A 144179-nucleotide genomic window follows, 5' to 3' on the forward strand; every position below is an offset into this window, starting at 1 on the left:
AAAATGCATGATTTTTTCTTTTTCCGCTTCATCTAGTTTTTTCCTATTGGTACCCGTTATTAAACGTTCTTTCTCAATTACTCGACTAAGTACTTCATTTGATGTTCGTTATTTTGTTTTAGCATGTTTAAATGGCGTCCGCTATTTGCCAATGTTGTAAATGTCTGTATGCGTTCTCTCATATTATTTTTAGAGCCTGTTATTTATGTGAAGATTTTTTACATCCTACTAGATATTTTCTACGATGTGACATTCATTAATTCATAATATAGCGGGCTTTACTTTCCGTGTCACTTCCAATTGTCCACAAGTTTTGGCATCCAGGCAATGAAGTCCCCGGGATGTGTAGCAAGGGAGTCCCGGAGCATATTCGTTATTTGAGGCAGGGATCCTGATATCAACTACTGATCAATCTACTCTCTCGGCTTTAACCTAATTTTATTTGTTTCTTTCTCTGCCTCGAATTTCAGGATGAGCTCACCGTATGCATTGGCTTCCGGTGTCGTCATGGATCCCACTCTAGCCCCCAACTGCGTGCAGCCCACCAACTCCCATCGCCTAGCCAACTCATCACAACAGCGCTACAACATCGATGACAGCGTCAAGACCTGGATCAACCCGCGGCTTCTTTCGATGGTAAGTGTTCACGAGTGGCTCTATTTCTTGAATTTGCAGCGTTGGATAGTGAACATAATACCTAAGCAGCAGATTGAATTCTAAATAATATGGTAGAAGAAATTTAACTTACCTGTCGTCTTCATTATGCGCTAGACATATTCTAAGTAGGGCAAATTTTTTTATGATTACTATCTGAATTTTTATAACTATTAGAATAAAGAACCGGGTTATAATAAGGTACTTAGGGTGAAAGAGGATGGAAATAGGTTTATGCTAAGTAAATGATGGACTCCGTAACGAAGTATAAATTCCCTGTTGAACCTAAGGAAGCAGCTTCAGAATATGGTTCGACCTAAATTCCCTTGGTCAATATCAAACCTCCGCTTCAGAAAATGTCAGAATACCCAACTCAGGCCTTCTGATTTTTCCAGCAGTATGGGTAACTGTTTCCGCTAAAAAATAAAGAGTGCTGGTGCAGTATACTCTTATTTCGCAATATGTCTCACTGTGAGTAAAATGGGCTCAGAGTCAGAGCTAAAATTTTTGAGCAAATTGCAGAAGCATTTCAAATGAAGTATGATAGCTCTTCTTCCAATTTTGATCCCAACCTACCAATGTATAGTTAAATGTTAAATTTACTCGGAATGATGCTCGGTCAATATTCTACATTTTAATCGGGAACATAAGGAATTAAATAGGAGAAAGCTTAAAAATTTACAGGAGAGCCGAGGTCTCTCCTCAAGGCTGTTGCTGTTAAAAAGTCTTTTTCTTACTGGTAGCCAAATTACGAATGAATCCTTCGAAGACAAAGGGAAATCAAACCCAAAATATATATTTTACATTATAAGTGGTAGATGTGTGGATTGCGGATTCTTTTCAGAATACGTGTGCCTATAAACGCACCTACTCGTTCCTATATGCCTACGTGCTCGGTCCATGCAATGACAAAAGTAGGAGGTGACAAGTCTTCTCTTTAGGGGGTTATTCTGATCAGTTCACTTTTTGTATGTTACTATCATATAGGGCTGAATATGCATCCGTTATAGTTTTATTTATATTGAGATATTAGATTCCGGGTAAGATGAACGTGGTTGATTGAAACCTAGATGCACATTCATATCTGAAACTTTACTTTGCAATCTACAAATATATTCTGATAGCTACCTATTGATTTAAGTCTATTATTCGAAGCAGTAATAGAATTCCAATGGGCACAAAGTCATTTTTTAATTTATTGTATTGTATCGTGAAATAGTTTATAATGTTTACCGTGGCATACGAGAATTTCATGCTCCGACATTTTTGTGAAAGTAAATTTCCGTAGAATCAATTAAATTCACCAATACGCATCATTGTTTCTGGTTATGCTAGATGGGACACGAGGAATAGATACATTCGTAACCTCATTGGGATTTGATATAAGTTGAATTTTTGGTCGAAGTTTTGAATATCCGTTATGAGTTCTAGAGGCGCCCCTCACCCGAGTAGCTTGAAGCCGATTGTGTTTTTGGTTATCGTGTTTAATTGGCGAAAAGAAAAAAATGAACGGCAGTTAATTGAAAAATAATGCGCCGGAGGTAAAAATGAAGGATTAAACAGTTGTGCGTTAGATTGAAAGGTTATGATAATTCATTCGAAATGAAAGAAACGTGCGTAAAATTCTTCGCTATTAACTCTTGACTGCCTCTAGAAATTAGTAAATGAAATAAAAAGAGATTGCTTCAGGAGTACGTATCCACCGGAATAAAAAAATATTGTGTAATTTTTTTGATGATTTAGCCGTTGTGGTGGAGAGAAAGAGGTCTGAGGTAGGCGCTCGTGAAATGAGATTTGTGGAAGAGTTACTACCTAAAGACAAACAAAGTACGTATTTTTTGTCTTTGTCAGAGAAGGAAACGGCAACATAGATATAAAATGTGGCATCAAGTTAGAGTGGAAAAGGTTTGCTGTATGGCAAAGGGAATCAGAACAGCAAACGAAGATAGAAGAAAATAATTTGTAGCAGCCTATTCTAGAAGGTATTCTATCTCGAAAATAATTTCATTATCAACTAAAAACTAAAGTCTGGAAGTAAAAAATACTTCATTATGCTATTATTCCTTTCACTGTCTAGAAGATAATTCTCTGAGGTTATGGAGACTAGGACGCCCAGTCCCTTTGCTTTCATAGACAGCGGTCGAAATAATGATGGACGGAGAAGACCTTGAAGGACGGCCACGGATGAGGTACAGAATAGAATCGAAGCGAAGCAATTATTAGATAGTGTGAAATGAACCGTTCGAAAAGTTGGAGAAGTACATGAAACTAATGCTGGTATTTGAAAACCAGTGATGATAAATATTCCAATTGTTGATATATTGACCAAAAAAATTGATTAAAAATAAATATAAACCCATAATAAATAATAATATGACCCCCTTTAAAGCTCAATTGGATTCCGTTGACTTTGGTCAAAATCTTATTTCTAGTCTTAAAAATTGCTAAATGAAAAATTTGGCATTGTTTAGATAAATTGTTTTCGAAGAATCGTTAACATAAAAACAAATTCTAATGATAAATTAGTACAAACATTTTGATAGGCACCCAAGGTTTTCCCTTATTATGAAAAATGTATTGTTATTTGTTGATTGATTATTATCCGTGATTTTTAACTAATTTTGCAAGATAATTCCACTGCAAAAATATCTACCTTTAAAAATAACGTTAAAATAGCTCCAGCACAAGACAAGAGCACATTTAGACGTATAACAACAAATCCCTGAATCCAAAAGTTGCATACCATCCATTTTTATTGGATTTTTCATTACAGTTTTAGTGAATGTTTTATGTCATAATCAGTAATCCTTAAATGTAATGTGATACTTAACGTAATAGCATTTTTATTTATGGCCGAGGATTCAGCATACAGATTCGTAGGATTAATTTTGCGAAAGGTTAAGTAACAAATATGAAGATTAAATTCTCAATGAAGACGAAGAAAAAATTAGAAATGGAAGAATGTATAGTAACAATAACTCAATCAGCCTCTATTTTTAATATTGAGTGGAATAAACCTTTGCCAACCAAACCAAAAGAAGTTTAAGTTTCATCCATACATGACTCGAAAAATTGTATAGTGCATCGATTTCAAACTGTAAAAATCATTCCCCTTGATGTATCAGACTATATTTTATTATAAAATATAAATATATTTTCACTGCCAAGTTGATGCATTTTATTGAACATTAGTATATGACACCGTTCAAGTTACTGTCTCGGTATCTACCGCAGTTCTTTCAATTTGTCAAATCTTTTTATTTGACGTTATAAAATAATAAGCATGACTATTTATTTATTATAAATAAGTGAGCATGGAAACGTGAAAATGTTGGCATTTTCAACTAGTTACACCTCATTAAACTTAAAATAAGTACATATATACATTTCTTGTGATTCATATAATTTGTTCCACGAAGTCCCTTTTTTTGATTATATACTAGAGATTTTTATTCTTTAAAGGAATAAAACATGCAAATTAGGTATTTTCCAAAGGTTTTTGGATTTGTCCTCATCTAAAAGATTTGAGTTCTTCAACGAGTTTGTCATTAAACAATATCCACTCAAGGTTCCACCAGCTCAAAATTCCTCCCTAATGGTGTCTGAATGATGAAATACGAATTGGGCTTTAATAAAAATCAAGTTTTTGAACTTAAACTTCGCCAAAATTATTTTCATTCACGAATTTTGGAATATTTTTTAAAATTTTAATTACTTTAAGGACGAGGTCAGATAGCTTCAGTGGCTTGTCTGCCTTCTCTGAGCCAAGTTGCGTGACGCTAGCATTGCCTGTGTTGTTTCTGTGATTGTTTACAATGTTTAAAAAAATTGAGAACGCCGCCAGTTGTGAAGTGAGGGCAGTGATTAAATTCCTCAATGCAAGAAACGTTCGCCCATGTGATATTCATCGCCAATTAAAGGAGGTGCATGGAGACAATGTAATGGACGAGTCGTCTGTTCGGCGGTGGTGTCGCAACTTCAACATGGGGAGGGGGAACACACACGACGATGAGCGTTCGGAGAGACCGTCTGTCATTACAGACCAACTGGTGAGCTCAGTTGACGAATTCGTGAGGAACGATCGGCGCGTCACAATTGATGACATCTGTGAGCATTTTCCCAATGTTTCTCGAACAATTGTTCATGAAATTGTTAAACACCATCTGCATTATGCAAAAATTTGTGCAAGATGGGTCCCTCGCGTATCTCAATGAGCTGGCGGCGAAGGACTATGCAGCAGGAATACAGAAACTTGTCACACGTTATGACAAATGCCTTAATTTGCTTGGAGATTATGTTGAGAAGTAGTTTAAAGTATCCTCTTTCAAATAAAATTTTTTATGTTTTTTAATATTTACTTTTGTGTCTTTATTTCACGAACGGGTACTACTTTCCGGATGACCCTCGTACAATAAATTCACATTTCTTCATACCATGAAGAATTTATTTGGAAATTGAGGAGACGATTTACCTAATCATGTCGGAACGATCTTCCTAAGCGCCGTACATAAAGGGGGTGGGGATATCGGTTGTCTTTGACCCTCTGACGCTCCCGTGGGTAACAATTTCAAGAAATGGGCATCTGGGAGATGCATCACCCGGGCGCCGCCGTGGTCGTTTCGTCTCTCTCGCGGAGCGACTGAGGTTGCTGTAAATCAGTGACGCTCGCTCAAAAGAAGATTTTCCGGCGGCTGTTCGCAACGGCTTGTCCCGGGGACTCCCTTAACGACCCGTGGTTAAATTAGATTCTACCCTGCGGATGTGATATGGCCGCGAAACGGTTGCTTTCCCGCCGGGAGGTTTTAGTATCGCAATGAGTACCTACGAAATTGCATTGTGAAAAGGTTTTATAGCCTCCGGTGAAGATTTTTCCCCTGTAGCAAGTGGTCTATAATCCCCACGTGTTTGAGGGTCATACGTCGCTGAGTTACGGTGTGAGCTCCGACCTTACTTCATTTCGATCTCTTCGCCTTTTCTCGCAAATATTAAAATAATTAAGCTTTCTTAATTTGGTTGTAATCTTTGAGTCTCTCTCCAATGCTTGCGGAACGCTCTCCGACATAATTTTGTAATGGGCATATTATCGACGCCCTTGAATTTTTCCAGGAATCTATTTTTCGGTGCCAGTGAGAAACAAGCACAAGTATCGTTATGAAATACAATCAGTATTGTAACCTCATTTACCTCCAATCCAGACAATGTTCTAATCAGTAATTTATCAATCGGGGAAGAATGATCGAAGGAATATTTTATTCCACTTTGTTTGTGGACTTAACCGTGGTAATATTTATAATAAAGCCCATTAATACTGAAAGAATAAAATACTCGTATCATCATGCCCCCCTTAATTTTTTTGTAGCCGTGGTAAAACTGAATTTGTTTACATACGAGGCAATGTTTTGTAGATGATTAAATAATTCTGCTTCTATAGTGTCATAAACACATTTTTTATCAAATAAGTAACTGGCAGTCCACTGTATACGTGTATGATTACAATGATGAAATAACGTTGTATGGGTTCTTTTTATTGTGCGTTTGGGGCTTCTGTTTTTTCTGCTAATAGCCTACCACCTTTCTTTTAATAGTCGTCCAACTGCTCAAAAACGCCGGGCGGTGTTTTTTATTGCCCAAAGAACATTATTTGACCTATAAATGTCTCTATTATATAAAACCGTAAATCTATCAAAAACGAAAAAAAGAGAGCTTGTTCTTTTTGAGTTTCATGTTACAAGGGACCCTAGTAATTCATAGCCTTTGGCCTTCTTCTTTTAAATTGTCCTTTGTCGGAAGTTTTATGCCACCTTCCGGCTGCTTTTTCTCTCCACCCGGAGAAAACGTATTTTCCAAAGTTTCCCTGGCGCTGCTGTAAGTCTGAGTCTTACGAACTTTTAATGTTTGTCACTACCTTTCTCCGTCTTGGAGAAATACCTTGCGGCAGTACTATCAATTCCTCTTACTCAGACCTCGGGAACTCATTTCTGTGCTCTGTCACCGTTTTTTATTAATAGGTGTGCTTTTTGTTTGGGAGAAAGTTTTTGATCTCATCATTAATATTAATGGGTATTTTATTCATTTCACATTTTGAGATGCCAATTTTATTTTTGATCATGAAGGAAGATAATTGGAGAAAAGTTTCTATCCGTTGCTAAATGTCCTCAATGAATACTGTTGAGATCCTATAAAGCATTACTAGTCATAGAGGAAAAATTACGACTAAACTTTTCCCATCGATACACACACTCTTCTTCAGTTTCCTTAGAAAGGCGTACCATCTTCAAAATAACTATATGAACACTCGAACAAGCTGATACAGGTTTAGCATACCTTATCTGGAACAAAGCCCATCTTCAAGAACAGAGATAGAAAAAGAAAAATCAAAGTTTTTCCAGTTTGTTGAAACTGGTATTTGTACGATCGGTTTTCATCATTTGCTTAAACTGAACTTTCACAGAACTAGCTCATTAGAACTATCCTTTAAGGTTATTTAATTTTTTGGGGCTATTTTCAAGAGAGTACTTATTCCACTACGAATAAGATAACAGTTACTTGTAATGGGGCATGAACTTATTGATAATGTCACATTTTAAATGTTTGACTCGATATGTGCTATTCAAGTGAAGAATAGGTAGTGATTTTATGTAACGTAAATCAATGCAAATGGATAGGTTTTATGTTTTACAAAGGAAGTTGAAGAATGGGTCAAGAAACACAGTATAGGAATTACTCCTAAGGATAAGATGAGTATTTTTCATCTCTATGGCATACGGATAAAAAATTAAGACAACTGCGAAAGGCGAAATAAGTGGGAGGGAATACTGAATATACTACATATGATATATTCAAATGTGATACATGAAACAATCACTGAAAGGATTGAAAGCAAAGAAAATATGAGTACGGAGAGGTGATATAATAGGTGACATTGTATTTATAGGAAGGTCAAGTGGAGAGATAAACCAATTCTCTTTTTAGTCACTTTTGACGATGACGAATTAATTTCTGGTTTTCCCGTTGCATATGGTCTTCTTTTGGTGGATTTATTATGCGTTGATATGTGTTCATCTTAGATTAAGAATGGCGTCCATATTGTTGTTATCTGATACAAATCAAGAGGTATGTATATAGTTAAATTAATTTTTTTATTTTGTACGGTAAATAGATTTAAAATTTTGTAAATTCGGATAAATAAAAAATATTGACGTTCCTAAACGTATGAGCATTATGGCTTATATAGTTCAAAAACCGATTTTTTTAAATTAGACTCTATAGCGTAAACGAGCGTACCTATGTCCGCGAAACATTGGAAAAACGAAATAGCCAAGGCCGTAAACTTGATATTTCTCTTGGAGAAGAGATGAGATTTCAAAATAATCATTTTATTTTGAAGTCGCATCTAAATTAAGCTTACAGCCTTGGCTATTTCGTTTTTCCATGGAGACTCTGAATTTAAATATAATAAAATTGGAGAGACTTGTCAATTTGCCAAAAGTTGTGGTTCAGAAATTTCTAATTACTAAAACCTCACATTGCTGTTTATTTTCTTGTAGCAATTACTCTCGTCTTGCCTAAGTTAAACCTCTCCCAGAAAAATTACCTATCTCATATTTATTGGCCATTTATGACGGCTTAGTAAAGTTTGATTAGAAATAGTTGGTCAGTAAAACTAGGTTATCTATCTCATTGAAGCCTGAGTTGATTGAAGTTGAAAATATCGTGGGGAATATTACCTTAGTCATGCTTAACATTATAAACTCGCTTTAATTGTTCTTGAACGTTCGAGAAATTTTTTTATTACAAGATTATTTCTTGGAAGAAGTAAAAATCTTAAATTCATTATTATTTATTCATTCAACGCTGTGGTGGGCATGCTGGATTTGGGAAGTAATTGTTGAAATTGTGGTGGAATTGTTCTATTGTCCCATTTGTTATTATCATAATGTTTCTCGCTGACTGTGAAGAACTGTTGTGATCGGTGAAATATCCCCTCGCAAATGTCCTATTCACTTCACCTCTGCGAGGCATCCTTCTATCTCGTCCTCTTACTCCGTTAGGTGCAAAGTGCTGAGAATCGCAGCTCAGGGGCGCTCTCCTCTGCAACCACATCCTCCCCCTCTCACCGTCCCTCGCTCAACATTTCCTCACCCTTTTCCCGTGCGGGTTGTTGGTACCCATCCACCTCCCTCGTTCGCTCGTTTCAACACCCCCGTCGCGAGAGAGTAAGTAACTGCGCTAGTTACGAACCCGGCACCCATTAACGATGGAGACGGACCTCCTTTTCCTTCAAGAAGAGAGGCACGCGGCGGGAGGGGAGCAGTCATCGCGGCGCGTGGGAAGAAGGAAGAGGGATTCAACCGGCGTTCTCATCTGGCGTGTTTAGGTGCCGTGGTCTTAGGCCGGGTTTCCATCTCCCATCATTCCCTACCCGTGCCTGTCGCGTTCCACTCGCTCGAATCAGACACTTCGCGTGAAACCAGGCTTGGGGACCACAAGAGTTGGAAGAGGCGCGGAGAAGGGGAGGGGTGGCATCGAGGGTAAGTACCGTCTCGGAAGGGGGTCGAACCGAGTCACCCGAGGCCGAAGATGGATAATCCCTTCGCTGGGACGAGGTGACGATCTCAAGTTGTTTTCTCCGCTCCCACATCCCCCCTCCCCGCCCTCGTCCAACTCCCGACCATTCTTCCGCCTTTCAACCCCCACGACGCAGGTGAGCGGAACGCCATAAAGTATTCGCGGTTCAGTTTTTTCTCCTCCCCCTTCTTGCCGTTGTGGATTATGCGAGAGTGGAAGATGCCTCTTGAGTTGATTTTGCACCCGTAGCGTTCTCTGCGAGACGTGGCGCGAATTAATTTGCTTTTTCCTGAACGGGACCTGTCTAGTAATCAGCGAATGAAGTTAAGTGTAAATTTTTAAAATATTTTAATAATGGACATAGTTGGAGTGCTATGTTTTATTGGTGCCAATAATCGATACAAGTTAATAACTATTAAAAAATTCAATTCCTCCTCTCTATATTCCTCCGAAAATCAAGATTTCTGTATAAAAATGTGGGTCTATTTTATGAGCGTGAATATGCATGTTTACTACGACAAGAAGTGAAAACAATGTGTAGAATATACATACGAATGTGAGTTAAACACTGTAAAGTGTAATCAGGGTTTATGTTTTTCCGTAGTTGATGCCAGAACGAATCAGGGTTTCCGAAACAGCAATTTTTTTATGGTATCCCGAACCACTTGATGCATACTGGGGTAATTTTCCCCAACTTGCGATATGGTGATCATAGAAATATTCGGAAAAGGTTTAATGATAGAGGAAATAAAGCGTCATTTCAATGCTCTAGTAGTGCCCCATACTTCATAAATGGAACTTATGCCATGGCATTTTTATCCTACGTAACTTGGCACACTTTTTTCATGACTCTTGAGTTTTGTTTCAATGAATGAATGAGTTTCAATGAGTGAATTTATAGTATTTTCTGTGAAATTGTAGGGTTTATTTTTAAAAATAATGGACAATCACAGTCAATCTTTTAGAGTTGATTTCTATTGGAAAAACATCGTATTAATCAATATAAATCCATAAAATATTTGTCAGTTCGAGGTTAGCAATGAATTGATAATTTTTATTTGAAAATATTTTTGGCAATGCTATTATTTTATCTCTTAGATATCTTTTATTCCCGTCTGTTTTTTCGTAGCCTAAGCTAATCACTTCGTGGGCATAGAATTCCAAAAAAAGGTTTTACAATTCATTTGTCAAACATTATCACTTATTTATCACCTTAATGCGTATTCACCTGGTGAATTAAAGCAAAAATTGTTGAAATGACTTCAAAGATACATAGCTTATTCGCAGTTGCGGCAATGGTGACAATTAACTTTTATTGATATTTATTTTAGAGATTTTTAAGTTAGGAGGTACATATTCTGATATGTCCTGTTTGTAGCATATTAATGTGCGAGTTTATCCGACTGAAATTTTGCCTCATCTCTATGTGTAATACGTGAATTTAATTAATTTTCTCATTGTGTATATTCACAGAATAAAACCCCATGTGACGAAAACCTATGTAAAGCGGTTCTTAGGACGTCGAACACAGGGGATGGTCATACCTGTAGATGGCGTTCGTTCTAAAATGTTATATACCATTATAAACCTTTTGTACTCTGAAATAGAGTAGTTTTCGTTTATTTTCTGCGAAATACTTATGTAAATGATTAATTGCGTCACGAAAATATGGATCACGTAGAAATTTTTTTAGGTACAAATTAAGATTGTTGTCGAGGTGGCAATTAAAAAAGAATTTGAAAAAGTGTTTAGTTATGGTTTTTTTGGATTATGAATTGATCTTCCAGCAAGGCATACCTTTTCTCCCTGAAGATTAAATTTCACCATTTGGTGGACGCATCATACAGTGGATTGAGCCAGAAAATTTCGGCTTAAACCCCGATAAAATGATTTTTTTAAAATTTGAATTGTCACATGACCTTTAATATATTTAAGCTGATATGGAATCATTTTAGACTTTCTTCACTAAGCATTAAGATAATTTATTACAGCAGTTAAATAAAATTGTTGGAAATTGGGCACCAGTGGAAGAAGAACTCACTCCTTCTTCAAGAGATCATTGTTTGTCCTTGTTCAACCGTTACTTTTCCTCATGATTTCTTTTCAATGTTATTATCTATGGGAGATAAAAAGGCATTATTGCCGAACGATGTTGCATGAGGCGACTTGGGCTCTTTGAAATCCTTCAAAAAACTGTAATAGGCGAAACTTTCGAAGACTTGACAGTTCTTTAATCTCCTCATAAGGGCCTCATGGCCCTTCATTCACCTTTAAAAGTCCGTATCCTTTGACCGTTGCTCGAGTCCACAGCCTCACACTGAACCTCCTTTTCCTCACACTCTCCGAAAATGAATGTTTTATTGTTCACTCTCCACGGACTGTCCGCAACATCCGTGGCGTCTGCTTTGCCTATTCCTCATTAAATAACCCTTTCCGCATTCTCAAGTCTGTTTGTCCGTTTTATTCTGTAACACGAGAACCCTGCGGAGCAGAGTTATGTCGTAATGGACCCCATAGGCACATCCCGAGACGTCTTTGCTCCTTTAGCCGCGACAAGAAGGATGCGTTCACCTCCCTCAAAGGAATGTGCCAAGCTCTATGCGCCGAGGGGTTTCGGAACTCACACGTCTGATGGAAGAATTTTTTCGAATATGGTTTATCCCAGACTTTTTGCACTACTATACGCGTTCATTTCATGGCCAAAAACGTCACTGATTCACGTCACGGAAGCAAGCCCGTCACGAGAGCAAAGAGAATAGAGTAAAATTCAACACATTGTCAGCACTATATATTCCGTGTAAGATGAAAGAAATTTCCGCACTATTATGTAGAGATGCTCAATTTTCCGTCGATGAATTCGCAAACATATCAACACAGGGTATGGCGTGACTCAGATACATGCGATAGACTTTATTTTGCTAAAATTTTTGTGACATTGCGTCTCAAAGTAAGTAAACGATTCCCTACAAATTCTCGCAAAAAGTGGTCGTGATAATTCCAATAACATACCTCCGTATGGCCGTGTATAAGTATATTTCGCGAACCTAAACTACACTTTTAAATGTTATTTTTTCTAATTTTAGTTCTCATTATATATCACATGTTTTTATATCCATAATCATGTTTGGAAAATATTTTGAATTTTACGAATATTTGTTTAGCTGTATTACTTTTTACTTAAAAATATTTTTTTAAATAAACGAACAGTAACACAGGGTATAAGGAAATTTTCAAAATATGGCTGGCATCGGCCGCAATACCAGCTTAGGTTTTCCATCTTGTGGGAAACTTAAGTTGGCGAAAATGAATGCAATTTGTTTTCGCGGGTCTTTGGACTTAGAAATTGCATAAACAATATTTTTTACATATTGTTTATTTAATCTACTTAGGTGTAGGCTAAGAGTATGGATTATTAGAGTATACATTAGCGTTCTTGAAGTTTAGTTCTTGAAGACTAGTACTCTGTATTTGATGTGCTTCATGAATATCATATTGCATTTATTTTCTGTCTAACAGTGAGATATTCCGAAAATTATTATGGTGTATTTTTACCAAAATATTATCATCAAACCTAAAAATTGCCCGATTCCTCAACTTATCGTTTTCATCTTCGTTACAGTTATCAATCATATTTAGTTTTGGAGGTAAATGTTTGAACCGTTTATTCAAGTTTTTCGTATTAACGTAGGTAGTTATGGTTTTTATGGGATAAGATTTTTCATTTGAATATCTTCAAAGGTGAGAATCATTAATTTGACGTGTTCATCAATAATGACATTCTTCAGAAATAATAACGATACATTATTGTCATTGCAATAGAATTAGGGTTACGCAATCTCTTCTAAAGGCCCGATGTCTTGATTTTACTAAACTGAATAAATTGCATTTTTTATTTTAATTTGTTTGCCATTTGTTGTAGATTTTGTTTCTTCTGTAGATTACCTTTTCGTCTCACACATACCGTTTCATTTTCATTAATCAAGAATTAGCTTCTGTATCGATCGTACCCGTTTCAGTCGTACATATTTTATCTTTTCTCTGTATTCAGTTCGCATTGCTTCCTCGTTCTTTATTTCAGCCCTGTTTCATTCCTTCACGAGCTTGTATTATCGTTTCTTTACATTTGTGTAGTCTCGCCTTGCCCCATTATCACGTAATCTATCTTTAATCCAGTGCCTCGCAAATAAACTGCTTTTGCAAGTGGAGATGGGCGCGCTTTCAGCTCGACTTTAGGGATTTAGTGCATGGGGCCTTGGTCTTCGCAGTTTGCTGGTGCAAGTTAAGATGAGGTTAATGGGATGGGTGCTAATTTCAAGGATGTTCTTTGTAAGTTATGCGTGCGGTGCGTGAAGTCACCGCCTTTTCCACCCTTGCGGATACTCGTCGGCTTGTGCTCTCGAGGCGGAAACTCTTCGCTTATTCGTGTTTCATATGTTTGCTGCTTGAGCCGTTACCAAGGAAAACTTCCAATTTGGTATTTTCCCTGATCATTTCGCGTTGTTACTGATAACGAGATTTTAATGATCATGTTGTTCAGGGTTACTTAGTTTTAAAAAATAGCCAGAAATCGCTCCGGTGTCATATCCAATTAGAACAAAATTAAGTTTGTTCAGTCATTACATGGCAGAATTTCCAAAAAGAGTATTTCTTATAAGATGGGAGTTTATTCACAAATTCGTTATTAATGAATGCTTTAATAAATTTTAACCGTTTGTACGAAGAAATGGCTTTCATTATTTTTCATTTTAAAATTAGATACTCTACAATGATATTATCACAGTTTCTATTGATCATCAATAGGAGCACTTCTTTTATTCCTTCTTTAAAGAAGGAATAAAAGAAGTGCTTTTATTCCTTCTTTTATTCTTCTACTATCTTCTTTAAAGTATTTATTCCAGTCCATATGGTAAAAATTTTTATCCAAATAACGGTCATAATATACCGCATCAAGGTATTCATTTTTAAAATTTTTATAAAAAGCTTTATGTTTGATCATTAATTTCGGTCATTTTGCCTGTTTAAGTGTCTTGAGATTTTAATTTATTCCCTATGACCGTACAAAGAAAGTGTATGTAGTAAGAACCTGTTCTGTCAGTTATAGTTTCTTTGACATAACGGGGAGTATCCCGGTATCTGAGGCCCTCTTTAGAGTAAATGAATGTATTGAAAATAGTTTAAATTATTTGCATTGCTAAACTTGCGGTACATATTTTTTGGAAAAGAGTGATTGATGTCACTATCTTAACGATAAACGTTTTTTGTCTGTTCCTATTACTAAAACTTATTCTTGAAATTATGCTGAATGCATAACCAGAATATATTTCCTTTCAGTTTCGTGAAGGTATTTTTCTTATTGCTGTACAGTCGGCCATAGTCATTATTCAATTAATTTTAATTATTACTCATTTACTCTAATTCAATAATGAAAACTCAAACCAAACTTTCGTTTAGTTAATACACAGGCCTGTATGTCTGCTAATTAAGTCCAGGAGTCTAATTAATACCATTCAATCTAAAAATAATTCATTCTGACGTATGAAACATAGCATCTAAAACTGGATTTTAACTTTGGTATTTTGCAATTGTTGTGCACTTTTTTCTTATAGAATTACTTAGTAGCTCTAAAATAAGCAACAAATATTTATTAATAAAGTTTTCTGAATTTTCAGTAATGAATGGAAAATATATGAGCCGGTTAGGGGAAAATAAATACGTCAAATTTAAATTTTATTGACCAGCTTTTTGTTGGAAATTGCTATTATTTTATGCATCGTCTTATTTAAAGTTCGCATATTATGTCTTTCTCACAGGTGCTGTTAAGAAAAGTGCTATTATTTCCAATCAAAATTACATTTAACATCAGATTTTCTATTCGACCACGGTTTAATACGTCTTGACGCTCGTTATGTCATATTACTATGGCTTGATTGATTAACCAATCATTTTGAATGCCGCATTCCCGAGAAATTTAACAATTTATTTCCTTCGTCAAATGGAAGGTTTGCTCAGCGGACTTGAGTAATCAACTTCTTGACCCTTGCTCGATAATAAGTGGTGTTTAATCATAGGATTCCCCCGTGGCAAATGTCATTCAGATTCTTCGCCTGACGGGATCTCCAGGCAATCCCTTAATAACAGTCGGACCATAAAACCTTTTCTGAGACGTCCTCTTGAGCTCACATAAGGCATATCCACTGCGAATGAGATCCTTTCTTTATTCTTAAGCCACGTATATTTTTGTCCCTGGGGGAGACGTCCCATAACCCTTCGTAGGTGTATGTATTTTTAATTTTCTTTTACCCGACTAGTATCCATCATCACCTTGGCGTATCAAAGAGGTCCGTCATTACATTTTCATTCCTCTCCATCCTTCTTTTCTCTCTCGCCTCTCCGCGGCAAGACCCACGGAACGTTGCATAATCCACTCATGCGGGCAAGTCGGCGATTCCTTTTTTTTCTTTATTTCTGTTCCGCTTCTCTTCACTTTTTTTCCGTAGTCAGGCGACGATGAATAGGTGAGATTTCCATACCGGTCGGCTCGCCTCCCGCCCCCGCACTCCAGCGCAGCCTCTACAACCACCACTACCACAACTTTCCCATCACCCCCTCCCAACTTTGCCCACCTCCAACCCACCTCCAGCCCATTCCACGGACCCAAAGCGCTTCGCGTTTTTCATATTTCGTCCCTGTTGTCCTGCCTCCCATCCCCTCCCCCTCATTGCTTAGTTCCCTCGTCGTCTTTCTTCCGTCACCGTCTCATTCCATGACCTCGCTCTTCCCCGAGAATGTTTGCTTAGTCGGACACCGGGAAGTCGTGGGAAGAAGAAAGGGTCGGTATAGGAGGAACGAATGGCTAGGAGAGAAAGATAGAGAGGAAAGAAAGGAAGGAAGAGATATTGCCGAGGAGAGATGGGGAATGGGAGTGGAGTGTGGCGAGGTAGGTTTGTCGTTGTGAGGCTCGCTCTTAACTGTTTGCGTTTGAGGTTAGAGAGCACACGAGGAGTCGGGCGTGTGCTGTGCGAGGAGTTTTTTGACGTTTAGTTCGTAAAGCATCGTTTGGGGAGAGGGAGACAGGAACGACGGCGTTTGGAGGGGAAAGCTGGGGAGTGAAGGTAGTGCAAGGGGGAATGAGACAAAAGCAAAGAGGACAACATAATCTCGGAATAAACAGGAATAACCAGGGGAGCCGAGTGCAGTGGAAGAGGTGAGGATTCCACAAAGTCCTGCCATTTTTTTTCTCCCCTCGGAAAAGACCGGGATTTTGAATGTTTTAACCATCACCATACACTTTTATGCACTATGACCTCTCTCTCTCTTCTTTTTTTTATTAATTTCTTGCAGACTGTTCTCATGCCACGAAGTCTGACCCTCCGGGTTGTGTATGAAAAATTTAGGGAGGAGTGCAGATTTGTTCCCAAAGTTCTTTCATTTTCTTTTTATTTCGGGGAAGAGGATTAGCGGAAAGCTGCGGAATACTTTCTCTTTTTTTACGAAAAAGAAGGAAGTCCTTTCGCTCTGGCGATGAAGGAGGTTTTTGGCTTTCCTGCCCTCTCGTTTTTGTGGGTGAGCGATATTGAAAATTTATGTGCGTAATGGATCCGGTTAACCTCATGTGGGGCGTGGAGTTTATTTGCTGTTGGAAGGAAAATATTTATTCTCCTTTTCGTGTCCCTCTGTGAATGTTTGGCACCATTAATGTGAGAATTTAATTTGTGTAGTTTTTAGGTACATGGGTGTGGTTTACGTTTATCATTTAAGCCATATAATCTCGAACTCTAGCCTTATTAATTACTGGTGAATGGAGTAGCATCTTTTTTTCCAGCATATAACCTGATTCGTAATATTTGGCGCAGGTGATGAAACACATTACCAGATGAGAAAGTAAAATGGTTGTGGTTGGAATAATTTGAAATATAAAATTGATGAAAGTTATCTCTAAAATTTATCTCGATTGTGTGTAATTGAGGAGCACTAATTCTTTATGGTTGACTATGGGTTGGCAGAATATGCTGTATTATTCCTGACGGTTTTTGGTGGGTCATTTATTTATAATATCAAGCGTACCGAGTAGTATTTCAAGCAAATTATTTTATGTGCTATAAAAACTGAGAAATTTATCAATTTGAAAACGTTAAGATTTTCTGATCTACACTTCTCACAACGTAATGAGAAACCTCATACCATTGTCATTACATTAAGTTCAATTCGTTGACCCCATATCATGGCAGAAGTCACAATATTTCCTTAATCATTTCTTATGTTTTTAGTATTTTACGAGAGATTAGCATATAATCAATATATCTTTATTACGAGGGTCATCCGGAAAGTAGTACCCGTTCGTGCCGCATGAAGTGCTGACGACGCGAGTAGCCGCTGGACGAGGTCAGATAGCTTCAGTGGCTTGTCTGCCTTCTCTGAGCCAAGTTGCGTGACGCTAGCATTGCCTGTGTTGTTTCTGTGATTGTTTACAATGTTTAAAAAAATTGAGAACGCCGCCAGTTGTGAAGTGAGGGCAGTGATTAAATTCCTCAATGCAAGAAACGTTCGCCCATGTGATATTCATCGCCAATTAAAGGAGGTGTATGGAGAAAATGTAATGGACGAGTCGTCTGTTCGGCGGTGGTGTCGCAACTTCAACATGGGGAGGGGGAACACACACGACGATGAGCGTTCGGAGAGACCGTCTGTCATTACAGACCAACTGGTGAGCTCAGTTGACGAATTCGTGAGGAACGATCGGCGCGTCACAATTGATGACATCTGTGAGCATTTTCCCAATGTTTCTCGAACAATTGTTCATGAAATTGTTAAACACCATCTGCATTATGCAAAAATTTGTGCAAGATGGGTCCCTCGCGTATCTCAATGAGCTGGCGGCGAAGGACTATGCAGCAGGAATACAGAAACTTGTCACACGTTATGACAAATGCCTTAATTTGCTTGGAGATTATGTTGAGAAGTAGTTTAAAGTATCCTCTTTCAAATAAAATTTTTTATGTTTGTTAATATTTACTTTTGTGTCTTTATTTCACGAACGGGTACTACTTTCCGGATGACCATCGTATAAAGAGAATTCGCCTACGGAATTTGTTTTATTGTAAAATATAAGTCCAGGTGTAGAGCGTTGGACTAATGACCGGTGGGTCCGAGATCGATTCCCGGGAAAATCTCTCTGGGCACCCACAGCTCTGCCCAAGCTATGCGATTTTTCGGGTATCAAATCTTCCTGGGAAATCATCCACCCTAATGTGTGAATTTCACTCGCCGCCGTTCTTAGTACTGGGTGAACTCTACCATCGGCTATCAAACCGCCCTTCGGGTTGATAATTTTGTTAATGGTTTGCATTATATTAAATTGAATCGTTACTTGACATTTCAAATTCTTTTCTCACCGGAAACAATAATTTAAATTATCATGCTAGGCTTGATTACAAATCCGCAGCATTATTAAGGTGCAAAAGACAATTCTAGTTATTGTACCGGTACTACAGGGTTCGTCCGGAAAATAAGTGTACTGAGCTCAGGAAAAAAAATTATTACACTTTTACATATCTTAAGCTAATATTCCTCAAAATAGGACCCTTGTGAGTCGATACACTTGTTCCAGCGGCGTTCCCATTCCTGGAACGCTCCCGCGAAGGCATCATCGGGAACCTCTCGAAGACACGTCGTCACGGCCTCTTTGACGGCGTCCAAAGTCCCGTATCGCGTTCCTTTCAAACTCCTCTTTATCTTCGGGAACAGAAAGAAGTCCGGTGGTGCCAAGTCCGGGCTGTAGGGTGGGTGCGGCAGCGTTGCCACGCCGTGCTTGGCCAAGAAGTCCGACACGACAAGCGCGGTGTGAGACGGCGCATTGTCGTGATGCAGCCGCCACATGTTTTTGATCGCTGGCCGGACGCGGGCGACTCGTTTTCGAAGCCTGTCGAGCACTTGGACGTAAAATGCAGCATTTACAGTTTGTCGTTCAGGTACAAATTCGTAGTGGACGACTCCCCTTTTGACAAAAAAGACAATGAGCATCGCCTTGATCTGAGATTTGCTCATGCGAGCTTTCTTTTGACGGGGTGATGATGGGGTGTGCCACTCCGCACTTTGACTCTTCGACTCCGGGTCGTACTCAAAGATCCACGTCTCGTCACCCGAAACAGCGTTCTCTAAAAAATGTGGATCATTTTTGCAGTGGTCCGCAAGTTGTGTCGCGATTTCCAAACGATTGAGTCTTTGATCATCACTGAGCACTTTCGGCACCAACTTTGCACAAATTTTTCGCATCTGTAATTGGTGCCTAATAATTTCATGCACTATTGTTTTTGGCACATTACACTGCTCTGCTATCATCCGTACACTAAGACGACGATCAGAGTTCATTACATCGCGAACTTTTCGCACATTTTCGTCGGTGAGTGTCGTTGATGGGCGTCCAGGCCGTGGTTCGTCGTCGACCTCTTCTCTGCCCTCCACGAACATCTTGTGCCACCGAAAGATCATGTTTCTGGACATGGCTGACTCCCCGTAAGCCTGGTTAATCATACCGATAGTTTCGGTAGACGATTTCCCAAGCTTTACCGCAAATTTGATGGAATAACGCTGCTCCAAAAACTTCGGCATCGCGTTCCGTGACGTGGGTCGAGCGTGGAGGTTCGCGTTAACAGAGCTCCTCACTACACCACAGCTCAGAGCCGACTGCCTTTTTCAGCGTCGCTTGCCAACATACCCCCCTCAAATCGCGGCCCGTCAGAGCGGTGCTGGGCGCGCCTGGAGCGGCGGGAAAAAATCAGTACACTTATTTTCCGGACGAACCCTGTATGTTTTTTATTAATGTATTAATAAGCTGTGAATATTCACTGTTCTTCCATTATGCTGTGTTAAAGTCGCATTATGAATTTATTTTCGAGATAGTTGTTTGAGGTCGTGAGAACTAATTTACTGCTAAATGTTTGGTTAAATGCCTAAATTTATTGCATATTAGTTGTTTCTGTCTTATCAAAAGTAACAAATCAATTGTGTCAATCTAATAAACTATTAAACTATTCATGACCAGTAAAACTGTTTTTATTTGAACTGTTTAATTATTACCAATAAATTCTTAGGAGCATTATTTGGTTTGATTTGACCCATATGCTTAAATCTTCTCTTGCTCTTAGCGGCTGATTACTGAAATGAATCTCTTTCAGACAGAGTAATTGAGGATTATTTGCGTTAAAAATCTGCTTATATTTAGAAAAAACTTGTATGGATATTTATTGTGAATGAAGCAGCGGTAATACCTACGGCACATTCTGTTTGATTATTAAAATGTAGAAAAACGTCTTACTTGTTTGCTGTTGTAAGATATACAAGCTGTATTGCGCAATCCTTAGACGGCAGCAGTCACATCGCAACTCAAGCTCCAAATGAGCTGATTTCAAATGAAAGAAAATAGAATTTAAAAGAATTGAATGCGTAGTTAGGGTATGACTCTTGGATGGTGTATCTATAAGATATTAGAGGCTATAATGGCACATGTTTTCCCTCAGGAATATTTTCTTCTCTTGAATTATGTACTTCATTTTCATTGTATTACGTCAGTATATCATGAACTGGTACTGACCGAGAACTGAGGGATTTTTAAAGTGTCAAGTGGTGGCTTGCCGAGTGTCATATATATATAATTTAATAAACGCAATTAATTCTGTGTGAAATTAATTGTATACACACATGCACGCTCTCGTAATTAGGGCCAAAATGACCGTTTTCAACTAAGGAAGAAAAAAATATTGTTTTACTTATTTCGCCTCTTCTATCGTACATTTAGCCTGTTCTTCATCCATTTATCCGATGTTTATTAAACGTCGTATATCATTTCGGTATCCTAAACAAGGGTCAATGTATTTTGCATTTTTTTAAAGTCTCGAAAAATCCTCAATGGGAGTAATTGCCCCGTACAAACCTCTTCCCCATAATGACACATGGTGGGAAGTACTCTTGTGTATTTTCCGATTCCGTACGCGAAACCTTGCCATTCTCCTTGTGAGGTGGCTCTTCTGGTCTCGAAGAAATCGACGTAAGATCGATAACAGTTCATCCCCTCGCGGCGTTAGCATGCGAAATCAAGTGGCCGGTGTGCGGCGAGTCCCACGTCTACCGTCCGCATCGTGACGAGTAATCTAATCAAGCTTCACATGTCATACAGTAGGGGTCGGTGGGTATTCAGTGATGGGACGCCGCCCTCGTCCCGTTAGCGGAGTGGAATCAGGACCCGCTCGCGGAGCGGTCACCCGTGCTGGCATCTCGCGGAGCGCCAATCACTCAGGCACCGTAAATCTCCGCTCTCTTCCTCCCTTTTCTCTCTCTCACTCCCTCCCCATCCGTTCGCGGTGAATATCAATGCCTCGGATTCGAACTCTTGTCTTCCCGAGACACTTTCGCTCCGTCATCTTGTCCTTTTAAAATTCCTCCCGCTCGTAATGGGTTCCCTCGCTTAATCTGATCACGCGTCCGTCTACGTACACCTCTATTATTTCAGCCCCCCCCTTCCCATCCCACGAGAAGAAAGAGAATGAGAGCATGAGGGATTGAGGGATACACTATTTCTCTCCCGACTTTCTCCTCGCTCGCTGACCGAGGCGAGATAAGAATGGGGACTCCGTCGCGGGGCACAGAAGGAAACGAGATATTACCGATCGGGGTGGGTTGGCCTTTTAAGGCCGGGGCAATTTTATTGTTCAGCGTTTCCTTTATTCGTCTCTTATTTTCTTCTCCCCGCGCCACTCGAAAACCTCCTGACGGCGATTCATGTTACTGTGTGTATGCATGTGGGTACGCGTGGATGCTCGCATCTTTGGTATTCGTGTACGATTCGGGAAAGGATTGTGTTCCCAGCGTTAAGCAGACGTCGTGAATGCTGAAATTCATGGAAGATTTTCGCAGTCGGAAGAAATCTAATCACCGGAGGGTAGCCAACGAATTGTTGCCAAAAAAAGAGAGGCTGCTATAAACGAAAGTGGGCAAGTGTAACGACCGGAATCGAAAATTTTGGGAGAAGTGAAGAATTTTTTTCCCTTTGGCCTCAATCCAATCATCGAGTGGAAACATGTACACACTTCTCGGTTTCACAGTGTCTTATACGGGCGACGTCCGCATTTTTCTATCCTTACACCTGCGATCCATATGCTCCTTTGAGACAAGTGACAGCAATAAATAACGATATTACGATAATGGCCAGTATTTCTTACAAAAATATGACAAAAATGTGCTCTTTCTTATTGTATCCACCATTAGAAAGGATAAGACGATTTTGCAAGAGCAGAAATAAGTGGTGATTACTGGATGGAGTCTGATGTCGAATGCGATATCAGATCACATGTGTTGAGTATCTAAGCTATGAGCATGTGAAGAAGATAAAAGTTTGGGCTAGTGAAAAATGAAAAAGATCTGTGTCTGAAATCGTTTTATAAATTTGTCGATGACCCGTAATGGATACGTATTCCATACAAAATTTAAAGTAATTGCCGAATTTTTAAAGGATAATAGCTTAATATTAATGTAGTGTGTGATGGGATTCTCTTTTGATAATGAACTCTCAATCAAGGTATTTTATCACGCTATTTAGCTAAAAAATACCGTGAAATAAACTTTTACGATCGCAATGAGGCCCCAATTACAACAGAGTGGGAGAGTATTGTACCTACTCATCCGCGAACTATATACAGCCAGATCACCGTATAAGAAAACTACTGTACTTTGGCCGAAGCAATTAGTGACTAAGGAGTAAAGTGGTAACAAAATATGAAAATTAAAAAATAGGAAGCCGCAATACTATTTTATGTAAACGTATTAAATGTTGCCCCAAATGGCGAGGTGCAAATTTGAAAGCAGGTGTTCGAATAATTCAATGTGAAATAGACCACTGTACTACGTATGCTCCTGTTTCACATTGAAACTTGAAAATTAATCATTGCTTTATTGATGGAAAATAGTAATAACGATACATGTTCTTGGCCCTACGCGAAAGTGATGAGCTACTCGTATTTATAGTACAGCCAGAACTGATATAATATGGAGAAACTACAGCATTGTATTTTGAAAATATTGAGAAGCTTTCTTTCTTATACATTATTCCACGTATTATTGTGTTACATTTTAAACTCTTAATTTTATTATTTTTTCAAGTATATTATTATACTTTCTATATTTATTCCTTTACTATTTTGCTTCCAAATAGCAATATGGCAGAAACTGAGATTGTTAAAAGATCATTGGCATTAAATAATCAGGCTATATATATATATATATACTCGTATATTAGATTCATGTTATGATGACGCAATTTTTTTAAAAATAAATTTGCTTTGCTCTGGTGATTTTTCCAAAGTTTTGAATCGAGTAGTAGTAGTAGTAGTTTTAAGGGGAGGCGACCGACAGCTAAGGTCATTTGCGCCATAGGGGATGGACAGGAAAGGATGAAGGGTGGAGAGAACCCGGCGTCGGCATTAGCCTGCTCTTTACGAAAGGCGCCAAGGGGTCCGCAGTTTAACGTCCCATCCGACGGACGGCGTACTCACTCAAAGTGCCCTCCACAAAGCACCTCAAGTAGGGATCGAGATACCTCTGAAAGATATTCAACACCGCCGGGATTTGAACCCGCGCCCTCAGGGTGGGAAGCCAGTACGTTAGCCCCCGCACCATCTCGATCCCCGTTTTGAATCGACCTGTTTTCTCAGTAAGTCTAAGAATTCTTCCTTTGTCATTTCAACCCCATGTAGTTTTCCCATTCACTCTTTCCTTTGAAGCTAACGACTCGATTTACTCATTTAATGGTGAAAACCTCCTTTAAAATGATGGCCGTTTTGTATTGCCTCATTATTAATCCGTTTCGCTTTGATTCTCTCAAATGATCTTGCAGTCTTAAAGAGGATGTACGTACAGAAACTCTCCTTAGGACTTTCCACAAAGAGGACCTCGTATTTCCTCCTTATGGTTAGCGGCTTGTATTTTTAGCTGCATCGCCTAAACTTAGGAACACATACAGCTATTCTGCTGAATAGATTCGGTAATCATATTAACATACCTGTATAGTCGCATATGGAAATTTTAGCTACATTTGAGTGATTTTGCTTTTCAAAGGGCAATGAAATTTATTAGCATGCCATTAAATTATCGTTCCCGTCATCAGGACATTTTCCCCTCATTTCATCAATACCTGGTCCCATTTTGAAGTATATTTTCCCAATTTTGTTTTTTAATTGATCCCTTGGAGCTCGAAGGAAAATGTTGCTTTTCAGAGAAATGAATAGGAAAATGCGTCGTCAAACTTCACATTCAATTCACAGCTCAAAAGGACTCAATTTATAGTATATTTCTTGTTACATTTTTAGAAATATCCGCCCCCGTAAAGATGACACTTCTATACTACCCAATACTGTATAATTACAAAGGACAGCATTTCGCTAATGATGTGTTTAAAGAGAGGGATCTCCTTCCTCTTCATCTCTCTCTTCACGACGGGTTTTTTTCAAGTGGGCACGTTCAACCTCTCGTTCCTCCCTTTCCCCTCATCTCACTCATTCTCTATCGCCCTACCTCTTCTTCCTGGGCCTTACTCATCCCGCTCTAAACCCTCCCTCCCCTTTGTGTAACTTGTATAGCTTTCATTTCCTCTTATTGCTCTCCGAAGTGGGAAAATTGATTTTGATTCCGTCCCCGCGCCGCCCTCATCTTTCCCCCAACCATCGCATTGAATCCTCTCTCTCTCACTTCCCCCCGTGTCGTCTCGCTTCTACCCCAATGTACACGCGACTCCCCAGCCCGACAATCCCCCAGTACCCCCCTTCCTTCCCTTTTCCTTCTCCAAAGGCTACAAAATCCGCACCACGTTGCCCCCCTCCCCCTTCTCTCCTTCCCATCTTATCCCAAGTTCTTTTATAAATGTCTCCCTCTCTGTATAAGTGCATACACCACACGTACACATTCACATATAATAGAATAAATATATTATGATTATTAATAATTAAAATAAACCTATGCCTATACATATGTATGGATATGTGTGTGTACCCGGGACCCCCAGTCAGTATTTTAATGCTGTACCCCACAATTATATATATATATATAATTATATATATATATATATATTATTATTATTATAAGGTAATCTACCGGTTAAGTTAGGTTTTTGGATGGACACAGGTACTAAATAGAACATTTTGTAAATCCTAACAAAACACGAAATCCAGCATCCTACTCTATATCAGGTCCCTCTTCATCTCTAAGTACTTTCTTCCTCCCTTCATCCCGTTCAACATCCCTATCCTGTTCCTTCCCTTTCCTCGTTTGCCTAACATTCTCCCCTCTAATACAGTCTACAACATCCCACTGCCGGTCAATACCCCCTTCAACCACTTTTCCTGCCTCCGTAGGATTTCTCTCTCTACTCTCTATCCTTTTGTTTATGATCCTGAGAACAACTCCAGCTGCGTGGGATATCAAACTTATTGTCCTGTAGTCCTCACATGATGTAGTCTTTACCTTTTTCGGAATAGGAACTAAAACTGATCTCACAAAGTCTTCCGGCCAGATTCCTTCCTCATAAATACTGCGAATGAGCCCGTATAGCCTCTTCCTCCCACATTTACCTAAACATTTCAGTAGTTCCGCAGGAATGTTATCTACCCCCTCGGCCTTATATGATTTCATCATATTCGAGGTGAATGTGTGTGTGTGTGTCTGGGTCGCGGTAGCCCAGGGGATAGAGCGTTGACCTTCTGACTGGAGTGTACCGGGTTCGATTCCCGGGCAAGGCACTCTGGGCACCTGCTGCTCCACCCAAGGTATGTGATTATTCGGGTACCAGGTTTTCCTGGGATATCATAGCCAGCACAGGGAAAAGAACTGCCCCCCCTACCCTAATGTGTGAATTTCATACGCCGTCGGGCTTAGTACTGAGTACTGGATGAACTCTACCGTCACCTCCCAAACCGACCTTGGGGTTGGTTACTATGTTTATGGCATATATATATATATATATATATATATATATATGTGTGTGTGTGTGTGTGTGTGTGTGTGTGTGTACACACATTCGTACGCACAGAGACACACGAAGTCTGTTTAAAAAGTTCCCGAACTTTATTTATCGCAAAAAATACCTCTTATACAAACTATTGGTCAGGTTCCCCTTCAATGTAGTGTCCTCCAAAACGTATACCCTTAACACAACGCTGTTTCCAATTTTTGATGTAATCCTGAGAGATGCGTTTCCTGGAAGGCGTCAACTGGAACTATTATCAGACCCCATCCAGGTCTTCCTTGACCTTATCCGGCGTTCCAAAATTGTTGCCTTTCGAGGTGAATTTCATTCTTGGGACCAAAAATAAGTCCGGCGGTGCCACATCGGGTTTGTTGGTCCCTTTAGCAGCTGTCCGAGAACTCACGCAAGATTGTTACGCGAGCAGCCTTTTGATCTTCCGACAGAACCTTGGGGATCATCTGGGCCCACGCCTTTCTCATGGCAAAATCTTCCATAAGAATACGATTCTCTATGGTTTTCGGGATCTTGCGGTATTCTGCTAACATTTGACACTCAGGTGTCTAACGGAGTTGAGTATGTCACTCCCTTTTTCACATTTTCGTCTTACCGAGTCGTTGACGGACATATGGTGTGTTCTTCGTCGCCAGCCTCACATCTACCCTCCCGGAGCAATTTGTGTCCGCGGGAAATCATTCTTTGGGACATTGATTCATCTTCTTAAGCATCCTTAAATGGTCATGGTTTCCCAATCCGAGTCTAATACTAAATGTTTTCGCGTACCGTTGATGCTTCATGAAACGTGACATCGTGAATTCGTGATGCGAGCCTCGAACTGCTGTTTAGTCTAGCTACCAGCGATCCTCACCCTGTAACGGCCCATTCTAGCCGTTAGCGTTGCCGGAAAAAAATCATTTTGCTAATTTTTGGAAAAGACCTTTTACGTATTTTCTGAAGTTATTCTTTCGTCATGCATTGTATTTATTGGCTAACATACGCCCAACGAGGATAACAGCTCTTTTAAAGAAACTCAGGTTAATTGCTTTAGGAATAGCAGTTAGAAAATGGGTATACATGAAGATCGAGCCCTGGATTAGTGGGAAAACCATGAGGCTATAAAATCGTAACTTTAAATAACAATAATGTGCACTTGTAATCTAATGGCAGAATTTTTTTTATGGACAACCGAATGGCAATTTATAGGTTGTGCTTTTTGAAAGTAAATTTTACCCATGACAACCACAATTGATCGAATTTTTTTCTTTCACAATAATAGAATCTTTGAATGCCACCAAAGTAAATTGATTTGGCTTTGATTCCCGTTTTGGATCTTCTGTCACGATAATCAGCTGTTCACATGAGTAGGTGGTTGTCGGGTGTGGGGTAGGTGCGTCGCACAGAACCCATGAGTTTCATGGGTTCTGTGCAGTGCTCGGTATCTTCCTGATACTGTACATGGTCAGGCCTCTTTCGTTATGTCCTATTGACTCCTCTCCTAATACTCCCGCAGGTCACACTTTTTCTTCCACAGACTGGCCTCTCTCGTCCGCCTCATACCCCTCTCTCCTCGCCCTTTGAATTTACATGCCAAAGAAATTCTCTGACATCCCAGTCCTTCACGAATGACCCCACATATGACCTTCTGAGCCTGCACAATGTGAATGGTTTGTTCTCGGGAAATCAACAGTGACATACTTTTTAACTCTTGTATAGTCCTGGAACCATCACTTTGCTTTGCGACATGCCTCGTAAAGCTCCGGACTCCCTTCCCAATTTGGCAACTGAATTCCAATCATAGCAACCCTCAGAGCACGCTGAGCTACAGATGTCTCCCAAAGTGCTTTTTAATTTTCAATTTATCACAGAAAATCAGTTATAAAATCAAAAGCTAATGTAGATGTCGAAATGTCACATCCCTGCTTGTTGATTCAATACGATCTCTACGCTATTGAGGGACTAAAGTTCGAAGGTTTTGTCTGAGTATATATCAACTTTGACCGGAGACTATGGTTAAATTGTATGGTGACATGCATTTGAAAGTTTTCGTTGCCACCTTAGGTAACCAAGGAAAACCGTAGGAAGCGAACCGTGTTGGTTATCACTCAAATGTGTACAATTACATTTTTTTATCACCCATTACGAGGAAATTACAGTAATTTAATTATAAGGACGACACAGATTCTGTTATAAAATTTTATATCAGTTGTAGGGGTATAGAATGTCCCAGATTTTATAAATTTTACTATCGCGTTAAAAAAATTCCTGCGATTATGCATGCCTCTCTAATGATAAGAATTAAGTGCAATTCTGAACCCTGATTTTAACTTTGTACCTACTTTTTCTAAGTTGGAATTTTTATTTGCACTTTTTCCATATATTTCCTTGTTCCATGCTTGAATTAGTGAGTAATATCTATTTTGTCTCTCCTTTTAAAATTTATTATTGTATTTCTGCTATTTATTCTTGTTTCCCTTTGCTATTTACTAGCTAGTCCCTCTCATTATTGTATATTATTACTTTTTTCGTGAGTACACGTTTCTCCTCCTTTCTAATTGCCAAGGGTTTCACCCATACTTTACTCTCTTCTATTTATCTACTCCCGTCCGAGCAAGAACATAGGTCTCGTAATAACCCTGCTTCGTTTTTCGGGAACCACGGACGAGGATGAGAGTGCACTCGTGCTCCCGCACGATCGGAATCAAGAAAGAAATCGTACCATGTCTCTTCTCCAACGTATCTCAACACTTTTTCCCCGAACGCTCTCGCATCCCTCGAGGACCGCGGTCCACTCGAAAGAGCCGCATCCGGGTTGCGATTCCCAGCGGCGTCGTTGCTCGTGTTGAATATCCAGGGGTCGAGAGGGTTTTTGGGTTCCGTGGGGTAAGGTAATCCCTTAGACGGAGCAGCGCTTGAGTATCGTACATGCAGGCTGTTATTCCGGGGATGCAGTGGTCCCAATCCGCGCGTACTTCACCCGGCTGGCTCCTTCTCCTTCCTGCACGCTTGTTGCTCACGCGCGCATAAATAGGGTGAGGCGCTGAGTTCATCTTGGTTTTGTTCGTGGCGGAAATTTGAGCGGAGCCTGGGCGAGACCTTCGCGAACTCCTCTCCTGATGCAAATCCAATCCGGCGCATTCCGTGATGGAGGGAGTATTCCTAACTTTTAGGGCACTAGAAGGAAGTAAAATGTATTGAGACGCCACCCTCGAGGATAACCTCTCCATTTTCGTTAGGCTGTGTCAATATTTTATGCTGGGTCAAGGAATATGTTTGCCCATGGATACAGGTCTGAAGTGGTTTTGTGAGGATGAGAAACGTTTAAGACCGCAAAATCAACTGAGTGCCCCTCTATCCAACCTAATTTTTAGCGACCTGTATTCAGGAAAAATTTGACGTCCATTTCCCCCGTTTAAATGAAATGAGTGTAATAAACTCATTCCGTTGTATGGTTCAATGTTTATGACATATTTATTCAATTAGTATTTGAAGTGTTGGAAACTAATTTAATCGATCCCTGAGTGGAAGGATTTTTCCTACTTAAGCCACAAGATCACTAGCGCTGGAAGAAGCAAGGGCTCTAGAAAAAGTAGATGTTGAAAAAGGGAATAAGGCTTTCTATCAGAACAAACAACTTCTTAGAAATGAAAACAAAATAAATAGATAACAAATGAAGAAGTACTAAGAAGGTTGAATGAAGAGGGAAGAATGTCTAGAATACTCTGGAGGATTCTCACAAGGAGCGGAGGGAATCTAAACGGGGACTTCCTGAGGCACTATAGCTTACAGAGGACAACATTTTGTGAAACAGAGAGGGTAGAAATTACATAGGCCGAGGGTGAGCTGCGAAAAGCTTAGAGATTGGCTGGGAACATGGTAGGTTGGAGAATAACAACAAGTTCATATTTAGTTCGATAACCCCTGTTGATAATAAATTATCTTTAAAAATTTAACATTCTCTTCCTCAATTCTCTGAACTCCCTCATGGATTACAATCTGGACATCGGGGGGTGGAAGATCTTAAACTAGCTTTTTATCCATAGAACGACGGCGGGAGAGTGAGGGCCATAATGATTGCTTGAGTGAGGAATTAAGAAAATTCATCAGGATTATAAAAATCCAAGTGGACTAAAGGATGAAGGGTTTGCCAGAAGGGGAGTGAAGATGCTTCAATAATAATGGAAATGGAGTAACTAGAATTACTTCATAAAGTTGTGGAAATACGAGTAAAATAATGGGAACCATATGCATGAAAAAGGTGGCAAGTCTTATGAAAGGAATAAAAAGGCTCTGGCGGAAACGTAAGTAGTGGCAACTTTAAATAGAATTCGTATCTGTTAGATTATAGGTGTATAACCATGTTGAAGAAGGAAACATTATTATAAATGCTCCTCGATGTGAAGACATTTTAGTCTAGAGCATGTAGATCCCCTCATAAAAGAATGGGAAAACATTTTCCAAAATTAGGGACGGAAAATTGGTCCAAATGAAATAATAAGGTCAGTAAATTTACATGGAACTGAATATCACTTATAAGCAAATGGAAATGATAGTATACTTAAGAAAGATGATGACTGCGTTAACTAAAAAATTAGAATGGCATAAATTAAGAGCATGCGGAATATCAAAAGTGCATGATAAGTGTTTTGAATGAAAATAGAAAAATAATAACGGATAGTAATTAAAACGGTACGTGAATTGAATGCGTTTACGAAGTCGAGGAAACTGGTAACCGGAAATGCTAAAGAAAAATACGAGTACAAAGCAAAAATTGCTAGGCAGGGAGCGTAGAACCCTATCTGATCATCTGTTCCCGAAATTTCAACCTTACCATAATTCCCAATTGAAGAGGTGTCTGTTGTGAATTTTTTGCATCTTATTCTCTACAGCTGATTGAAAAGAGTTTTGGCGGACATAAGGGCATTCATTGATGCTGTCTCGATAAATCTTCGTTGTAATTGTCAGTAAGATAAATCCCGGACTTAAAATGAGGACATTGAAACAATATGAATTGACAGACTTCGAAAAATGATTTAAGTAAACATGACGAAAATTAATAGACTCAATAGATATATGAGTGTCAAGCATAGTTTAGGAGGACAGGAAGATATCAAATAACATTTGGATGCGCAAAGAGTAAAGAATTTATCCAGTTACAATTGCTATGAAAAGAAGTGGCAAAGAGGCTGTTGAAGTTTTTCAATGCGCGCCATCAATCCTTGAGTCTGTTAGAGCACTCTCAACGGAATTCGAGTAAATAGATTCTTTGTTAAAAATTCTATTAACATGTGAAGCATTGACGACACTGTGGGACAGGCTAATAAAGGGGTTTTCCAGTAATAAGATTCATTTGCCATTGTTTGATTCTATTTTACTAGATTTATATGATGTATGTACATTATCCCATTCTCCATTAGTAAGAACAACTATTGGACATGGATTTTATATTAAATGAAAGCCTCCACTAGTATCACATCGTATTCTACAAAGAATTACTTTTAAATTTGTAATAAAAGGTCTTCCATTACAAAATAGAAATCGAAAATCAAAATTAATTAAAATGTTTGTAAAATTAAAACGAATAATGACATGATATCCTTTTGCAATGATGACGTCATGTTGTGTAGTATGAGAGGGTGATATTATATCTCTAAGAGCTCTTAACTTTGCTTAGCATTCTCAAATCAATTTGCTGTCTAGAGCTAGGAGCATGTAAGAGTGTAATTTTGACAATTTTGTCCGCTGTGGCTCATCTCTCACTAAATCCTATCAATATGGCCAAATGATAGATGATATCGGTAATTTCTCACCGAAAAGGATCGTTTCTTACATTGGCAACGGATTACAGCTCCACGTATAATGATGACGATAAATAAATGCCATTGTTTCTCTCTCGTGGAGTAAAAACAATTCCCTATCCTCATTTTTATATGAACGATTCCCTCTCGAGCGATGCCTCTCGCGTTCCCATATCCGAGGCAGGATGACACTTCTTCTCCTCCATTATCACCCGGGGACGTAAACCTCCCTTACATCCTCAGGAATCGGCACCCGAGAGGGGTAATTCATCCTCTCTCCTAATCCCCTTAAAACTTCTTCCGTCTCTACTGCTTTATTCTCTTCGCCTCTTGAGTGATCGATCCCCGCCCAGCTCATCGATGCTTGCCCTTCCCTCTCGGGATCCAGGCTCTTACGGCCACTCTCTAACCCCCCCCCCCCATCGTCTTGCTACGCCACCAAATTCCCAGCTTGGGAGACCAGAATCAGGCCTCCGCCCCTCCCCGTAGTCCCAGCTTCGCCTCCCCCAACTCCCGCCAATAGCTTGTACATCTCCATGCTGGCCCCTTTCCGCGGATATCCTCCGAAATTTCCCTTTCTTCGTGAGAAAAACGGTCCCTCCCATTCAGTCTCTCACTCACTCATTCCCCTTCTATCCACTCTCTGCATTTCGGTGTGCACGTCTTCTTTTTTATGTATCCTTCTCCAACATCCATAAGCCCTCTTCATTTCTCCTCGAATTCGGGGTACTTTAGCCGGGTCAATTCCCGAGGCATCTTTTTTTAAAGGCCATCACGAGCTGAGCTGCAGTCGAACGGTTTCCTCCCAACCTCCCTCCCTCCATAACTCCGCCCGCCGTCTTTTTCGTCCCCCCTCCCCTCCTCTTCGTTCTTCCACGCCACATATCACCAATCCCCTTTTTCGCATCCCGCTGCCAAACAAATCCAATCCCATTCCCTCTTTTCCGCCGAGACCTCTCCTTGCCTCGCTTCATCCGCGGCCTTGTCTTTCTTCATCCCCCCTCATCATTGTCCTTTCAACCCCTCATTCTCATGCATTCTGGGCATTTCTTAGTTTCTTGTTTCCTCTTTCCGTAATATCTTCTCATTACCGCATTTCTAACGGGTCTCACCAACTTTTGAGAAAGGGAAATTTAGGTTCTCATTTGTTTGCAAACGTTTTCTTTGTTTGTTATTACGAGTCGTCAGGGATATTTTCTTTTCACTCAATTAACAATAATTTGGATTAAATGGATGTATTTAAATATTCCTTTACAGGTTTATTTGATTTATCTAATTGATCTATTTGGGCATACACATTAACATTCTACAATGCACAATCGATGTCAAGGCCAACGTACTCCCAAAATAAATATATTCGCATGATATTTGCGTGTGTGTGTGTCTGTGTATATATATATATATATATATATATATATATATATATATATATATATATATATATATATATATATATATATATATATATATATATATATATATTCTTTTTCATGTATTTCCATTTTTACTTTATAGTTTGAACTTCTGCTTATGTTATTCCTATGTATATATCTATGTGTATATTCCTATGACATAAACGTAAATTATTTGTGTGACAGTAAATTTTATATTGATGATATTTTTCAATCAAGCACGATTAGAAAAATAAAATAAGAAAAGGTTTTTGATCGATATTCGAAAAAGGATGCAACCACGTCTCACTTCGATACCTCACTTCTGTTTAGCAATAATTTTTCAAACGGTGGAATATCTAGATCTCTCCGTATTTTCTTTACGGCACTCGTGAAATGGCAGCTGTCCATGTTTAATTCTATGCCAATGGAGATTTGTGCATGTTACATGGGACTAGCACAGTATTTTCACTTAATTTTTCATTCTTTCCCTTTCCGTTAATGGTTTAACATTTTTTTCCTTTCCTTCAGTCAGTGTTTATGACCGAGGGGGTGGACCAGCGTTTACGATATGAACGCAATATTATTTCCGAGTCTCTTTTCTATTCCTTCCTATAGTTGGAAGGGCTGCTTCTCATAAGGACGCCCTTCTCTCATTCAGACTCCCCAATCCACTGCAGAACTGGAATCTTTATGTATTCCGCCTTTCCATTGTCGCATCTCACTGCCCCACCCCGCCCTTCTCGTCGCCTCGTGTTCCTTCCTGCTCAGTGATAGCCCTTCGTCCCTCTCCATCACTTTCCTGGTCGTAGGGTCCCTTTTTGCCCATCTTGCAAATATGCCCTTGTCACTTCAAATGATCTCATTCCTCTGCCAGATTTTTTTTACCTCCCCTTGAATCAGCCTACGTGTATCGAATTTGATGGCCATGCGGGGAAGGGAAAGTTGAGGTCTTCTGCAACTGAAATCTCTAGCCTGCTCCAAATTTCCCCTGATAACGAGTAACCGGTTTAATAATACCTCGTACTCTATGGAAAACGATTTGACTCAAAAGATGATTTCGAAATAGTTTCCTGGTTCGCATCTCGCAGTTCTCAGATCAGCGATTGTGAAGTAAAGTACTGAAAGTGTGAGAAATGCAGTGTTTTTTCAAATACTTTACGTTTCCATTTTTTGATGGATTGTACTAAATGCATACAAAGATCACTTCAATAATTTAATTGAGAAATAGTAAACTGTAAATCTTCTCCATTGAAATTTATCTTCTTAAAGCCCACTTTTAAAGTCCATCGCTTGGTTTAAACTTGAGCGTTTGAGGTCAATTAGTAAATTTTATGGTAGCACAAATTTAACAATAAAAAAGAATTTTATTAAGACGCAAGTATTTTTTATTTTACTTATTTTTAATGATATCTAAAGCTGTTGTAGTAGAAGATTTGAATTTTAAACAAATATCCCATGTAAATTTTAGGGCTCAAAAATTTTTAAATGAAAATTACAGCCTAAATAATTGCCTCTTATTAAAAACCTGTATTCTTTATCCACCGATCGTTCAATACATATATTTAGGAAGAACTAGGGAAACAATATTCATTAATCCGAAAGAAATGTGAAAGCAACATCATTTTGTTTGATGTAACAGTAAATGGTTGCAAACGTTTTGAGTTAAAAAAGACTGTTTGCGATTGTTTTGTGCCCTAACTTTGGCATTTATACCTTTCGACAGTGTCATACGTTGCATGAGTTAGCCCTTCTTTCACTGACTGTTGGTAATTTGAATCCCGAAAGAGGTGTCTACTGTGCTCATCCGCCGGCTGCGGGCCCCTTGTTTCCTTTAAAAAAACCCCAGCGCTGTTTGCTTTATGAAGAACAGATTTAAATCTCTTCGGGAGAGCAGATGCTTAAGGAATGCATGTATTAAAGACATTATTACGTTGTTTTCGGTGTTTTTTGAAGGAAATATGCGTGTGACTAAGCAAACATCCGTGTGTTCTTTTTAATATTCCTTGTGAGTGTATGTATATATTATATATTGTAAATATATTATATTTTATACCATACGTATATATGTATTTGTATATACACACATATGTATACCATGTATACACATGTGTATACTATATATATATATATATATATATATATATATATATATATATATATATATATATATATATATATATATACGTATATTGAAAGGTCCTGCTGAAGGAAACCTTTTTGCTCTTGTGATTGCTCGATTCCGCCTTCTTCACCGCATCTGTGTTTGTCTTTTATATGTGTTCCTATCCCTTTTCCTTATATTCATATTTCCTGTATGTCGGTATATACGAGTTTATATACATGTATGCACACATATATATGTGTGCGTAAATGAGTGAATGTAGGAGCACACATGCATGAATATGGGCACACCGGAATTCGCGTGCCGCCGGATCCGTGACCACCTCCCCTCCCGTCCGCCATGCCTCTCTCGGATGTGTTTACTCGGATCTCAGGCGAACGGATGTTTTTCAATTAACGGTAAAAATGTAATGAACGAGGGCGGTGCGGTGGATCGACTGATTTCATCAGCTCGCCTTCCGTCTCATTAAGCTTTATGGTTAGCGCGTTTCATGGAAACGTGAGCTCTGGGCTACGCACTTAATACTGATGAGGAAACAGGGCCTCATTGGGGGTAATATAACAGCGTAAAAATGTGATATCTTAATGGCAGGATGTGTGTATGATATAGATATTTCGTGCTGACTCTGAAATTGAGGCAGGCCTGCGAAATTCATGCAATGCGTTTTTCCCAGAATATTTTTCAATAAGTGCCGAACTTATTGTGTTTCAACAAATGACGACCACTTAAATGTTACGTGAACTCCTGTAGCTGAACTTTTTAGTTGCTGAAAGTCCATCTGGTTCGTGTTGCAATGGTAAAATTCTGAAATTTCCCCGCCCGATTTGCAGGGAAACCGTTCCAAAAATAGAGTAGTTAGTAGATTTTATGGGAGGCGACCAACAGCTAAGGTCATTTGCGCCATTAGGGATGGATAGGAAAGGGAGGTTGGAGAGAAACCCGGCGTCGTCGTTAGCCTACTCTTGTCATAAACCGCCAAGGTCCATCCCACATCCCATCCGACGGATGTCGTACTCACTCAAAGTGCACTCCACAAAGCACCTCAAGTAGGAATCGGGATACCGCTGAAAAATATTTGTTGTCTCGAGGATTTGAACCTGGGCCCTCTCGGTAGGAAGCCTGTACGTTATCCAACGCTCCATCCGGATCCCCTATAAAAATACGCATGTGGAATTTAGAACGATATCATTGGTACATCATAATATTTACAAACTTTATGCATAAGATCTTTTGTTTTTGTTTTTATATTTCTCAATAAAGTATGCCAAGGAGGATTTTGTACTTTGAAGAAGATTCATTTGATATTTTAACAATACAATGCCTATCAGCAGTTGGTCACTTACATTTTATGAATTTAAATTTACTTCAGCATTTGAACTTTCAATGGGGATGAATTTCGCATCAGAGTTTATTGGTAGTGCATTCATATCCACTTTTTTCATCTCCTGTGATAATTGTAAATGTTATTACAGTCTATGTGCGGTGATACTTGGGGTAATTTCGTCAATAAGAATAAAGAGGTGGTCGAGATGTTGCGGTGGCTATCGTACTGGCTTCCCACCCTGAGGGTCCGGGTTCAAATCCCGCCGGTGTTGAATATTTATCAGAGGAATCTCGATCCCTACTTGAGGTGCTTTGTGGAGGGCACTTTGAGTGAGTACGCCGTCCGCCCGTCGGATGGGACGTTAAGCTGCGGACCCCTTGGCACCTTTCGTAAAGAGCAGGCTAATGCCGACGCCGGGTTTCTCTCCACCCTTCATCCTTTCCTGTCCATCCCCTATGGCGCAAATGACCTAAGCAGTCGGTCATTGCCCCTAAATGCTACTACTACTACGAATGAAAAAAATCCATCATATAACTTCAAAATAAGTAAAACAGAGGGAGGGATTCCAGTCTTTGAACTTTAAGTTAAATAGTGCCCACCCAAGTTACAATGAAGTGGTATTTTTGGTACTTTCTACTGTGCGAAAAATATATTCTAAAATTACTGCGAAAAAGTATATGAGCGTATTTATACACGGTTGGGTTCTTATGTTCTGGATTTAATCGTTGTTACAGTTAGACCTAGAAGCAATACGATTTGGCAAAGCATAAAATTATTCATGATAAGGTGGTAGTTAATTAAGATACATTGAGTGAAGACCGGGACCGTAAGGATGCATACCCTCCCAAAGAACTCTGGAAGAAAGGACGAGGAGGACACATGTAAGCCTTTCCCCACCCCAATTCTTCCTCACTGTTACCACCTAGTTGCCTGAGCATTAATCCTCCTAGTCCTTGTACGAACTACTTCATCGCCGTTAAATCCCTTAGCGTCAGAGCTCCAATCACCGCTCTCCTCCCTTCGTGTCACGCGTTCCGAGGTCGTAGTTCAGATGACCGGTAGCTTCACAGGAAGGAGAGGTGACCAAGGTTCAGTGTCAAGCCTTGCGAGGAATAAAAAGAGACTTCGGCCCTTCAGCCATCTTTCTCTCGGCTTCCCAAGACGGAGGAAGAGCATTCCTTTGGCCTTTTCCGTCCTAAGATTCCCTCTCGCTCGATCTCTCGAGGGAGGGCCGGCTCTCGGAGCTGTGATTCATCGTCAAGTGCTCCCTCCATTAGGGACCGTCTCCTGCTCGCAACCAGCCGTGTTTGTCTCTATTATCTAGCAGCCTTCTTAGATTGTATTGGCATAAAATTGGGTATTTTATCATTGTTTAAAATTTTAACCTCCATACATTAAAATAAAAAGGTAAATAATCACCAAGTAAAGCATTAGGTATAAAGCTTTATCAAAATATATCAAGTTTCGATTATTTTCTTTCCTTGCCTATATACTAACCTTTTTGGGCATAGTATTTTCTTCAAATGAATTGAAAGCCGAAGCTATTGAGGCGTTCCATCAAACTGCATCATAAACCTAGATTAGAAGTCTGGGTATTAGTTCTTCAAACTTTGTGTTAGTCTCTTTGAAATAATGGTTAAATTCATTTTTTGTGGGCGGATAAATGTTTTAGGTGTCTGCGCTGCTAAAGGTAAAATTTGTCTCAATAATTCCTTGTGATAATATTTTGCGGACTTTATATTCCATTTTTTGCTCCAGTGTATAGTCTCTCACTTGAATTCCATTTTCATTCAACCTCTTCACTGTTTGGCATTTAACTTGAAATTAATTTTATGAAAGATTTACCATATAATTATTTATTATTTTTTCATGTTATTAAAAATAAGTTTCAGTTCCTTCCCTCTCCTTACTATATTGGAACACCTTTTTCCAGCGAAATGTCGATCTTTAACTGTAATAATAATGTCTTGCACAAAATAATTATAGCTTGACCATTGAAATTGTCTAACTTCAAGCCCTATGGTTTTAGCAGGGCAATCCATTTCCGTGATAAAAGCTTTGATTAGTGAATTGCGGCGCATGTCCAAAAAAAAATCCGGTCTTGTTAGCTTTGGTACGTATTCCACGAGCCGATATTTTCATCTCAATAGTACTTGTTGCCACTATGTCGATCGCATTTGTACTTGTCTCTTCCGCTTCCTTTCACTTTCTCCCACTGCTTAATTTATTACATCGATTCAGTCATTTTTTTCAGGCCCACATCTTCGGTGCCAAAAAATAATGTCTGATCTAAAAGCGACTTTCACTATCTTATTTATTTCATGTTTAGCTCCGCAGTTACGCCAACCTTTCGCTGCATTTATCAAAATTGATGAGATATATGAGAGCTTCCTCCAGCATCCATTTACATATTTCTGAGAAATGTTTGTTTCAGACCGTGGAATAATTTATTTTTCAATTAAGTTTATATTTTCGCATCCAAAAGATTTTTTTTATATCTTTAAATCTAAATATCCGACAAAAATTTAATTAAGGTTGATGTAGCAACTAATGTAGTTCGGAAATTATTTTTGGTGCGTAAGTACTTAATTGTGAATTAATCAATATTTAATAGAATATTCAGCTGCCTAACAGTACAAAATTATCTTTAAAAGTTGGCCATGATTAAAAAAAAATATTTTAGGATAGTTATCACAATCGATTTAATAATTAAGTTATGTTTATTAGCTACCATTGTTCCTTGTCAAATATATTTATCTTAAACTTCTTAAAATGAAGTAAGAATCATATTCCCATTCTAGGGGCAGGAGTATTGAGATCTCGACCAAGCTGTATGCGGTACGCACTTCCCAGCCGATGCGATCAAATTAGAAAAAAATTACAATGGACATTACGGACTGGGAATTTTACTGTTTAATACCAAATTATTTTTTTCAAACCCAAATAAGTTCACGTAGATCACTACCTCGAAACCCTCTGCAGCAGGAAACGGTGGTGTCGCTTACTCATTGTCTATTTGCCAGGAGTGTTACGGAAATAATTGAAAGCTCTTTAACCGAATGGCTGCGTTGCATGTGTGTCAAAGTCCTAATCATAGTCCTGTCAATGTCAGAGCATATATCACATTCCTGTCTATTAAATTATCACTTTCAGATCCCATTTCAGTGGTTGTAGGCTTTCACAAATGGTTACTGCAGGTAAAATATGTCCAGAAAATCCTACGTACACATATTTGGATAAATTGGATTACAAAAAAAAGCAAAATGAAACGTCTGACGCAGATATAAGGTACCCAGAAAGAAAAAAATGCATCAGGATAGCTTGGAAGAGGGAAGGGATCTTTTGAAATAAGGAAGTGATCGCACATTTCTGGTCAGCTAATCAGACGCGTACACAATGCAGCTGTTGTTAGAAGTTAGGAAAACAATTTGGGACGCGTTTTTTTTATAATCTTTCTTCTCATTGTTTCCTCCTTCGTGCTCCCTTCGCTTCTCTTCTCCTATCCCAGTCTCTCTCTCTAGCCTTCTTCCCATTCCATAATCCTTGCCCTCACCATGTCTCTTCTCTTGCGATCCCCGTTTGCCTCCGTCCTTCCACACTAAATAACCCAGCCACCACTACCTCCCTTAGAAGAACTCCCTTTTGCTTTACCACCACATAGCACATCCCTCTCTCCCGGCCCTCGCTTCCCGGCGAACAATATATGCCCCGAGCTGGACTTCGCCTGTCCCTTCACTCCCCCATCCCCTATTTCTCTCTCTCCCTACCCTCTCCCATCTTCTTCCTCCATCCCTCCGCACCTTCCCCTCCCCGCCTACTTAACCACCCATCTTCCCAAGGCGTCGATCACGTCAGATTAAGGAGTGCTTGATTACGCGACCGCACGCTCCGCGGTGGATCTCTCCTTTTTTTCTCTCCCTCCCCTCTTCTTTTAAGGGAAAAAATATGCAGCCGCCTGGTTCCGTGTTTTTTCCGTATTTATAACTTTAACCCAGGGCAGAGGAGGCGTGAGGGGGGCAAGATGGTAGAAATGTACCTGCACTCCCACCACAACGGTGGGAGTGCGCTTGGGTTCGCCCACGTAACCACCACTAGGCTCAGATGTAGACATCGCGTCGTCGTCGGCGTTCGTTTGTGCGTGTCTCATTTCGTCTTTGGAGGGAAAAGTGGCAGATACAAGGGTGTAATGGGGTGGGGGAGTGTTAAGGTCGGAATGTGGGGCCGCGACAGTTGAGCGAGATACGATCGCCCTTTCCGTTGACATAGGATGACTTAATTTTGTATTTAGTTTAATATTTTAGTCCTTAATGGTTGGGCATAGCTTCGATTTTTAAACGAAATTTTCGTCTCAGCTGCCATCTTTTCACGCTTTTCTTCCAGTAACTAGATGGTATAATATTGGTTTAATGACTATTTATTGATTGTCATAACCGTACTAGGCATCTGAACTACATGAAGTGAATGATTCCCTGTAGGTCATACCATGCCTATATGTAGGATTACTAAATTTTTCTACCATGTGTTGGAGTAGCATTTCGTGGAAAAAACTACAGAAACTGTATTACCCTTTTAGATTATTATATTTTTTGTGTGATATCTTCAATCACTCTTTTTTTTAACTGCATGAGGTGGATGGAAAATTATTCTATCTTGAGAGCATGGAGAAATTGTGATGGCTATTTTTTGTTTTCGTAGGGAATAAATGAAAAAAGGAACAGAAGAATCCATGTATTGGTATATTTTTTATTCTTTGAACATGGAGCGAATTTAAATAAAATACCCCTGTGGTTTGGTTTTCTCAGAAAAATTTGTGAAGAACCTAGAGAGAAATAATTTCGAAGTTATCTTTAGGTTGAAGACGCTAGACGCAAATATACCAATTTAGTTATTCTGTTAATGTTTCTTTGTCGCTCAACCTACTGTTCAGGTATTCCAGCAAGCTTCCTTGCTTTGCTCATCACTGTTGAATGTGCACGATTGAAGTGAATATGTATGCAAACTGCACGCTGTACATTTTATTCGTTCCTAGTAGTAGTTCCTTCTAACAACTTCGTTATTTTCTGTTATGGGCTTCAGTAGTAAAATTAGGGGAAGGAAAGCAACACAGTTCGTCGGAAATCAATAATAGGAGGGCACAGTGATCGCAGGCCAGCAAAAATCTCGCGAATGTGCTGATCGGATTTGAATAGATTCAGATATATTCATGCTTATGTAGGTAGGCAGGCGCGCTTTTCCTTCCAATCCGCCGCCGTGAACTCATAAATATATACGAGTCCCCCCCTTAATCTTTAACTGAACATCATCGCGACCCGGCCCGGATCACAAGCGAAATGTCACCAAGTAAAATATGCGTTACGTCAGTTTACAAATAACTGCCTCATCTAGTAGAAAAATATGTATCTAATTCAAAATGGTTTCAAAACGTTCTGGAAACTGAACCCAGTTCTTTATTCAGACCTTCCATCGCTCTCGTTCCTTGCGGCGTCGCCTTCTCTCATGCGAAATATATTACTTTCTTTCCCGTTTTATCCTCCTCTATCCATTCACTCCTCACCACTTTCGATTGTCTCTTATTTCATCGGCCGATTTATCTTCATCTGTTTCCATCCACGTACCCCCAAGGAGCGCGGTGGAGAAGGGGAGGGGCAAGGTAGTCCTCCCGTGGGTGGGTGGACCTTTTTTTTTACTAGGGCGTCGACTGCTAAGATTGAAATGTCAACGTGAAGAGACAGAGATGGAGAGATAGGTATAAATAAACACACATACTATAAAGAGAGGGGTGGGGCCGCGGCGATTCATTCCGCCCAGCCACCGATGTCGGCACGTCTGTCTGTCCTTAGGTGATGAAGTTCCCGAGAACCGTCCGGCCGACGTGTCACGTTTAACATCTTTTATGTCGTCCGCATGTCTCCAGTGTTCGGCGATTGCCCGTGGCCCGAAAAAGTCATTCGGTGAATTGGGCAGGTAATTAAAATAAATTAGGCGCATGATGTGCGAATATGAGTGGTTGAAAAACATCTCGAGCATAGTTACCTACCGTGATTTTTCGCGGCGGATGGAGAGTACGGACATCTCAGAATTTCATTATGGTACGCGAACAAATGTGTACCGGTGATGTATTCACTATTAATAATGCCGACGTTTGTGTTATCACCAAATTCATGTTTCAAACATTTTGTTTGGAAAGAAATCTTTACCGAAATTTCCATATAAGTGCATAATTAATTCGTAGTCTATAGATTAAGGAAAGTTTTGAACGGGCACAGGCATAACACCATATATTTATTATCCTTGCTTGACTAGGCAGCGCATGACACTACAATAAATCCTTTTATTAATTCCACATATATTCCATCTCCCTTCATTCCGTACGGGATGCCTATCCTCTTCTTCCCTCTAACTACCCTGCTGAACGTTCTCCCGTCTATTATAGTCTTCAACATGCAGTCGGCTATTCTGCTCATGCTCTGCTTCTGCTGCTGATCATGTTCTACTTCCACTTTTCCTGTCTCCTATGGATTTTTCCTAACAACCCTCCCTCCACCTTTCCATGTCAACTATGCTTCTTTGTTTGTTTCCCTATCCGCCTTATTTACCTTTACCATCCTACTTCGCACCCACCTTTCAAAATCTTCTAATATAGCCTATAATTTTACTTCAATGATCAAGTTTTTTGTACCGTGCATAAACACGATCCACATTAAAGTTAATGTGCACATAGTGATTGACTATATTTTATGTTATAAAAATTGCTGAGAACAAATTTCATAACAGAATGATCGAATTTTTAATTCCGCCATCTTGAGTCTTTACGTTACGAAAGTAAAGAGAATGGAATGTAACAGCCGTATACAGTCATGTTCCTTCATTCACGAACTGGAACGTTTTCGTTTCGTGACAACGTAGGTTCACCAAAGCGAAAATTGAAATAGGATGTTATTCTCTGGATAGTATTATATTTTAATGATTCGGAGGGCTAAAACATATTTATTTCCGATTCAAGTGTTTCCTGTGAAAATAATTTTTCTAGGAAGGCTTTGATATGGACCACTGAACAACTTATTCATTAATGCGTTCCTTTACGTTTAATGTGCATCGGGTGTCAATTTCAGAAAACCTTTAAGATGCACTGAAAGGTTCTATTAAAGCTGAATTATGTTTTATGCTTGGGTTCAAACTCTAGATCCCCAACCGGTTTTCACGGGGCTCCACGCAATATCTCCGCGCAGTATTGCATTTCCTACAGGACATTCAGTGCCAATCCAGCCAAGGTTGCGAGGCTGTACCCTCGGCTGAACACTTTCGAGTTTTTTTTTAATCATCCTAAAAGTTAACTATCTTTTCATTATCGCTGCTTGGGAGTTCATCTCCGTTCGATACCTCTCGTACCTCGCGAAGTGGGTTAACCCAATGAGTAGGAAAAAAATTAAACTATGGGAAAAATGGCTCCTCGTTGGGCAATCACGTAAGCTCCATGTTTCGGTAGGATCTTCGTCGATGTGTGTGCTTTGTGAAATTAGACCTCGGCAAAAATTCTTTTTTTTTGCTCTCTGAAAATATAAGGTATTGAAGCTGTAAAAGGTAAAATTCGTAAATTTGTTGGGAAATCAAGTTGAATCTCTGCCCTTTGAATTAAGATTTAAAAAAATATTAATGTAAATCTATATCCATCGCCATCACTTTTTAAATTCTATTTTTATCTCCTCTACAATTTGCAGTATCTATTCGTGTGTTATTTTAAGCATGCCTATTTCTGCATAGGAGCTTAAATAAATTCAGTGTTCATCTGCCCTTCGATTCCCCTGCCTTAAATTCATTCCGTTTTGAAAAATAAATTTTATGCAATAATTGTAAATTCGATATGCCGGAATTCAGATACAATACAACTATTTCTAAAATAATAATGACGATTAAAACATTATGCGTGCTGTGATAAGATGATTAATGACCATCGGAAGCGATTGTAATTTTTGTCCAGCATGGGAGAGACGATGAACCATAAGCAGTAGAAGAATTTCATATCTAGATCCACCATCAAAATAGATAAATCGATGTTTTTTGAGTATGGATATGTATTCCCTATAATTTCTTTTAGGGAGCTGTGCTTCATAACATGATTCTGGCTTGTCTTTGAAGGCCACTTGTTTCAACATAGCCAGATTTCTGGATAGTCTCCTTCTCCGTAGACTTTTCTAAAATTCGTCAAAAAGTATGGGACCTCATATTCCCACAACTTCAGGCAAATCTTTCTGAATTAACGTCCACAGCTTTCGCATGGATGGCATCTGTAACCTCCCGTCTCATCGCATGGTTCTCAAGATGTCGACCATGCGACGGCTGAATGAGCCGACACCATGCCCCATCATCCATATCCCTTTCCTCGGTGGGAAACTACCAAGAGGGGAGTCTCACCGGTCTTGATCTTGAACAATTGGAATTGCAACGGGGGTTCTTGTTTTGGAAAAGTAACGAGCGCCTTCTGATAATCACTTTTCGAGTGTTTTGAGAGCAAGGAGTGAGCTCTTAGGAGAGTGAGAGTGAGGAGTGGAATAAAATAATTTGGAAACTGACTTTCTCATTCAGTGCCCCAGGTTAATGATGTTTTAATTGAATCCCCGTCGGGATTGGCCATAATGATGCAAGATGTGAAACGGAATCTTATGGCTCACCACTTGAATGTGTTTTTCCCTACGCTGAGGACTTGGTTACGGTGAAAAAAATTCTAAATTTGAAAGAAAAGATGGAAATATTTGATTTTTTATCCTATCCTTTCTGAATGTATATAAGAATCAATCGAAACTTGCTTTCATTCAAGTATAATATTTTTTCTGCAAAATATTAAACTTTTTCACATTATTCATTTTATGCATGACGCTTATGAAATCTTATCTAGACTTGTTGGAGTTGTTTAACCCTCACAATCTGTAAATCTTAGTTTGACGAGATAGATACACGTACCTTTTTTCAGTGAAAGTAAGAAAATTCTTGCTACCTGTGATGAAGTAGTTTAATGCCTGATTCGAATGAATTAATTCACTCTAAATATTTCCTGCTGAGAATCATATATTTTTATCGGAGATTACTCTTTTTAATCAGCGGTGAGTTAAGTACTTCTTTTGCATAGCATTTTCTGAAGATTTAAAATAACAATTTGTCAACTTTCTGCAGCAGTATTACTTTCACGAAAAGCAAATTTTTGATCTGTGAAGATGATTTTTCCCCGGAAATGAAACTATAATTTTTTATGACTACGAACTCCGGGTGTTATTTACCAATACTTGTATAATATCCCGATCATTTCACGTTATCATAGCTTTCGTTTGTGAATTTCCGCAGTAATGTAAATAATGGGAATCATTAGACGATTTTAGTGATATTTCTCAGTAATTTTAATTCAAACTAATTAGATTTGAATTGTTGTAGAAAAATAGGAATGTTGGATCAGAAACCATTTAGCTCAATTTTTCAAGATTTTCAGCGACGTTTTACAGTACATAAGAACTAAGGTATTTCTTGAATTTGATTAGTATAGTGTGAAAAATGTCTAAACGCTCTTTATACACTCTTCTACTGTGACTTTCATCGTAAGTTTTTATGTTTGGAATGCGTTTCTTACGTGAAGGACATTTATCTCACCTTGAAATTAATTAGTTTATTTACACTCTGCAAATGGCATCTCTTTTGAACATTCAATTTAAGTTGTGACGAACTCATTTTAGTACTCCTATATTTCGAAAATTTTATGTGCCTATAATTTTCTTCCGGAAACTTCAATAATAATTGAGTCCAAATCCCCTTTTATATTCCCTAATTTGGTCAGATAAATTATTCAAGAAATTTTATTTGCTGAAATGTATGGTTTTAAATGGGATTGTTTCAGAAAATCTGTTTAGTTTGATAAATAAATGCATAAACAAATATTATGTTAATGACCCGTTTCTGAATTGACCCATATGTTGTCCACTAAAAATCCGTTTCAACCAGAACGTGCGGCCATTAAAAAATGTCCGGCGATTATTGTGCTTGACCTTGGTTTTTTCATCATATAAGCCGTTGTGAGAAATGATATATGTTTGATTTTACTTTTTTCTTTTCATTTCTTTCTTTCTTTTCTTTCATTCTTTCTTTTCTCAAGCATTTAAAAACTCATCTCTCAATTGTCTGAATTTATCATGAAATATTTTATCAGTTAAATGTGATTTTTTTAAGCACTCTTCATACTTGTTGGGTCAAATATATACTTCAGAAAACTAAGCCACTCATCAAGTTTATTTCTTGTTTTAATGCTCAAGTTGATCCAATTAAAAACCCTCCATTATTGCTTTTGTTATACCAAGGAGAGAGCTCTATGTATCCTTCTCAAATATGAATAAAACAAAATAAAAAGCCTCCATTAGGGGCCTCATTTACTCCTGGAATGCATGGGAATTAAGATGGAAAAATAGTACATTAAGATATTCCCATCTTATCACCTTTTGGGTATTTTCCTTATACAAATTTCAGGAGTTCTTTTTCGTCCAGTCATAATGCGCGTCCGCGACGATGAGTGGCCCTCGATCTTTTCTTTTCAAGTATTAAATTCCTTTTCGGACATAATAGGACTCCCGCTTCCTTTCTTCCTGTCCATTTCCCAGGGCATTTTCCTCCTTTGAATGCTAGCTCCATGCTTCTCCTCCAGGAGGATGGTGGTCCTGTATAGCTTAGACGATAGGATCTTCTCACTTCCGTGGAGACGGTGAGCATATGTGGTGAGGAATGCGGTTCCGGGAATAGCGAAACCAGATGTTGTAAAATCAACCCTCCGATACCGATATCCGGAGTTAAGAGTTGGACATAAGCTTTCCGGTGCGGATCATTAATAGCTATGAGACATTGTTTTGACTAGTCTGACCGGGAGAAAGATACGGGTGAATTGGTGGCTATCATCATGTGAATTTGGAGGCTACTGGGCAATTCATGTTGGAGAGAAGCGTTTATATTTTCAGCTACAATGGCGGCGGATAAAAACAAGTATTGTATTTATAATTTAAGACATTAAATTATTTTAAGACCGCCAGGATAGTATTAAAAAAACAATATATAACATATAATATAAAAACCATAAACACAGTAATCAACCCGATGGTCGGTTTAGTAGGTGATAGTAGAGTTCACCCAGTACTAAGCCCGACGGCGTGTGAAATTCACACATTAGGGTAGGGGGGGGGGCAGTTCCTTTCTCTATGCCGGTTATGGTTTCCCAGGAAGAATTGGTTCCCGAAAAATCACATAGCTTTGGTGGAGCTACAGGTGGCTTGCCCGGGAATCGAACCCGGGACCCTCCGGTCAGCAGTCCAACGCTCTACCCACTGGGCTACCGCGACCTACAACAGATAATATATGATAGTAAATTTCTTTCCCGATATTTTAATGACTAAAAATATTATCACAGAATATGTACAATTTAGAAAATAAACATTGTTAATCATTTCATTTCGAAATAAATGCTGACACTACAAGGCTCAGCCTTTTAGTAGGATTTAATAAGCAGAGTGGTCTGGCAGTACGCACGAATATCGTTGCGGGGAACTGGCTAGAGAGTGTGTGTATCGATATTTCAGAAGGGGCGTGGGGGACGAAGTGAATTTCGAACGGGATGGAAACGGCGAGGGGGGAGGGACGGGAGGATGTTGTGCTTGGGGTTTGCCGGGAAGCAGTCGACAATGGCCCTCGCCGCTAATGAGGTCCTTCCCCTAGGCCTTTGCGTCTCGGCTATCGGTAACCACCCCCTCCGCAACCCCCAGGTCCCTCACCACACTGTCACCCTCCATTGTTGTGGCTTGGCCAAACGTACTTCTTCCCTCCCACCTATCCGTCTTGTTTCCTCCAAGAACCCTTGTCTTTGCCGTTTCTCGCACTCATCACTAACGCGTGGAGCTGGAAACATGGGACCATTATAAAATGGCCGTGAGGGATGGCACTATAGTAATATAATTTTACTAGAGGGCTTTTATTCATTACTCTCACTTGAATAACAATTTGAACAGTAGCCAGAGAGAGTTAGTACTAGATGTCTCTTGTTTTGTACAGTTATGTTCAGTATTTTGGGACTGACGGTACGCACAAATCGTCGTTAAATTATGGCAGCTGGACCATTATGATCAATTACATTTGCTTTTTCATTCCTGGGCAGGCTGTAGAATCAGTTTGGTTTATAGATTCAGGCGACCACTGCCAAATTTCCTTGAGCGCCGTATAGATAAATTATTGATACAGTCGATTGTGTTTTTATGAGCAGGAACGTGTTCATATCCTGTTTTGAACAGTAATACGCTAGTAATACTCGTATGCACTTACAGATCAGTTTCAGTATGCGGCATACGAACATTTGCATCTTAATGTGATGGAAGTAGATTTTATTGAACAAAGGCTAAGCGTATGCATTGAATTAAAAAACGTTTAAAATCATGCCGCTGTAATTTACGAATTAGGAATTTGAATTAACTGTTGTACAAACTGAAAGGAAAACCATCTCTGGCTGTAGGTCATTTTTTTATTTTATAACTCGAGTCATGAAAAAGATACATGTCTGGAAGTTCGTGAGAAAACCAGTCCTGAAAATGTATTGCTTCGCATTAGCAATTATCTTGGGCAGATCTCAGGAAAGAGGCGGGGAACCCAAATTTTATAGGCAGAAATGATCACAAATTTAAGGTAAAATGCCGGGCACAGAGAAAAAATAAAAAAAATTTTCTTTTCTAAATAGAACAATTGTTGGTTTGGAACACCTTACCTGCGAAAATATTCCAGCCCTTTCCTAACAGAGTATATACTTTTAAGAAAATATGTAACGGATATATGTAATAATTTAATTGATGTGTGGTGTATTGTATCATATGTAACAGCTTAATTTTTTTTATCTTTTTTTTTGCTGATTTATGGATGTAAATGAAATTGGGATTCTCTTGTTTTGTAAAAGAGATTTGTGTTTTGAAGTCTGATTTTATCTCTTATCTTTTGCGATTATTTGGGACTTGTGTGCCACCTGACAATGTCTATCAGCACATGTGTATTTTTTAAAATAATAATAATAAATAAATATATTGACCGTTTCAACAGTAAAAATATTATAAGTGACAAGTATTTCTTAACTTTTTGGTTATTTGGTTACGTTTGGTTTGGGTTAATTGTATTTTCATTTTATTAACCTATCGTTTATCAAGTAAGACGTTCGAGTCTTTGACCATTTATATTTGAATCTGAAGGCTGTAGAAATTATATTTTTTCTAAATTAAATTATATTATATATTATACTCGTGTCCTACAAAATATCGAGAGAACTTTTATTGATCTCATGTGTGTAGGAATTCGTTTTTGAAGCCGGTTTTTTTCTGAAATATGGTCATTTATAATGAATAATTGTAAACTTGATCGAGTCAACTTCTTTTTGTATAGTACATCATAAAAAAATACATTTCATCGAATGATAATTATCATGTACGACGATGAAAATTCGCCTCCATAAGGTGAAATCGTTTTTCCACAATGCGTATGACTTATGATTTGTGCCTTTGGTTATTTATTGCAAGGGTTTACGAGTGGCTTATATATTTTTTCGTTTTCGAACATCGATTTCCAACTCACTCCTCAAATTAGTATTTTCACTCGAAGGTTTCAATTTATCGTTTTTTCTTCTTTTTGTGAATTTCTGTTAACAAAATGATGCGCTGAGTTTCTATTTAATACAATAATGCGCAATGAAGTGTGGTTCCATCGTGATGTCCATCCGCCTTGTGTTACAATTTTCATTTAAATAAATCAATTCTGTGTGAACATACGTACTTGTATCCCAGAAACGTAGCATGCATTGGAATTTCCCAATCCTAATTTATCTTGAAATATGGCGCATCCGATTCCTATGTGACTCAGCCGATGAGCTTGATGTGGATATTAATCACATTTCTCGGTTCGGCTGCCCATATGATTCACAAAAATGCCCCAAAGATATTACCCTTGATACGCAGACTGAGACCAACGATTAATATTTACAACTGAGTTTAAATAAATTTCATGATATTTACAGAGATGCAATTTGTTTATATAGAATTTAATTATGCTCTTAAAGAAGGTGGGCCACAAATGAGATTTTTCCAAATAGTTCTACTTATAATTTCGAAGTATGTTTCTCTCTTATGCTTTCGACGGTGTCTGGCTCAACTGTGTGGAAGTTTATGCTCATGGAAGGAAGAACACCATATATTTTACCATTGTTCCTTATTTAGGTACGACTAGTTTCAACGCTTAGGCGTCATCATCAGGTCACCGAAGCATTGAAATTTGTATTGCCAAAATAAAGAACAGTGGGAAATACGTGTACATTGTGTTCTTATTTTCCGTTTCCCTCTTTTGCCTCTCCGAATTCAGTTTTGAATATAGGTGTGTATCGTAGCCGCAATAATCAGAAATCGCTGTTTTTTTCTAATGTGCTGGTAGAAATATAATTATTTTGGAAATTTAATCTTAGGAAGTGTAAGGCTAATAATTAAATATCTCACTATTATGTTGTCCATTTGAGGATTTTCCATTGTACACAATACTAATTATATCTCTCAGTATAGACTAGGTTTTGCACATCATATCTCGAGTCATTTGCAATATTATGGTGATTAACACCGTTTTTTAAATAAATCGGTAATATGTTTTCAGATAAATTCCTCTTGCGCTTGTGACTGATGGTTGATACCATGTATGAATACATGTAAAAGAAGTTTTTTATGGTCCGCAAAATATTGTTATCTTTGGCACTGAAATAATAATTTTAAGAAAAATATTTAATTCTTTGAATATGTCATCGTATCTAATTTTCGGATAATTTAAACGTTTTACCGAGAGGTGATATTTTAATGACTAATTTCCTAGGTAGGACTATGTAATTTTAATGTAAAAGCATTTCAACGATACAATTGAAGTTCTTCGGAATGGTCAGTATCATTATTGTTCCTTAGGTAATTTTTATAATTTATGCATAAGAGATCATCTATTGCTAAGAAACAATGGTTCATTACAATTTTTTCCCGGCGAGCTTCAAGCCATCCTCTTATTGCGTGAACTTCTTACGAAACACACCGTGGCCAAAGTATCTTGGGAGAATATCATGTAAGCATTTCCGGCACGGCGTTAACTTGCATGTTTTCACCGTCTTAGCTGTTGTTGTTTGTTCCCTAATTAGTGCTTTCGGAATTCTGAAGATGTAGGCGGGGCATTGATGCATGCGCCGAGCCAATCCTAGCATGTTTTATATGGACGACCCCTTAACTGTACTCTCGCTTAGCGTCAGTCATCTATTCTGAAATCTTTTCGCTCGATGCTCTTGCATCCCCTCATGAATCGTCGTAGCACGAATCATCTTGCGAGGGGTTAGTTCATCCCTCCTTCTTTGGAAGTGATTGATGTCCCTGAGGGACCTTAAATGTGATAAAAAAATCTTCTAAACCTACCTCCTTTCCTAGGGAGCTCGGGTGAAACAAAAGGGGGAAAGATCGACTCCTTCCTGTTCTCGTTAAGGCCTCCCGCCTGTTTTTTTTGTGACTGAAAAATCAGATGTGAATTTACAGAATCACCCCCCGGAATCACCACTCATCCATTCAAATCGACTTTTTATGGCGGCTCGCCACTTCCTGTGCAATCGGAATAATGTCTTCACTCCGACAATTACTCAAAGACATCCATCCTCTCCATAACGTCGTCTCCACTGTATCGCATCGACGTCCACTCCCACCGCTCCCCCTTGTCCTCTTTCCACTTTCACTTTCTCGATCTCCCGTCTTTTCCTCCTCACCCTCTCTCTTCCCGCTTCCCTATCTCCTTTCTCCCAGGTCCATTTTTCACTTCAACTCTCCTTACGGGCGATTTTTTCATTCGACTCATTAATCACACCGAAAATTAGTTCCCATTGCAAAAAGAATGCAGTTCGTCATCTTGAGTTTCAATTACTCTCTCAACCAAATGCGCTTAGGTGTTTTTATATCAACCTCAAATGCATGTTAGAGAGTACTTAATTCCTTGGAGTATGATTTAATGCTTCAATTATTTCAGCGCGTTAATCAGTAAATCGGCGGCGAACCTTCCTGAAACGCAATAAATTTGGGTTTTTAGTTCATCGTGCCACTTGAAACGAACCACTTTCAGCTCCTTATTCCCGGGTCCATTCTTTAATTGAGGATTTAACCAGCAGTTAACTTGTCATTATTTCAAAGGGCAGTGGATAGCTCTGTAGAAAAGAGTAATTGTTTTACACTTAAGGGTGAATTATGAGAAGGAATTCATTACTTCTTCGTTTTACATAAAGAAAGAAAGGACAGGGAATCCTTCTTTTATTTTAAAATTTACTAATAGTTGTCACTCTACCGGCACCCTCTAGTTATTGCCTCGTTTAGATTGAGAATAAGAAACTATGTAGGAAGCGTCTCTAGTTAGCTTTCCATTCGCTGAAACTTAACCGCCAAAAAATTGCCGTTCTCCGTTTTACTTTCTCCTTGTAGACATTTTCACATTGATCGGATTATACCTTGACAGAACGGATTTGATTTTTCATTACAATTGCATGTTTATGATTTTCTCATTAGTTGGAGTTTTTCAAATAATTTAGTTGTCCCATTTTGTTTTTTATTAACTTGTTACTGAAGACCATGGTGAATAAATATTCAGGTACATGATGTAGCTTGAAAACTAGAAAATTTAGTCAGGAATTGCTCCAAGAAACGTTTCGATGCTTAGAGCTTTTTAAATTTCATTAGTTAAATTAATATTTTTTTAAATTTTCATCCTAGATAGTATAAAAAATGTATTAATCCGCTGGTTTACACAATTTGTTTGATTTTTTTGTCATTTATTTCGTCTAGTTATGAACGTACTTAATGAGTGCTTAGGATGAAGGATTTTTTGTTGACTCGCGCGCTTTGAATCAGTAATGCCTGTTAACTCGTGATGCCGACAGAGGGAAATCCTGCATTGGGTGACTGCATGATTATTTTTTGTCGCCCTCTCTCATCGACGCCGAAGTAGGGCGGAGAGATGCTTTGTTCGAATACCCTCCCGAAGCGTGTCCCTCCGAGCGCCGAAATAAAAATGCATTCGTCCTCTGCGGGGCGCCTGGCGCTCGCCGTCACTCGACTCCATCATCACCACCACCATCCCTCTTTTTTGATGAATCCGTTTCGGGAGAGGACTCAAGGGAAAAACGTGGTTATTAGACCATTCGCGCGCGGAGCCTGCGGTGGGAGGGACCTGTTTATCACGCCCATTCGATCCCCTCCATCCTTTTCAACCCGAACATCCGGTGATTTTATTTATTCTCTACTCTTTCCCAAGGACCCCCCCATGCCTAATTGTGTTCTCTGGGCGGTCGGAAGTTCCTTTCTCGACGCGGTAGCAGTGGCCTGCGGGGGCAGCTTCCCACTTCGATCATAGATGGCTGTAAAGAGGTGTTCCCCCGCCGAGCGCACGGAAGGAACTTCCCCTCCCCCCCATCTTTTTTATGCTCCTCGCCTTCAGGCTGCAGAGGTCTTCTGTTTCTCGCTTCTTTCCTTTTCTGCGTCTCCCTTCTCCCTTTCGTTTCCCGCCTCCTCCCGGGAGTCGTCCCCTCAGGTGCCCTCATTTCAAGGCCTGGCGGACGGCTGAGACCTGTTGTTTTTTCCTTAATTAACGAAGGTGGAATTATGGAGAGATGTTGTGGGTTAATGATAGAAAGTGCACTTTTCAAGGGGTCGTTGGTGGTTGGAGGGGGGTGCGGCACGGAAAGCTCGTCGTTTGCTCTGCCAGTTCATTCAATGCGGGAGCGTTTGTTTACTTGTTTCATACCATGGGAGGCGCCCATTACGGCTGTGGGGAATCTGGCCACCTCCTCTTCTTCCTGCCTACCCCCCTCCCGCACCGGGTGGAACAAGTAGGTTGAAACGGAGAGCAAAATTCCTATAGGTTCGCGTCGAGGTGTTCCTTAAATCACGGCACAATGGACCTTCTTTGGGTCGTCTGGATGTCATTATCCATGCTGTCATGTGGCCTCCCTAGAGAAGCGTACTCGCGTTCCTTGGTTCGAAGCGGCTTCCCTTTCCGATTCACATTCATGGATTCACGTCGAAGTGCTCTCTTGTCTTCCCCTTTCTCCGCTACCTCCCCGATAGGTAAACATGACACAAATAGGAGTGCGCGTTGAGCGAACGACCTGGATATGCGCAGTATTTCATTTCAATGGTTACGTTTCTTGCTGCGGCTACCGGATAATTTGAATAAGATCTAGGGCTTTTCACAAAGGAGTGGCGTGGTTAAGGAAATTGGCATGTGGAACAGAATTTATCGTCGCAAGCTCGCTCGCTCGTAGTTTTCCTTAATGGGGGATGTCGAAGAGGTGGGGGTCTACCTTTTGGTCTTATCATAGTCCTTGACGCTTTGCTGAAAAAAGTACCGCAATGCTTGTTAACGCGGTGTAAATACGATTCTTGTGATTCAATAAAAAAAATATTCTGGACAAAAGATGGAAAATATTTGCCCTGATAACCCCTAAATGAGACTTTTTCACGTGAAACATGGATGCTTTTCATCATCCGTAGCTCTCCGAAAGGAGAGAGAGAGAGAATTTCGGGAGAGCCGGGGTAATTTGCTCGATGGCAATGAAGGATATCCAAACAGAGAAGTGGATATCTGAACTTCCGTATGTTCCCTCCAACACCCGATCCAACTAGCGAAACTATAGTATTGCAGCACCGAGATATGCCTGATTTTCTTTCTCTCAAATTACGTGGATCAAGGAATTACTATGTGCAATACGTTTCATTCTTCTTTTCATTTTAATTTGTGAGCACATTTGCGAAATTTGTTTTGTTTGGGAAAATCCTGGTGTTCAGTTATTTTTCTCTCGTATATGCGTTACATAACCGAACGTCGAAAACTAGAGTGAATACGAGCGATTCATATTTATCCAAACAATTTCAACATCGTCTGGTAACATTGGCTTACCCTAGGATATCTACAGACGGATTGTGGAGTTGAAGGGTGGTCCAACAAGAAGAATATATTGGTCGCCTACACAGGTCAATGGGACCTTAAGCGACTGTTATCGTTGTAATAACGAAGAGGATAATTACTTTGGATAGAGTGGGAAGCCATTTGCGAAAATTTTCCGAAAAAAGAAATCACGTTAAATTAGCTTTACAACATTTCTGAAAAATAATTTAGTTAAATAAAAACCACTGCTTGGTTGACCCGCAATAAATTTTATTTGAGATAATTGGTCTTCGATATTAAACATAGTCATTAAGTGAAATTCTCTGCGAATATTTCTCTAGTATGCCATAAGCTCTCAAAATTAGGTGTGGGGACTCTTTGGGAATGTGGTGGAAAGAGGAAGTATCGGGTGGGGATGTCAATGACGTTCTAGTACAGTCAGTATATTTTCATTAGGTACCGAGGGCACTCATTTGTTTGAGAGCATAAGGAAATGCACATCGCGCGTCTACATAGGTTTCATAAAAAAGTAAGAAATCCAACCTAAAAATTAATTTATTCCGGGACAGCAGTCGCCAACGTTGTTGACCCGCGAGAAAATTTAAATGGAGGTCCGCGGAGAAATCAACTTGTAGGTACAAATATCACTAACATTTTGCAGGTAAAATAGTCAGCCCTTGCACTAAAAAATATTTTTTTACGTTATAAAAATCCTAATTAACATTTTTTAGGAACAAATTGGTACTTTTTTGTTATTATTTTATAGACAACGGTGTTCATATTTAGTTTCTCTCTTCGTAAATTGACATTATTGATGAAAATGAAGGTATTCAACCTTTTATTAACATGAATGGTCGTGGCTCACGGTTTTCAAAATTGTGAGTTTAGTTATTCCAGGTTGACGAAAACTTTTATAGCGTATTATCAATTTTCTGTCTTGCCTTTTTAAATTCAATCATTAAGAAGTTTCCAGCTAAAATATTTGTCACTTGGATAAATATTACTTAAAAATGAAGAAGTGCATGAGATTTCCCGCAGTCGAGTAAGCAGCACACACATTCACCTGCACCTTTACTGTATGAAGGATTGGTTGTGGCTTAAAAGTAAATACTTGAGGAAGCTTCGTCATTTCAAAATGTTCGTTTGTCGAACGGCTGATTTTCTGTGTACTTCATACAAAGGTAATGAATGCCGCTGACCTGAAGACCCTTGGCGAACTCCCAAATGACCGATTGTTTGGTGTGACCTAAGAGGAGATTAAGTTTGAATTGGTCAATGAGCTACCGAATGGTGGCGTTGATTCGCTTCTCTGCACATTTCAACCCCAAGATACTGCTTCAAGTATCTGCTTAATTAGAATGTTTTCTGTTCTTTCGGAGGTTTCCACGAAGTGGAATAGGTGAGTTCTTCATGCTTCTCGTGTTTTCACCTCGCAAAGTAGTCATCCTGCTACCAACCAATCAGAAGGTATCGATGGAACGAGACGGCCCATATAAAGATGGCAAAAATTGGAACAATATGCCTTCGACCTGAAGACTGAAACTTGTCATTTAAAGTTTTATTTCGCATTGAAGGCTTTGTCAGAGGACTTGTAAATCGACTTTTTGATCAGAGAAATTGGCCCCTCATCTCAGATTTATTGGGGTCTAAATTTTTCTTCTGCTGTTGTTGAAACATTTTCGAACACGGATGCGTCTTGTATCTTACCAGACAATCATACCGACGAGTGGTTAGCCCTCAGCGCAGTGCCACTGAGTCCATCTTTTTCATCGTTCCGTGCGTTCGTAGCTGATAAATGTTGGTGATTATATGAGCTGGCCTACCTGGGTTTAAGTACTCCCCTCTTTGCGGGTTCTAATTCTGGGATTATAAAGTTATATGTGTTAGCATGTGTTCATTCGGTAAACTGCTGCTTCTGTTCTATTACTATAGTAGAACTATTACTTTTACTCTATTTTTTCATCAAAAACATGAAATCCAAATTCCCTACCCTTTGCTCTTACTTGCATTCATGCACCTTTAAACGAAGGAAAAATTGAAGTCTAGCGTTGGTCATTGTTTAATTTACGTTTATTCAAGAGAATGTTAAATGAAAAATGTTGAGTGTGGGTTATTTCCGTTGCCCTAGACGTGCATCGATTTGGTTGCATAGACGTTTATGGTTGGTTACGATCAAATCCGTCGCTGGGCGTGGGGTGATCACAAATCTGAGTGTCTCTGGCAACGACATTGGAGTCGGCGTCTCTCCTCCGTTGAAGGGACAGAAAAGTCACTTTCTCACGCTTAGAACCGTAGCCTTTTTCAGCCATTTGGCGGGGTTCGCTTCGGACACAGGGGATTAGTAGGGTCGGAGATCCACCTCGCATCCCAAGAACCAATCCCTCGAATCTCCTCGGTCGGGCTCTTGGGGATGGAAGACCCAATCAAGTCCCAGCAGCGAAGGATGACGAACCAACCAGAATAAATGAGGCCGACTCGTGAAGAGGATATTTTTTTCGGGTCCTCCTTCCTTTCATACCGATTCTTATGACTCCTATATTTCCCTCAGCTCATATCCATTTCTCGATGCATCCCTACAAACGCAGGTGCTCATTTCCCCTCTCCTCCGAGTCCTCTCGCGAGAATTGTAGCAAGTCGGGAATTCCTAAGGAGGCTTCTTTAGGAGGTAATCTCGTGGGCATGGTAATGCAGTTGATCGGTGTATTTGCAAGCGGTGATTGGGCGACTTGGACTCTGGTGACGGTACTACGTCCTTATTAGACTTCTCCGACTGTGCAGATCTCCTGACTTCACCGTGGTGTAATTTTGCAGGCTCTTCATTTATTTATCCGTGCTATCTTAAAGTTCCTTGTGAGAAACTTGGTCGAAACCAATTCGTGACGAGAAATCGGACTTAGAATTCCGATGTCAGCTGCATCAGAGCAAACTATTTCCGCGAATAAAAAACCCTTTAACTTCAAAGTTTCAAAAATTCTTGTCGTGCCTGGTATGACATCTTTAGATCAAAATCACCTTAACATAAATTTAAATTTCTTAGGAATAGCTTCAGAATAGAACTCGGAAGTCTCCGCTTCGCATTAGTTTTGGAGAGATGTTTCGTAATAACCGTGCAGGTAATATTCAGAACTTTAATGAATGCTTTGTGAGCATTATATTAACTTTGTAAAATGTGCTTATCCTTCCGATTATAAGAATGAAATGCTTGTATACAATTACATTATTTATTTGCTTCTTTTTTACAACTCATTTTTAAACGAATCAAGTTTTTAACAAATTTTGTGATTTTTAAAAATACTAATAAATATAAAATAGTGGATTAAGTATTCGATGGTTTCTGCCTCAACTTTATGGAAGTTAATATTCATTAAATGAAGAAAACATTGTATTATTCCACTGTTCTTCATTTGGTACCACTAGTAACAACGCTTACGCGTCGTCATCAGGTACTAACAATGAAGAACAGTGGAAATAAATTGTGTTCAAATACATTGTCTTCATTAATGAACCGTGGATGAAGTACTTAAATAATTACATAATGCATTTTTCGTTCTACACTAAACATCTAACGCCTTTCCTAAAGGGAAAATATATCCTAAATAAAATGGGAGCTAAAAATATTCTTCTTTCTCCGTTTACTTAACATAGTACAATTTTCAAAAAGATTTTATACTTGTCCAGGAAATTTTTCTTGCAATTAGCCTGAAGAATAAAATGGTAGCAATCAAAATTCATTCCGAAAATTACATCAATAAATTCTCATTTTATTTATCGTTTAAATTTCGACCGATTACCTTAAAAAATATATCAAGGATAGCTTGAGGATCAATTAAAAATTGGAAATTTTCCACAAAATAAAATTTATTGATGCGACCGGTTTCAATTTAACTACATCATCCTTAGGTCACCTGACGATTATGTGGTTACATTGAAACCGGTCGCATTTATGAATTTTAGTTTGTGGAAAATTGCCAATTTTTAATGAATCATGATATTCCACCATATCGCGCCTGAAACGTCTCTGTTTATAGCTTAAAGAATTTTGATTATGACAGATGGAAAACAATTTATACATTTCTCATTATAACAATCAATGAATTTTTTAAATGAAATTTTACCAAAGTTTTTCCCATTTTAAATTTTCAAAGTTATAACTGTGCATTTTCGGCAATCCTTGAAGATGAAATTGATCAATAGAGGAACATTGCATGACTTGAAATCCAAGATATTTTTGAGGTCACACTTGCGTAACCGGCAATTTTACATCGTCATCATGTTATGAGGAATCAGTATTCTTCGCAGGGGCTACATAAAAAAATCCGATAAGTGAATGAACTCAAGGAACTCATTTCGATTTTAATATTTCCATTAAATATGTGTCAAAAAATAAGAATTATAGGCTTGAAGAGATATTAGGTGGGTTCCCCCCGTCACGTCTTCTGTTTTAAGAGCATCCCATTTACAGAAAAAATTACTTTCTTATACAGTATTGAGCATTTTAACGCTTTTTCCGTGACATAAGTAATCATTGGTGTGCACTATTTTATCTCAAGTTGGGTAAGTACTCCATAATATTTCCTGTCGGAAATTCATGGGTTGGAGCAGGAGAGTGAGCCCAGGTGAAGATCTTGAATCTGCTGCTCCCGTCGCAGGAGACTTGAGACACTGAAAATGTGCGTTCATCTCGCGACTACAATATACCCTGAGGTCGTCATATTTTATTCAGATACCTCCCTACCTCTCCCCCAACCACGTTTCTCCCTAGCTTAACGCCCCTCCCTCGCTCTCTCCGTCTTTCACTCTCACTATCTCTTACTTTTTCATAACCGCCCGCCTACTTTAGCTCGAGTCACGAGTGCCCGATAATAACTTATGCAGCAATGGGAGGAGATGGGGGGGGAGTTTGATGAGGGGGGGAGGGTATGGAGAGAGGAGAAAGAAGGGTCATTTAGCCATGCTGGGATCAGATTCCAATTTGTAGGACTAATGACGTGCCGCAGGGGCCTAAAGGGGGAGTGCTGCCTTGCTAATTGGGCAACCGGCCACTCCCTTGGACGGGCCCGTCCCCGTACCCACTCGGGTCTCCTCCAACCCCCCCACCTCCCCAAGACCCTCTCCCCCTCCCGAAAACTCCCCGGTGTCCCAAATCACAGGTTGCACGGGGGATATTTCCCGAGATCTTTTAAGAGAGCTAGTTTTAAGCGAGCGAGTGGAGCGGGAGAGGATTTAAAGGGTGGGGGAGTGGGAGGCGCGTATATTTCGTACACCCGCTCCATAAACTATTCTTTAGCACCTTCCCAGAGCGAATTTTCGGCCCCCTTTGAAGTGCCCACTCACCCTCTCATCTGTAGAGGAATGGGGATTATTATTTTTTTTATTTCCGCTTGTCGGACCGGAGATCGTGCGAACGCGGCACCCGGGCCGGGAGAAGCAAGCGGTGGGTGGGCAGGTAGGGATATAAGGGTGAGGTATGGAGCGAGTCTGTTTGTGCCAAGAGGTGAAAGGATTAAGGGAAGGAGTTTGGAGACCGCTTTGGCTTGAGAGTTCACTCCCGTGGTGGATCGCGTGGTGGCTTCTCGCATTTGTGAAAAGCATATTAACTCATGCAAATTTGTGCGTAATCGTTCAGCAGCACCCGAAGCCTACTCATTAGATTTTGATGTTTGTGATAGTCTTCTTCTGGTTTTCGCTTCTTCATTTTCTCGTTTATTAGCTGCCTAAAATAAAATCTTCTTGGACTTAAATGCACGGGAGTAGTTGAGCCTAGAATACTCAATGTGTCCAGCCACTAACTGACAGTGTAACGGCATCCATGTGGGTGCAACTTCGCCGTGTCATGGGAGGAATATCAATGTAATTCGTTATTATTACTAGTTACTAGATAACTGGGAAACACAAATCTAAATAGAGTTATTTGATGTTATCATGACGAATTTCTGCCATCTGCGAATCATAAATGTTAATATCGGAGAATATTAATACTCGTGGAAGGGTTCAATTTAGAGACTACTTGACGACTGTCATTATAATTAATTTAATAATGCAGGAATTGATTTTATTAATTTTAAATTTTTGTTATTTTTATGTAATGATATTTTATCATTTTAAAATCATGTTCACCCACTTCTCATGTCTTGATATTCAGAAATGCTTCCTTTCTATTAAACATGGAATGATTTGTATGTGTTGTCCAAATCTTGACGGACAAAATTCGTTGAATATAATAGTTCTCGTGAAATGAGGTTTTATGGATTCGTTTATCTTCAAGTAGTCAAACCTTTGCAAGATATTCTATAATGAAATACTCAAGAAAATGAATTTGACGCCTTTTGAAAATTTATAAATGCTGTTTTCCCGTAGTCTTTATTTATTTTCTTGGCTCAAAATTTCCGAGGTTTACTTACCTTCTGCAGAATTTCTCTGTTTAGTTTCGTTGAGTTTTCTTGGATTAACATAATAACAATAATAAACATTTTTGTATTTGAAATGTAGGTATTATAGCGATTTAGCGATGCGCACTGCTGAATATCTCTTTGAAAACAAAAAGCAAGAGTAAAAAATCATTCGTAAATACCTATTAATTTGTCTGAAAAATAATATTATCTTACTAATCTCTGTTTATTACATGGCCTTCCTAAGTGGATGTCATTCATTCCCCGTGCCTTTTAGGTTGATAATACCAATTATAATCGAGTAAATTTCATGGTCTTTGAATTTTCAGGGGTATAATCCGTTGTTACACACAGGTATATGACATTTCTCAGGACAAGATTTTATTATGAACTTCATTCAGCCTCTTGTTCATACACAAAATTGTAAAACATTGTGACAAGAATCCTCAAAATATTTTACTTATTCCACTATACATTGCGATCCATTAGCACTACTAACCACTGCAGATATGAGGATAAATAATGAAAGAGTCATCGGCCATTTTTGCTACATGTTTTAGTCTGGTAGAATTGTGTGAGTAAGTTGACAGGAAAGGCTATGCATTCATCGGTTAGCCTTTAAATGAATAATATATGCTTGACAGCTTCTATTATTTATGTCACATTTGAGCTTAGAAGGCGAAATAACCCTTTGTCTAAATACTCGGTAAATAATTTTTGAGGAATCAATGACAATCTGGGTTATACTCGAATAGATTCAAGCGCTCCATAATTATTTAAACTGCTGCGGTGGTAGCTGTCAAATGCTCGAAATAGATCATTTACATGGTTCCTGCAGCTACTTATTATTCCCTAATGCGGTGTAACGCACGAAGAGAGTGGTTTGGTGAAGTATTCCCCTAAGGGGAGGTTAGATAAGACCTGAAGTTTTTAAAATTCGAAAGGAGGCCATGGAAATCGCAATACATCACGAAGCGATCGGTTCCCATGGGTGCGCAAAGAGAAAAAAATATCGTCATGCAGTTCCCCACGCCGATATGAGAGAGGGTCGAGGGGGGGGAGTGAGAGAGGTAAAAGGACAAAGTCTCAGTTCCCAAGATATATGGGCCTTAATACACCATCAAGTGATCCCCTTAGATGGATGCGCGGATTGCTTTCCAACACACGCGGGCGGGCGTTCCGAGCGCGGGCACGCATATGCGAGCACTCTCCACTGGCATGCGTTATAACTATCGTGCGGGCAAAGACGGGAACAGACGGAGAGGGAGGGAGGGGTGATGGTCCAGCAGGATTTGGGGTGGAAGAGGGGTGGAGGGTGACGGTGATGGGAGGAGGGTGGGACCTGGATGGGGGATGTCAGGGGAGGTAACTGACTGGCGGAAAATGGAGGGGTTGGAAGGGGAGACATGGGGGTATAAATCTTTCAATCCGCAGCTCAGCGTTGCGTTACCCAGGGCGCATACTCTCCGTCCCCTTTCCGTACGCCAGTCCCCTCGCCCTCCACCCCTCGCATTACGACCAAACACCCTCCCCCACTGCAAGCCTTACTAGGTGCATCGGCGACACTTCCCGCCCCTCTCGGGATGAAGAAAATCCTTCTGCATCTCCCACAATTCGCTTAGGCCGAGAGCTCTCTCTCCCCACCCCCTTCGCCCCAATAGGCACTTTCACTCCCTCCTCTCACCCGTTTCACTTAACGGTCCCCTCTCTCCTCCTCTCCCCCTTCCCGGCGAGAAACAGGGCGCACTTTACCGCTCCCCCACCCCCTCCCTGAATCCCCCACCTTTTGTCGAGCCATAACTGATCCCAGAAACATTTCATCGATCCCCCTTCTCTCGTTTTCTCCCCGAATACTTCGTCCCCTCACTCAATTCGATCGACTCACTTCCCACCTATCGCAGTGTGGGAATGGTCATATATCCTTTTAGTTTGGCATATCTTTTTCATCATTTTTCAGCTGAGGGTTTCCAGCGGCTTCATTCTGGTGAAATTGAGGTTTTTGGTTTTAATGTTTTGATGTCTCACTCTCCCGCTTGTTACAGGGTCACTCAGATTTCATGTCACATTGGATCATTGGCTCCATATAATTACTTGTCACAGAATTTCATGACGTGGAGCATGTCATGTAGGTACCATAGTGGCACGCGTGAGTACACCATATCAATAGGTATAATAGCAGCCATTTTGGAAAGCGACCAACAGCTGAGGCCTTGGAGCCATGGGGATTATGGAGGTGAGTTTACTGGGTTAGTATTCTCAGGGGCTGGGGAAAGGGCAGGAACCTTACGCCAGTATTATCCTACTCTTAACAAATACCCCAAGGGCTCCGCGATATAATGGCCTATCCCACTGGCGTTCGTACTCTGTTGATAAGTTCCCTCTACATCATCTCCAGGTAGGGATCGGGATGCATCTGAAAAATAATGCCACTGTCGGAATTCGAAACCGCTCCCTAGGTTTTGGAAGCCAGTGCACAAGTGCCAGAACATAGTACACACCACATACGCTAATTACGATTCTGCTTGAAAAAAAACTTTTTGGAGTATCATGACCCCTAACCTGACTTGATTGGGCATTTATGTATGCGCCTTTTCTAATTAATTTTGATGAAGTTACTCTAAACATTCTGCTATTCCATGTGGATATGTATGTGATGCTCACAAAATAAGCCGAATGGTTTTCTTTACGTCCATTCATAGAAATGTTTTCAAGAGCATGTAAAGTAATGAAATAAAATTTCACATGCCATTCTTTACATAAACATGTTTGGTTATTGAATTCTTCAAATATTCATACTCTTTCCCGCGGGTTTTTTGCTCCGCCTTGTAATCACCTAAATCCATGATTCTCGTAAAAATATTAAGTTGTTTGCTAGAATTCTGGACAGTCGGAGAAGAATATAAAGTCCAAGGTACCCCGAAAAAAATTGGAGATTCGGGCACAAAAAGTAAAATGAAATGAAGTTTCCGCCGTCAGACTTCGCAAATGGAAGCACGAAAACGCGCGAGGGATTTTTATTCACTCTACGATATCTTCACTGCCGCCCCATATACCAGGAGCGTTGATTTTTTGTTTCGTGACTTTAGGATCTGAGATGGCGTGTTTCCTCGCTCCCTTGCTGCCTTCCTTTTCGGCCTCGGCGACTGAGGCCAACTCCGAGAATCACATCCGAGTAAACTTTTCGTCACCATTACCTCCCCCGCATTCCATTCCCGGTTCTCCTAAAACCTCTCCCATGAGCCTTCGGCGCTCACTCCCTCGAGGTCCTATTTTCCCCCATTCATTCTCGCGACCAAAAACCTCCAGCGAGACACGACTACTGAGTTCTCTCCCTCAGAAAAATAAAATGTCGCATAGGGCCTCCATCTTGTATACTATATATATTCAGTGGCGTCGATGGTGTCGCTTGGCTGATGTTATCATTCACACCATCATTCCGTTTTTTATTTTTTTGGTTAGTTATAGCGCATATATTTACGCAAAATGAAGGATCGGTTTTATAAAGCGAATCCGTTATTATAGGCTTAAGGCGATGCGTGGCAGGCTAGGCAGATGAGTGTAATTTCCGGTAGCTTGGCGAGCTATAATGCTACCTTCACGGCCGATATAAATATAATTAATTATTTGTAAGGAAATTGGCCATGATTCATAATTTTTCCAAATTTATTTGCTTTGAATAAGTATCAATCAATAATTTTTAACAGGCATTGTTTAATTGTATATATACATATATAAATTTTCCGTTTTATTTTTACGAGTATTCTGACAGTCTATATGGGCATAAATTTCTTCCACGAATTTCACAATTATTGACCGATTTATACGAATTAAGGTAAAGAAGTATAAGACTCAATAGCTTACATAGCTGTAATTAATAAGCTATACATATTGCACCCAGAATGAACGTTATATTCTAGTAATGTAATTTTTTAAAGATCAAAAACATTTGACGAAATAATTGCAACTAATACTGATTAGATTGGTTTGAAAACTGATTGTACCAGAATAATAATGAGGAATAATTGTAGTGTGAAATAAGAAAATGTAATATTCGGCGATGAATGACAAAAACTAACTTACTTCTTGTGTTATGTGACCCATTTTGTAGAATCAAAAAAACTGGCTGACTACTTTGCAGAGCTGTCAAAACTCTCAATGAGCCCATAGCCGCCTCCTTCGTCAATAGAGCCCGTAATACGGTGCGAGACATAAATACGCAGCTCCCCACCTCACTCACACATTCCGCTCGGTGAAGTCTTTGAAAAGTTCGTCCAGTTGTTATACTACCTTGATCAAAAATTTCCCGGAATTTATTCAGAAAATTAAAAATACAAGTTTATTCATCTAAATCTATATTGTCCCCTTCAAAGTAATCCCCATCGACTGCAACACACTTATGCCAGCGCTTGATCCAATCCTCGAAACATTTTTTATATTCGGTTTTCGGTATGTCCATCAGTGCTTCCTGCGATTTTTCCATTACTTCCTCTCGGCTGCTAAAACGCGTTCCCCGTAATGGTTTTTTAACTCGATTGAACAGAAAGAAGTCACAGGGAGCCAAATCAGGTGAATTCGGTGGCTGTTGGATGGTATTTGTTGCATTTTTCGACAAAAAATTACGAATAATGATAGCACTGTGCGACGGTGCGTTATCATGGTGCAAAATCCACGAGTTTTCTGCCCACATTTCTGGTCTCTTTCGGCGAATTGCTTCACGCAAACGTCTCATAACGCCCAAATAATACTCTTTGTTTACTGTCTGGCCTTCTGGCAAAAATTCATGATGCACTACACCGTTGTAATCCATGAAAACCGTCAGCATTGCCTTCTTTTTTGACTGAAAACGACGTGGTTTTTTTGGTCTCGGCTCATTTGGTGAACGCCATTCACTTGCCTGATGTCTGGATTGCGTGTCGTACTCATAAACCCACGTCTCGTCTCCAGTAATGATCCTTTTGATGAATGTGGGATCGGATTCAGCCTCGCAAATCATGTCTTTTGCGAGGTCAACACGGTCTCTTTTTTGCATGAAATTGAGGTCTTTTGGAACCAACTTTGCTGCTACACGACGGAAACCCAAATCATTAACCACAATGTCTTGGGCGGATCCATAGGCAATGTTCAAGTCCTCCGCTATTTCTCTGATGGTTAATTTGCGGTTATTGACCAACATTTCTTTTACTTTATCAATTTTTTCACCGACTTTCGATGTCGATGGTCTGCCACTGCGTTCATCATCTTCGATTGACTCACGACCACTTCTGAACCGCTCGTGCCACTGGTAAACGACCGTTTTTTTTAGAGAATCGTTGCCGAAACACTTTTCCAACATTTCCAACGTCCGTGCGCCACTAAATCCGTTTTTTACGCAAAATTTAATACAAGTTCGTTGTTGCAAATTTAAATCCATTTCTGCAATTGTAAAAAATCGCCAACACACACAGAGATAGATGTACTCTTGGCTACGTAACTTTTGCAAATGTCAAGTTATGACACTAAGATTTAAAGGGAATATCAACAACAGATGTACCAATTTAACAAAAAAAACAGAACTCAAATCGGAACGATGGGAGCGCCACACGGTGGTTATTCCGGGAACTTTTTGATCAAGGTAGTATAGGGCGCCATAATTCAGCTGTAAATCACAACAGGACGTTTTAACTTCCAGTATGGATCGATTTTACATACTGTACGCTATAAATGGACTTATTCCTTAGCCTTCGTTGTTCAATCAAAAACAGCAATCCCAAAGCAGAAAATCATGGGTAACTCTTGGAAATTATTGAAACTGTGGAAAACTTGAATGCTTGAATTAAAAAAACTATCATGAGCAACTATACAACTATTGCAATATGGAGGATTATAGATTTAAATTAGACTAGATAATCAGCTGTCTGTTTTTGGGAGGTGGGGGAGATGCTGAAAACAGAAAAACTTAACGATTTCAATCTTTGCGGCTTTTTAATGGTTTCCGTTTGTTATAAATGATAATTAGTTGTCAAACATTTTCAATTATCACCTAGGTATTAAGGCTGGCCTATGGAGTTCTCAACTGCGAACTAGCAAGCCCGGTAAAAACTCCGCAAGTAAGAATCAAGGATATTTGTGCTTGAAAATAACGTGGCTGTCATGGAGATTTGTTTTCACATGAGCTCATTGTGGACATGCGTTGGGCGTCGAAGACGCAGAAAAAATTACGCCCGAGGATCTATCATAGAAAGCGCTGAGGTGGCGACGCCACCGCACCACACGCCCTCCTCTAGGTCCATATAAAGCCAAAACATACCTCCTATACCCTCGCGAGCACTTCCTTCCCCTTTACCCCGCAGAATCCACTTCCGCCTTTGCCGGCCATAACCCACCCTCGCCCTTCACTTCCTCCCTCACCCTTCCATATTCTCCTCCCCCTGCCACACTGCCTGCTATCGCCCTAGCCTCTCTCTCTCTTTCCCCCCATCGCTTCTACGGTCACTCCCGTCCAGTCGCGTCGGGTCGCTCTTGCCGCCGACTCCCAGGCGTCGTGGCTCGCCCCACTCGCACCCAGTAACTCTTGCCCCGTCCATACCCTCGACTGAATTCTCTCCCATTGCTCTCCTGTTTTCTCGTCTCCTCTTTCCGTCATTTCGTTTCCGTGCGCAGGTGCATTCCATTCCTTGAACGATCCCGGGTTTTTTGCCTAGCCAATTTAAACAATCGCGATGGTTTTTCAGGATAATCATTCTGTTGAAATTAATCTGACGTCCTGCATCTGCTTTCAGTGCGAAGGTTGACATGCTTTGAAGTACTTATTCCATTCATACATCTGCTAGCCGTTTCATTAAATTGATAATTACTCGGTGTTTAAATGTAATTATTTATTTGCCTATTCTATGTATGCATTATGACTGCATATTCCTTGCACTCCGTTTTCCTTTCGTAGATAGCCTTTAGAAATCTGTAATCATGTGAAGTAAATCCAATAAGTTTGTCTTTACTTCTTGGAACCGTTTTTATTGATTTATGTATTTCTCTTGCCCTTTATAAAAAAGCTCTGTTCCATGCGATCCGTCCATTTAATATTGAATTTGTGGAGATTTACGAGCATTAGAACATCGTCCTCACGGTTCTGTATAAAATCAATGGTTTTATGTTTTATAATATGGAATTACGTTATGAAAATGAAGTAATTGAATAAATTAGTTTTTTCCACCCACATCTATTTTTCTTCCTTTATTACGCGTTTTGACTCTTGAACCTCGTCATTGTGGGTCTTAATGAAGGCTCTCCAGGTGGAATATGTTTGTGCAACGGTAGTGGAAAGGGTACGCGAAAGGCGCTCTCCATTTGCAGAACCTTGAATATATGTGCTTGGTAGTGCAAATGATGCGGTGATTAGTATTGTAAAATACTATAAAAGAAGTAGGCGGGACGAAATTAACTTAGTATTTTGTTTTATAATTTTATTAATTTGCCATTCTAATTATTATTCGTTTCCTCTAATTCATTTTTTTTCTCTTGTGAGAAATAAATATTTATCTTGAAGTTGATCATAGCATTGTTAATCTCAATGCAAGAAAAGTCCATTATTCGTGTATCGGAAAAGTGAGGTAAACAGACGGCGAGACAGAAATGAGACTAACGCACTTCCTATTCTCTTGTCTGCGCGATTACGTAGCGGTAGATCTCTTGCAATAGATTTCATTCAGATTAATAACTATGATGACTCCGTTGGAGCTAGCTAAGAGTTTTCGCTGAATAATCTGGAGGTCGCGAATCCGATTCCTCCAGGGTTAGTAATTCTCAAGCTAGCGGATGAATTAAATTGTCCGTCAGTGGGAGCGCAAGCCTGTGCAGCGTAAAGGGATACATTATAATTGATGTAATTATGTTTCACTAAGTCTACTGATACCATCAGTAAGTTTCAAGAGTTTTATTCCGATTCACCTGTCGGAAGTAGAAGTAAAAGAAGTCGCGAAAAGAATTGAGAAAATGAGGCCGCGTAAAACATACTCGATGACCGTGTCAACAGGAGCAGACAGACGATAAAAATCACCCAAACAAGTTTGCTTAGTAATCGATAATTTTTAAACGACTCTCATTAAAATCTATTCATTTTTAAGATACCATATTGGTATCTTATGTGTAACACGAACCGTATGGTAGATTTAGGATTGAGTCTCCGTTTTCTATCTCTCGTATTCTTTTACCTAGTGTTTTCTCCCTTTCATGATTTTCATATTACCAAAATATGTATTTTCAAAATGTTCTCCTATAAATAAGACCATATTCATCTAGCGGCAAAACACTGAGTGGTTCCCTTTGTGGAAAGCGATGGATAAAGATGTATTTATTTATTTATTTACACAATTACGTTGCAATTAGGCAAATTTCCTGGTGGCAACGGTCAGGTTAGGTCAAAGATAACTACTAACAACGAAAATTACATACGAACACATAAAAACAGATGAGACAAAATATTTTTACATAATGACACTTCCACATCACATACAAACAAACTTCCACATCACATACAAAATGCCGTCCACATCACATACAATTAATATTTTCAAAACTACAGTGAAGTTTATTACCCAGTGGCTACTTTACATTTCAACTTAAAACTTCTAAAATTGGATGGAAAGGGCTCAAACAAACCTCCAGGCAGCTGGTTCCAATCAATAATGGTTCTATTTAAAAAAGAGTATTTTTTCTTATTGGTTTTTTGAGTCCTTATTTTTATTTTGTGGCTATGGTCTTTTTTCCCTTAAAGTTAGGCTCTTCTATCCCTTGCCATAAATCTTCCCACGCTTCGTCCTTTTTAACTATTCTATGTATCGCGCCTAACCTGCTCCTTTTTCTTCTATTTTTCAAACTCTCCCATTTCAGTACATCTAACATATCCGTGACACTATCTGTTCTTTTGTACCTTCCGAGTACATATCTTGCTGCCTTTCTTTGAACTTTTTCTATCTTTTTAATATGTCCCACCTCATATGGATCCCATACTATGGAGGAGTATTCTAGGATAGGGATAACCAGTGCCTTATATGCTTTTTCTTTTGTGGCTACGCTACTTCCTTTTAAATTTCTCATCATCCAATGCAATACTTTAAAGCCTTCCGTGTCAAATTATCTACTTGGACTCCCCACCCATGTAAGAGCTAGACATGGCATTGAGGCAACGGTGCGTGCCCCGCGAATCCGGTTCCATCTGGATGAGTTAGTCAGTGATAGTTTAATTTGAGTTTATAAAGTATTTCCAAGAATTGGCGTATTGAAAGAAAACGGGAAAGATCACTCACAATGATGCGTGAAGTTACTGTCTAATTTTCCCTACGCCACTAAGTATTCGAGTTTTTTTCACCAAAAATATGCCGTTTTGAAATATTGTCAATACTAAATATTCCTCATTTTCGTAAAATCCTTCGAGACCTTGAGCTGGGAATAATTCCTAGTTCTTCTTAAAGAATACAAAATGACTATAAAGTCCATGAAATTACAGTATGTGTATTCTGCCTGGGTCTTACATTTATTTTCCCTTGGAACATTTCCTGAGTATGTTTTATTCCCACAGAATTACTTAACAGTTCAAAAATCTGCGACCACCGCAGAAAACACAATTGCTAGGTTTTTACTTCATAATCAATTCCTTTTGTAGGCCTACGTGACTACATTAAAAATTATTTTGGTTTTCCACTGGCGCATAAGTATATTTTTATGTAGTCACCATTCAGCATATTTGTGTAGAAAGAACTTTGGGCTCTCCGTTAACTACGCGTTAGGTTTTGAGGTTGTCTATGAGTAAAATAACTGTGCTGCACGCAGAAAAATGCTGCAGGCTCTTATAATAGCTCATATGTGGAATTAATGTCCATTAAACATTTGGCGGGATTATTAATGAAAAAAAGACTCAAAATAAATTAAGACATCAACCACGGTGAAGTGCGCGTTTTCGCAGTTTCTGGTTATGTCCACACGCATTTAAGCTCCTCTCTTCTACTTTTCCAGCACATCGCCTCGAGGACAACACTCGGCTCCCAGTGAATATTTCTTTTATTTTTTTTTCGGGAACCGCGCGACCCGTGTCTTCCCGTCTTGACGACTGGTCGAAGGAGGTCGCGGGTTCAAATCGCGACGTGTGGCCCGTGTCGCTTACGGCCGGTTTCTTTTCTGCATTTTTGCTATTTTTTCTTTTTTTTATATATGCCGTGTTGTGCGTTCTTCGTTTTTCCGCCCTCCCTCGACGTCCCTAATCCCCTCGGCCCGGCGCCTCCCCACCTCCCTCTCGCCCTCGCCATCCCGCTGAGATTATCTCCTTAACTTCCCGCGGAGTTCGACGAGATTCCACCCCCCTCATTTCCCCACCACGCACACTAAAGTTGACATCATTCCCTCCTCCCGCAATCAATCAGGGGCTTTGATGGGGCCCTTCTCCCCGAATTAGTCGGCTCAATCTAGGCATATCCCGGGCCCATTAGCTAAAGGATAGTCGTTCATCGCGAAGAGCGACGAAGAGACTCACTTGACTCTGAGTACTGGATAAATCTCTTGTCCCGGTCTCCGGTTGTTGACCTAATTGCTTCTCCTCGATAATTCAAAACAATAAATTCGCGTGAGTCGTGGCTCGATCTGCCTTACCAGGTATGATGCTCGGATTACCGCGGCGCGAACCTATTCGGTTATGGCGGTCTTTGTTACTGCTTACCTCATGGCGCTATTTCCATTCTCCTGGGTGATAGATTTTAATCTGATGAAAGGTTCCTTAAATCGCATTTATTTTAATAAAATTAATAACAATTCCCAAAGGTCATCAGGTTGCCTGACGACCTATTGAAGTGGCTATGAAGAAGCAATGGAATGATAATGACATAAAGCGTGCTAGTGCTTCATTATGTTCAAATTTCTTTCCATTTTACCGCCACATTTGTCAGTTAACCTGTAATATTTTCTGTCAAAGGATGGTTTAGTCAAGAAGCTTTTGGCTCAGGTTTTTCAGGAAATATTTATTAATAATATACTTTGGCTGATTCATCCTAGTATGACTATTACCATGATGAGGTTCAACTTATTCTAAATCTCAGCCGAAAAAAAATCGATTTAAAATTGAGAGATTAAATTTAAATTAAGTGCGCTCTTGATTTTTCAAAACGACTCCAGTACGTCCGATTCAATCAGAATCCTCCGTGAAAAGCTTGCGCCCGACCAGGCGGAAAATCTCTACCTCCATCGCGATTTATTTTGACAATGTTTTCGAACTTTTCCTTATGTCCTTCTGGCACGGAACTGTGACGTCATTTCATGCCTAGAGTGAGATGGGTGAAGAAAGGAAATTGCCGAGTGGGGCTTGCCGAAGGGTCCCTCTTATGTGAGTACACGGGGGTTCATGAAGCACGGGTCATTTGCGGACACAAACCTCCTCTGCCCCCTCTCCCCCACATCCCACTTCTCACATCTTGAATGATGGGATACGAAGCGTGGGTGGCGAGCTTTAAGGGGATATATCATGGAGTAGGGGAGATGGTGGAGGGTGAGGGTGAGAGTCGACCCTTTCATCCAAGTGGGTGGCTTTTTTCGGTCCGAGCTTGATTCCTTAAAGGTAGGCAGATTTTTACGTGGTCGGATTACCGAGGGAGATTTGGAGAGGGAGCGGCGGGCGCTGAATGTTCGTGGCGGACACTGACTGAGATGATAGCGGGACGATGCAGAGTAAGGAAACGGGAAGGTTGGAGAGGAGTGGGGAAGGGAGCTGCCGATGGGGTGGACACGGGCACGAAGGCGGCGTTGGAGGTGGGGAGTATGACGGGAAGGGGGGGGGGGGAGGTTTGGGGTTGGGGAGGCGGTGGCTTTCGTGGGAGGGTTGAGGCCTTCGTCGGATGATTAATGGCCCTGCTCCCAGCGCGGGTTTCCATGCGTGATTTCAGCGCCGGAGTGGTCGGTGGAGGAAACACTGTCGTGGCTCTACAAAGACGTCGATTTGGAGAAAATAGCATACTTAAAACGGGGCTTGCCTCGAAGTGAATTAGAATAAGATACGAGGCACTTGGGGAAGATATTTGTTCCTCGGAAAAAGTCGGGTGGCAGCGGCAAGAACAGTTTCCAGTAAAATTTTTAATCCTATTATGATTTCAGAGATACGTCAAATCTTCGATACTATACATTATTAATAGCAATGAGGCTTATCCAACAACTTGAGTTATAGATGGGGTAAACATGATTACACGCTGTCGTTGAAATAATACCTCCCCACTTAACTTTAATTAAATCTCTCAAATACATGAGGTATTACATAAGGTGCATTAGGAATAGCGGTTATTGAGGATTATATTTGAGAATTCCTGGGTATTAACCGTTCTGATTGTTCCTCGCAAAGTGTTACATTAATTTAACTTATTTAATTTTTGTCTGATCTTTTTCAATATGAAATATAATGTGTTTTAGTTGGTTTGCCCCTTTTGGGGCAAGAGAATGTGTGCAGCCATATATTTTTCGTTTAAGTTAAAGCATTTGAACAAACGTGATGATTTTTGCTGGAAATAAAGGGAAATTTGGCGTTATGAAAGTAATTTCTAATTAGATTATTGAGTGCTTTTCTATTTTTTACTGACCATCTTTTGAGGCTAGCATGTTTGCCATTCTCTTTTTGATAAGACCAAAAAGCAACTAAGAGTGCATTATGAGCTTACGAAACGATCCAGTTTTAAGGATATTAAGTGCACGTATATTCATTTTGCTCCTTTTTTCATGCCATTAATCTTTTTTTGCGACTATTACTTAAGAAAATAAAACGGACTTCTTTAAAAATCCTCCAAAGTGCGACAAGATCTGCATGCACGGAAAGAAGAGAGTAAGATTAAAAGCCATCCCATGAGACGCCATATCCATTAGCAAGTGTTTGACCTTTCTGGCGGATAGTCTATCTTGACAAGGCTGCTGAGGGGAAAAAGGCTACTGCGAAGAAAACGAAGGAAAAAAATATCGAGGGCAAAGAGGAAATACTTTTGCCGATTTTTATTATTTTTTCGGGAAATGACCCAGAGTTGAGTGGTTCGATGGCACTCGAGTAACGACACCAGCCATCTGAAGTGGGGTGCCGTTGAAAGGTTCGCAAGAGGCGGCAGGAAAGAGGGACGAATGGGTGGGACGAGGCCGTGAAGGCCGGCAGGGAGCGGTGAACTGCCCTCCCCGCCCATATTAGACAAAGGAGTAGAGCGGAATCAGAGGCACTGGCAGTGGAGGGCTGAGGTCAGAGGTGCGGGCTGGGGAGAGGGGCGGCGGTCACATGGGGCGAAGGTGGGGCGAAGTGTCAGGAGGGGAGGAAGGATGGTCAGATGGGCAGGATGAGATCATGTCTCCCAAAAGGATGGAAGAGAGGATAAGAGGGGCTGGCGATAAAAGAGGGAAGAAAGGGGAACATGGCACGTGAGAATCGATTTCGCCCTGAAATGTGGAAATGGCATATACACGCAAGTCGTTAATCCATGCTACAGTGTTAGCGAAATTTATTGCTTCACCACTTGTGTACGTTTACAGTTCTGACGAATTCCAAAATGAAAGTGTGTGAGCAGGATAGCGTTAATATGTTAATTTGTTTCATTGATCAAAGGAACGGTATACGTAAAAAGTTTTTGGAAATAATATATTTTGAGTAATATGGCTAATGTCATTGGGGCACAAAGATGAATGCTGATGAGAGTAGGAGCATGGCATTCATTTTCATTACGTGACTGGAGAAAGTTTTTTCTATAGAATCGAGAAAAGATGTTATTATGAAACTCTAGTGTCCCACTCATATTTATTGAAACAGGAAAATTTAAGTAAATATCTCCTAGACAGCATTCAATCCGTGATGACAGTAATTCAATACTTAAATCTATGCGATGACAATTCTACATCTACATCTATTTAATACCCTGCAAGCCGCTGCAAGGGCGTGTGGCTGGGGGTGTTAGGATACCACCCGTAATTAAGCGTGCAGAGGGTGCGGAGGATCGTTTGGTGCGTGTGTGTTTTTATTGTAGACGCTCTGGAAAAAATGGTTTAAGATATTTACCTTTTTCAAGCTATCTTTAATAACTTCTCCGTTTTCCGTCTTCAAAGAATGCATGGTTGGACGTTTACCCTGTATTTTCCTAACATAGGACCAGATTGACTTTGGATTTTCCTCAAGATAGTCGCTTAGCATTTTAGATTTAAAAGAGTTTAGTGCTGTGCGCATAATACTTTTCGTCTTACTACGGCATTCTTTTAGTTTTCGTTTGGATGTATTCACATAAACTATATCGTCACTTTTTAAACTCTTTTTGAAATTTGACTGTGGCTTTCTTTGCTTTCTTAATGCCGATCTGATTCTGATTCTCCGTTGTACCATCTAGGTTCCTTACTGTCGCATTTGGGTTTGGATTGGATGTGCGTCTTCAATGGAGTGCGAGGAGTTATTAAATTTCGTCGTTGATTCCTAGTAAGGCATTATATTGCAAAATAATATTTTTACATCGCACATTTTTACATTTCATTACAAATTTGTACATTAAATTACACGTTTTTACATTAATTACAAATTTGTACATTACATTACAAATTTTTACTTTACAATACAAAATTATGTCACAAAAGAATATTTTGTGCCGTAATTTACATAGATCTGAGAGGACTCTTAGCAGCAAAGTGCAAAGAGATGGCGTCAGGGGGCTGTTTTACCCACCAAAGGAGAAATACACGACACATAAGATGAAAGGACAGAAGGTATGCAAACATAAAACGTCAGAAAGGATAGGAATAATGCGTACCATGGCACGCTTGTCCAGAAGAAAAAGGCGAGCCACATTGGCTAAATGCACATTCAAACATGAAATCCTGCCATATGGCGAACAACTATTCATTCACATTCCTATCCCTTTTCCTTATATCTATTTCCATATGTATATTCATTTGCATTTATATCTATAGTAGTAGTAGTAATGTATTGGGTTAAATGGAAGAAGGGACCATTTGGTCTCAATTTCGCCCAAATAAAGACCTCTATATGTCTATCTATAGTAAATTAAAAAAGAAAGATTTTTAACGATACGCAAGGAGGAAATGTAAGCAGAAGAACAGCCCATCTAGGTAAAGATCTTTACAAAAATGTTTTCGATATGTGGTCTCAATTGGGAGACATGTAAGCTATTCTTAATTGAACACATTTAAAATTATTTTTTTACTATAACATCATCCACCGCAAGGGTCTCAGATATTTCAAGATCCTCGATTATAAGTCTTTGGCATTTTGCACATCTGCCTGGTAAGATTTTGATATATCTGTGAGATCGAACTTTTTACGATTTTTTTGGCTCGGATAATGGGTATTCCTGGGGAAAAAAATAATTCAAGCATATTTGTTGGTCATGGTAAGCCAGAATCTTTGAGGAAATTGGTTATTTACGTTGAATTATGAGATTTTTTGAAGAAAGATGCTGCAAAACTGGATGCTAATTCCGAGTTTCTTGCTGCTCTTCTTATGATTTGCTTACTCAATCGTGGTACCGATAGAGGTACCAAAATGTAAGGTAATTGAAGTAGCGAATTTGCACCGTCATGAGTAATTCTTACTTTTACTTTCTTCCCTTTTTCTCTTCAGTACATTTCGATTGTAAAGCTTTTAAAGGTTCGTCTGCCCTGTTATCACTTGCAAAATTTTGTACAGCCTCTATCCTTCCGAAATCACTTTTTCCATACCCATGGAGTGCCAACTTAGCCCTATCATTCGCTGCAGAGGAAAGGGGTGGCAGCGTGGTTGGAAAGAAAACGGGGTAAACGCACGCATATTGGGAGAATGAGCTCAGGGTAACTCTATGAGGGGAAAGGGAGGAATGCGGAGCATTCGGAGATGGTAGCTGTGAATCAGATGAGGGAGAAAGAGAGAAGGGGGTGCAAAGCGGGGGGTTTGGAAGCAAGGGCAAGGGTGTGGTGAGTGGAAGATGGAGGGAGGAGAGAAGGGTGGAGGGCCCCGGGCGTCGCGGCGGTGGTGACGACGCATAGCAGGCGTCCCATTGTCGGCCGACATTGAACATCTCTGGAAGAACTACGTCTATCCTTCGATCTATCCCCTCTTCTGACCCCTTAAGCTCCCCTCCCGCGCTTCTCCATTTCTATCCCCATCCTTTCCCCTTTACCCCTCAGCCTCCTTGGGAAAGAAGGAATCCGGCCAAGAGGAAGATTATATGTCACCTCCCGGAACTTTCCATCAAACTCTTCCATCCGTTTAATTTCCCCATTTTAATTTCCTAACCCCCCTCCCTAGCAGTCCAGCACGGTTGTTTACTCACTCCGGGTTCAATGTCTTTGGTATAAAATTACATTGAAAGGCTATTTCGCAAGTCGGTGCATCTAAATTTTGAGTGGGATTCTTGAATATTGCGTCATTTCGCTTTGCTCATTACAAATCTCGTTGATGACTACAATTTAAATGGTAATGTATATTTTGCTTTATATCATCTAAAACCATATAATTGTGCACATGTACATCATGAATAAGTGGGTACATTTCCTAAATACAAGTAAAATCTTGTCATAGTCGACTAATTTAATATATGAATACGTCTAACTATTTAATCCTTTGGACTTAATAAGCTCCACCCATAAAGATTTTAGCATTATTATTTAATATATACTATGTATCTCTTTAAAACTAAAATTACCCCAAACCCCAATAATTGAGACTTTTTTATGGATTTTAGCAGAAACGATCATGATTGATACTTTACCTCTTTTATTGAGCAAGTATACATCAGAGCGGGAAACCAAGTTCCCGAATATTTTGAGAAAAGGTATTCGTTTTGTCAAAAATATTCACAGTTTAAACGGTCACACGTTCTCTCTTACCTCCTCTTTCTGCTTCAGTTTTTATTTTCCCTTTTGTACGACGTTTTCTTACTCCCTCGGTCCGTTTGAAAGATTGGCACCCAGAGTCCCTCAGCGCCTGCGGTCCACTCCAATTGGCTCTTCCTATCACTTCATCCAGCCCTCCCTTGACGGAGCTAATTGCTTGTTCGGCGTGGGCGGAGTGGTTTCTTTTTTTATTCAAGAGGTCGGGAATAAGTGGAAGGTGGCGGAGGGAGAAGAAATCTCCTGTCCACCTACGTGGCCGGCGGCGTGTGCCCTGCACTTTGAGTCGACTAAGAAGTCCGTCTCGGTCCGCCCAATCTATCCTTGCCATCTCCGCTATCATAGGGGGCTATTGAAAGAAGCAGGAGGTGTGTGTCGTGATCTTCTTTTATGAAGTTCTCGTTTTATTCCGCTCCTACCACCTAAGCGATAAGAGGAGTATAGAACCTCCCAACGGTCTTTTGCGGGTAATTAATGGCAATTTGCACCCATGGCCGCTGCTAGGTGAGTGGCTTGGAAGAGAGAGAAAAGTCAAGTGGCCGCTGCACGAACACCTGCGGTACTCCATAGGAATTTTCTCTCTCCAGCGGCACTATCTTTCAACAGTTTCTTCCTCTCCTTTTTTCCTCCAAGGATGTTGATAAGGGAATCAAGGCTCAGAAGGGTGTCTGTTGGGACTGAGGGAGAAAGGACGAGAGGTGTGGGGGAACTCAAAGGTTGGGAGAAGGAGATTATGAGCAAAAGAAGAAATATTGTTGCTTCAGTAATTAGATCCAGAGCCATGTCTGTGCGTTTTATGTATGCACGCCCGTTCATCCACCTCTCACTGTCGGTCAGATTCTCTTCTCTTATTCAATTCTTGTCTTCTAAACTATGGTGCTATAATTAAGTATATCTCTTGCTCTCTTTAGCACTTGTCGTATCTTAGGTCAGTTGAAGGGCGGGGCATTGATTGCCATAATTTTTCTATCCTTGTTAGTGTATTTTTAGAAACAAGAGCAATAGTCGTCTCATAAATGGACTTGAACTTCTTTTTTAGATTAATGCTGAGTGTATTGAATTCACGCAAACAAGAATGTCAAATAGACTCGTATTGACTCGTGAATAAATTTACTAGATGTCTTTCGAAGTTCTATTGATTTACGTTTTATCCGTTAGCTTTCTCGATTTTTTAAAAATGTGTAGTTGTACTTGTTTAAATGGCTTACCATCTCAAATCGTATTATGTATTGACATGCCTATTTGCATTTCGTAGTAGGTTTTCTCCTTGAGTTTCACCGATAGGAAAAAATGTGCAAGTGTGCAAAAAAATGTGGAAGTGATATGCGTTCAATATGGACGTGGTTCATTGTTAAATTAGGAAAATATAATTGATTTTTAAATAATCCTCATGGAAGAGTTCATTTAACTCTGAAAAATGAGAGATTTTTCTTTTGCGGACCGGAAAACTACTTTTGAATTGTTGATGGTTCCTATGTAATGAGAGGTCATGCATATTAGGAATTCAAATAAGTTATCTCTAGAATTCTTCCAGCCGGTTTGTAGCCTTTTGCCATTAATGTTTGGCCTTTGGAACCTAGGTTGCGGAATACTGACGTATGACCGCACTCAGCAGTTAAAGGAAAATTTATTATTTTTTGCGATTTAGCACGTATAATGAAGAAACTTTTCATGACCCTTTTCTTGCCGATCCCTCATTTAAATTTTAAATCAGCCTATGCATACTCATTTTCTTAAAATTTTGTATTTTTTGTATTTCAGCGATCAGAATTTTCAATCTCTTGTATATGCAGGTATACTATTACATGTATACTACTGTCTACATCTCTTCAAAATTATCGCCGTGAGTGACCGACAGAGATGTCTTGTGATTCCTAATTGATATTAATAAATTAATTTGCTGATAGGGACGTGGTAGTTAAGCGGTGTGTACAGATCATAGGGTCGAGGTTCGATTTCGGGACGCCTCTAGACAACCCAGCTTTATCCAAGCTGTGTGGGTTTTCTGGTATCAGATCTTCCTGACAAACCACGCGCGCTACAGGGTATGAGGAATTGCCCCTCCTCATATTTTCTGATCTGTAAATTTCACGTGGGGTCGGGTTTAGTACTTGGTGGACTCTACCTTCACTAATCAAACTGACCTTCTGATTGATAAGGGTGTTTTTTAACTGGATGTTTATAATAAATTAATATTCTTTTGGATTAGAGATAATAAAATTATTTCCCTTGACTTCAGTTCTGCAGCTACCCAAGAAATTGCAGGAAATTGAATCTCCTATATTTTATGCTTATATTCCTGTCAGCCATTAAAGCGCTAATCTGGTGGTGTCTCCTTTTATTCGTGTGTCAAGAGAAAATAAACAAGATACTTTATCTTACAACTAGAGCTAGTTCATTGCTCTTAGCCCGCGCTCTTCGTGATAAATCTAATCGGAGAAAGTTGATAAATGAGCGCGAAATGTCGATCTTTTGTCACTTTGGTGGTAAATGCTAATCGACGCAAATCAGTTCAATGTCCGCCGTTGGAGCGTGTAAGTTGTCATTTTAAGAGGCTTGTAAATATTCCGATCCCTCTCTCTGATGGCTTAAATGCACTTGGGCCGGAGCCAATTATTCCGGCATTCCACTTCTTAGCTTCGAGAAGGGTTTGATATAGCTGTGACACTGTTGTTAGCCCAAGTCAGATTAGGTTCACTGGAGTCGGAAATCTTGAAAGCGTACATCGGCTGATTTTTTACTCACAGCGATTGATTAAAGTTTCCATCGCGTCCTCTAATTGCGAAGTTGAATTTTACTTTTGATTTATTGTTATATTGTCTTGCCAGTGATGATGGGGTCTAATCCCGGTGATTGCTCATAAGGATGTTTAAGGATAATCGAAGAACATTAAGCTCGCATAGCACACACTGAACTCCAATAAATGTGAGGCCACATAACCGCATTCGAAACTCACTGATTTTGAATGTCTTCTTTTCTGTTCTAAAAATTTAAATATATAAAATATATAAATGGAAAATGTTTATTTTTTACTGGGTTACTGACTATAACCCTCATTTTTTTATATATGGATTGGTTAAATTTTACGCTTACGTTGAGTGCATCCCTAATAAATGATTTCAGTGACTTATTTTCATCGTGGAGACCATCAAAAGGTTCTTCCGCGATCGCGATATATTGAAAATAGACAATTTAAACGCCAGGAAGCACATATAAGAATAAAAAAGCCCTTCTGGAACAGCCGTCGCTAAATTTAAATATATCAAGATCACCTCATTAGCTTTGTCCGCCGTAACTGAGTCGTGGCTTTGATTCTCGTGCTAATTTATGGATGTTAATGAGTAAGCATTTGAGTAAATTGGACGTACGCTCTCAGCTACGAGATGCTACGATAGGATATCGGAAAAGAAGACTCCGCCGTTCAAATAAGAAATTCTTTTTTCTTTTTTTCTTTTCGGTTTTACTAACCTTGCGTGGTACAACTCCCTCAGTACCTGTCAAACTCGTAAACCGGTACAACTCGTAGTACTTGTAAATCCAGAAGCATAATCTGTATGCGGAGTTTTAGCAAGATGCGGCGCTTTTCACAGTATCCCCCTTGCTCCTTGTAGTACGGATAGAAACTCTGAGCTTTTGGCAAAAGATAGAAACTTTTAAAGATGGGGAACGTTTAAAATTATGCAATCGGTCCGACACAGCAGTGTCAGTTGTTGGGGAGGTAAATGGTGCAACAAGGTTCGTTCTTGTAATGAGCTGAATGAGTTAGAGAGGCTAGGACCTCTGTGGAGGGAGAACAGAGAGAGATTAGTTTAATTTTATGACCTAGTAGGAAAGGCATTTGGCGATTTAGCTGTTAACATCTCCTCCCGAAGAAGCAAAGCACGCCTCACTCCGAAGCGCTATTCACATATAGTTCTAAGTGTAAAAATACAACAGAATATAGTATACGTCACTGACGAAATTCGTACCATTGAACCCACGACGTGAGAATAGTGCTCACCGTCTTGTGCATACTACTTACCTGTTCGATCCCTCCAGTCCACACCTGGTGAAGGATTATGTTCACTAAAATGTAGTCAACGTGGTAAGTAAGTCATGCGACCGTAAAAGTGTTATTAGTGTTTACGATTAATTTCTCTCATTGCTAGAAAAATGGTGCAACTTTACTCTAGAATTTGGCTAATTTGAAATTGTTTTTCACAATAATTCTAAAAATTCACTTTTCGTCTTTTTTTCCCAAGAATGCGAAATAAATGTTTCAATAGATAGATACAAGGAAAATACAGTGACTATTTGAAGAGTTCATATAGAAGAAATAACAAAATAATTGAAAATACCACTTTATTACAAAATTGATGAAATGAATTCCCTTTACTACTTTGACCCAAGGTTGATTTCAATATGCAAATTTTATCACTACGAAGTTCTAAATGAAGTCAGATAAACGGTCAAAGCCTTTCGTATCCCAAATAATAAGAAAACGTGTGGGTTGGACTTGCGCAATTGAAATTATAATTAAAAACTTACAGTAAATGATTAATTTGCATATATTGTGGAATGGAATAGTCTCTGCTTCTTGGCATTGCAAAATATCCAGTACCCTTCCACGCTCGTTGCCACCCAATTGATTAATATATGTTAGGAAATCAATGCCAGTTAGTACACACATATTGATCCTCAATATGATACCTAGCATAATAAAAATATTATTTTCTTTAATAAATGCCTAGGTCTGGAAAAAAACGTTAGCCTCACAGTCAATGTAATAATGATTTAATAAATTAAAGAGTACGGATGCCTGGCTTAGTTTCATAGCTTCTCGATGCTTCAAATTAAATTGTCATAGATGCCACCGTACGTTTACTTGGACTCCTTGCAAGAAAGGAATGGCATCATTCTCCAATCTTTGTATCCCTTTAGCTGGTGATATCTTATTTATTTACTACATATTTTGTTCAGGTTTCCTGGTTAGTTCTTCGAATGCCGGAATCTCAATGAAAAAGGAATCTCGGGGGCATCTGAGGTCGAAATCAGGAAACTGGATAGTATCAGTGAAAGAGAGGGACGACTTTAATCGATCGTAAATATGGCGACGGAAATTTGGTGAAAAATGAAAAGTATTTCATGTAGTATTGCTTTCCTTTTTCCTTTCATAAATGTGCACCTTGAATAATTCAGAGCAGTCAATTATTCAATCAATTATTTGTTAGGAATGTTGGAATGCTAAGGGGGAATCGAGAAGATAGGAGGAGTAAAGCGAAAAAAAGAGGATGAAGCGGTGGCGAAAATATTTCATTAAATTGACTGAGAAGGATGCTGTGAAGTGACGGGAGGGTTAATAAGCGGGGATAGCAAGGATGTGAGCGGAAAACGATGAGTGGATTGTGTAGGAATGAAAGGAAACTGTTTAAGCATCATCGTGGAAAAAAATCTGAGATAAGTGTCCAGCGACAGAAAAATGGGGAGAGGTGCTGAATACGTAGCTATAAACGTCAAGAAGAAAGATGCTCGAGGAAGGGAGCGTATCAATTTATTCTGATATTGGTAAGCATGTATTTTATTTTAGGCTAAAAAGTCTATAAATAATGTTCCCGCAAAAAGTTGAATGACAACTTTATCCCATTTTGGCGTCACGGGCCATGTATTAAATTTGCGACGGACATCCAATCTCGAGAAGTGTGACATGTAATCGTTTAATAGGACTTAACGTTGAGGTGATATATGGTGACACAATAATTCCAAATGGCGGCTTCATTAGAGATTGTGATTTCCGTTTTATATAGGTGGGATAGGTGCACCTTTAGTATGTACTTCGGTTACAGCACTCTGGCGTTATGTAAGTTTGGTTGACAAATAATTATTCCATGCTAGCGCAAGGGAATCTTTTGGACGGTTCAGCTACCTCAAAATTCAACTCATTGAATCTCATTTTTTTTATTGCTATTGAGATTCAGATTTAAATTTTATAGTACCTACTGCAATCATTGAATGTGATGTAAAAAATGAGAATCATGGTCATACGTAACGGGGTATTGCAAGCTCTTCGTAATGCACATTTCTTTTATTAAAGGATCATTTAAAGCGCCTTTTTTACCAATGTTATCTGAATTAATAACGTAAAGGAATTTGTACGAAATATCCTGGCTTAAATAGGTACTTGATATTGAGCGTAATTTAGGTTGTAAAGATTTTTTCTAAAAATTGACTAATTCACGATAAAGTTCTCGAAGTCGCTTTTTATGATCTCTAAGAGTTGCCGACATTTTCTTTTATTTCGATAAAATCTTTAAATAATGTGCAAGAGCACCATTATTATTTTTTATATTTAATTAATAACCAGTTGAAATATCAGTAAAATGAGATGAATTAGGGCAAAATAGAATGGGTTGATGAATGGATATGAGTGCATGAGCAACATAAGCGCCACATCATTCATCAATTCAAGGTATTCTACCATGTTTTTAAAGCTAGGTTTTGGATCGGCTATGATGGCTTTTATCTTATACTTTTCATGATATCTTCCTGATATTTTTTTTTTTGCATTACTTCTTTCCTCATTTTTTCGAAACTACCACATACCTTCACGCCGCTTAAAAAATGTATTCTCTTTTTTTCCTTTGCCTCGCCTGCCCAAGGTGTTCCCCCCATATATCGTTGCCTTCAATCCAACCAAATCTCAATATTTTTTTCATCCAATTTCTCTACACTTTTTGCATTTCCTCGAGAAACACATACCTATATTTACCCGCAGTAGTCAAAACTTAATCGTTTTTCTACCCTTATATCAAAATTATTTTCCCCATTCTACTCCATACCCTATTTGCACCATCGTATGAAAGAAATTAAGCCTTTATTCTAAAAAAGCTTAATAATTTCAACTACTGGCCCACAGCAAAGCGTTTGAGATTTGAATTAAAATTTGCTTTGAAATTGAAATTATATATATCTGTGGTGCATTTTCATTGATTTGATTTGATTGTTTCATTTTGTGTTTCTCTTATTTATCCTTAAACAGAGAAAGAATTAACATTTATTTTGACCATTAAAAGCAGCTGGGGTTTTTTTCACCTGAAATATTCAATATAATGTACTCGTATTTTGTGTTTCATAAGCATAAAATTAAGTATCGATTCTTAGGGAATCTATTTTGTTGAGAATTTAATAGAAAGTTCAAGCCCTAAGAAATTTCTGCCAGATAGATTCAGACCTCGAGCCCGTGATAATAAAAATAAATAAAACATTAGGCAGTGATCTTAATGTTTGTTGTTAAATAGTTCAGCTATGCTTACAGTTAAATTAGTATCTATGTACCCCCATCCGTTGAGACAAGAAAAGAATGGTACTACCATACGCACTTATATTTACGTGGGCGCATCGTTTTAAAGTAATTATTGCTAAGAAATAACCGAGATATCTGGAAAAATATATTCAGAAAAAAAATCTATTTAGATACGAATTCATAGAAGTTCTACAATCTGAGTTATTGGCGGTTTGCTTTGCCAAGAGTTTATTTGAAAGGGTAGCATTTGAAATTGTGTTCCAAAGGAATAGGATGCATGTTCGTAAATATCTGCTGGAAGTATAACTGAGCTGTTGAGCAAACAAGAGCTGATTGAAATACTTTTTATCAGGAATAATTTCACGGACAATCATTTTATTTAAACACGCTTTTCCCACTTCGTATAGTTTGTTTAGTAAACGTAGAGAATGGTAGCTTAAATAAACATGTCCTTCATACGATTGTGCAAAATATAAACTTTTATCTTTGAAAACGAACTGATTTTTTACTCTCGTAGATGACTGAACAGGTGAAATGCGATGTATGGGTACTTCTATTCTTTCTTTTAGAATATTCATGGCACAGTAGCTATCATGGCTTATTGTCGCTAATATCATCCCACACTTGGGAAAAATAAAAGGGAGAGCATTTTGACGAATTTACAGATATCGTATCTCTTTTTCCGCTCCCGCAAGTTATCTTTGGGGGATTTAAAGTAATTGGTCATTCGCTAATTTACATTATTGCCCTTCGAATAATACTAGATCGTAATCCATTTGAAATTGGTTATTAAATGTCATTCCATTCACTGTATTGATAAGAGTGAAAAGCAGTCGACAGACCTTGGGGCTATATTGTTGTCGTTATTAAATGTCGCAGATTCCTTTAATATGGTTATCGCTTTGAAATTTCACGAAACACACAACTGAGAACGCCCACCAGTTGCTTAAACAAAAATTACAATAAAAGGTCGCTAATCCATTCAATGGCAAAAATGAAAATGTTCTTTGATAATGGAATGTATCGGAATCTTAAACACACCCGTATGAGCTCGATAGTTTTTTTTTCGCCGGAACAGAGGAAGCTATTTCAGCGTGCCATGAGCGGACGGTAGGAAATTGCCATGGTTAGAAATATATATATATATATATATATATATATATATATATATATATATATATATATATATATATATATATATATATATATATATATTAGAGGATTGGATCAAACAAAGACTGAAAAATAAATAAATGTGGAAATGGAAATGCACGAGGGCAAAGCCGAAGGAGTCGTGAGGGAGATTTATTTTTAACTAGTATTTTTTATTCCATAAACCTCAACTCCCCTTATCAGTTCGTCCGAAACGACTCACCCACGGGAACCCAGCGCTCTCGACGCAGAAGAAAAATACATGATTCCAATAAAAGGGAAGGAGAAAGAGAGAGCCCTCCTCCCCCTTTGCCTTTAAGCTCCGCCCCCTTGCCCGCTCGTGTCCACACGAGGGATTGTGTTGACGGTGGTGGCGTCGGAGGCGTGATGGCGGAGACTCGGGGAAACTGCACCAGCGTCACTAATTGAGAACACTATATTCACGCTCATTATTAAAAGGAGAGATAAAAAAATGTACACATTCAAAAATTTCGCGAGAAAGGAGGGAGAGGAAGAGAGAGAAAGAGAGGCGAAGTCGGCGTGGCACGTACACTTGGAGACTTCGTTCATTCGCCCTTTCCCTCCCCGCCAAGCCCCTCGGAAATTTCGGAGTTTTCCTCCCCCTTTATATTTTTTCCTCTTTAATTTCATTTCGGACTCGACCGGGGTTCGCTGCGTTTCTCGAAAAGGTTGTTTATTAAAGTAAAAACGCCGTCGTCGTATTGGGGTTGACTTTTTTTGGAGGACGGAAGTTGGGAGATATATGAGCGGGATCTCGCTTTATTTCTTTCGAAATCAAACGGGGAAAGCGTCGAGTGCTTCACTGTCGCTGTGTTTGACGGAATGGGGGAAGGGCCGGAATGTTGAAATAAAAATTTTGAATGCGCTGGAATGCATCGGCGCCGGGCTCAGGTCTGCTTTCCTTAACCGGGTTACTCATTTGTTCCGCATAATGCGGAGGTGTCGGGTTTGACATCTCGAGGGTTCGCGGGGCGCGAAAATGTTCCCGACCACTTCCCACCCCCCTCCTCGCAGACGTACAAGCGAGTTACTCGGCTGAAGCTGCCGAGGGAATTTGGGAGGCGGGTCCGGACTTTGCATTTCTCCGCCAGACTTTCTTTTGTTTTGCTCCACTTGTCTCTGCTTCCATCCGCATCTCTTCTCTGACAGCATAACTCCTCCTCTTCCCTTTTTTCGAGGCAATTTTTCCACTCCTCGCCTGCATCGTTTACTGGTTATTATTTTTTTCTCAACCTGATGATCAATCGACGTAAAATAGGTTGGTGTTGAGTGAGAGAAAATCACGTTTGTATGCACTCTCTCAGCCAACCTGCTCGCGAAGGCGTCACTTATGGGAGGAAAATATCGCGTAGAGGTTTTGTTGTACATATCTTTGCTCTACGAATTGCTAAGACACCTTAAGTTCCTTTCACTGTGCCGGTTATGGCTTCCCAGGAAGAAGATCTGGTACCTAAAAAATCACATAGCTTGGGTTGAGCTGAGAGTTGAGGCTTACCCGGGAATCGAACCCTCCCTTCGAGGCCCTCCGGTCAGTAGTCCAACGCTTTACCCCTGGACTACCGTGACCCACACTTGCCTAATAGGGTACCATATTAATTAATAGTTTAGTATCTTTCTAGTTTTTTCGGAGGATCGAATTACCAAGAGTATATGTCATAATATTTATTTTGTTCTGCTACGATTATCTTGAACCAAAATTTTAAAGGCGTGTCTCTGAGTAGATATGGAAAAAAATAACTAATAAGTAATGCCAGCGAAGCCTGATTGTGTTTAAGTTCGCTCAAAGAAAGAGTAACCTTTCCGAGATAGGTACTCTCAAAGTTTAATAGACAACTAGATCCACGATGTTTTTAACGCATGTATTTTCTGGGTGTTTTGGTATAAATCTAACTCAAAATTCTAATTTTTACTCACATGGCCCATTTTGCCAGATTGATTGCTTCCTTAGTAGATTCCAACTTACTGAAGACACCATTTTTCATATTTGCATCACATTGACAATTCTTACCGCAATTTACATTTTGAAGTCGCGAGAAAAGCATGAACCAGATATATTTTAACCCCACTAAATCATGTCTATGCTATATAAAGACTTTGCGTTAAACAATAAAATGGAGGAGATAATTAATGCGTTCCTCATAGTCGTAGGAAAAGCCTTACCTTTCAAACCCGTAACTGGCAAGTCAGGGAACATTTCCTTTTTCAACTCAAACTTTTTCTCGACAGTTACTTCCCGAAGGAGGCCAAAGAAAAAAGCATTGGAGACGCTTGTAAAATTTAATGCTTACGTCGATGGGGTGCTGGAATCAGGTGTGCATGTGATTCATGGCGGATGGGGAGCAAGTTACAGCGAGTGAGCCCGTACCGCTCACCCTCGGGGTTGTTGACGAGAACTCGGTTTTTTCCCTTCTTCCCTCACCTGCAGCACCCTCTTCGAAGTACGGGCCTGATTATCGTAATTCAAGGAGTGGTCGCAAATGAAGGAGCAGGTTGAACGAGGCGAAATAACCATTGAGAAAGGTGACGAAGATACGAGGGAGGTGGAAAGCTAGATTTATTCATAAAGGCACGGTTGGGTGAGAATGCAAGTACATTAACCTTCATCACATGCCTCTCTCCCTGCGTAAACTCTTGCCCTGGACCTTTGTGGAGGGAATGATATTTGCATGAGGGATTGACGACATTGGAATCCGATATCATTTGGAAACATGTTGGGCTGATCAATGTGAGACAAGATCTGCGTTACATTTACTTTGTCTGTATCATGTCATGTCAATCAATGTCAATCTGTGTCATGTCATATCAATCTGATCCCCTTCGAAGTAGTCCCCGTTAGATGTTATAGAATTATGCCAGGGGTTTTTCCAATCCTCGAAACGCTTCTGGAAATGAATGTTTGGTATAGTTTCCCACTCACTCAGTGATGCGTTTTAAGTCTCAGCAGTCCTTTAAGATTCTTTTTATTTTTGGGAACAGAGAAAAGTCGCACGACGAATACGGAGCCTGAGAAATCCAAAAGTTTATGAACAGGCAGTGTGAACAGGTGGATTATCGTGGTGGTGTAAAACCCACGTATTGTTTTGCCACAAATACGGGCGGTTTGTTCGTATTGCTTCACCCAAACACCGTTGAACAATTTAAGTAGTACTCTTTATTGATCGTTTGTCCTTTTGGTAAGAACTCATGGTGTACTGTGGACTTTGCGAAATTACATATTTCCCGTTACCTGTTGAACATACTTCGTATACCTATACTATACAAATATGTGTACTCTTTGTGGCTTACACTCTAACGGCTCATTTGGTGGATCGGTAGTTTTTTCTGCTACCTTGTAATGTATCCACTTAATTTGTTATAGTTGAATGTCGAGGCTGAACATTTTTGGGAATGTTATTTAACAAGAAAGAATAAAATTATCTCCATTTTCACAGGATAAAAAGTTTAGTGCCAACCGCCTTCGCTAATTTACACCGCCTGTAGGTGGGGACCAAAAGCACGAGCCTCATTGGCCGGAATAAGCCGGGAAACTGTTTACTTTTGTTTAAACACGTATAATTTTATTCTTCCTTGCGCTGCATTTGATTTTGTTTTCTACTTTTGTATAGTTCATGGTTCTAGAGTATTCTAAAATGTACTTATCTGCCGTATTACGCTCCTTATAATAGGATATCTAGTAGAAATATAGTCGACGAAGATCACTAAAGAAAGATTAAACACAAAGAACAGAACAGCGGTTAGCGCTACATTTGATCCGTGAAATTTAATGTAATTTCTGTTTTATTCTGCTTGAGTTGTACTCATTCGTTAAGTATACCACTGATAACGTATAAGTGTACTTGTAATAGCTACTTATGGTTGGAAAATTTCTCATGGTTTCTTTTGTGCTAATCGTATAGGATGAAGCACCCTTCTCATAAGATACCTCATGTTGCTGTCAAGCATACACATTAGCGCAAAATTTGTCTGGATTGTGCTGTTTCATCAATGAACCTCTTTGGAATTTTCTGTGTTTATGCTACATCAAATACCAATACAACTCATAAGATGGGCCAGTCGGACGTTCGCGTACCAATCTCGCTTCCTATTCGTATTCAGCCCCTGCCAACCACCCTGTCTGCCGTCGTCGTCCTTTCGCATTTTGTTAGGGATTGCACTGATTGGATCTTCGTTTTTTGTGTCGGCGTTTGTTTCTTTTTTACCGCCGAAGCTACCTCAGCACTCGTCTGCATTTTCAACCGTTTCCGAGGCCGCCACTAAGGATTTCTTATTCATCTCCACGGGGTGCTCGCGGGACTTGGAGCGGAAGGGCGGGTGGTTAGCGAGGAGGCCTCTTCCCTTCCACTCCCGCGAGGTCGACGGAGCAGCGCGGGCATGCATTTTTTCCCATTCCGCTCCTCCACCGCGAGAGCACAGAATATTACATCATCTTTATTTCCTCGCCCCAGTTTTCACGCGTTCGTATTCACTCACTCCATCTTACCCGCTCCCTCTTTCTCCGTCCATCTACCACGACCCTTCCTCCCCCGCACGCCGACCACGGTGATTCATTTAAGGAGCGAACGGCGTGCAAAAATATATCTAGTGCCGCAAATTCGACGTTTTCGAAAAAAATCAACCGTCAAGCGATCATTTCTAAAAGTTTATGTCGATTTTAAAGCTTATTGCTCCCAGTTGCTAAACCTGTGACCTCCAATTTCCATTGAAATCGAGCTGTTAAATCTGAATAACAGGGTGATAGACAACGGCGGGACGCGCGAGTGAGCTTCGGATTATTTAAAGTGAATAGAAATGGCAGTACGTTAACTTTATTAGTTGATAAATACCTAAATTTTATTTATTTGGAATTAGTTCCAGCTCAATTGGAGTTTAGTTTTTGCATTTATTGCCATTTACATTTGGTTCATCAGAATTCCTAACTAAATTGTTTAACGAATAGTATCCATCTAATTCGGTGAGTGAGATCTTCTCCACCGTTCCTTCCTCCTAAATAAAATTGTAATTATAAACATTCATAGGAGTTAAGCCGGAATATTCAGCTTCAAAATCTAGCAACTCATTGAAACCTATTGGTATTCTTACGAAGAAAAATTGTCATTGAACGTGACTCAGCACCACGTTACCTCATAGAATGTAAAATTTTTTATGAGCTGCACATCCCCAAGTTAAAGCCAACCAGAGAGATTTTTTTACTTTTTTAAGGGTTCCTATACCAACATACTACCTTGATCAAAAAGTTCCCGGAATAACCACCGTGTGGCGCTCCCATCGTTCCGATTTGAGTTCTGTTTTTTTTTGTTAAATTGGTACATCTGTTGTTGATATTCCCTTTAAATCTTAGTGTCATAACTTGACATTTGCAAAAGTTACGTAGCCAAGAGTACATCTATCTCTGTGTGTGTTGGCGATTTTTTACAATTGCAGAAATGGATTTAAATTTGCAACAACGAACTTGTATTAAATTTTGCGTAAAAAACGGATTTAGTGGCGCACGGACGTTGGAAATGTTGGAAAAGTGTTTCGGCAACGATTCTCTAAAAAAAACGGTCGTTTACCAGTGGCACAAGCGGTTCAGAAGTGGTCGTGAGTCAATCGAAGATGATGAACACAGTGGCAGACCATCGACATCGAAAGTCGGTGAAAAAATTGATAAAGTAAAAGAAATGTTGGTCAATAACCGCAAATTAACCATCAGAGAAATAGCGGAGGACTTGAACATTGCCTATGGATCCGCCCAAGACATTGTGGTTAATGATTTGGGTTTCCGTCGTGTAGCAGCAAAAGACCTCAATTTCATGCAAAAAAGAGACCGTGTTGACGTCGCAAAAGACATGATTTGCGAGGCTGAATCCGATCCCACATTCATCAAAAGGATCATTACTGGAGACGAGACGTGGGTTTATGAGTACGACACGCAATCCAGACATCAGGCAAGTGAATGGCGTTCACCAAATGAGCCGAGACCAAAAAAACCACGTCGTTTTCAGTCAAAAAAGAAGGCAATGCTGACGGTTTTCATGGATTACAACGGTGTAGTGCATCATGAATTTTTGCCAGAAGGCCAGACAGTAAACAAAGAGTATTATTTGGGCGTTATGAGACGTTTGCGTGAAGCAATTCGCCGAAAGAGACCAGAAATGTGGGCAGAAAACTCGTGGATTTTGCACCATGATAACGCACCGTCGCCCAGTGCTATCATTATTCGTAATTTTTTGACGAAAAATGCAACAAATACCATCCAACAGCCACCGAATTCACCTGATTTGGCTCCCTGTGACTTCTTTCTGTTCAATCGAGTTAAAAAACCATTACGGGGAACGCGTTTTAGCAGCCGAGAGGAAGTAATGGAAAAATCGCAGGAAGCACTGATGGACATACCGAAAACCGAATATAAAAAATGTTTCGAGGATTGGATCAAGCGCTGGCATAAGTGTGTTGCAGTCGATGGGGATTACTTTGAAGGGGACAATATAGATTTAGATGAATAAACTTGTATTTTTAATTTTCTGAATAAATTCCGGGAAATTTTTGATCAAGGTAGTATTCACGCAAGTTAGCAAGTTTATGTGAATATATCTTTGACAATACGTTTCAATAAACTTAGTATCTCCAGATACCTAATTTTTATTTAATGACGCATTTATTTATCAGATTTTCGAATTTTAGTCGAGTAAACTCGAAAAAATCCTCAGAATATGTCATTTTCAACTAAGTGGTATTGCAATCACTTACACGAGTTTGTGAGAGAACAACATTTAGCAAATTCCAATTCTGGGAAACAGCGGTATTTAATCCGCCCTAAGGGATATTGTATACCGCTGCGTATTACGAATTGGACGCCACAGAGCCCTCGAGAGAATGTTCAAGTGAGTTTCAAAGTAATGATGTTATTGTGTGTTTTTTACTGTTTTAACAAATCGATATTCGACGTATAAATGACAAAAGAGCCCCAGACGCAACGCATATCAATTAACGGTTTCCCTGTTTTGACACGTGACCACTCTTTTTGGGGGTTTCAACAAATGAAATCCCAATTTAATTAATTTGAAATCAATTCGATCATTCACTCAAAATAATATATCCTCGTGTTCCACGGGTGCCAAGTTTTATTGTTTTGATGGGACGCATGTTCATTGTAAACGATATTTGTTTTATATAAAGCCAAAATAAATGATGTGTCATCATAATTGGACCGTATCTGAAATTATAGATCTTTTTCTTCTGTCCTGGAATATTTAATGGTATATTTTTAGTTGTGCCCAATTAATATGGCTGAATACTCTGTTCTCTCATGCGTTTAAATTTCAAAATAAACGCTTCGCTTCCAAAATACGCAACTCTGGTGCAGAATTTTTCCTTCATGGCGCATTTGCAAACCAAAGACAGATCTGCAGAAATATTTCTTTTATCTTTCAAAAGTTTGTTGCTTTTCTTAATTTTAATTTTCACAAAATATGTCGAAATCAAAAAATATCATTAATGCAAGTACGCATTTAAATTTGACGATCTCTAGTAGTCACTATACAGGAAAAGTTTCGTTTCTTTAAAAGTTTTATTTCGATTCATTATTTGCTAAATGCTTGAAATCAGTGACCAGTATAACGTTTTTCAGGTCACATTCGTATATATTCTATGTTAACTGTATTTATTCTAGTTAAACTATGCTGAAGACGGCGATGTATATTTGATTTTTGGGCTTCTTTATGCGACACTTTCACTTTTCTCATTTTCACTTTCTCCCCTGGGGAATTTAAAGTAACATTCATAGAACTTTACCCCCAATGAATCATTTTATAATCAATCGTAGCTGTTAACACCTAGTAGCATGTTTCGTGACCAGATCGAAGGACATGGGTACATCCCTAAAATACGCGTCATTATGCACTATTTTTAAGTTCCTTTTAATGTAAAATTATGTTAGTAGGCTCTGAAAAATGACTGCAAAAGGGAAAAAAATCATTTATAATCAATAAAAGTGGCCTTACAATCCGAATTCAAGCGGTGCATCACTTCATTAGATAGGTATATGTAGGTTGAGTACTAGGGTTTCCTGTGACGCAAGTTGCGAAGTGAAAGGAAGTGATACAGCCCAATATCCATTTTGTGTGTTTTACGCACTGTTAAGTGTGGTTAGTACGATTTAGGCTCATGCCCTTCAATGAAACCCTAGCCATCTGGGGAACAAGAATAGATTTCCATCGCCGTCCGAACAGCGCAGCGGTCTCAAGGTGTTTCAATAAGTGTTCTAATAGCGCGCCACGGTTGGGAGCGAACATGACGGAATATAACGATATTATTTGCCGAACTAAAAAAGTTATATTACGTTAGTAACAAAAGTTATTACGGACATCTACTTTTACATAATACCTCGAAATCCGCCGCAAGGGTGTGGGGCCATCTAGTGATTCAAGATTAATACGTCAGGTCTATTCACACCGTCTGCAAAAGTTTTCAATTTGGCTAATGACTTAAGCGAAGAAAAAGGAACAAGAGATCTTTTTTCTTTATGGTACCTTGCAAGCCACCATTAGGGTGACTCTGCGATCGTGACTGGTTAGGATTCATAGAAAGGATACTCGGAAAATGCAATGAGAGGGTTAAGGAGTTTTGTTATTTTACGTTAGTTAGGCCCCAACCACCTAGAATGTACTGCCAGTGTATTGAATCCTTACAGAATAGGCTTAGTTTTGGGACTAGATCGAGTGTAACGTAGGGCAGCTAGGTTTGTGAAAAGTTGTTATGAACGAGGTAGTAGTTTAACGGTAATTTTGGAAGAATTAGGGTGGGGGCCACTAGTTGAGCATGGGTGGAAATACAAGCTAAATTTACTGCGTATATTTGAGGCAGGTTACTTAACCAAGGATATAAAAGGAATATTACAGGACGCTGCTAGGGCATGTGGTGGTTTGTGAATGGTCTTTGGTTCATCTACATCTCTCATATTTCGGGTTTAGAGTATCGATAAATAATCAGGAAGGATCAAGGCAAGTAAAAATCCGGTTTACTAGCATTTACATCGATACAATTAATCTACGCATACAGTATCCTTTGTTAAGTTGAAATGGTTTTTGTATGAATACATTCAAGATAGAGTACTTTTGACCAAAATACTTTTCCCTTCTAGCATGGTCGGACAACGTTATTCTGATTGCTTATCGTTCGTGGGAAAAATGGCACGTTAAATCTATTTTTTTTACATAATATTTCAAATTTTTGTCCGTAATGACCTCTCCTGCCGTAGTACCATGGGGTAATAATGCATTTTTAACATCAATATAAAAGAGATCTCCTTCCTATTTATACAAGAGATTCAATATGCAATATAGTCTTCGCTGAGTGATTCCCAATCTAGATAATCTAATAATTTTGATACGATATACGATAGTCATCACAACGTTTTAGCAATATAGCTCTTCCACGCTCCAGGCGATCAAGTTCGGCAATTAATCTAACCTAATGAGGATCCAATATCCTAGCAGCATCCTCGTAATTTTGAAAAATACGTTTTTAGGAATTGAAACTAAGCCAATTTGAAGATTACCAATTTATGTGGGACTGCATTAAATTTTTATTGCGGAAGAATTTGAGAATCCTACAACCGGAATGATACAGACGGTCCTCAATATCAGCGCCGATGCACTTAACCCTAATATTTTCTGTAAAATTCATCGTTTTGCTTAAATAATTTTGGCATTTTCTCACAGCGATATACATGTTCGTATTTATTCCAAGTGCTCCCTAGAAACCGATAACGACCGTTCAAGGGTCCTTCAAAGGTGTCTTCCACGTGGTCGATTTGTATTTTGCATGACAGCTTTATTAAGGGGCGTCCCGATTTCAAGACTCCCAAGGGAATCAGCGAGATGATGAATTTTCCGCTGAGTTCATACAATTCGTTTTTCTGATGTTCAAAATATCATCAGACGGAATAAATATGAAAAACAGATTTGAGCTTACTTTATTATTTTCTCTCAGAAAGAGACTGAAGAAGTGGGAAACAAATGTAACGAATGTTTTTCTCTCTCTCTCCCTCCCAACTTTTTAGCAATTGAAGGCTAAGAGTCAATATTCACTTCATTCTATACGCAAGGATCACTTGCTCTGTGCGGTTAATGCAATTGCCATTTACCCTACTCGATTGCAAAAAGTAAACATGCAATGGCAAAGTTGAAATGTCAAGCGTAGATCCCTACGCATCCGCATCGTGTAAATTGTTGCTTATCATTTACATGGTGTATTAATCAAATGTGACATGGTTAAATTATATATCTATAAAAATAGTCTCTACGTCACATTGTTCCTGATAGTCGACAGCATTTTAGTTTACGATAAACATTTTACCCACAAGCATCATTTAGCATGACGCTTACGGTGGAAGTAGACTCAACTTTTAGCAAATTTTCGAATGGATTTTTGCAAAATTCAGAAAGATTGAGTTTCACGATGCAATTCTAAATCCAGGAGTGTTCGAAAACCATCGTCCCGAAAATTTTAAAATCTCATGATATTACGAGTACAAGTAAGACATGTGAATGAATATAGACTTTAGACATGAAAATTTCCAACGAAAATGAGCCACTTCTGTGGCGTCGATTTTTACCAAAATTCAATAAATTAAAATCTTAGCGCCTATCAGATATTTATTTTTATAGGTAGTCTAGTAGTTAAGGAAGATTTTAGAAACCCTCAGACTAACCACCGCTACATTTCAAACCCCAACCTAACATGACGAATCATGAAACCGGACCCTATAATAAACATTTGTCTACTTCCGTATTATTCTGCCTCCACTCATGCCGTTCAAAATGGCTAACTTTTCCCCCTTCCAACCTGGCGCAACATTACCCTCCCTACCACGATATTCTTCGTCTATCAATATATCTATCGAAATTCTTATGCCAAAAATGTATTAATTAAAAATAGCATTTACTTTATGATTATTATATCAATTATTTTGAGTTATAATGACCATATGGGAAGAAAACAAATGAGGAAGTATGTATATTTGTATGGTGGGCGAAGAGAGGGGTTTGTTGGGAGAATTCCTATGGAGGTAGGAAAAGTGGATGAAGGGGGTATTGATCGGCAGTGGGATGTTGAAGACTGTAATAGAGGGGAGAATGTTAGGCAAACGAGGAAAGGGAAGGAACAGGATATGCATGTTGGACAGGATGAAGGGAGGAAGGAAGTACTCAAAGATGAAGAGGGACCTGCTGTAGAGTAGGATACCGGATTTTTTATTTTGTTAGGAGTCATAAAATATTTATTTGGTAGTTAGGTCCATCCAAAAACCTACCTTAACCGGTAGATTATCTTAAAAAAATGGCCATATAGGCTTAAGTATTCACATTTAGCACACACACGAATCAGAAAACGATCAATTCGTGACCAGAGTCCTCGGAACAACGTTTCCGTTGAAATCCCCAAGCTGTTTAGCCTCGTGAACACAACTCCTTCCTCCCGCCACTGCATGTAGAGGAAGAAGGAAAAATGACTTAAAGGGAAGGTGAAGCTGGAAAGATAAAACTCTCTCGACAAGGAAATTTCCTCGCGGAAACAAAAGACGGCGGCTGCAAAGGAGTGGATGCGCTCCCTTTCCTTCATTTTTCACAACTGAACTGTTCACGGCGTGGAGGGTGATGGCAGGGCGGGTGCGAGAGAGTGTTTCGCGAAATGGTTTCCTTTCCGCGTGGTTGGAGCGGCTTCAATCTGCGGAAGCGTAATCCCACTCCAAACGGAGATCAAAGGCAAAGATGGGTGCGGTTTTCGGGCTCCATCGACTCCGATGCACACACACACACCCTCGGACCGACCCAACCCCTTACTTCCTCTCACCACCTCTTCCTTCTCTCGCCCCCAAATCCGCCCCTCCTTCCCCACATCAGTCTCTCATCCTCCACTCCCTTACCAGCCCTTCGAAAACTCCGGGTACACCAAAACGGGAATCCTCCTCCTCATCCTATTTGACAATCAGCAGGCGACAGGGGAGGTGTAGGGCGTCAAAAGCATCCTTCCGCCACAGAAGGAACTATTTTTTTTTCTTTTCCATACAAAATTCAAGCTTTGTTACAGTTTTTCGCTCCGAAATGGTAATTATGATTTCTCTGTGAGGATGGTTCTATTGGCTGCTCTTCCTTGTTTTTTCCACGCGCTCCGTGTCTGAAAATCCGTAACCCTCCATCTTGAAACCCACGCCTTCAAATGCCGCACATTTTTAAAATACGCCAATCCATACAACCTAGCACGTACTTAAAGCATTTACCGGTAGAGGCATTGCAATACAGTCTATTCCTAAAGTGTTTTAGTGCAAATATAAACTACTTTTTAATCTCAAGTTTCCAATTTGTATGTCTCTGTACTCGCACCACTAAAAGGTTCAACTCTATCCATGGAAGCATTACTATTGAGGAATCACATAATTATAATACAGTATGCCTACCTGGTAATTTGTTCAACCCTTTTAATATTTACCGCGATTCCAATATATAAGCGCCATGATAAAGACAATGCTGGAGAAAGGATAACAGCCAATTCCAAGCTGTTATCCGTTCTCGCGCCTGCCGAGTGACTATCACTTGCAGGCGTTTGAAATATGGCCAAATAATTAAGGCAAACTCTGAAAAATTATCACATACCTAATATATAATTCCATTCATAATGACTGAACATATTTCTAAACCACATACACGCCTCCCAACCTAAAAATCCTACTAACCTCAAGTATTTAACGAAATAGCGTGCCCGAACATACCGACTAATACTGATTAACAACTGATAAAAATGACAAATTTGATTCTAGTCTATGCTCGTCTCTTTTAAACGAGACTTAAATATCATGCAACAATAAATATCGTTTATAATCAATCTTAGAAATTTTATCATCACCTTGGTATAAAAAATATCATGAAGAAAATAATATAAAATACGATGAACATTAAGAGGGACCTGATGTAGACTAGGTTGCTGGATTGTGTTTTCTTTGGAGTCACATAATATTTATTTGGCAGTTGTGCCAGGGGGATCGAGATGGTGCGGGGGCTAACGTACTGGCTTCCCACCCAGAGGGAGGGTTTGAATCCCGGCGGTGTTGAATATTTTTCAGAGGTATCTCGATCCCTTCTTGAGGTGCTTTGTGGAGGGCACTTTGATTGAGTGCGCCGTCCGTAGGATGGTACGTTAAGCTGCGGACCCCTTGGCGCCTTTCGTATAGAGTAGGCTAATGCCGACGCCGGGTTTCTCTGCTCCCTTCATCCTTTCCTGTCCATCCCCTATGGCGCAAGTGACCTCAGCTGTCGGTCGCCTCCCCTAAATACTGTTACTACCCTAGTGGTGCCCATCCAAATATCTACCTTGACCGGTAGATTACCTAATAATAATAATATAATGAACATTACCTACGGACTATTTTTGAGAAGATATATTAATCAAAACTTTTACTTGGAAAAACATTTTGTTCCATAAAAAAAGAATTTAAATTAATACTGCGAACTCTTCTTTTTTTAATTAAATTTTAGGAAAAATAAAGGCAGTGTATGCATTCATTTCAATAAAAATTGATAAGGTTCCCTCATACTCCTCTTCACTGAGGAGCCAACTCAACTATTAAATATAGAAAGAAAATGTCCTTAAACTACTGCACAAACGAAACAAAAATGCCCAAAATTTGACTTTTCTGACAAAGAATAACGTAGTTTGATTCGGCACTGTTTTCCCGTCAAACTTTCCCAACAGATTACTACACTTGCGAATGAGGCATTTGCTTTTAAGCTCCTCCGTCAATGCACAATCAAGTTCCCCAGCCCATTCTGCGCCGACCTCTCTTACTAAACCGCAAATGTTGGTTGATAACGACGTAACACGGGCAAATTACGGATCAGCGGCTACTCATCATTTCAATCGTAAACCCAGACTCGAGATCCACTTCAGCGAGAACTTCCAACTGACTGTTGTCCTATGGAATTCATGCGATAATGTCTCCACTTGGCATTAATCCGCTCCAAAAACTTTGACATGTTCACATGAATGAAAAATCCAGAAAGTCCACTGATTGAAGTTTAGACGTTTTATTTTTTAACGATAACCTGAGTAAAACTCGACCATACTCGTAAAAACCGCAATTCCCTTGCTGGAGTCAGGGGCTGATTTAAGGATTAGAAGATCAGGTGCCATACAACAACATATACTATATGTATCTATGTCGTCGCTCGAGGGGAAGAATATCCGTCTGACTTGGAAAAAATTGTATCTATATAAGCGGTAGATTCCCGACCAGAAAAAAGGATATGTTCACATCGTGCTCAATTTAAAACTTTATTAACTGTCTCTAGAAATTTAAAATGTGTAAAATGACAGAAACGTATGAATTTATAGTGGTAGCCCCAAACAATTCCCTATTGAAACAAGATATAATATTTTTAAAGCCTAGTCAACGAGACAAACAAAGTTTACCTGAAGCGAATCTAAATATAAGCTTATATGTTCCCCGTAGTAAGTTCCTAGTCGTTTGCATTATTCAAGTACTTTGAAATGAAGATACTCATAATTTAAACTGAAAATACAGACGGAATTTAAGCCGAACCCACGCATGTCGCAAGGTAGTTATCGCAAATAAATCGTTGCCTGCGTTTCATTTTAAATGGATTTAGTTTCACTTCACTTCCACCCTGAGCAGAAAGTAATAAATATGATATCATGGAATACAGAACTAAGTTTCACACTATTCCATTTCGCTCTTATTACAATGCACAACGCGTTTCGATGTTAATACATCACCTTCAGGTAGATGCGAGCATGTGTTTGTAGTCGGCTCCAAATGGGGAACTATAGTTAAATGTGGGAAGACCAAGAGAGAGAGTGGGAGGGATGCTTTTCCAGAAGAGAATCTCATTATCCCATATGAAAAGGTCTAGGGGGAGGGTCACATTATCCTAACGATACACTGGAAATGAGAACATTCCCCATTTCAAAAGACACTGGTTATTCACTGGAGTGCGTGGCCTCGATCCCCAATGGTAGGAAGCGGTAGGTATGTGACTTATTTTCTGCCAAATGGATTGAATATCTAAGTGCGCCGTAAGAGATGACTACATCAGAGCCACTTCCAGCCTTTTGCGGCGTATTTTATTTGCATAGACCAGTTTTTTTTGCTTCCCTGGTCCTCTTTTATCTCATTACCATTCTCACATATCTCCAAATATTAACGCATATTTATCAGCATATTACGGCATTTGGTATCATTAACATCACGTTAGAGAGTTCTATTGAAAAAAATTAAGGCTATTCATCACCAAGTAAACGTTTCGGAGAGTGGCAGCAAACCGATCTGACGTTCTTACCACATGACGACGACTTCTAACATTGACGAGAACTCTTTACATTTCCTCCACTAATGAGATATACTTCATTCGAGTAGGCAGAAAAACAATGCAAACGCTAAGGAAGGGAAAACTGGGAGAGGACGTGGCAATATTGCAAGCGGCAACACATAAATTGAAGTTGGCGGCAGAGGGAGCGTGGAAGGGACGGCGGAAACCTTCGCGTAAAGTGTACTTTTCGAGGGGCAGACACAATAATATTGACGCCACTCTTCGCGGAATGTTTCCTTAAAACCCTTCTTCCAAGTTTTGCCATAAGAAGTGATGACGACGACGCTGGAAGAAGACAAATACCAAAACAAGAACGAACGAAGGGTTTAAAGGAAAATTCCTCTGCGAAGCATTTTAACATGCAAACAGAACCTTGGGAAATGACTCGGGAGGCCCACGTCTCGCCTTCGATCCCTCCTCCCGTGCTGCAACCACCGATGTTAGAGCAGACGGGGCTCTTCACTTTCCCGTGAATACGAAAGAGCTCGTGGAAGACGCGGGTGGGAGACGTTGTTTACGCGATGCAGCCGACGTGAAGTCTGGAGGAATACATTACTCGAGAAGTGGAGCAACGCCATCCAGATTCCTCGCCGTTGGAAAGAAAAATGCTAGGCTGTGATCCACCGAAAGATAAACACGCCCGAAAATTGTGGAGGGATGATTTTCCAAAAAGAGCAAAATCATGCTTCTGATTGTAACACAGGCGCGTCCGCAAGCATCACGAAAAGATTTCATCTGAGCGAAAAAAATTCGTTTTAGTCCTACTTAAGCATAACCTACGGCACAACAGCTCTTGGCAATTAGACTTAACTTAAAAAAGTGCGTAACGATGCATTTTTGGAAAAAGAGCAATTCTCTCGCGAGCGCCAACTGCATCAGGGATACCGGTGTTACCCTGTCTTGCGACATCTCCTGGGTGAAACATATACGGGGAATACTACCTTGATAAAAAAGTTCCCGGAATAACCACCGTGTGGCGCTCCCATCGTTCCGATTTGAGTTCTGTTTTTTTTGTTAAATTGGTACATCTGTTGTTGATATTCCCTTTAAATCTTAGTGTCATAACTTGACATTTGCAAAAGTTACGTAGCCAAGAGTACATCTATCTCTGTGTGTGTTGGCGATTTTTTACAATTTCAGAAATGGTATTAAATTTGCAACAACGAACTTGTATTAAATTTTGCGTAAAAAACGGATTTAGTGGCGCACGGACGTTGGAAATGTTGGAAAAGTGTTTCGGCAACGATTCTCTAAAAAAAACGGTCGTTTACCAGTGGCACGAGCGGTTCAGAAGTGGTCGTGAGTCAATCGAAGATGATGAACGCAGTGGCAGACCATCGACATCGAAAGTCGGTGAAAAAATTGATAAAGTAAAAGAAATGTTGGTCAATAACCGCAAATTAACCATCAGAGAAATAGCGGAGGACTTGAACATTGCCTATGGATCCGCCCAAGACATTGTGGTTAATGATTTGGGTTTCCGTCGTGTAGCAGCAAAAGACCTCAATTTCATGCAAAAAAGAGACCGTGTTGACGTCGCAAAAGACATGATTTGCGAGGCTGAATCCGATCCCACATTCATCAAAAGGATCATTACTGGAGACGAGACGTGGGTTTATGAGTACGACACGCAATCCAGACATCAGGCAAGTGAATGGCGTTCACCAAATGAGCCGAGACCAAAAAAACCACGTCGTTTTCAGTCAAAAAAGAAGGCAATGCTGACGGTTTTCATGGATTACAACGGTGTAGTGCATCATGAATTTTTGCCAGAAGGCCAGACAGTAAACAAAGAGTATTATTTGGGCGTTATGAGACGTTTGCGTGAAGCAATTCGCCGAAAGAGACCAGAAATGTGGGCAGAAAACTCGTGGATTTTGCACCATGATAACGCACCGTCGCCCAGTGCTATCATTATTCGTAATTTTTTGACGAAAAATGCAACAAATACCATCCAACAGCCACCGAATTCACCTGATTTGGCTCCCTGTGACTTCTTTCTGTTCAATCGAGTTAAAAAACCATTACGGGGAACGCGTTTTAGCAGCCGAGTGGAAGTAATGGAAAAATCGCAGGAAGCACTGATGGACATACCGAAAACCGAATATAAAAAATGTTTCGAGGATTGGATCAAGCGCTGGCATAAGTGTGTTGCAGTCGATGGGGATTACTTTGAAGGGGACAATATAGATTTAGATGAATAAACTTGTATTTTTAATTTTCTGAATAAATTCCGGGAAATTTTTGATCAAGGTAGTATGTGGAAAAGCTAACAAAAAATTAGAATTTATTAGAAGAATACTGGCTAACTATGACGAAAAAGCTGAAGAGAAATGCTATCTTTCGCCGGTTAGGCCTCATTTAGAATATACTGCCATCATATGGCATCCTTGTGAAGTTGGATTAATTGCCGAATTGTATCTCGCTCAGCGTAGGAGAGCTAAACTGGGAATCACTCACGCGAAGCTATCTAAAGCGAAGATTAAATCACAGATTAAATCTCTTGCATAAATTGGAAAGATGGCTCCTTAGCAACGAAGTTGAAGATGCACTATTACCCCCATCGTACTACGGTAGGAGAGATCATGGCAATAAAATTAGAGAGATTAAATGTAAAACAAATACGAGTAGATAAAATGTCATTTTTTCCACGAGCGATGAGGGATCAGAATGACATTTTCCGACCGCGGTATGGGCAAAAATATTCGGGTCAAGATTAATTTGGTGTGTGTTCCCTCCCTGCCAAACACCCTAGCGCTAGCTTGCAGGGTACTAAAAAATACCCAATGCAGTAACTCAGGGTTACGGCAATAAAACGTTGATTAACAGTCGAGGAGAACACAGGAGTTCGCTTGAAGTTTATTCTCCTCAAAAGCTGACAGACAACTACTACTTTTATGTTGTTTCCAACGGGTTCGTAACGGTCTTCGAGTATCACCATTGTTTTTCCAAATTTTCCGAAATATATGTTATTTTTTTCATTCAAGGTATTCTGCCTTTTTTGAAGATATACCAGTGTTTAGGACGATACATAACGACTATTTATGTCTAAGTATCCTGGGAATACAAGTAACCTATTTCTTTCTTAATTTCTTCGTAACTTCTGCTATCCTTATGTTGTCTAGAAAGCCTATTCTCTCCCGTCTTCCTTCCTCCTTACCAAACGTTCTCCATTCTTTCAAGGCCCTAAATATACCACTCACAAAATCTTTCAACATTTCCTTCATCCACTGTCTGCCTTTTACGGAATTCCGACATAACCTTTTTTCTTCATCCACCCCATTAAAACCACAGCATCTCTTCCTCTTTGCACAAGTTATTTTCTTGATTTTCCACCACAAATCTCAAATAGACTCAAATCCACTCTTATCATCTTACCTCCAATACGAGGTTTCACATCCATATAGCTGCTGCCACAGTGCTAAATTCCACATAAAATTTGTGAATAAACTGTTTTTCACATCTTCACCCAAAGTTCTCGTCATTAACTCTTTTTTTCTTGTAAATAACTTTTTCGCTAACGCTTCCTTCCCTAATGCCCTCACTATTTAGCCCCTTTTTCTTTTATAATACCGTTCCAATACATCAAACTAGTTATCCCTCACTTCTCACTTATAATATGCTGCTAGGATATTGGATCCTCATTAGGTTAGATTAATTGCCGAACTTGATCGCCTGGAGCGTGGAAGAGCTATATTGCTAAAACGTTGTGATGACTATCGTATATCGTATCAAAATTATTAGATTATCTAGATTGGGAATCACTCAGCGAAGACTATATTGCATATTGAATCTCTTGTATAAATAGGAAGGAGATCTCTTTTATATTGATGTTAAAAATGCATTATTACCCCATGGTACTACCTTAGATTAATTGCCGCACTTGATCGCCTGCAGCGTGGAAGAGCTATATTGCTAAAACGTTGTGATGACTATCGTATATCGTACCAAAATAATTAAATTAGCTAAATTGGGAATCACTCAGCAAAGACTATATTGCATATTGAATCTCTTGTCTCGTACAATTAGACTTAGATCTACTAGCTATGATAAACTATGAATCGTTCCCAAACTAAGGAAATATTTTAACATAAAAGTAGGCAGTGAAAATGTTTAGTGATTTTATGGCTACCTTTTATAGTGGGTATGACTTTAAGCACGAGTATGTGTTCCGAGTATGTGTTCCGGGTTTGAACTTTGGAAGCTAAGATTTCCGATGATACTTCTTGAAGGAGAACGTATTCCACTCTTTTTGTGAGCCAGCAAAATTAGGAGAAGAATATGGACAATGGAAAACCATAGATAGGCTCGTCTTAATTCTTGTCGCAAATGCGCAGGCCTTTACGTGCACCCTGTACAAAGTTACCATTGAGATTCAATTGATTTAACGACATAATGTGTTCCCTAGAGTAAGATAAACGTAAGAATAACGTTCTTCAGTTGTTAATATTTCCCTATAATTATAAGGGACAACTGAAATCCAAAACCCTGCGACACGCCTTCGGATTGTTTTGCTCGTATTCCTTTCGTTTAAATAAATACCCCTGGAGCCGGGGTATCATGACGCCATTTTCTGTGGAAGGAAACTGACCAACTGGTGTTAATGGACTGTTTTTCATTAGGTGCGCCATCCGCCATGCTCTTTGTCATTTATCTTAATGGTCTCCGCCTGCAGTAACCTTTTTGAAAGTAATTTTTATCACCTCCGCCCTTCCAGGTGGCCATCAAGGCCACGATAGGAGGGAGGTATTGGGGGGGGCGAAGTGGGACTTCAGGGTAAGAAATAGTTTCGAGTTGAATAACTCGGCAGGTGGCATAGAACAATTAGACAAAAGCTCATGTTATCTGTCATACGGGGCAACGAAATGCATTTGCATAACTCGTATGGCAACCTGTATTCCTCCGATATTTTATTTTCTATTTTAGAGATAGATCATCTGTAGCGAATGGACTCAAATCGTTTAAATATTTAGAAGATGATAAGAGAAATATATTTCTTTGAGTAATGGTCATGGAATGGCGTGCTCAGAATTTTGACATGGGAATTTGGTGAAAATCAATTTAAATTGAAAACATTCAACTTTCGAAGACGTTAACGAATACTAGAACGGAAGGAAAAAAATTTAACAGACCCTTCTGACGAAGGTATAATTATTTTAGGTTTTTTTTTATCTTCGTCAAAGACCTTCAAGGGCTTAAGTGCCACTAATATCGAAGTCCACTGATGCACGAAAAATGAAAATTAGTGTTAAGGAATATTGCCTCTAAATGTTTCCCCGTGATTTTTCAATTGTTTTCCAGGCCTCTCCGTCAACTGAACGACCACTCAGGCAGTAATGATTCAGTCATTTACCTCTTTCCAATAACAAAATTATCCCTCTCGTTACTTTTAGAAGACACTATTCCAGTGTCACATGCCAAGTGTACAATATTATAAATCTAGTCCACAAGACACATGGAGGTGATTTACAATCGTGTGAGCATACTTCAAAGAGCAGAATTTGCTGTTTTATATCACTGAATGTTTTATCCTTCTTAAAAAGACAGCTGAACTGTAGGCTTGGTTTTAATTTTTTATCTTCACCTTCTAAACACGCTAGCACTCATTTTCACACACACGAAGCTCATCAATCATATCCCATATCTTCTCATCTTGAAATGAAATGCCGCATTATATACAAGAGTATGTAATTAAAATCGCGCAGTACGCTCTCGAGTTTTCTCTTGAATTTTCAATATATTTCACAACTCTCGGCGGGACTCCTTGTTAAGCTCTTATATTCCCATTGGTAGCTCCGTGTAACAGATAATCTTATTAAGTGATCCCCCATATTTCCAGGGAGATCCACTGCTTTCTGTGAATGCTTGACGACTCATTGTTAAGCCATCTCTCAGCCTTATTCATCATCTATTTTTTTCCATCATAACTTAGAGATAAAAGCCATGTTAAACGACCTTATAATTAAAAAAATATCTGTAATTTTTAATTTTTGTTTAAAAAATATTTCTGTAATTTGTATCTCCTGTCATAATCCTGTGGAAAAGCTTTCACCTTATTTCTCCGCCTCTCTTTATTATGGCTACTTTCAAATAATTTATGTATCAATCATTCTCACCGCGTCACCTCACTTCCTCGATGGCGATAGGTCTCCATTACATAAGTCACGTTTTAATCCCTTGCGCAAATCTATTTGCCTTATTACAAATTCTGTTCACGAGTGCATTAGTGGATAAGTAATTTGAAGCTGATGTCCAACTCTTCGCCCCTCAGAAGTGTTATAAGTGTGAAACCTCTCCTCGCAAGTAACTTCATATTTTTTTAAATGCATTTCATTAGCAAAAGGAAATAAGTAAGTCATTTCTTTTTTAGTGTTAAATACGTTTTGGCTCCCTTTACGATGATACATGAAAAATCACATCAGAAAAGAAGAGTCTTAGCTTTTCAAACCGTGTACTTAAAAATATAACTTTTCGTAATTGTTCTTTAAATTATGTTCTAAAATCTCAGGCCCACCTAATGGTTAGAGACCTAACATATCCTGTTGTAAACACCTTTTGAGGATTGCGAGCCTTCATTGAGATGCAAAGTTGTGTATCTTCCATTTCATCATTATCATCACTTCTCTTTAGAACGGCTTGCTGCATTTGCCATCGTTTGTCATATTTTCTTAATTTAAGTGTTTTTCGTGAGCCACTGCTTTCGATTGAAAACATGCTTTTTCTCCATTGATAAATGCTTTGCTAGAGCAGAGAAAATTATGATCGTACTAGGAAATGCGTAAAATAAAGCTTACTTCAATCGATTCCGGAGTTGTTCACATTCCCTGATAATAAATATTAAATTGACATATTCAGAGCCAATGTAGTGTGACGCGTCCATATTTTCGTATCACAAGTATTAGTGCATATTGTTTATCTTCTTCAATTTAAAGTTAAAATTGATGAAACAAGGATGCAGGTTTGCTTAGGATACATTTTTTACCTCTGGATTAAAGGAATCAACGAAAGAAAGACAGGTTTTTATCCCCGCAATGAAATTCTTTATTTTACTCCACTGCCTCGAATTGTTTTCCACTTCTCGAGCAATAGTCATGAAAACGCCATCAATGGTACCAGATTTAACAATAAACAAGACTTCGGAAGTAGGAAATTTTTATAAGAGATCATCATAGCAATCCACTTCCATTCTCTCTTTTCAGGCCGCCTCGGGCTTATCCCGCATTCACAAGATGCAGCACTACCTCCACCCGATGACCCACCGGTCCTCATCTCCCGGTCACTCGGACAGATCCAACGGAGGGGTCGGGGGCAAGTACCCTCAACCGCCGCCGCCTCCGCTGCGATCCTCGGCGCTCTCGTCGCTGTCTTCTTCATCCTCCACCGCGAGTCGGGCGCCGCAAATCCAGGGTGCACGGGGCGGAGGGGGAGCGGCGGCCGTAGGGGGAGGAGGAGTTGGAGTGGACGGAGGGGGCGGAGCTGGAGGGACCGGAGGAGGAAGCGGAGTGGGGTTCGGGGTAGTCTCGCAGGGGGCGGCGGAGGGGGGTTGCCCCGCGATCTCCGTAGTGGGGGGAGACTGCTTCCCGACTCCGTCCTCGTCGGATGGGATTCCGCCAGCGAGCGCCAGTATCACGCGGCGGGCTGGAGAGGACGCTGTGCCCGGAGTCCACGCTACCCAGAACGGCGTGAGCGCTGTGGTCGGCGCGCGAGGCGGAGTCGTCGGTGGCGGGAACCAGAGGTCCTCTTCGGCCGGCGTTCACCAGGGCGACGTTAAGAGGGCTCACCACTACCATCACCACCACCATCATCACGGGCACCACCACGGTCAGTCGGGTGGTGTCAGGAACCACGGGGCCGCTCCCGAGGAGGCGGTTGTCTCCATGAGTGTCAACGGTGGCGGCGGCGGGGGTGTGGCGGCCCCCGGACAACCCGGCACCCCCCCGGCGGGGAACGGTGGGGTTGAGCCGGGACAGCCACCCTACAAGTCCTACCACCACGGTGGTCATCACGGCCACCACCACGGTCACCACCACGGTGGGCATCACGGGCACCACAATGGGAACGGTTACCTCGGAGGAGGAGGTGGCGGGGGCGTCAGTGGTTTGGTTAATGGGGGTGGAGGAGGTGCGAACGGTGGGGCTGCCGTGATGGGGGGCGGGCAAGGGAGTCAGAGGGGTTCCTACGCCGCCTATCTGGACTACAACAGCTATTCGGAGACGAAGTACGCGTACAGCGTGAGTGGGATGCCGGGGACACCAGCCCAGGCGTCGGCCGCGGCAGCATTCTTTGCAAGGTGAGTGCCACTTGTTTCTTTTGTTTTGCCCTGCGAAAGTGAGGGAATCGGCACTGGTTTTCGCAGTGGGTGCTCGTTCCAGGAATGCCGAAAGTTGGCGCAGTAGTGATAATGGACTCCATTTATTTATCATAGAAGTGTGTTTGTGCATGGCAGTTTTCCTCCGTTTACAGTGATTGTGGCGCAGCCCGAGTGAAGTAAATTCGACAGTTACACACATCGATCTCTTAAAAGGATTATTTACTTAAGTAAATTTTCTCCCATTATAAAGCTGCCAAATGTTTTGATTTAGATTTAATCAGAATTATGAATAATTAAAATCTACGAAATAAAAAATTATGGATGCCGTTGGTCCGAGTAAATATCCATGTGTGGCCAAATGGATTGAAAAAGATCGTTACAAAGCTATGCGATGCGATGAATCTAAATGGTCCAATTGAATTTAAACTATTACACAAATTACGCATTCATTTCCGAAGAACGTTCTGTTAAAAAATTAGAACTATATTTTCATTTGTAAATGTTCCATCTGAGAGGAAATTTCAAACAAGCTGTGAAATACATGTATCTCCCCGAATTCAGAGTAATTATGGAAACCTGTTGTCAACTATTGCTCCATAATTGTATCTGGACATTTGAAAACACGGCCTTCGAAAATATGTTTTATTTTAGTTGAGTGTCGGTAATCCAAGATAATTATTTTCTTGGCCGAACAAGTTGCAGGGTAAGGATACCCAAAGTTGCCGAAAAGTCCCATTCCCGTGGATGTGAATGATCTCACTCAACCCCCGGAGATCGGAGGTATCCCAAGACAGAGAGGAACATGATGCCGCCCTCCTCCTCCTCCACTTGCATGTATAATCGAGTTAAAATAGACTCCCGAGGGATGAGATGCGGACGCGAGGAGATGATATGTGTTGAGTGCGGGGGGCGGAGTTCGGGTGGAAGGAGCATCTAGCAGTTGGAGCGTTTTAAAAGATCCCTGAGGACCATCTGTCAGGAACGGTTTTTTTTATATCAACACGCCTCCGATGCTTTTCTTTTTCTTCCCCAAAATGTGTTTTAGTGTTCCGTGTGGACAGGGCCAATCATCCCCATTATACTGCAGGGGTGTAATTTTCTCCTCGTTTGGGAGGGTGGGATTCCCCCATTCGTCCCTTTTTCCCTGGTTTAAATGTGTGTATGCACAACCTTCCCGTAACGAAAGTGCTTTTACTTTGCTTCTCCAACGTGTTATTTCTGTTTGGACCACAACAACCTGCAGTGATCCACAAGGAAGTCAACCTGTCGGTAGGATTTCAATTTCCTCGCTTTTTATTCTCCATTTATGTCTCTTGATGGGAATTGCCCAAGTGACGGGTGAATGTCTGACTGTCTTGCAATCAGGCTATGATCGCAGTTTTTTCCTGACGGAATAATGTTTAGATACACATGATTGGAGAATTTTATGTGGCATTTCGCCAGGAAAATGGAAAAAAATCATGTGTGTGTTTTTGAAAAGCTTATCATCCTAGATTTTTGCTGTCTTAAAATGCTGCAAAGAGTCAAATGATGCGTTTCCAGCGTCGGTGTAAGGGTAATAATGTATGTTTTTGTCAACTCATGCGGAGCGTATGTATTTCATATCGATTCCCATTGATTTACTACTAAATTGGTTATAATGAATGCCAAAATACTTAGTAAGGCAAGGGAGGGAAACTTGACCGATGATCATAGCCAATGAATATTTACACTGCATCCAATGTAACCATAAAATCTTTTTCACAGCAAATATTTCCTCGCGTACTGGGCTTTTTTAAATTATCTCTATTTCGCGCGTATCCGCGTCGTATGCTTGGTGGATCGTCAGGAAACTTAGATAATGCCAAGGGTAGGACTAGAAATAATTTTCAGCAACTCTACAAGCCATAAGACCCTTTCCTGGTGGTGAAAATAAAATACAACTGCGAACATCTTAAATATAAATTAATTAGGCTCTGCTCGCCACATTCCCTCTGCATATCCCTGCCATCTTTTTCTAACTTTTTTCGCGCGCATAAACCATGAAAATTCACCAAATTGCGAGCAAATCGTCATTCACATGTATGTAGGTATAGATAAAAGAAAAAGGGATAGGAACACACATTAAAGACAAACGAAGGAACAGTGGGGAAGGTGGAATCGGGGGATCTCAAGGGTAAAAACGTTTCCTGGCTTGGGACTTGAACCACGGGTTTTCAACTTGCTGGGCCGATGCTCTAACCATTCTCTCTATTTTTATGTAAATAATATGTATATATATACATATTATTTACATATATATATATATATATATATATATATATATATATATATATATATATATATATATATATATATATATATATATATATATATATATATATATATATATATGTGAGAGGGCCGAAAGCTTAAACATCTAAAATTTGAGTGTCCTTTTCCGTGTTGTATATTTTATTTTGTGTACTACAGTGCCGTCCAAATGTTCTATTGCTTTCGCGAATGCTTCTACACCATCGATGTATGTATATTATATATATACATGTACACATCGATATGTATATATGCATACATCGACATGTATGTATATATATACACACGTATATATATTATATATGTATATATTATATATATACATTATATATATTATATATATATATACATTATATATATATACATACACGAGGGTCATCCGGAAAGTAGTACCCGTTCGTGAAATAAAGACACAAAAGTAAATATTAACAAACATAAAAAATTTTATTTGAAAGAGGATACTTTAAACTACTTCTCAACATAATCTCCAAGCAAATTAAGGCATTTGTCATAACGTGTGACAAGTTTCTGTATTCCTGCTGCATAGTCCTTCGCCGCCAGCTCATTGAGATACGCGAGGGACCCATCTTGCACAAATTTTTGCATAATGCAGATGGTGTTTAACAATTTCATGAACAATTGTTCGAGAAACATTGGGAAAATGCTCACAGATATCATCAATTGTGACGCGCCGATCGTTCCTCACGAATTCGTCAACTGAGCTCACCAGTTGGTCTGTAATGACAGATGGTCTCTCCGAACGCTCATCGTCGTGTGTGTTCCCCCTCCCCATGTTGAAGTTGCGACACCACCGCCGAACAGACGACTCGTCCATTACATTGTCTCCATACACCTCCTTTAATTGGCGATGAATATCACATGGGCGAACGTTTCTTGCATTGAGGAATTTAATCACTGCCCTCACTTCACAACTGGCGGCGTTCTCAATTTTTTTAAACATTGTAAACAATCACAGAAACAACACAGGCAATGCTAGCGTCACGCAACTTGGCTCAGAGAAGGCAGACAAGCCACTGAAGCTATCTGACCTCGTCCAGCGGCTACTCGCGTCGTCAGCACTTCATGCGGCACGAACGGGTACTACTTTCCGGATGACCCTCGTATATATATATATATTATAAGGTAATCTACCGATCAAGGTAGGTTTTTGGATGGACGGAACTACCAAATAGTTATTTTGTAATTCCTAAGAAAACACAATCCAACAACCTACTCTACATCAGGTCCCTCTTCATCTCTGATTACTTCCTTCCTTCATCCGTTCAACATCCCTATCCTGATCCTTCCCTTTCCAAGTTTGTCTAACATTCTCCCCTCTTTTACAGTGTTCAACAACCCACTGCCGAATGTGTAGGTATATCTGTGTGTGTGTGTGTATATATATATATATATATATATATATATATATATATATATATATATATATATATATATATATATATATATATATATATATATATATACACACACACACATACATACATACATACAGATAGATTTTATGCATACATCGATATTTGCATGTTTAAACCATAACCATATAACCATAAAACCAGTCAATGTGTATATCATTGACTGATTTTATGGTACATGTATGTATATATATATATATATATATATATATACATAATAAATATATGTATACACATACATAAACGCTATAAAAGAATGTTGCGCGGCAAAATCCTCGACAAGGACGCTCTCCCGTGGTGAAATTGACGGCGCGAAATATTCCCCGGCACTAAATTCACCCGATGTAAGGTTCACGAATTTTCACCGCTGTATGTAAATTATTATGAAACGCTACTCTGGCGCCCGTGTTACCGTGTGCCATTTCGCTATGACCGGTAATTTTCATCTAGCATAAACACCTGAGATGGCTCTCTTCCCGGAGACGTAGTGGCTAGGTTCGAGCAAACCACCTGTTAGACTGGTTCGGCAATCTCTCGAGTCCGAGAATATTTTGAGCGCATCCCAACGCGAGGGAGAGAGAGACAGAGGAAACTTTTCCCTGAGTTTTCCGCGTACAAAAAAATTAAACGGTTGCCATTTTCCCCCGGTTGTGAAATATTTTCGCATATTTTTTTTTTAAACGTCCACCCGGACGGAAATCAACGAGGGGGGGAGAAAACTAAAAACGAGAATGCTGTGTTTTTAGCGGGAGTAGTGATTCTAAGTTATGCGAAGCGGTGCAGGAGACCCCAACCACGTCGCGCTACTCCCGTCCATAGAATGAAATAGTCGGTGCAGAGTGAGGGAGGGGGTCGATACGGGGGTACAGGGGGAAGGGGGTGGAGGGAGATCGTCGTCGTCAACTTCGCCGCGTTCGTTTCTCCCCCCTTCGGTCTTTCTAGATCAGGTTTTCCCGCTTAACGGGTCCGGGATGGGGTAAGGGGAGGTGAGGGGTCCGAAGGAGAGATGGAGTGTGTGTGTTGGGGGTGTCGGGGGGTTGCGGATTGGAAATAGAGACAGCATTGAAGACATCGGAATCCGCGTGTTTCTGAGCGATTTCTCATCCACTCTCGGGTCTCTTGCTCACAAAGACGAGTCGTTATCCGCGGTTCAAATTTTTTTTCCTTTATGAAATTTCAACCACCGTGCTTGGTTTGATATCTTTGCTGTAGGAGAGTTTCCTGAGAAATCTAGGGTCAGCTTGCTTTCCCTAATTAAATACGATAACAATCGCGAGTTGTTGAATTTCCAGTGTGGACTCAAAGAGAGTTACACGCTTTGAGTAACACATTTTTTTTAATAACCAGTCCGTCATCCCCATGGTATCCAGACGTTTATTAGATTATCTTTGTAAGAGGCATGTGTCAATTATTTATTTTTTAATGAATGCGTATGTTGTACAGGATAATACATTGCAATTACGAAGTTACCAGTTTCGGATGCTACCCGTACAGAATGTGCGATGACCATATTGCAGATATAAAGCGAAATTACCTTTTTTCCGCAAAAAAATGAAAAAAATTTTGATGTCTTAATGTATTTTTTTACAGTTATATCATAATCGAAGGGAAAGGTTCGTAATTGGTCTTTTTTAATAAGTTGATCTCTGTATTCGATGTTTTCTGGCTCAACTTCGTGGAAGTTCATGTATATTAAATGAAGAACCCAACATATTTTTCCAACGTTCTCGAGAACATTCATAAGAACAGTGGAAAAATACATCGTGTTCTTCATTTGATAAGGTTATCTCTTTTCAGAAGATGCCAAGGTTTTTCCTTTGATAGAATGAAATTTTATATTGATGAAAGTAAATATTTCTTTATTTCTCTTTATTACCCATTGTATTCGATAAAATCATTTCTTACTAATATGATTTTCACTAGTGGGTCAGTCGTTTGCTTAAAAATTGATTTTCCCATTGTAGTCTTCGAAATAATCCGTTAGTGGATGTTGTTGCGTACTGTACTCGTGAATATAATATATGTGTTTAGCTCATAGTAAACTTTATGGTTTACACGGAATGACTCTTTGAGTTGTACATTCGATTTCAATGGGATTGGGTACATTTTCATATTTGCGAAACCGTTAAAACGAGGTCAGTTACTCATCAACGAATTTCAGAATGTTTCACGTTATAAATTCTAGGTGACGGTTCGGCTGCAGAATTAAGTCACCGTTCATTTTATTGACTCCATTTTTTGATCCCAGTGCATTTTTTGATATGTGATGATGCCACAATTGTTGATATAAAATGTCCGTTATTAGAGAAATGTTCCACTGTTTATTAGATTTGAGTGTTGATGTAGCTTAGGTTACTAGCATATATTGATAAAATTATTGCATATCTGCCATTCAAGAAACGTCTTACTGAGGTATTTTGTACGTGTTAACTGCAATTGTTAAACAGAATTGTACTAACGAGTCTTTACCACCGTCAAGATGGTAAAGACTCGTGAAACTTTATGTAACAATTGTTTTGTTTCATTTTGCAACTTTGCATGGTCATAATTTTTTTAGGTAGGAAACAACATTAAATGTAGAAATTAAATTAGGTCTTTCTACGTAGAAAGCTCGCTGAATTCCGTTCTTCATTTTTTCCTGTGCCGTTGATTGGTTTTCCTGGTTCTAGGTGGTGAGACAGTGGTTAAAATTAATGGTCCGGGCGGTCAGCGTATTCCATATACGGAGAACATGGCGAACTTTAAGAGAGAGGTGTGAAGATTAGGTGTGGTGTGAGTGTTAATTTGCGTGCTCGTGTGTGATAGCGAGGAAGTCGAGGAAATGATACTGCATTACAAATGAGTCCGCGGCCAAGCATGTTTCCCCACACACGTGAGAGAGGTCAAATATCTTGGCGGCCTAAAAGGAATAAGGATTCTCAACCATGTGAGAGAGAAACCAGAATTAGCACCTTATATTTCCTGCTGTTCCCTTCCGAGAGTCAAGCGCACCTTAAGGAAGACAGCACACCATCTTAGTGATTTCGTGTTTCGAACCGGGTCCACTGACAACGAACTTAAAACTTTACGATAAAAGCGCTCACAATTTAATCGTTTTATTTTGGAGAAAACTCTTTATTTCCATCAAAATTCACTTCGAAATTTATTTTTTGAATTCCAAATCGCAGATCTTTTTTAAACTTTTGCCGACCTCTTACCTTATCGAATTCCTCGTGATTCCTGTATGATTTCTCCGATTCTGAAAGCGACCACCATCACCTGTATTTTCCCATGGAAATAACAGAAATCTATTTCGCATATGTTCATGTACATATATAAACACTTACTTAAAGATAAAATGTTTGGGAACTTGATGCTTCTGAGAAATACGCCATAAAATAATGAAAAGTTGAGATTTTTCCGCCCTACTTTATTGATCTATGTATTTAATATAACTGTAAAAGTCTGTTTTTATATTATTGCGCCCTCGTTCTCCAGCCCACGTGTGTGTATATATGTGTGTGTGTGTGTATCTTCGAAACAGGATGCTCTCCGGCGACGAACAAATTTATTAAAATAAGATTAGCATTTTTAAAGCACAAGAGCACTCACATATGTAGTTTTAATGTTTCGACGGCAAAACAGATTATGATGATGACGGCCGTTTTTTGAAACGTCAAAACTACGTATTTTTCTGCCCTTTCTTTGTGTTTCTGTATTTTTAAAATCTTAATCAATGTTTTTCCATTACAACCATAAACACAGTAATCAACGTTAAGGTCGGTTTGGTAGGTGATAGAAGAGTTCACCCAGTACTAAGCCCGACGGCGTGTGAAATTCACACATCAGGGTAGGGGGGTCAGTTCCTTTCCCTGTGCCGGTTATGGTCTCCCAGGAAGAACTGGTACCCGAAAAATCACATAGCTTGGGTGGAGCTGGAGGTGCCTAAAGACTCGCCCGTTAATCGAACCCGGGACCCTCCGGTCAGTGTATGTATGTATGTGTATATATATGTATGTGTGTATATATATATATATATATAGATATATAAATATATATATAAATAAATATATATATATATATTTATTTATATGCATATATATAAATATATATATATATATTTATATACATATATATATTTATATTTATATACATATATATATATATATATATATATATATATATATATATATATATATACACATATATATATATACACACATTCAAACACGAGATCCCGCCATACGGCGAACAAATATTCATTCACATGGAAATAGATATAAGGAAAAACGGATAGGAACACATAAAGGACGAACACAATTGAGGTTGGGAGATATGTATATATATATAAATATAAATATATATATATATATATATATATATATATATATATATATATACATATATGTATAATATTTATGAAGGACTTGTTTAAGAGATAAGACGGGTGTGGGGAACAGGGGTGGGGAAGAGTGAAAGGACTTGGTTTTGAGGAGGTGGAAGGGGCGTGGGGTGGGAATCGCATCCGGTAAGCATGAGACACTCACCAAATGATCCTCTTTGATTTCCGTTCTATCGCTGCGGGGACTGTTCTCATTTGTTTCTCCCGATGTCGGAAACTGGTCCCGATTACGATGGCCATCGAATGCGATCCCTTATAAAGATATTTAAAGTTCCTCACAGAGCGGCGTTTATACTCTTCGCTTCCGATCTGGGATTGGCATTTAAATCGACGCGTTTTATGTTTGGACGACGCCGACGCTATAAAAAGAGTCGAATGACTCTTTATGATCCGATAAAATACTAAAAGGAATAGTGGGCCGAGGGAATTCATTCTTCACTTCTCATTAATTGAAGTGCGCCTGATATTATTTGTGGTACGAATATACCTAACGTTTAAGATATTATCTTAAGAGGAGACAAGTCGCTCACTATCGGAAAGTGATGATTCGTATCAGTTATGTCCAGCATAAGTATGCAGTTTTCTAGCTGAGGATTTGTTCGACTTTCTTATTTAAGTTATGCGAATAAGACTAAAGCATTTTGCTATTGCAGGTGTACATGTTGTTTTCAGCTTAATGCTATGGCAGTGGTAATGATTTTGAATGCATGGTATTAATGGTTCTCTGTGATATCATTAAAATTGAATTTCATATACCTATACTTTAACAAACCTATTCGACGGGCTTTTATACATTAATTCATGTACTTTTCGTTTGGCCCTCGCACAACTGTAAATTATCTTGCAAAGTGTTGAAATTAAAAAACCTACCTGAATGCTTCCCTTAGTGCGTTTTATGATTTAGGTTTGAATTATTGCTTGATCAATCCGTGGCCCTTACGTTGGTCACCATTTAATGATTACCTGCTTAGTTACTTTTGACTGAATTACGAGGCCAAGGGTCGCGAAGTACTCCTACTTGAGTGAGCTGTAGTCATTTCTAAATGTATGAGAAATGAGAAACCCCTAAAATATTAATATTATAATGCCTAATTTATGGCTTCCAGTAGCAAGGCTGATTGTAATGTTTATTAACCTGAATACCAGTTTTTACACGCATATAGTCTAGAATGAATTCCAAAAAAGGTTACAATATGCATAAAATTAAAAACGCCAAAAAATGTGTGTATTGATATGAAACCCTCTTTCGACACAGCGGAAAGTTGAATTCCGGGCGGAATTCCAAACAGTTTGTTAGGAATTTGTTGGCGTATGTTTGCAAGAATTCAATTGCTAGAGGCATTTAGAATTTTGTCTGAAACTATAATAAAAACGGCTTATAAAAAAAAGTAAATACACTCCTTAATGAAAGTGTAAACAGTAGAACCTTCAAATATAAAGTTATATTTACATGTTGCGCAACTTTTTTGGGGCTCTTAGAGTATTTTGAAGTGAGACGGTGGACAGAGAAAATCAGCTCAATAGAAGCAACAAATTAGGGAGAACAGTAAGAATCACATGGCGAAGTTAGGAGGTTCTCTCGAAAGCCCCGAAGACAATGGGGTTGGGTCATCGAAGATGGAGGATGGAGACATTGCCGCCTGGATCGGTGGAAGGCTGGAGAGGGATATACTCAGGCGATGAATGTCTATCTCTGCAGTGATTAATAATGTTCTTCGGCGATGATGATATGCATCCACGTTCTATGATTTTTTTTAAATTTTGGAATTCAGTAAATATTGTTTCATGATATCGCTCATTGGTGATATTTTAAATGTCTTTCCATTTTTACTTTCAAAGAACTTTTACAGATGGTGCTCAATACTTCTAGATAAGTTAATCGGACAAATTTATGACAAAACACTCATCTAAAATGTAGTTTTAATAGCCGTTTAAGCCTTATATTTTTGTTTAATCTGTATCTATTATATACTGGCCTAAAGTAAAATTAAATATTATTGCTAAGTCCTATTGAAAAATAGTTTGAATTGTACCAAATCTTCATATTTCGATAGTCATTTAGAAGAGAGGTTTAACATTTTTGGTTTTAAGTAGCCTTAATTACATAGTATTGGTGACATTAAACGGTAATTATTAAAGTATCAGATACAGTCATCTTGATTTTAACAACTTAGCCTCTGAATTTGGAATTAAAATATTTTGTTTCTGTTTCATGCAGTAAAAAATGTTACCTAAAAAATGTAATCGCCATTTTCTGTGTTGGTGTTTGAAAGTTTGAACGAACAATATATTTTAGACCATCACTCATACGTTACGTGCTAACCTCTCGATCAGTTATCTGAATTAGTAGAATGACGCATTTATTTTTAGGCGATGTGTCAGCCGCCTCCAAGAGCGTTTAAATATTCTTAATGGTAGTCATCAATCCAGTCTAATCCATTCGTTCTCCTGCGCGAGACCTCTCGCTCATATTTTGTCCCAATGGAGTTATGAAAATTAGATAGAGGACTAGGTGTGGCTACTGACCTTCGGTATGAAAACGCTTATCATAAAAAATCGCAAGGACTGTTTTAGTCAAGGTGTGACCATATTTTGGACATTCAGGCTTTATTTATTCTTAATACAAGGTTCTCTAAGACCTTTTTATTTTTACAATATCAAAAAACTTTCATCCGGTGTTATTTTTTTATGTCAGTTACACATTTTAATAATTGAAATCATTCATGCACGTAATTTTACGAGGTAATGAAAACACTGCAAGTGTCATCAAATAAATAAATGGTAATTATATTAACTATTATGTAGACCTAAGGATTTGATTAGTTTCCAAGAACCAACAAAATATTAGCGTAAATATCATCGTCATCAGGGAAGGATTAGTGAGTGACGGGACCATAATTAATCACAATATAAACAATTTAATCCCCTCGATATAATTCGGTTTAGGTCTGCTTGAGGTTTTCCTTTTTGCTGCTTCGTAGATGGTTGGCTGAAAATCTTTCATCCTTGGTTTTGTACACTAAGAATCAACAGATAGCACCTACCTTGAAACTCTGAACCATCCGCTCAGAATCAACTCCTTTGAATGTTCCCGTTCTGGTTGCAAAAATTGATGATGAGAAAATGCTAAAATAACCATTACGTTTCACTTCTCGCCACCCCAATAACATTATCAATCTTGGTCCCAGTCCCAATTTCAAAGGCGTTTTCGAATGCCCTCGGCAATATTATACTATATGTGTATTTTTCAACCGTTTATCAGATCGTCGCACCGGATCTTCTGCTTGATTGGGAAGGTAGATTCGTGGCTCCTTCAAGAGTTCGATTCCCTTTCCCTTCTGCCGTCCTTTCAACTACAACGTCAACAAGTCTTCACGTCATGAAAAATTGTGCGTGCTTTGCTGTAGCGTTTGGAAACATTTTGAAGATCCGACCGGCCAACAAGAATGTCGTATCGGAAAAATAGCAAACCATTTTTCTCGTCTTCCACTTCCTCTCCATCTTTGGTACTTTCCTTTCTGCTACCTCATCGTCTTCGCATAGTTTTTCTGCATACCTCCCTAACGAGGTGTTTTTTCAATTTAAAACAAACGAATGAATCATCACTTAGTCAGTCGATTTTGATGGTATTCGTTAAAAATCTCCTACTGTCTTTATCTCTCGTTGTCTCTATTTATCTTCACCTCTCTCACGTGGAAAAAGGATCCACCTCAAATTCATCCTGAATCATTATTTAATATTTAAATGTCGTCTCTCCGACCTTTGATGGAATTATAGCAGCAGCGAGGGAGCTAAAAATAAATAAACAAAACGTAATAATAATATGGATCTCATTTTCATTAATTATCCGTGGCTTGTTGGACGGAATTAATTTGAAGCACGAAATAACAATCGACTGAGCTCTCATTTCAATTCTTTGCATTTATCATTGTTTGCTTATCAATTAAATGAATGCATTTGCGAGATAATTGTATTGCGTGAGTTCTATGCTATTTTAGAAATCATTAAGCCAATGGTATTTTTTTGATGTTGCGGAAGTTCTCTCGTCATCTAAAATGTCATCTAATCTCTGTTTTAGAGAAACAATCCTCTGAAATAACGCGTCGGGTCATTTAATTTATTTAATGTACCAGTCAATTCAAGAGTTCTTTCGGGACCATTCCTAAACGCTGCATGACTCGGTACATTCTCCTTTGGAGTGTTTGTACATGACGCGAAGGTTGACCAGAAGGAAAGGAATGGAAATGGTGGGTACGTGTAAATACTTGTATGTATACATAGTTGCTCCGCATGTTAGTATGGACTGGCTGATAAAATTTAGGGAACCAAACAGAGGTTTCCCTGCTATTTTAACTTGTTACTAATGTCATATCGGTCGGCCGCGGCGAGTGACGCCGGAGTAATTTCCTCACCTTACAACCTAGGGATCGCGGTTCCGATTCCCGCCTTGGTGGGTTTTCCTCCACCAAGGGTTTGGGTGTATGTAAATGCCATCAATATAATGTAGATGGGTTAGGTGGAAGAAGGGACTAGGAAGTCTCATTATCGCCCCAATAAAGTCGGCAAATAAATAAAGGCCTTGAGTTTGTCTCAGATTTTCAGTAGGAAGTCATCATTACGTCTAATGAAGTGGAAATTACACAGCAGCATTTATCGTAATATTGCTAACCAAGTTTTAAAAATGTATTCTAATTATATTATCAGCCTCTGTGCTATTGAAACAAAATCCTCCAACAGTCATGAGGAGTGAAAAATGTCATCTTCTGCAAGTACTGTGCAAGTTTTTACGCATTAGTTTTCTGCACATATCATATTATCCGAGACCAGCGTCTTTAGAATTGAATCGCTAATGGGCAACTTTCATTTTGTTGCAAAATTACATTCGTTTGCCAATTTGTGGACATTCGCCAAATGAAAATATGAATTTACAAACCACACTCGTAGGCATACATACCCTACGCGCTTCTGCCGTTCGAGGTTGGCAGAGTAAAAAAACATGATTCTAGGAAATTTCGTTCTTTTTCATTTTACTGAATTTGAGAAATTAAAAATTAATTTGAAACATAATATTTTCGTGTTATTTCTCTTGATACCTGCATGAGCCACTCTTACGTCTGAATGAAACGCTTAACGCAACAGTCAGGAAATGTGCATGCATCAACAAGGAATCTGTAGTGAGTTGGAGAACGCTCCGGAGGAAATGTTTTCGTATTGACGAGAGGGGTTGTCCCTCTCTATCTTCTGTTATTGTGTCGCCAAACAATGAAATGAAAGGGGCGAGTAGGAGAACGCAAGCCGTAGCACATATAACCCCTTCCTTCCTTTCCCCGCCACCGCAAGGGTCGGCTGGATGCGGTCCAGACATGCTGACTCACCGCTGGGCAGGGCGTGGATAGCTTTCGGTGGAGGTATGGGAAGTTGCGGGGGAGGGAGAGAGGGGGAGGGCGCGTTGGCGAATCAAAAGAGTTTGCGAGATGAGTGAGGGGTCCGCGGAGAAGGGAGAGGAAAGGGTAAGTGGTTAGGAGATATTAATAAAAAAAATGTCGATTCGGTGAGGCATATCGTCGGTCTTGCGTCCGATTCTGGCGCATGTTGCTGAATGGCGATGTCGAAGACCTTGAAGGCTGCGTCTGAAATTGCTACCCCTCTCCTCGACGAAAAATTTGATGGTCGACATTCGGGGGATGCCCGAGAGAACAGATAACACGACCAAATCAAGCCCACACTGTACGAAGGGCATGGCCACTCAATTCATGCGGACGCAGCCGCAACGAACGCATTGTTTCTGGAGTGTATCCGTCAAAACATTTTTATATCCCTTGATATTGCTTCCATCCTGCAATTACATTGCCTCTGTAGACCAGGTACCAATTGCCAATGGATTTCCTATTTTTACGACTGTTGCCTATGCATTCGTGAACTAAAGCAACTTGGCTGAAGATAAAAGTGAAAGGGTTCGTTGACCGGGGACTCTTCGCAAGATTTAACTCGCACTTGCTGTTTCAGTTATCAGCCAACAGCTAGGTTATGTCTGCCAAAGCGGCTATAGCGGTGATAGCATTCTGCCGGGTAAACAGAGTGCCAATTCTAGTTATACCTCGGGGTTTTTTTTAAGATTAAGAGCAGTTTATATCTCAACCCAGGGGCAGATCACAGTCGGAAGGGCATGGGAGATATTACTTTTCAACACCATCCTTCTCCCGGGTATAAATTTATCCACCTCTGAATGCGTTATGATTGCTAAAGTAGTAACGATTAGTTTTAAATTTAGCTTTAATGTCATATTTCGTAGGAAAATGGTTATAAAATTAGTTTTATATAACAATGAAAATGACTCTCCACCTTTGTTGGTTGGATGTTTTCAGATCCGCTACTGTTTCATTCAAGCTTTCGTTTAAAAAATATAAGTTAATCGATTGAATATGTGTCATTCGATACCATTTGAGCACACTCTCACCTTACCAAATTTGGCAATAAGTGATCAAAATGAATTTGACATAGCTTTTAATAAATTTCTAGTATTACCAAATGACAACGAAAGAAATCTGTGATATACCTGCGAAGAACGCTTAATATTTCTTTCCTTTTGTGATATTGGCTCCAATAAGTTTGCGTTAATTTATGTAGCTCAATAAAAATATAATCCCTTCTTATTTTACTTATATCTCATTAGCTCTACGCAAATTGTGTTATAATAATTTATTTTGCGTAAAATGAAGAGGCAGATGTGAAATATCGTTATAAAATGCCTAAAATCATAGTGAAGGGATGTAGAAAATTTCCTTGGCCGAAAATTTTCCCTATACCTACTTACATTTTGCTTTGAAATTCTCTTCTAAAAAGTTTATTCAATGCATATATTGTGTTAAATGTGATAAAAATCAGTTTATATTTAAAAATTGGTCGTGAAAAAGATCATTCCACGTTGACCTAGGAAGTAGTTTATTGAAGGTTCAGTAAATGTATTTTAATCATCTCACAGTTCATTTGAAAAATTTTCTTTGAAGGACTACATGAGAATCATATTTTCCATTTTAGACAGTATTTTTCTTACTGTCCACTCTTACTTGACTGTTTTTGATTCTTTCGAGGAACTTTTGTCTTTTATCCAGCGTTATATATGGCTTAAAAAAATCACCTTATTAATAGCACTCAGTGAGTCTGAGCTGGCACTTAAATTTATCACTCAAGATTCAGTATTTGTAATCCTCATATTTTGAATATATGGGTATCCAAATATTTATACAGAAATGTCTCTGTTAAGCATTATATTATTTTTATATCATAATTTTATAGTAAGCTAAATGTGAGGTTGTAGTATTAGGTTATATTTTTGCGTAGCCTGTTAATATTTCAATAAAAAATATTTGGTTAAATGCGATGAGATTATAAGTGATGGAGTCTTAAGTTAAAGTCCACTTATTAAATTAGTGGAAAAATCTTTTCCAAATCTATTTCTGTTTCTGACCTATTTCTATGTTTTTTACCGAAAATTCCAATTTTTTTCCGAGTCATGCAAAAATGTATTACAAGTGCCTGTGGCCATCAAAGGCATTGCATATTCCGGTTGGTTCTTTTTCCATAAAAATTGACTTGATGGTAGTTAATAGGACGTCTTACATATTTCATGAGCGACATGATTTTCAATGGCAAGATTAATTATGTTGTGTGTTTTACTGCTTGGGAAATACCATTATAACGACCCGTAAGAGAATTTCCCGGCAGTTAGATGTTCTCGGAATTTTAGAAGATCATTGAAGAGTGATTCCCTCCCTCATGTCTCTTCACCGCGGAACGAGAATGAAATTAAGCGGAGCGAAAAAAAACCCATCGCATCCCTGGCATTTTTTTGTACCGCCTGGACTTCGATCTTAACGAAAGTATGTGTGGAATTCAGTGTGCTTTTTAGTGGTGCTATTTAATTTCCGTTCTGAGAAGCCGCGTTTTAAGTGGCCGTTCGTCTTTTTTTCCATTCAAATCTACCATCTCTTTTAACGAGTTCAGTTGCTGTCCTGTATGGCAATCAATGTACCGGCTATACTGGGGGATGCGGATGAACTTCAATTGCGTTGAAACGGAGGAAAAATTTGGGTTTCATGGTTAAATATGGTGATAATGATATTTTACGTGACATTGAACGTATTAATCCTGCGTAGAGCCCTCATTAAAATGATACGGAACATATTCAGCACTACTCCGCGATTTATGCAAAATTCTCTTATCGTCTGCGTTTTCATGTAATGAGAAGTTGATTCGCCCTTCTGTTCAACACAATTATCTGTATTTTTTGAGTGCCAAAGAATGTATTTTGATAATCATTGTGTAAAGTAACCACATATTATAGGTTTTTTAGTGATAATTTGGAAATCTAGTTTCGGCATTGAAGGTCTGTCAATCAAAATCGTATAAAGGAGCTCTTCATTTTGAAGCCCAATTCATTGCATTGTTTAACATTAACCCTTTCATGATTTGTTGAATGCCGAAAAATCCAGACATAGTAGGCGAAGAATTAACTGTCAAAATTGTAACAATCATCGTGTAAGAAAAGTTCAAAAGTACCAAGGATCAATAAAAATAATGTGAACATTGTTTCCCCATTGAAAATTAAAACTTTTTTGCAACTTGAAACGTTTGATTTAAGAACTATTTACGTCGTCGCGGTTGAAAATTAATTTCTAATAATTTATTAATTCAATGAATTTATTTTGCTTGATAATATTTTCAATGCCATATTTATTATGTGAAATTTTGTAACTTTTATTCCTTACCTTTTAAAATATTTTTATTACAAATCATAAATTTATGATGAGATGGAAAGTATATGCCATAAACAATTTCACGAATTTTATAAATCGGTTTTTATAATAAAATTTATTTTTAACCTTGACTAAATTGAATTTCCCGTAATGTAAGTTCAATGGTCGATGCACTACGGTATTTTTTAAAATTATATTCTTTCAATGAATGGTAAATGCCCCATAAATACTGATGCTTAAGTACTACTTATCATGGGGTGTGAATAGTAGTTACCCGGCAGTATATGTAGCTCAAGGGTGTATTTGAATTGTATCTAAAGAAACAAGGAGGAACCACCTATGACCTCCATGTAGTCAACCCAAATAAATAGCCCATAATGACGTTTTACGAACAAGAAAGGGGATCGGTATGATGCGGTAGCTAACGTCCTGGCTTCCCTTCGAGAGAGTCCGGGTTCTCTTTTAGCAATCCTGGAGACGGCAGATATTTTTCATGGGTATTCCTACTTGATTTGCTACGTGTAGAGCACTTTGAGTGAGTACGCCATCCATCGGATAGGACGGCGTACTCACCCATAAACTGCGGACCCCTTGGCGCCTTTGAAAGTAGGCTGATGCTGACGCCGGGTTTCTCTCCACCCTTCCTCCTTTCCCATCCATCCCTTATGGCGCAAATGACCTTAGCTGATAGTCGCCTTCTCTTAAACTACTACTGCGACGGAGAAGAAAACTACAAACTAAAGGATTGAAAAGTAAACTGTACGTATGTGTGCATTTCAATTTATTAGAGTATAACTGAGAAATTATTTCGCAGAAACGTGTGATGGTGTTTTTGTTTCTATTCTGTTTTCTTTTCGTTTCCTTCTTCATGGGCACTTAACCAATCTAGGCATTTTTCAATCGTTAATAGACTTGTTTACTCCCGAAAGGTAGAAGAAGCCTCATTCGGGAGAGTGCGATGCATTGCAGCACCGAATGCCTTGGGGGTAGCGCTCGGGCGAAATTGGAACTCACCGAGAAAATTATTGCATTTTTCACCTTTCTTGGCCGTCCGTTCACCCACAAGCTATCCCTTTCCATGAGTCTTTACGGAGTTCAAAATGACCCAAGTCCCAAGAGTCCAAAGAGCCAGTAAAACTCCCTGTCCTCGGCTCCCGGCATTCACGTTGCGTCCGCGTTCGAGCATGTCTCCGCGTGTAAGGTCGGCGTGGAAAGAGGGGTGTATGGAGGGATGAAGGGGGTAGGTAGGCTGTGGCAGACACCGCCGCTGGCGTATGAGAGGTTGAAGGAAGGGGGTGGTTTGAATTGTCGTCGTCGTCTTTAGTTTTCAATGGAGGGGTAGGCTGTCCGGGTAAGTCCGGTGGGGTGTCCTGGAACGCGGATTGCGTCTCGGTCGGAGACCTCTGCAGATACACGTACGTCCGGGCAGTCATGCATCCATGCGCAGCGCCGGAGGACAAAGAGGCGCACCGAGTCGTCCCACGTCCGCTGCGCCCCTCGTGTTCCTAGTGCTCCCTGAGTTCGTTGGGTGGATTCAGCGGGAATAGTTGATCTGAATCGTCAATAACAATAATACGGGAGCTCTACGGACTAAATACGAGTAGATAAGATAAATCCCTCTCCAATGATTTAAATAGCAGTTAAAAATATTAAGCTACAGCAATCGACCCTTTGTATGAATGAGGGGAATGTGTCTGAAACAATTAAGCATGTGACTATGTAGCCCTACTGTTCAGAATCGTGTCGCCCGGATCGAGTTGCTAGAAAAATGTTTCCAAATACAATTAATTGATTTTTCCTAAATGTTAATTAATCAGTCTAAATGTGATGCAAGTTTTTACCTGAATCTCTTAATCTACTCTATATTAATTTTACAAAAATCGTTTGTGGGAAGAAAGAAAAAAGAAAAATTCGCGTTTAGGGATTCCTTTTCGATGGGATATTTCTCTCCCGTGATTCAGAGTTCTGAGGTGCAATCAAAGATCAGTCTTGTACTTGGCACCCATGATGGGCAATAATAGTTCACAGAATAATGGAGAAGAAAGAAAGCAGAAGAGTATTTGAGAACCAGTTTAGATTTAAAAGAAAACGAGGAACAAGAGAAACCTTTCTCGCTCAGACTCATCGTAGAGAAATACACACCGACCCAAGAGCAACCGACTTATATCGCATTCCTTGATCTGGAGAAAGCCTTTGACAACGTGGCTGGAATACAATTTTATGTAGCCTAAAAATAATTGAATTGAACTACATTTACAGGGGATGGATGCTACCTCTGTATAGAGATCAGATAGTGGTGATTAGGCAAGTGAAAACGGCAAAAGCAAAATTGATGAAAGGAGTAAAGCAAGATGCTGTTTTTTGCCATTAATATTTAACTTGCATATTGAGAACGTAATAAATGAGTTCACGGGCAAATAATAGTTGCTGTTCGAACTTAGTGAGAAAGTATGCTGTGATTTTTAGACGACATAACTATGCTGGTTGTGAAGAAACAAGACCTTCGATGGATACGTAGGTTCCCCCTAGCAAATATTAAGAAGGAGAATATTGAAGAAACTTCAAGATAATCATGATTTAAACCAAGATAATTACCCACATTCGACGTAAGTAAGAAAATTTCCAAGTAAGAGTAGGGTAAGAAACACTGGTAAAGTAAATTATTTTTCTCATATAGGCTGTAGGATCACGAGTGATGAAAGAAGCAAGGCGGGTATTGTAAACGGAATCGGAATGGCGAAGATGGCTTTCGATTAGAAGCAACTATGAACGGCAAATATTATAGACTTAAGGAAACGATTCGTTTAGAGTTTAATATGGAATCACCTTTTCTATGGATGTGAGACTTGTACGATAGGAGCATCAGGAAAAATAAATGACAGGCAATGGAAATTTCTTTTTATGCTATAATGATGAAAATAAAATCGACGGGCAGAGTAATAAATGCAGAAGTATTTTGAAGAGTAAATGATGAGAGAAGCCGACGGAGGGCACTTACAGGGAGGAGGGAGCTTAATTGGACATTCCTCGAGACACAATATTTGACTGAAGACCATAATAGAATGGAAGAGGATGAGTTAGAATTACAGAGAAAGACCACGGCTGAAATATGAGACGGAAGAAATCGAAAATATCAGTTCTGTCTTTTAAAAGAGGATATGAACAGTTTTTCAGGGAAGAGGATAGCTTTGAGAGCTACTAGAAACCAATCTTCTGATTTGTTACCCGTATGATACCCTTACCGAAATATCCGCTGAAAATTATTTTGCATTCATGGATATTGCGATGCAGATTAAGTCATTTGTGGTGGAGTCAGAAATTGTAATCGCTAGGGTTTCGAAGTGCGAAATCATTAGAACGGTAACAATGAAGTATAAAGAGCTTTCTTGACGGATGCCGTGTGATATGAGTGCAGCAGACATCTTCCCCAATATTTTACACAACAGTGGAGGATCATTCTTTGGTGTGTTCTTCCACTGTTTGCCGGGAAATCAGCCACTAATGTTTCAACAACTGTCCAGGCGTTCAAAAGGAAAGTGGGAAAGTGAGGATGGTGACAAAGTCAGCTACCATCGAAGCGTCTGGAGTGATATGGTGGAAGACCTGAGATTACGTCACTATAAGTGATAAAATATTCGTTAATAAGGTCGTAAATGTCGATGACACGCACGGGTAATGAAGATCAGTGATGTCACCACAGGTTGCAGGTGAAAAATTGACTTTAATAGAATGCGAAATTATTGAAGAAATTCAGCGGAATGTTTAGTGGGGAAAACATTGTTTTTGGTAAATGAATACGTTCTCAATTACATTTTCGACTCTTGTGGTAAAAGTAAAGCTTAGAATAGTTGAAATGCTTATGCTGTCATCATTTATGAACAACTTCAAAAATAAATACAAGAACAGTCCCTCGTTTTTAGAAATAAGACACAAATGAATAGAATAAGTACCGTATAAAGATTTTATGCAATGGAAATTTTTCATACCCTGTGAAAACTGAAAATTATTCATAAGAAATTAATATCATGATACAGAATTCATAGAGATGCACGAATTAATTCAAGCAGTAATTAAACTTCAGTTCAATAAAACGTGGATCAATGATATAACTGCGATAATACACCAAAACAGAGGAGGTCCATCTATAATAACATCAAGTGGGCATTACGTTTAATTTTTATGAACATTTTTCAGAAACCTTTAAATTTATCAATAAACCAAATTTCTAAATAACGAATCCTGTATTTTTCTCGCATCTAATCAAAATATGCGTCGCAAAATACCTCTGGGAATTTTATATAATAGGTCTGGATGTTGGCCATCGCATTTTGGCTCAGTCAGGGCTGTGCGAATAAATAGGTTTTATCCTACGCGGGAATTTCTTATCAAGGAGTCTGGGCGAGGAGAATTTCGTCTCTTCAATGCTGTTATACCAGTAGGACTAGAATCAGTGCGTGAAAGGATCGTAGTCGATTAAAATCGAACTGAAATCTCACGAATCAAACAGAGGAAGGTCGAAAAGATGTATAAATCCCCGGAAATATACATGTAGGTTGTCGATTTTTGCCTTTTGAGTAGTCAAGTGGTATTTCTTTACGTTGCTCTCCGCTAGACGATCGTTCTTCGGGTATCGCGGAGCTCCCTTGAACTAATGCGATATGTAGATTAATATCGAGGGAGCAGGTTTCAGGGATCGCTTGGCTCGGCTCGACTCGCCCCTGCCTTCCCGCTTGCATGGTTCGTCTGATTGCCGCGTCATTATCTCCCTTTTTATCACTCGCGTACAAAACGCGGTGATCGCAGTGCAGATACGTGTTCATTTTCCCGGGATGAAAAAGTGTTGGCATTAGATTCGGCTATCTTTAGCATGAAAAGTTCGAGGTTTAAAATTCAAGGCCTCCTTTCCTGATTGGTGTCGACAATGGTGCAATTATTTCGAAACAGGTTCATTATTCGCCGGTTTCCGCTTTTGATTTCCTTATATTCATGTTGCCTTAACTTTTTAAACAAACTCTCTTCTTCGAAATAATATGAATTGCTCAGGTTTGTAACGTAGCATTATTAGTTATTAAGCGAGGCGACCGACAGCTTAGGTAATTAGCGACATTAGGAATAGTTGGGTAATATAGTTATTTTGTAGAGGAAGGATTTTCTGAAGGCGGAGGGTGGAGAGAAACCTGCCATCGGCAATAGCCTACTCTTAATAAAAGGTGTTAAGGGGTCCAAAATTCAACATCTAATATGACGGACGGCGTACTCGATGTGCTGAAATCTGACTGAAATAATTCTTCCCTATCCCGGATTCTTACCCGGGCCCTCGAGGTGGGAAGCCATTTGCAGTAGTCTTGATGTCTGAAAGGAGTCAAGAGCTTGAAATTCATTCAACAAGGTGCCACGGCGATCCAACTTACATCTAAATATAAGTAGGTATACTTAATCAAACCGTATCTGTATTTTAATTTATTCGATGCAATCTTGCGCCGTCTGTTATCAATTAGTAGTATTATTGACTAGTTACGCTTGACCTCATTTCTTGTAACTCACTTCTTGTTAGGATGTGAAGCGAATTAAAACGTTCATGAGCGTACAGGCCTTGGTCTTGACACCATTTTTTCCCTCTTCCTTGAACTCGGGGTTGTCGGGGTTGAAAATAACTGGATACAAAGATAGAGGAAGACCTCGTCCAAGGTAACTCCGAGGACGACGGGACCTTGCCCTTAGTCTTGCTGGTCTTCTATTCTTGAAGCGTCAATTACGGTCGATCGTGACGTGAATCTCGTGAAAAGCTCGCCTGGATATCGGAGACGGGAGCCATTCCCTTCCCCTATCTTCTCCCACATCTGGGCGGGCGGCTCCTTTTTCCTAAACTTCTTACAACGTTTCTCGAGGAAGTCGCCGTAACTTGAGCGACTGTTGACACACCTGTTGTGCGAACTACGCCCACGAGGTTGAATTATAAATTACATACTGTAAGTGATCGTGTTTTCTTCCTCATCTAAGTCAGTCTAGGTGTAACGAGTCGAAATAGTGACTTCTTTCCAGGACAGCTTAAAGAGGACCTTTCGACTTATCAAATCGACCTTATTTAGTAGTTATATCTTCAAGCTGATTCACATTCATTATAATATAGTGCAGTATTTTGCTCTATTAGCGCCTCATTCCTTATATAATTATTGATTTTTAATGCAAATATATGGTGATTTATTTAAATAACTTTCGACCAGATCATAAGTCTGTGTTCATTTTAAATCTGGAAAAAGTTTTTTTGTTTGTAAATGGGGAAGGCAGATACTATATCATATGCCTAAAATGCTTTCCTCGTGGATTGCGAATAATATCGTAAAATCATAATTTTTGTTGCGTTACTAATTCCTGTGACAGTTTATCCGTGTTTCATTATCGTCCAACCCCATTATATTTACTTCAGGTTGGAGGTTGGTACCATGTCCCGTCAATTCGTCATCAGGTGGTGATGATGCGCAGCATCGAAACCATGGTCGTTGGACATTAAAAGTTTGTGGAAGTGTAAAGTTTCTGCTATTTTTTACCCTCATCATTGAATAGAGGGCTGCGTTACTGACTTGGGGGCCCGGGTTCGATTCCGGATGATGCTTCTGTCTACCTATACCTTCATCATCCACATCTGCATAATACACCGCAATCCGCCGCAAGGACGTGTGGCGGGGGATGTTAGGTCACCACCCGTAAAAAGGAACACAACCACGTGCAATTTCAACACATACATGCAAAACTATACGCACAGTGGCATATACATTCATGCAAAAATCTTTTCATTCTACACGAATGCAAATACACCCAAGCTGTGTGATTTTTCGGGGACCAGACCTTCCTGGGAAACCATAGGTGGCACAGGGAAAGGAAATGGACCCCCTATCTTGGTGTGTGAATTTCACACGTCATTTGGCTTATTATAGGATGACCTTTTCGTACATCTTCGGATTGATAACTTAGATTGTTAATCTGAGTTGGGATAAGTTATTTATGGATTTTCTGCATTTCAACGTTGATCCTCGTGTCTCTCGTGCAGTAGAAGAGGTTGAGAGGATTTATAAATAAATGTAATTTGTGCTTCGTTAGAAACTGTTATTTCAGTGAATCAGCGCTTTTGAGCTCTTTCAGGTTTGCCGCCAGTCTTGGAAGCGCAGCTAGTGTACACTCCGACCTTTGGTACATACATGCCGAAACATGAGACTTTCCTTGAATTAAGAGCACAATCGATTTATATATATATATATATATATATATATATATATATATATATATATATATATATATATATATATATATGATGGTTACATTTAGCTTTTTCAGAAACCGAAGATGAAGATCTATTAAGCCCTCCAGCGGGCAGCCATTCGTTCCAAGATACTGGGCACTGTAAAAAATAAGTTTGTCGTTTCGCTACGTTAAACTTTTCCATATTATAATTAAATTATTATGGTATTTTTGTGCCCCACGATTCTTTTGACAATTTAATGAAGAGTGATATAAGCCAATGACTCTGAAAAAAAGTATTGTACACGTTTTCTGGAGTTGCGGCACTTATCGATTGTTAATTATACGTAGGTGTAGCATGCTTTACAATGACATCCGATAAAAATTTAAGCGTTACCAGTATATTTTTGTATATTGGTAATACTATTAAAGTGGTTAAGTAATAACTGTATATGTACAACCTGAATAACTTTGCACTTGAATAACAAAATTTTGGTGGATGTCAGAGAACGAAAATTTTGCGTTTTTGCGAATAAAGTTGTGGATGAAATGTAAATTTGCATCTTCATATTCGATAATGATCGAGTAATATCCTATGTAAGTTACGGTTCGTCAGTAATTTAGATGACCTTGATATGAAAAAAGTGGTGTAGACGGTCTGATCATCCATCCGTAAAGACTGTTGCCAAGTCTTGAGCATTAATGGAATCGATGAGTTTCAGACCAGAAAAGTTGTTCGAAGAAAAGAGAAGTAATTTGTGTTGTTTAAAGACGGCTTGGAAATATATTTATCCTATGGCTTCAATGCTTTGTTGAACATAAAAGAACTCTTAGGAAGAGGGAAGATATTTGTAATGATGATTTATTTTTTTGGTTTTAATAGTATGCATTGCGTCCACTTATTTCGGTTTTGTACGAAATGTTTTTACTGGCGTTGAACACTTACTCGGCGAACATTCAGTGCTTAGTTTTACATTATAGTCACGCTGCTTGTAGGTACATTATTTGTTTTTGTGTCTTCAAAACCAAGGGATATATTCCTCCTATTCCGGGAATTCCTTATTCATCCAACTGTCAGGCCGCCTTCAAATTTCTCCCAAAAACCGAAGCTGTCATTCGGCTTACCATTCCTAGAAATCCATTGTTCGTTTTCTGTCCATTTTATTTTTTCCATTGTTCTTCATCTACAACGTAGCAGTCGTTAATATATTTGGATGCTCTCCAATGATCTTACCTCGTGATTTCCCTCTGTTGAAAACAAAATCAGACGTAGCATAAATGCGGTCAGAAATATTTTTTATCAAACATTGGCAATCATTCGCTTTAATGAAATTCTGAAATAACGGTAAAGGTTTATTTGCCCTCATATTTCGCCATCATTCGAGGCAGCTTCCACGAATCATGGTAACTACGTAAATGCATTTCATACGGGGGAGAAATTTTCCATTTTAAACACGTTCACCCTTAAAGAGAACCAAATCCTTTCGGCACAACGGCAATATCGCGTCAAAATCAACGAATACGTATTCGTTTCGGGGGAATAGGACTACACCCTCAAAGAGTCCCCTCGTTCGGTTCGCCTTTGCGTCAATACTTCTTCCACCCCATGCTCGACAATTCCTTCCGGTCCAAGTGTCTCCTCCACTGTTATTTATTTTCGTTTCTTTGGCCGCGGTGAGCAACTTCTTCCTTCCTCGCCACAATGGACTCCCCCTCGCACGCGTATTCCCACCTCGTTTTGGAGGAAAGCAGTCGGTCGGTCGCGCGCTACAAGTCGCTCCCCCCCATTCGGTTGAATCAATGCCATCCCAACCTGGAGTTCCTCCTCGCCGCGGTAGCTCGTCCCCTTCGACACGCGCACGTCCGTATTTGTGTTTGAACCGGGGGCGGAGGGAACCCGGCAGCCTCCCGCCCACCTCCCGGACGCCTCATTGAAGGAGTCGTCACACCGACAGCTGGGAGCTTTAATTCCTTATATAGCGCGCCGGTCGTGATAAAGGGAACGAGTTCCCCTCTCCCTCACCCCCTGTTCCCCCACACTTAACTATTATTTCTCCGCTCACTCTCTTCTTTCACGCATTCCCCATGTATCGTCTCCATTCCTTGCGCTCGCTCTTCAACGTGTTTTTAACCTCGAGCTTTTTTCTCTCTTGAGCTCTCTCTGGGCGTTAGTTTTCATTTATTCCATTCGGTTCTCCAGTGCTTTTTCATCTGGTGTCGTCTAGTCTGAAATCGCTCGCGAAGAGTTGTCAACTAATGTTGATGCTTAATATTGTTTTTCCCATTTGCTTTGGTTTACTCTCCTTAATTCAGAAAGTTAAACGTTTATGAATGTCGTATTAAGTCACCGTGCTATTTTTTTGGTTTTACTAATGATAAACAAGAGCAGAATATCTCACCTATTGCTCTTTGACTCGCTCTATGATTGACATGAAATTATATCAATTAGCCGAATTATTTTGTCTTTCTGACAATGATACGTGTGGCTATAACCATATTGTGTTTATTTGCTTTGATTTATATTTTCTTTGTATGTCGATGCAATCAAACTTTTTGTTCTACAGTCCTCACATGATTTAGCATTTACCTTTTTCGGATTAAGAACGAACACTGATTTTACAAAGTCCTTCCTACCAAATTCCATCCTCATAGATGCTACGAATTAGTCCTTGGTTGTACACTCGGTTGGCTTTTCTTGACACGGTCGGCGCGCAGACGTCCTGCTGATTGCACAGCTTGGAGAGCACTTAGACCGGTATCGCGGCAAAGCTCAGCGTCCCCCTCACCTACTCCCAAGTGGTAGTATAATCGCATTTCATTCAACCCAATTTGGTGTGAACGAGCCAGCTGCATTCATTAATGCTACTTCACCCTGGAGCAAAGTCATAGAAATGAAGTCGCTTCCCCCTCCTGTTTAACATTATATAACGTTTTTCAAGGTGATAAAATTATGAAAGAAAAGAAAGACAATTGGCTTTGACCTAATGAAGAATCACTCGCACGCGTTGAAGTGCAGGAATAAACTTTTGAAATGTTTCCCTCCGTCAAAATGAAAGTGCCGCGATAGATTCTCGAGTTTATTTTGACAGTTATTCTACGATAAACCAACTCTATGAGTAGCATGATTTCTCTTAGTTTTCCGATTTATTATTCAATTCATTACGTGCATCGTGCTGACTGCGAGCTACTAAATACGCCCACATTTCGGGGAACATGTTGGTCCAATTTTTAGTATCAGCCTTCAATGAAAAAAATCTTCGTTATTCTCTCTCGGCTTCAGCGAAGACACGAAGGAGCATGGAAGGGACACGAGATCCTCTGAGGGTGATGGAAGGCGAGCAAACAGAAACAAGAGGAAATAAGGAAGAGAGTGAAGTGGATAAGTTAAGAGATGTTACCGCTGCGAAAACCAATTTGTGTCCTCAAAGCATGGGTGGTCCAGAGTGACGGGCCTTGACCACTCGCGAATCGAATGGCAGGGAGTGTAGGGAGGAGGGAGGGAAAGGAAATGTGAACGGCGGGGCATCGCCAATAGGGAGTTGAGAGAGAGAAGGAAGAGGAAGTGGGATGAGATGAACCGAAAAAGAAAAAAATAATGCACAAGCTGATGTCTCAGGAAGACAGTGCCTCGCCGTTAACTGTCCAGCTCTCATATATCGTAAATGGATCGTTTTCTCTTTTCATAGCAGCATGATAACTGACTTCCGTCTTTCTGAAAGCTCATTCTCACTCTAACAGCAAGCCGTGTCTTTTACAAAAAACAGTGCACATCAAAATCTTGGCCATTAAAAATGGGAAGCCACCAGCCTTTTTTATTTTTTCCTAATCATTTGAAAACCAAATCGCAAACAATTTTCGGTCATCATTTTAAAATTTTTTGAATATTTATGGCAACATTTTTCTAATATTTCGACCTATAAAAGCATAAACTTTTCCTCTGTCATGTTATATTTTGTAATTCATGCCAAGACTAAGTAGTAGTATTTAGGGGAGGCGACCGACAGCTGAGGTAATTTGCGCCGTAGGGGATGGACAGGAAAGGATGAAGGGCGGAGAGAAAACCGGCGTCGGCATTAGCCTACTCTTCACGAAAAGCGCCAAGGGGTCCGCAGCTTAACGTCCCAGGCGACGGACGGCGTACTCACTCAAAGTGCTCTCCACACCTCCACAAACCACCTCAAGTAGGGATCGAGATACCTCTGAAAAATATCCAACACCGCCGGGATTTGAACCCGAGCCCTCTGGGTGGCAACCCATTACGGTAGCCACCGCACCAATCCCGATCCCCCGCCAAGACTAATTTGTAATTCAAAATCAGTTTAAAATATTTAATAACCAAGTAAATGGCAGAGCTTAGTATCTTGTAGAATGTAATTAATTTGTATTTTTTTGATTTTCGTGGTATTGATTTCTAAGTCAGCACTCGTATTACAGCCAGTGTGCGATAAACAAGGCCGTGACAAACGCACTAGTCGTTTAAGTAATGATACGCTTTAATGAATACGCTTGGTTGTTCGTAATTTCCTTCGTTATAATGATTAGGGGTTAGATGGAAGAAGGGACAATGATGTCTCAATCTCGCCCCAACAAAGTCGTGAAATAAATAAAATAATGGTCAATGAATCAAATTTAGGATTTATTTAGCCTTCTAGTATCTTTCCTTAATTGAGTGGAATGAAATTAGTTCACCATTTTCTCGATAATGTGACGAAGACGCTTAGAAAACGCTTTACTGGTTTGAAACGGGTACTGAAAACGCTGCTTCGTTCTTATGAACGAAAGCTAAAAATGAATGTTTTAAATAGAATCCACGAATCCTGCAAAGCGGGTGTCGAGGTAAAAAATAGATAAAATGAGAAATTGAGCAAACTGGAGTGTGAAGCGGTAGAAAATCAATGACTCAGTGCCATTACCTGAAAAGGTTAAAGAGAAATGTTACCTATCGCTGGTTAGGACCCATAATATGCTGCTAGTATATGGAACCCTCTTGAAGTTATATTGATTGCCACATTAGATCGCGTGCGGCGTAGAGGAGCTAGATTTGTAAAACTATGGAGTGACAAACTGAGTAGCATATCAAAATTAGTAAGAGGATCAAGGTTAGGAATCACTCACGAAGTTCAGGTTAAATTACAGGGTAATTCACTTGCATGAATTGGAAGCAGGTCTCTTTAGCGATGATGTAAAAAATGTGTTATTAGCCCCATCGCACTACAGTAGGAGAGATCATCTCGGCAAAATTAGAGAGATTAAGTGCAGAACAGATAGATTCAAGTTGTCTCCGACCGCTCTAGAAAGGAAAGGTGTTTTGTTCAAACGTAGACTGGAGTGTAATCACCCCCTGCCACACACTGCGGTGGCCCGCAGTGCCCTGTTTACAATAATAAAATAAATTACCATTACCACCATTCGAGAGTAAATTGTCTCAAATGAAATTATCAAATCAAAAATTCACCATAGAACGATGAGCTAACACTAACTCTCAAACGAAAGTTGGAAATTTCTAAAGAGAAAGGTTAGCATGTGGATGTTGATGATGGCTTCATAGTTTTCATTATCTGACAGAAAAAATGCTGTCCGAGTCACAACACAACTATTTCAACGAAGTCTGATCGGGAACTCACCTCTCTCTTACACTGCGAGATCCAGAGAGCCAGGTTGTCTCACGTCGCTTCAAGGGGAAGAGGAAAATTTTGCTGCTGGGCTCGTACGAGGGGGTGGAAAATGTCAGGACGCGAAAACAAGGTGAGGTAGCCAGGAGTCGGGCAGCTGGGTCACTCGGGCCCGCTTCGCTCCCTCGCCATGTATCGTAAACCCACCACATCATTTACACTCCCTACGGTCGCCGCCGTTCCAAGGACGGGACAAATGTCCTTGCCCGTCGCCTCGAGCTAACTCCTTGCTACCGTTCGTCCTCAACTTTACTGCCGAGTTTTAAACTACTTTTAATTAGCACTGAAATGGAATGGTCCCGTGTTTGTCCCCGTTTGTGAACTCGTAATTTAAGTCCACTGCGATATTCACCTTGTTGGCCCCGAGTCTGCTGACACCGTACTTTCAGATGACGTTTTTATATTTCGCTCAGTCATAAACATTCAGCTGAGGTACAAAGCCGAAGCAGTACATAAACCTCCAGTTAATTCCATCGAAATAACACTCTCCTATGCCTATGCATTTTTTGAACGAATTGACGTTGAATTAATGATGGTTGGAATGTTATGATCGTTGGAAGTCGTTTAATACGCTTATATCGACGATTGATTATTGTGTTAATCTGGCCGCACGCCAAATAAACATAAAATGGTAACTTTTGTAACTAAAGGAACAATTGTTGACGTCCTATATTTTTTTTGTTCATCCAACACTTGATACACTTGTTCCTTTATATGGTTGGGTATTTTGGACCTTTGTGTTTGTTATAATTTACCCGGGATTTCACTTTGATTTCAATTCTCTGCGATCACTATTCCCGGGCTATAGTATATCCGTCATTAAGTTCTATATAGTACTGGTGATATGAAAACCATATATTTTTGGTTCAAAACTTTTTATTTTCTTTTTTAATTACATGGTTCGGTTTTGATGGTTACTTGTGAATATAAATGTCGTAGTTTTAATTATTATTTTCATTTTATTGGGGAATATAATATTTATATCATTGTACTGTGAATCATCGTTTTAAACGTACTACTTACCTCCTCTTCTTCTTGTAATCGAATTTTAGAGACATTATTAATAATAATGATTTATTTTATTTTTTTTGGCCATGCTTAATTAGAATTATTATTTTTTACAGGTGAGTCCTTTACTGCTGAGAATCGTGTGCGTCAAAATCCAGTAAGTTATTCATTAATATGTTTGCATTGAATAATTTTGTCGTTCAAGATAACATTATAAGTACCTATGTACCAATTAATGTACGAGTATGCATGTACATCCTACTTCTATGTAGTTGGCATATTAGCTCCATGATTTGCTGACGCATATTTTTTATTATTTAATGCTTTTATATTGGTTAATACACGGCTACGTTTCTAGTTCTATCTGATAAAATGTGAGCTACCACTGTGGCGTGTGGCATTAAAACTTAAGTTTTTCTTAATTGTTACTTACAATAAATATGTGAAATATTTCAAATGATGTTGATAATGCTAACTGCAGGTGCATACATTACTGTATCTTGGTTTGAAGTACTACGCGCTCTACACAACCGCAGTCTTTTGGGAGGGCCATTGAATGCGTGCGTGTTCCATTAAACAGAAGAATCTGTATACCTTTTCATTAGTGATGTTTAAGTCTTCATGTATGATATATAATATCCTTAAATAATGGTTACTTTGACAGCGTGACTGCCTCGATTCGGATTACGCGTTTCCATTTTCAAATCAATAAAAATCCTTGTAATGGAAAATGGATGTTCAATGGACTTTTCAAAAGATTAATAATTGAATAAATAACTGAATTTTAATCTTTCGGTAAACTACGTCTCACGTTACTAAATAGTGCAATTCAGGCCAATTTACTGGATCGGTTTTTCATGCTTTTTGGAGAAAACTGCTACTCAGGACGTAATTAAAATTATCGTCTTGAGATCATCTTGAATTTTAATGTAAAACCCCATTTCCGGTGGGCAGTGAAACCGTGGAAACATTTACGAATGTGTCGGAAAGTTCTAGGTGTTCCTCAGAGACCTTGGAATGATTAAAGTAAGGAAAGTGGTGCCTAGCTACCTAATCCTTGTAATTCCATCGACCTCTCACGCCTCACCCCTAGAACGTGTGTCCATTTTGAATATTCACGAGTCTTTTTTTACTTTAGAGATTGATAATAATGAAGTGTTTTAGTTTCACTCTCTTACTGTCGCGTCAGTCATTAAAAGATAATGCAATTGATATATTTATGTGGTTATATATATATATATATATATATATATATATATATATATATGTATATATGTATATATATATATATGTATATATGTATATATGTATATATATATATATATATATATATATATATATGTTTGTATGTATAAACTCAGAAACTAAATATTTTACACTCTTAATTTTATTGAACTTAAACTTTGCTTAGATATCCAAAAGTGGACCACTTTGAATGCACATAATTGTCTGTCTCTATCGGTAAGACAGAGTAGTGCCAGTAGATATTCGAATGTGTAACCAAAATGATAAAAGAAGCATAAAAAATGGAACTGAGAACTTCACTCCTCCCGCAGTGGAGAATGTTGCGTGTGCGCGCGCACAGACCACACACACACAGAGTATCTTGTACGCCGGATGCAGAGGAATTTAGAATATAGGACAATCGCGATTCATCTCAAACTCTCCTGGTGCTTTGAAATGAGAATCCATCAAATTTAGGGCATAGTGCTAAGCAATAGAATGGGCCATCTCAATCCATTGAATGTTCGGTTTGACTTTGCTAACTAAGAAAATCAACGAAACCTATAATGTTATTAAAGATCTTATGAAAATGTAATTGACAACTTTTATGCTGAACTTGGCTGGGGTTGGTTCGTACCCGTGATGTTTGAACTAAGAGACAGACCATAGATTCGGCGTAATTCATATGGCTTTTAGCCTTAAATATGGCGGATTGATGGAGAGCAGAGGAAGGAGTATTAGATATATTAGCACGAAAGAATAAAAAAATGTATGGTTAATTTTAAGGAAGAAATTGGTTTCAAGCTCTGAGTGGCTTTTCGTAATTATTGGATCATATTTGAGACAGCCGAGTGTGATTAAATTTAATTTCAGTGGGAAATAATTCCAATGTGATGGAATTGAATTTTTGCCGAAAAACGTAGTTTTCCTTCTTTTTTCTTGCTGTGAATCATGGAAGTACAACCCTTAGTTACAGTC

The 144179-nt window shown here is 39.4% G+C and overlaps 1 protein-coding gene across 1 annotated transcript; it reads left to right on the forward strand.

Annotated features, from left to right (window-relative positions):
• The first annotated feature begins 507 nt into the window (after positions 1 to 507).
• LOC139700246 (uncharacterized) lies at positions 508 to 111374 on the forward strand. Its single transcript, XM_071598868.1, has 3 exons — positions 508 to 636; positions 110088 to 111178; positions 111314 to 111374. Exons 1-3 carry the CDS (start codon positions 508 to 510, stop codon positions 111372 to 111374), a joined length of 1281 nt encoding a protein of 426 aa, XP_071454969.1.
• Positions 111375 to 144179: the final 32805 nt, after the last annotated feature.

The sequence above is a fragment of the Hetaerina americana genome, unplaced genomic scaffold (genome assembly GCF_022747635.1).
Source record: "Hetaerina americana unplaced genomic scaffold, ioHetAmer1.1.p SCAF_10, whole genome shotgun sequence".
NCBI lineage: Eukaryota > Metazoa > Arthropoda > Insecta > Odonata > Calopterygidae > Hetaerina > Hetaerina americana.

Excerpts from the sequence above, each read along its gene's own strand:
- LOC139700246 (XM_071598868.1), top strand. The coding sequence starts at position 508 with ATGGATCCCACTCTAGCCCCCAACTGCGTGCAGCCCACCAACTCCCAT. Across the intron at positions 637-110,087 it reads ACCCGCGGCTTCTTTCGATG|GCCGCCTCGGGCTTATCCCG; the intron begins GTAAGTGTTCAC and ends CTCTCTTTTCAG. Across the intron at positions 111,179-111,313 it reads GCGGCAGCATTCTTTGCAAG|AAGTGTGTTTGTGCATGGCA; the intron begins GTGAGTGCCACT and ends TATTTATCATAG.